The sequence below is a fragment of the Furipterus horrens genome, unplaced genomic scaffold, assembly GCF_987537825.1.
Source record: "Furipterus horrens unplaced genomic scaffold, mFurHor1.1.pri manual_scaffold_3, whole genome shotgun sequence".
Lineage (NCBI taxonomy): Eukaryota > Metazoa > Chordata > Mammalia > Chiroptera > Furipteridae > Furipterus > Furipterus horrens.
In genome coordinates, this window is record NW_028327173.1 from 71688360 (window position 1) to 71813018 (window position 124659).

General features: G+C 37.0%; 2 protein-coding genes and 1 pseudogene across 2 annotated transcripts; 2 read left to right on the forward strand and 1 right to left on the reverse strand.

The window, feature by feature from the left end:
* Positions 1–1768: 1768 nt before the first annotated feature.
* Positions 1769–114190, forward strand: FNBP1L (formin binding protein 1 like). Its single transcript, XM_090269747.1, is given in 16 exon segments — positions 1769–1989; positions 65577–65692; positions 74808–74861; positions 76069–76216; positions 76960–77022; positions 82969–83073; positions 89857–89985; positions 91675–91821; positions 93715–93918; positions 102793–102902; positions 106488–106620; positions 106995–107089; positions 108972–109120; positions 110489–110647; positions 112476–112558; positions 112560–114190. Coding segments are annotated over 16 exon segments (1818 nt in total). The 5' UTR covers positions 1769–1965; the 3' UTR covers positions 112659–114190.
* LOC150015294 (mRNA turnover protein 4 homolog pseudogene) lies at positions 16794–17480 on the forward strand (annotated as a pseudogene).
* On the reverse strand, positions 50809–52455 carry LOC150015295 (riboflavin kinase). The gene has a single exon (XM_090271736.1). It carries the CDS (start codon positions 52289–52291, stop codon positions 51824–51826), a length of 468 nt encoding a protein of 155 aa, XP_090127862.1. The 5' UTR covers positions 52292–52455; the 3' UTR covers positions 50809–51823.
* Positions 114191–124659: the final 10469 nt, after the last annotated feature.

Sequence of the window (124659 nt, forward strand, 5' to 3'; positions counted from 1 at the left end):
AAATGAATTTAGCAAGAGTGGTAGCTGGACTGCCAGCAGGGCTCAGGCTCTTTGCCTTAACTCCAAGAGTGAGCACAGGTATACAGGGACAATGATTGAAGTGAAGAGATTGCGGCATCTGAGCAGGCCCTATAGGGGAGGAGTTTCAAGTGCAGACAACCTCTATGGAGAACTTTTTATTTAAAAAATCTATTGGGGTGACATTGGTTATAATGCTTTAAGTGTCAATTCTGTAGTATTTGTATATTGCACTGTGTGCTCACCACCCAGTCTAGTCTCCATTGTCACCATGTATTTGACCCTCTTTACCCTCTTCATCCTCCTCCTTCCCCTCCTTTTCCTCTGGTTACCTTCATACTGTTGTGTTTATGAGTTTGTTTTGTTTCTTGGTTTGTGACTTTAGGTTTTATATCCTACACGAGTGTCATCATATGGTCCTTGTCCTAACATGATAGTCTCAAGATCCATGTTGTCGCAAATGGCAATGTTTCATCCTTTCTTAGGGCTGAGTAGTATATATGTACCACATCTTCTTTATCCAATCCTCTATTGAAGGGCACTTGGCTACCATGAATAATGTTGCCAATAAACATGGAAGTACATATATCTTTATGAATAAATGCTTTCAATTTGGGGGGGGGGAGGGGTGTAGATACTCAGAAGAGGAATTGCTGGGCTATATGGTAGCTCTATACTTAATTTTTGGAGGACCCTCCATACTGTTTTCCATAGTGGCTGTACCAGTTTACATTCCCACCAACAGTGTAGGAGGGTCCCTTTTAAGGGAGAACTTCTTAAGATACTCAGCTGTCATGACACATTGAGGAGTACTCTACTAGTGACTGGATTTAAAGTGTGTGTGTTCAGAAGATGAGCAATTAATGCGAAAGCATATGTTAGGGAGTTGCTACGCTTACTTGATATCTAATAGCACAGCCAAACTTGCTGCCTGCAGTTAATGATTGCTCAGAAAGGGTGGGAAGTAAATCCACAGAGGTAAAAGGAAATTGTGGACCTTCCTTCAAGGTTCCGACATTCTGAATGAGAAATACCTTAAGTCTAAATAGGATCTTTGCACAGCTGGGTAGGAATCTGGCTCCCGTGCAATGCCCATACACAAGGTGCCCATTCCAGAAACAGGCAAGGATCTCGTTTCCGCAGGTGACAGCTTGGCGCAGAATTGTTCCCGTCTTCCACCTCGTCATGGCAACATCTCAGAATGAATGCTGACATAAGTTATAAAATTAAATTAAAAAAAAAATCAGGGGCATGTTGCATTCACATTTGATACTTAACCTCCACATATTTTAATGATTCCCAAGATCACTTTAACCATTAAGACGTTTTTCTTATAAACACATTACAACTCGCCATAGTCTAAACCCAAGGAGGTTTCCTTGTCAGGGTTTCTCCCGTGGAGAAGAGGCAGGAAGGGCGGGTGACTGGAATTGCCTCATCTAAGAGGGCTCAGGACAGAGAAGGGCAGTAGGCGTCTTTTCTTTCTTTGCCTTTCCATCTGGTAGACAGAGATCAGAGTGGCAGCGGCGCTGAGACTGTCCGAGACCCGAGGCGCGGGCGGGAAGATACCGGCGCGAAGCCGGGCGGGTGGTACTCTCTCCAGCTGCAGGACCACCCCGCCGGCCTCGGCCTGGAAAGAGCGGGTCCGCCCAGATCCCAAGGTGCACCGCGCCCCGCCCCCTCCCCTCTCCTCTCCGCGTCCCGCCTCCCTCCGGCCCCCGGCCCCTCCCTGCTGGCTCCAGGAGGCGGGGACGCGGCATCGGCGTCGGCTTCTCCAGTCGACTCTTTCTCACTCACTGGGGAGCCTGGCGGTGGCGGTATCTTCGGAGGCAGAGCTTCAGACCCGCAAGCCAGTGGGCCAGCCAGTGGGAGGTCGTGCAGACTGACGGCAGAACCGACCGACAGAGAGAGGGACAGCCAGACGGCCGAGTCACTTCAAGTTCAGCCATGAGCTGGGGCACGGAGCTCTGGGTGAGTCGGGGCGACGGGAGCACCGCGCGGACCCCGGCCCCCGGCCCCCGAGGGGCGCGGGCTGGGTAGATGCCGCTGTCCATCGGCGGCCACGGTGCGTCAAGCCATCCCCGCCCCTGGCGCTGGCGGAGGTTGGGGGTCCCGTTCCTCTTTGTGTGCAGACCCTCCCGAGAGACCCGGGGTGGTGCGGCTGCTGGTGCGCACTCCAGCCTTTGCCGCCGCGGTGGGGCTTAGGGCAGCCCCTTGGATGGCGGGAGAAACGCGCTGCCCGCAGGCGCCCGCGTCCGCCTAGGTCCTCTCCGGAGCCCTCTCCCTCCTCCACCCTTACTTTCCGGGCTTTCTGGCTGCTTGCCTGGCCGCACTTCTCTGCCTTTGTATCTCCCCGCCTGGAGGCGGGGGAGGGGGCCCATTGTCCCGAAGGGGCGCTGTTCGCTGTCGGGTAGGGGGCGGGCCGGACGAGGGTCCCCGGGGTGGGGGCGAGGGCGTCGTGGGCCTGGGGCTGCGCTGGGAGCCTCGAGGTACTGCCCGCCGCCGCCGTCCGCAGTTCTCGCCTCAGGTAGGGAAGTCCTGCGGCTTTGTTCGGAGCCCGGCCTTCGGCCAGCCAGGCCCAGCCCACATGCCCATTTCCCTTTCAGTGTCTCCGTGCAGTGGACCCCGTAGCTTCGGGGACTCCTGCTGGGCCACCTCGGGCTGCTCCCTGCGGCCACGGGGGTTGGCTTTTGGGATCTGATTGAAATTGAGTGATCGGCAGGGAAGCCAATTTTGCCAAAAGGAGCGTTCGGCTTCCCGTTTGCTTTACTTCCCCTACTGTTGTTCTTTATTCTCACACATTTTCCGTCTTCTCTTCCTCTTTCTTCATTGCCTTTCTTGGGCGCTGGAAGCTCCAGACAATGCCCAGTGTCTGGCGAGGTGCGGGTGGACCGGAATCGGTCGCAGAGTTCGCTGGCGAAGCCGCCACGGAAGGGTGAAGGCGTGAGGGCGGTGATTACTCAGGTGCCACGGAGGGACGGGGGCGTGGGGGCGCTGTCCTGAGCCCGCCTGGCCTCGGCCACTCCCCTCTTGTCCCACCTGTGCATATTTTCTGTGCCTTTTGTTAACGAGGATCTCGTGCAATCACTGCACAGAAAGGGGAGAAAGAACTTTTTAGTCTCTCTATACGTGCTTTTAGGATTGAAAATGAGGGCAGGTCGGTTAACTGAAGGGCACAGTGTTTTGTTATTTTTCACATTTTACAGATTGGGAATCTTAGAACTGAAAGAGACTTTAGAATTCATCGAGTTGAACACCTACTTAGCCAACCCAGGAATCTCCTGTTACATTGTGGATAAGTGTTTGCTTAACACACCACCCAAGAGAAAATACCCCAGGAACCTCTTCATTTCGTTTCTTAGATAACATTATTTGCTCTTATATTGGGGAGGGGGATATAGAATAAATGAATTACGTAAAATTTAACCTTTTATTTGGGTTAGATTCTCAAGTGTTATTGTTCTTTTTCCTTTGGTTTTGTATATTCGATAATTGATTATAGTGTGTGGTTTGGTACCTTCTATATTTGATTATAGTATGCCATCAATTAAAGGAGTTTTTTCCATTTTTATAATTAGAGAGTATTTTAAATTTTACATGATTAAATGACTCACATTTCAGATTTTAAAAAGTACACAAAGGAAAACAGTGGAGGAATATTTAGATTTAACTCGATTTCGGTTAAGAAAGTCACTTTGTATCACATTATAGGTAAACAGGTTTTAGGAGAAACAATATTTTAGTGAAGACAAAAATACGATTTTTAAAAAAGTTTTTATTATTTATTTATTTAGAGAGAGGGGAAAGGAGAAACAGAGGGAGCGAAACATCACTGTGTGGTTGCCTCTCACTTGCGCCCCCAACTGGGGACCTGACTGGGAATCGAACCAGCGACACTTGGTTCGCAGGCCGACGTTCAATCCACTGAGCCACAGCAGCCAGGGCAAAAATACAATTTTTAGTATTTTAAAATAGCTTATTTTTTATTGTATTTCCCCCCATTATCGTTCATCCCTCTTATACCCTCTTCCACCCAACTTGTGCACACTGTCTCCCCTGCCATCCCGCCCCCCATTACCACACTTGTCAGTGTCCATGAGTTCTTTTTCTCTTTTGCAGGGTCTCACCACCCCTCCCCCCCAACCCTGATATTTTTTAAATTTTAATTTAATAACATAATACATTCATAAGCGATTACAGACCCCCCCACTGTCTCTTGTAATTTGGTTATTTAATTTCAGCATTTAAAATTTTTTTATTCATTATTAGAAGGGAAGGGAGGGAGAAAGAGGGAGAGAAAAATGGATGTGAGAGAGAAACATCAATCAGTTGCCTCTCTTATGGGCGAGGGCCCAGGCTTGAACCTGCTACTTTCCCTTAGCTGAACATCGGCCAGCCAACGAGCCACAAAGGTCAGGGCTACTTTCAGCATTTTAATACAATAGCAGTTTGAAAAGGTAAACTGTAGAGGAGATGGGAATTTCTGTTCTAGTATCTTGTTTCAGATTATAAAAAAATACTAAAATTTTTTCTCTTACGTTTTAAATTTTTTAGTGATTTGCAGATTTGAGGGAAACATTTATTAGGAACTAAATAATGTGGAGCCCTGGCTGGTGTGGCTCAGTGGATTGACCACCGGCCTGCAAACCAAAGGGTCACTGGTTCAATTCCCAGTCAGGACACATGCCTGGGTTTCGGGCCAGGTCCCTGGTTGGGGGTGCAGGAGAGGCAGCCACACATTGATGTATCTCTTCCTTTTTCTCCCCCCCCTTCCCTCTCTCTAAAAATAAATAAATAAAATATTTAATTAAAAAAATAAAGGGGACTCAACTAATATCAACTGGATGCTTAAACCTTAGATACACAGAATTTGGGACCTGAAGAGATGTTAGAAAAATTTGACTAGACTTCCTGTTTTTACTGTTTCCTGTTTTGAAAAAGGATATTGTGCTTCCAATGGATTGTAACTAAACACTATACTGTGCTCTTGCCAGTGAGTAATTGGAGGTTGGTAAAATTCTCTTGAAATTTTGACTTTAGAAATCAGTTCTCATGTTATTTCATGTTTAGGATCACATTACTGTCCTGAAGGTTTGATCATTGAGACCATGTTGTTACAGAAGATGATGATATGTATTGATATTTATGCACTCAAACTTGTTTATTTCTTACAATATTCTTCGGTGTTGTATTGCTGTCTTAATGATTCTTAAGTGTTATGTTAAAATTGGGAATAGAGTAACAAAGTAAATTAGAGAACCACTCTTAATACCGATTCTGCGGGATAGAACCAATAGTGATAGGTCAAGTGGGTTGTGTTAGACTTCTGATGTGTAGTTGTGTGGGAATATGAATTAACTAGTTTCAAATTTGAGCAATGTTTTAAGGAATTTCTGGTGTTCTGAATGAATATTTAAGTAAGATAGAGCTCAGTTCTGTGTTCTGTGTTCTGGGTAATACCAAATGAAGAGTGATCAGTGTCTTTCTACAGGATGGAAAGTAATTGTGAGGTAGCATCTTAGGCATTGTTTATTGTGTTCATTTCTTATTACCACAGGAAGAATGGTCGAATTAAAAAGAATCCAAATATGTATTAATGATTTCACAAAGCACAGATTTTTGTAATTATTAGTTCTTTTTACAAATAAGGAAATTAAAGATTGGAGAAGTCCTGTGTTTAGTCAGAAAGATTTATTTATTAAGAGATGGCTTCTTAGTTTTTTGAGGAGCCGGTTAAAGTTCAACGGAAGAAAATCCATATATGGTTGTGAGTGTAGGTACAAATATCTGACTTAATTTATTGGGGCTTGTATGCCCTTTTTAAAAAAAATAATTTATTTGTTTGTTTTTTTTAAATTTATTTTTAGAGAGAGGGGAAAGAAGAAAGGGAGAGAAACATCACTGTGTGGTTGCCTCTCACTTGCGCCCCCAACTGGGGCCCTGACGTGCAACCTAGTCAGGTGCCCTGACTGGGAATGTATGTCTTTTTTAATTCCTTAGTTTTCTGGTCTATGTGATTTTTGGCCCTTAGTTTTAAAGAGTGTATCTTTTTTAAAAAGTTTTTTACTTTTTTAAAGTTTTTATTTATTTTCAGAGAGGGAAAGGGAGGTAGAAGGAGAGGGAGAGAAACATCAATATGTGGGAGAAACATCAACCAGTTGCCTCTTGCACACCCCCACCTGGGGACCTGGCCCACAACCCAGGCATGTGCCCTTACTGGGAATTGAACAGGTGACCTTTTGGTTTGCAGGCGGGCGCCCAATCCACCGAGCCACATCATCCAGGACAAGAGTGTATAATTTAAATACCATGGTTATTTTTATTATATTATTAGCTAAGTGTATTCAATACAGCTTATGTCTTTTTTGGAAAAAATTGAAAATCTAGATTCAGTAGATTATTTAATTAACACCCCCAGTCTTAACCCTTTAATTTAATTCTTCCTTATCTTTGTTCTCATAGCACTTTATATAGCACTTCTCTTTTAACACTTATATTGTAAGTGTACTAGACTTTTGAGTTCTTGAGTGTAGGGACTGAGTTAATTTTTTTTTTGTTTTACTGACTACAGCAATGCCTGTAGTAGGTAGTCATACATGTTTTGTCCAATTGAATTAATAGTGGCGTGCATTACCCAAAGTGTTGGTTGATGATTAATAAGTGCATCCTGGAGGAAGTCTTTATGGTACTAAAGGCCTTTATAGGTGATGACAAATTAGGTGGTCTAGATAACAGTTCAAGAAGGTCTAAACAAGCTGAAACCAAAATGATAAAGCTAAGCTTTTGTACTTGGGTTAAAATTATTTACACATTGGGGAAGAACTGACTTAAAAGTAGTTCTTGTGAATTTACCTGACTGATTGATAGCTTGTGGGTTTGACTGCCCAAAATAGCTGATGGATCTTAGGCCACGTTAATAGATTTGTCTAGAACAAAGGAATTTGGTCCCATTGTAATCTATAATGGTTAGACCATACCTGTAATATTGACTTTAGGTTTACTTCAAATATTTTAGAAGGCAGTTATCTAGAGGAGGTTGACAAAGAAAACTTTATCAATGTGAACTGTATTGTGTTTCCAAAGGCCATGAAACTGTTGTAGGAATTTAGTTAAAAAATATAATTATTGTATCTATTATAGGGAAGCACTGTGCAATGTATGGTAAGATTTATGAAGGCTTATCAGCCCTTTGTGAGGAAACTTAAGAGTCATTTTGAGGTGATAATACTTTTTTAACTCCAAATTCTCCCTACATTGATATCACTTCAGAACGTCCTGTGTTGACCAGTTGCCATCACTTCCCTCCCTCCAGACTCTACACTCTGGATGTTATCTTTCTTATGGGACTACCACCTCATATTATAGTTATTTCTTGTATATTCAAATCTTTGGAAGGTGGTCATGGTAAATATTTATCTTTTACATTATCTTTTGTTGGTAGAAATTGTTGTGTTCAATATTACAGATGTATTACAGATGTTGTTATTCCTTAAGGAGGGTGAGAGTTAATCGAGACACCTTTTTCTGCCACCATTCTGTCCTGACTATATAAGGTGGGAGCTGGAGAGCTGCCTCTAAGCAGTATCTCCCCTGCATTGCTACTTCCTTAAACCTCTCATTTCCATTTCCCGCCTTTCCCTTTATCTTAAAACATTTATGCTTTCTCCTGCCCCCAATCTATAAAGTGTGGGTTTGACTGGAAACTTAAAACCTGTTCTGCCTACGGCTTCCTATGTATCAACCCATGTTTGTAGGCAGAACATAGGATGAGAGGATAGTAATGTTTTATTATTATGGGACACCTTCTATGTGTACCTACAAGTGGTATCTTAAATAATCTACAGTCCTTAAACATTTTCGGCAGAATAGCAAAAGTGAAAATTTCTGTTTGGGGAACATAATCATACCTACAGCATTTAAAAACTAGTATGAAAAGATTATATGAAGATTTCGTTTTATAGGAAGCAAAAGCCGTTCTTTTGATACATACTAGTTCAGAGTTTGTACAGTATATCAGACATACCAAAAAGGTATTAGGAATAAGGAGGGTTTTGCCTGTGGGAATTCCTGAGAAGTTCCTAGAGGGCAGAGATCACGTCTCACTCATTAGTTATTCATTGCCCGATTCAGCTCTGCACACTGCCTGGCATGGAGCCTGATGCTACCAGGAGTGTTAGTAAATGTTTGCTGTACTGACCTGGGTATGGTGATTAGGTTTGACTTGAATTTGAGTGTAGGACGCCTGGAAGTAGTGATGAAGGGTAGAATGGGACCAGGCTAAAATATCCATCTGGCTAAATGCTTGATCCAAATTCATGAGTTAAGTGTGTGTGTGAGCACAGTTATGCATTAGCATAAAATTAACTCAATCTTTAGACCATTTAAAAATCCACAGAAGGAAATCTTTTGTTTGTTAAGTAGAAGGATTATCTCTTCTGAATCCTTTGGTAGTAGTAAGAGGAATCCCACTGGGTTTTAGGAGGTGAAAGTTATATTGACTTGATCACCTCTACAAGAATGTTTGAAGGATGTTGGTTCCTTTAATAATATGTTACTGGTTCTGAAATCAGTTGTATTTTTTAACATGTTATTCCTGCAATTTGTTTTATACTGTTTTTTTTCTTTGCCTTTTACCTATGACTTATTTTTACTTTTATATCAGTTTAGTTCCAGTGTTTTTTTCTGAGGGTGAGAGGTGTTCATTCGGAGAATGCAGTGAAGTTTTGATCCCCCAGGTTTGCTTAAATTACTGTAGTTTCATTAGCTGATCTATGGACTAAGTTTTTTGTGTAATAAAAATAGGTTAGAATATTTTTAGTTATCACTTCTTGATGATAGAATTGAAAATTGTGCTTAAAAAATAATCTGTTGGGGTTACAGTTAATTTTAATATTGTCATCTGTGCTTTTCACATTTTCCCTTTTTTCCTACAGTAAATTGTGTTATTTCTGTGATTACTTTTACAGAATTTTCATTGACTAGTTCTTTAAAGCCACCTCTTTGTAAGATTATATCTGACTGCTTTTTGTAAGGTGGGATTCAGCATTTAGGTGATATTTGACTGGTTTTTGTAATGTGAGATCCAGCTTTTAGAATTTGTGTGAAGCCCAAGAGAAGGAGGTCTGGAATAATAAAAATAAATATTTTTGTAAAATGTCCCTATAGAATCCAAATTAGTCATTAATAATTGGGGCTTAGGGGCAATTTTTCCTTAAGTTCTTGATAGGGAACTAATCATCTGAATTTAACAGTACCTCATGAAATATGTGAAATATTATACATTTGTTATAGTTTGAAAAAGCATAATGTTCCTATTTTTACACATCATTATTTTGTTGTTTCTAGAGAGTAAAAATCATCTGTTTGTTCCTGCTATGTCCCTGCTGTATACCTAATTTGTAGAAAAGAAATAGGAATATAATAAGCACTGAAATGTTAGTTGAATGAGGAAATCAGTGAATTGCTATAGCTATCATTCAATTATATTTTGAATACTAAATTTGTTTCCCTTGAGCATGTGTATCTCTCACAGCTTTCTTTAAATTTAGGGATCCTTTCTATAATCTGGACATATAACTAGTTGTGCCTATTCATATGAAATTTATCTCAATTTATTTAGGTCTGGAATTCCCATTTTCATGATTGAGTACAAATGATTACTGATAAGGCCCTATGGATTCTAAAAATGAGAACAGTGAACATTCTGTTGTTTGTTATATACTTTGAGTATTAATTGTTGGTCATATGTAAGAAAACTATAAATGAGAATGAATTGGGAAAACAAAAGATTGATTTCAGAGAGTACAGTATTAAGGAGATTTTTGACAACTGTTAATGGTTAGTTGAATTTTTTTTTCCAATGTAAATTATAAAAATCATAATTGAAACTGCTGTGGTAAATAGCTTTTTCTTTTTTTCTTTTTTTTTTTCTTTTTGTACTTTTTCAAGAAGTATTATTAGTTAAGCCATGATTCAGGATCCCAGGGTGGGATGTCCCCATTCACCTCCCCGGGAGGTTGGAGGACAGGAGAGGTTGGGTGGAGCCAGATCTTCCCAGGAAACTGCCTTCTGCCTGGCAGTGGTCCCAGGTCTACACCCAGGATATGGGTGGGGCAGAGGGACTTGTTCATGGAGACATCACCCCCTTTAACGGTCATTGCCTTCTCACAGTGGTGGAAGTCCAGGTAGTTCTGCCAACAGTTCCTGGTCTGGTTCTGGCTAGGGAAGAGGCTATCAAAAGGAAGTCTGATAGTTCCTGATTTGGGTCTTGATGTCTTCTGCCATGTTGCTAACTCCTAAAGATGCCCTTGAAACTGCTCGCAGCTCAATGTGATCCTCAGTAAAGTGGTAAATAGCTTTAAAATAAACACAGAAACCATTACTTTGAAACCAACCTTGTGGACTTAGACTGTGAACTAAATTAAGTTAGCATCCTTTAATATTTGCCAAAGGTGAATATAATTAATATTTGTTAACTTTTTAATCTGAAAATTTACTTATTTTACCTTTATGGAAAAAAAGTGTCATTAACATACAACATCCATAAAGTATTCAAATTTTATACTCATGTACAGCATTTTCTTTTTAAATGAATATACTAATGTAAGTCCCACGAAGAACAAGATACAGGCTCTCCCTTATGCCATCCTCAGTAAATACACCCTCCCTCAATGTAACCACTATTCTGACTTGAATTGCCGTTGATTAGTCTTGTAGGTATTTTTTTTAACATCACATTAATGATATTGTACTATATATCCTCTTTTCCCCCTTATTTCATGTAACATGATGTATGTGAGAATCAGCTTCTTATGCTTAGATTGTAGTATTCTATTGTATGTATAGGATTTGTATTTTCTTCTGCCTTGTGCCTGGGGTCTGGGACCATCTTAAACCAAGTTCAGGACTTGAACTTCCATTGTGTGGTTGTTGGATCTTGATACTGTACCTGTAACTCTTGCTGTGTTATCAAAAAAAAAAAAAAACAAAAAAAACTGATTTTCAGGATTAGCAAATATATCCTCAGGGAAAAAGTAGCTTATATGCTATTTTTCCCTTCTGGGTTCTCATTTTTGCTTTACTTATAATTTTAATTTCTAATAGCAACTTGCATCTTGGAGCAGTATCTTCTTTTAGTTCTTTGTGTATATCAGAGATAGATTTTTGTTTTGTTGTGTTTAGGTTTCTTGTTCTTGCATAATATCTGTGGTCTCCAAGGTGATTTTTTCCTCTTTGTGACTTTTGGTTCCTGTCTTGCATGTTAGAGAGACTTTCCTTAAATATTTAGTGATCCCAGGTCCCTGAAAAGATGTCTGTCAAGATTAAGGCCTACTGAGCTCCTATCTCTAAGTTTAGGGTTTAGGCTGTGTGAAGTTTTTGATCCCTTTAAGGGATTTTGCATGATAGTTTACCCTGGGATTGTTCAGATCTTCTTCCAATCTTATTGTGAAAGCCCAGGAAGTGTACTGTTCTGAGGTGTGCTATAGTCTTTCTTTTGAAGTCACATTTATCATGGCTGTTTATAGTGTTGGGAGCCACACTTGATTTTTTTTTTTTTTTTTTTAAACAGGTACTTAATCAGTTAGTCTTACATAACAAGAAATTTGGAGGTAGGCAGTCACTGGCATGGGTCCATGAACTCAGCATTATCAGGGTCAGCATCAGTGCAGTAGTTTGGACTTTCCTTCAGAGTTGGAAGGTGGTGCAGCTCCAACCTTTATGTCTGTATTTAAGGGGTAAAAAAAGGAACAACATCAACTATATCTGCCTGTTTATTAGGAAAGCTAAAGCTTTCCAGGGGCTTTACAACAAACTTGCCCTTAGGCCTCACTGTCCAAAGTTGGGAGCATTGCCACTTGAACAAAATTAGGGTTCTATTAGAAAGGGAGAAGGGGAATAGGTATAAGACACCCCAGAACATAGCACTTATGGTCTCTGTTTCCAATGAGTTAATGATGGCTTTGTGGAACATATATGTATACATATACCTGCACATACATGTACCTACATATATATGCACGTGTGTGTGTGCATGAATAATAGTGTGGGAGTTAAGAAAAGGCCATAATATAAGTGACACCAGATATTTTAGAGATGAGGTTTTTGGGGGTGTAAAACACAGCCCATCATCGTTTTAAGAGGCCTAGTAGTGAAGGGCTTGTGTGTCTTAGCTGGAATCTGTGGGCTGCTTCTTGCTTGCCACACCATACCATGCTGATATCACTTGCCAGAACAGATGGATGTTTTGAGCAAGTGTCCAGAATTAATGGACAGGGTGTGAAGTTGACCTGACCCCAGACTGAGTGAAGGCACTGCAAGGACCAAGGAAGGGGTCGGGGTTCTGAAATTAGAAGTCCAAAGTTTTTTTGGTGACTGGAAAGTTTTCCTGAATGTCGGAAGCAGTGAAGGTATCCTGTAATTACCCCAGCCTTTGTCACCTAAGTATAATACCAACCTAAACTTGCCTCCAGAGAGTAAGAGCCATCAGCCTGGCACTTTTCCTTTTCTTTCTTGTTTGTTTGTTTTCCATCTTTAAATTAATACATTAGAATGGTAATTAGTTACAATTAATGAACTGATAGTGATACATTATTATTAACTGAAGTCCACAGTTTATTTATATTTTCTTAGTTTTTATCTGATGTCTTTTTCTGTTCCACACTACATTTAGTGTCATGTCTCCTTAGGCACTTCTAGCCTGTGCCATTTTCTCTGACTTCCTTTGTGTTTGATGACCTTGAGAGTTTAGAGGAGTACTGATTAGGTATGATGCCCCTGTGCTGGAATTTGCATGATGTTTTTCTCATGATTAGACTGAGGTTTTGGGTTTTGGGGAAAAATATCATTTGTCATTTTTATCACATCATTTCAAGGGTACATATTATCAGCAGGATTTATCACTGTTGATATTGATCTTGGTCATCTGGCTGAAGCAGTGTTTATTGGGTTATTCCACTGTAAAATTATTTTTTCCCCATACGCATACTCTATTCTCTGGAAGGAAGTCACTATGTGCAGCCCACACAGGGAAGTTATGGTCCTCTCTTTTAGGATGGAGTAGCGACATAATTTATGTGGAGTTCTTCTGAATGGGATATTTGTCCCCCTCCCCAATTAATTTATTTAGTCATTTCTTTATATCAGTATGGACTTGGATATTTGTTTTACACTTTGGGTTATATGTAATCCATTACTACTTCATTTATTTTGTTGCTCAAATTGTTCCAGCTTTGGCCATTGGAGGTTTTTTTAGTTGGCTCCTATGCCCCATAAAAGAACTCCATCAATACTAATTTTTTTAAGTACTGTCTTTCTGGGACTATAAGATGGTCCAGTCTCATTTTGTATATTTCCTATCTCAGTCCTAGAATCAGCAATTTTTTCAGAGTCCCGATTTCTTTTATTGGAGCATGGTATTAGAAACCAAGATCTGGGTGCTAGATGTGCTTGTGTTACTGGTATTTAATTTCTTTTAGTCCCCCAGGGCTGATAAAAGAAAGAAATATATGTGAGTATAGTAACCTGCATATATACACATATCTACAAATATTTCTCTATGTAACCATCTGTATCTAATTAACTTAAGTGAGTTCTTACTGATGTCCCCAACTTTATTCCATTACTACGTGTATCCTTGTAGTCTCTTCCTTACTTCTTTGTACAGTATATCCCCGCTTTAACTCCCTTCAGCTGATACCTATTTGCTTAATTGTTCCTTTTCAGTATATATTTATAGCAATATCAGAGTTGTTAACTTGTAGCCCCTCACCTTCTCCTGGGGAACAACATTATCAACTAGAGTACAGTACTTAAATGCAGTTCCAGTTCCATTTAGTCTCATGGACTCCTCATTTTCAGTTACTTAAGTCAGCAACGTAACCCCTTCCTCTTAAGCGAGGTTGTTTCATATGTTCATAATATAGTTATATTTTCTTATTTTCTTCCTTGGTATCCTTTGACTTTCTCGACGATTTTTTAAAAAATTGCATACATTAAGGTTCATTCTTTTTTTTAAATCCTCATCTGAGGATATTTTTATTTTTAATTTTTTAAAAATTATATTAATTACAATATTACAGTTCCAGTTTTTCCCCCTTTGCTCTGCTCCACCCAGCATCCCCCACTCCCTCAGGCAATCCCAACACCATTGTTCATGTCCATGGGTCATGTGTATAAATTCTTTGGCTTCTCCATTGGCTTCTCCATTCTTAACATCCCCCTGTCTATTTTGTGCCTACCAATTTTGCTTCTTAATCTTTGTACCTTTTCCCCTATTCTCCTTCTTCCCCCTCCTCACTGATAATCTTTCAAATGATCTCCATATTTATGATTCTGTTTCTGTCTAGTTGTTTGCTTAGTTTGTTTTTGTTTAGATTCAGTTGTTGGTAGTTGTGAGTTTGTTGTCATTTTAATGTTCATAGGTTTGATCTTCTTTTTCTTAAATAAGTCCCTTTAACACTTCATATAATAATGGTTTGGTAATGATGAACTCCTTTAGCTTTACCTTGTCTGGGAAGCACTTTATCTGCCCTTTTATTCTAAATGATATCTTTGCTGGATAGAGTAATCTTGGTTGTAGGTCCTTACTTTTCATCACTTTGAATACTTCTTGCCAGTCTCTTAAGCTTTTTTATTGCGTAGAAACTGTTTGCTATGACTATTTGCGTTTCCCATTTGCTGTTAAATTTACTGTAAGATTTCTGGTTCACTGTTAGCAGGTATTTAGGATTTTTGTGTACATTTTGTTTACAAATTCATTCTTGGTATCATCTTATTTCCGTCTTTTCTTTGTCAATTACCTCATCTCTTTAAAATTATTTAATCTTTCTGTGTTATAAGTCATTTTAAAGAAAAGTGTTAATAAGTAAGTTAGTAAGTAATTTTGATCCATTTTATATAATTCTGGCCAAATGTCTTTTTGAAAGAGGTGAATTTGGAAGAGAGAGAAACTTACGAATTTGGTATGAGTCCATGTGCCAGGTACTCTGGTAGATGTTATTTTATTTTCATGCCAACTCAGTGAAGTCTTGATAGTCCCATTTTTAGAAGATGGAACTAATAAGAAAGGTTAACTTTAGTCACACAAAGCTAAACTTGAGCCCAGGTTTTTGTGACTCCAAAACCTTTTATTCTTATTTTTTTTAAGTGCTTCTAATGGGATCTAATTTAGTCAACAATTTCTAAACCCTTCATTGGGGTCATTCATATATTCAACAAATATTTGTGGATGACTTCACTTTGCAAGAAGCACTTTGTCGAGTTCTGCCTTGTAGAAATTGCCACACTGATAATGTCTTGTCTTTAGCATAGCATGTCTTTGAATGAATATCGGATTAGTCAGTGCTCTGGCAGGAAATAATACACTCAGAAGGGTTAAATGAGGAGATTAATAAAGATATTAGTTATAAAGGTGTGGTCCTGATCAGTGGAACCAAAGTGAATGGTGCATTACCCCAGAGCTAGTAACAGTTGGGAGCTGTTATTACTTAAGTCTTAATGGCCAAGGAGCAGGAATTGTTATCAGACCCCTAAGTGGGAGTTTTAAGATATGATTGCCTGGTAGGATCTGTGGCCTTCAGTAGAGGAACTTAGGGAGTTTGCAGTTTACCTGGCAGGGAAAGAGTTGGAATAAAACCCTTGACCTCACTTTCATCCTGCTTGTGCGTACCATTGACTGAACCCAAGGAGAAATTAAAGGGCAAGGGAACCCACTGATTCAGTCTACTGGGTCCAGAGAAGTATTGATGTAAGGTGGAGAGTGGTTCTGGAGGGGGAAACAGTAAGGGACACAGACATGGTCCCTGCTCTGAAGGAGCATACCATTCAGCTGGGAAGATTGGTATGAGCAATTATTATAAATGTTATAAGTACAGGGTGCTGTGGAAATGTATAATAGATGTACCTACTCTGAGGAATCAGAAGGCTTCTCTGTGGGAAGTTTCACACATCCTGGTTCTATTAAAACAAAACAAAACAAACAATAGATTTCTGGTCCCCTTCTCCAGAGATTGATTTACTAGATCTGGGGTGAAGGTAGGGAATATGTTTTTATTTTTTAAGTCTTCACTGAGGATATGCTTATTGATTTCAGAGAGAAAGAGAGAAACATTGATATGAGAGAGAAAAATTGATCAATTGCCTCCCATACGTGCCCTGACCAGGGAATGAACCCACGACCTAGGTATGTTCCTTGACCAGGAATAGAACCCCAAACCTTTTGGTGTATGGGACAATGCTCCAACCAGCCGAGCTACCTGGCCAGAGCAGGGAATATGTTTAAAACAAAAATCTTACTCAGGTAATTCTGTCAATAATTTCTTAGAGTTACTAATAGGTCAGTATGCCTTTTTCTTAGAGTTTGAGGAGGGAGAGTGGTATGAGATGAAGCTAGAAAGTTGGTGGGCAGAGCCTTGTAGGCCATCCTTAAAGATTTCGGTCTTTATTTTAAGACAGTTGATGCACTCTGGGGATTTTCCCCCCTAACTACTTAGCTAATGAAAAAAATCTACCTGGTAGTTGTATATATTGAAGTGATTGAATTCCACCCCCCCATTAATTCTGTATCTTGTACCCTACCAATTAAAAAATTTTTTTTGATTTTTTGTAGTATTTTTCAGCCATTCTCTTGGGTTTCCTAGGTATTGTAGGTATAAGATCTGCAAGCAGTGATACTCTGCCTTCTCTTTTTGCAACATTTATATCTAAATTATTTTTCTTATTTAACTTATTAGTATACATATTAATTAGTACATTATAATATTACCTGAGGCAGAGCGATGCCCAAATCTAAGCGTAACAAGAAAGTTTCCTTAACCAAAACTGATAAGAAAGGCTTGGAACAGAAATTGAACCTGATAGAAGAGCTTCAGAAATGTGTGGACACATACAAGTATTTACCTTTTCCTCTTTCTGTGGCCAACATGAGGAACAGCAAGTTAAAGGACATCTGGAACACCTGGAAGCATAGCCAGATGATCTTTGGTAAAAACAAAGTGATGATGGTGGCCTTAGGTCCAAACCCATCTGATGAGTAGTTGAAGGGTGAAGTTAGTCTCCTTTTGACCAGTCACACTAAGGCCCAAGTGAATGAGTGGTTCATGAAATACATGGAAATGGGCAATGCCTGTGCTGGAAACAAAAGCATCTTTACCTTGAACCTCGACCTGGGGCCCCGGGAGCCTTCCCCCATGGAGCCACAGCTGAGGCAGCTGGGCCTGCCCGCTGCCCTCCAGAGAGGAGTGGTGACTCTGCTGTCCAACTGTGAGGTGAGCAAGGAGGGTGACATGCTAATCCCAGCCCAGGCCTGTGTCCTGCAGCTTTTCGGGTATGAGATGGCTGAATCCAAGGTGACCATCAAATGCATGTGGGATGCACAGTTCGGAAGGTTCCTGCAGATGGGAGATGACTTGCTAGAGAGTGTGTCCAAGTTGGCAGAAGAACTAGAGGAAGAAGGCAACTGTTGATGGGCATGTGGGACTGAGGGCCCCTCCGCCCATTCCAAGTGTCATTTTGACCACAAGGGACCGCCACCAACCTTCTTGGGGGAGTAGCTGTTTGTTTTGCTATGGATGAAGACAAGGCAGGGCGACAGGGACAGACTGTTTTCCTACAAAGAATAAAACTTTGTCTGCAGGTTGTCTCCCTGTAGAGGGCTAAAACAAAACAAAACCACCACCACCACCACCCGCCCCCCTGAAAAAATCATGACATATTAGATCAAACACCAGTATTGCAATACTAATGCACAAATAATATGTAACGTACTTGGTGTTCACTTAAAGCATTTATTCAGTTTTTAGTAGACTGTAAGTTCTTGGGGCAAGATTTGCTTTTAATTCTTTGTATTTCCCACCTAGCTTGGTATCACTTACTAGCTCCTAAACCCTGAGCCTTACTTTTCACATTTGTAAAATAGTAGTAATTGTACTTACCATTAGGTGAGACTAAATGGGATGATACATAAAGCACTCAACTTGATACATGGCACAGATGGTGGTTATTATTCATTCATTTAATTCAGTAAATGACTGAGTATTGAGCTAAGCACTAAGGATATAATGTGAGCAAAAACAGGCATGGTAGAAAGGAGAGCTATTAATCAGTCATACAAAGGAATAAAAGAAAGGAACATAATTCTTTAAGATGATATTAACTTAAAACCTAACCCACCACTAGGTTCAGGGAGGATCTGCCTGTGGAAAGGATGTTAACAGATATCTGAAAAAGGATTAGGAGTTAATAGGCAACAAACAGGTGTGTGTGAGAGGACAGGTGAGTTTAGATAGAGAGCATAGAATGTACAAAGGCCCTCGAGTATCAGCGAGAGGCCCCTTTTCAAATGGGAAAAACAAAATCAAAATCCCTGCCAGTGTGAATGAAACAAAACAAAACAAATACAAAGACATGTTGGTTGAGTTTGATGAGTCAGGCTGCCATTTGCAGAGCACTTGACATCTCCATTTTACAGATTGTGAAACTGAGGTAGAGAGGTTAAGTGCTTTGTCCAAAGTGACGCATACAATAAATGGCAGAGTCTAGATTTGAACCAAGGCAGCCTGGCTTCAGAATCGGTGCTCTTAACAATTGTACTGTATTGTCTGACATGATCACTTTTACATTTTGAAAAGATCACTCAGGCTGCAATGTGAAAAAATGAATTAAAGGACAACTAGAAAGGACATGGGGAGACCAGTTAAGAGGCTACTGCAGTGTCCCAAGAAAGCTAATTGTAACTTGGGGTAGAGTTATGACAGGGAAGATGCAAAGGAGTAGATGGTTTACTGTGCTACAGTATAAGTGTATTCTGGGTGAATAAATGAAAACTAAATGAATGAATAAGTCTGAAACACATGTATAAATATGACAATATGCTGTCTCACTATATAGTATTTATAAGCAACTACTGCTGAATTAGCTATTGTAATAAAAACTGTGAGGCAGCTCTCTGGCCGGGTAGCTCAGTTGGTTAGAACATCCTCCTGATACGCCAAGATTGCAGGGTTGCTCTCCAGTCAGGATGCATACAAGAAGCAACCAATGAATGCATTTATAAGTGGAACAACCAATCTCTCTCCTCCTCTTAACCCTCTCTAAAAATCTATTTAAAGTCATAAAAAAACAACAACAAAAAAAACTGTGAGGCACATATAAACCCTTTTAGGTTTATTTATGTTACTACCAACCAAGATTTTTATCTTGACTACATGATAGAAAAAGATGTTAATCTACAAAATAATAGGTTGTGTATGTTCATTCTACAGACTTGTCTGAGCACTTGATGATATAAAGCTTTTCTAGTTCTTATTAGATCTTGAAATACTTTTTTAACACACGAATAAAGCATAGTATGGAGCTATTATTGCTTCTCAGATACAGGAGTAGAGCAAAGGAAAAATACTCTAAATATAAAAATAGTAAGTGATTTTAAAAGAAAAGATAGCGCACTGTAAAACTGAGAATCATAGCCTTCCTGAGCAATAAAGGCAGATGGGCAGAGAAGAAATACTTTGGTCTACTTTGAAAAGTCCGTATTTCTATTTCAGACATCTTATTGTAACCATATCCTAATTTAATGCATTTTGTGGTTAAAACATTTTTATCCTGGAAAGCTAAAAGATGTAATAAGACATTAACATGTTTTTTAATATTCTACCTCTTGTTTCTTTAACCACTTTTAATGCTTTTTATAATTTTAAGTATCACTGATAGATAACTAATTATTTAATTGTGAGAAAGTTTATTTTTTAAAATGTCTAGAATACACACATTAATTTTGGTTCTAGAATAAGGAAATTGTATGAATTAAGAATCCTTCCAGTTAGGGTTAAGTGGGGAAGTTATAGTTGAGGGTTATAAAACAGAATCCAGGGTGAATGTCAGTATCTTTTCTTTCTCACTCTAACTTCTGAACAATTCAGGTGAAGCTGAACAAGGTTGGTTTCCTCACAGGGTTGGAAGCTGTGATGGTTTAGAGCAGAGTATTAGAACCTGAGTCTTGAGGAGGGCTTGTGCACAGGAGGGTGACTTGTGATGTTAAGTTAGAGCCTAAGTGGGATGAGGAGTCTCCACTTGAGGGGATACCATGCTCAGTGTGGGGTGTCAGAGCATGAGTGAGGAGGATGTCTTTGTAGAAAATACACACTAGACCTTTTGGGGGTGAGAAAAAAGTAAATGGAAAGTATGAGAAGTAGAAACATCAAGTATACAGAAACACCTCTTCAGAGAAATTTGCTAAGAAAGGAGGCAGAGAAAGGGGCTAGGTGGAGACATGGAGTAAGAGACTTTCTGGGTTTTGCCTTTTTATTACTTTTAATATCATGATGTTACAGGATGTATGTTTATGAATGAAAAAGATGTAGAGGAAAGGGAAAACTAATGCAGGAGAAAGTATAATTTCAGAAGCAATGTACTTAAGAAACAGTGTGGGATCAGTGCACATATGAAGAATTGATCTTAGGAGCAGGGAGCAATGAAACAGAGAAGGCAGAGTACAGGTTGATGGTTTCATGATGTGAAGAGATGTTTAATTATCTATAGATTGCTTCAGTTTTAACCTGTGCAAATAAAATCTAAGTTAACAGCTGAGAATAAGGAAAGGGAAAGGAAAGGAAAGGAAAGGAGAGATGGAACTGGCAAATAGTCATCGTGAAGAGTAGGAGAGTGAACAGCAGGAAAATGGAATAGGATCTAAGGGCAACCCTGAAGGCCCTCATGAAGTTTGTGGTAAAAAAGTAGAAGTTACACTGGAGCATGGATGGCTGTTTTTCTCCTTCAGCTAACTGGATAATGGACAAGTAGAGGAAGTAGAGAACTGGATTTAACCAGGGTTGGGATTTTATCAGAAGTACAGCAAAGAGGATGCTTGCAAGGAAGTGATTATTGTAGACTGAATGAGACTTACTCAACACTGACCTCTCACCTTTGATGTTATATTAGAAATGGGGACTTGTCTTCCTGGCTTATTTTTGTTTCTAGAACTTCCATGGTAAGAAGTAACTAGTATAGCTTTCCTGTGGTAACTAATTAGACTTCCTACAAAGTGTGAACTGTATTAAGATTACTTTTATTCATTACGTTAAAGAATGCCTGGGAAGCCAGAGTTTTTTTTTCCCTTTTAAAAAACTGAGTAAATTTTAAAGATCTCACTGGCTTTATTCAATGATTCTTGAATCGGTGAGCTTCCAATCTAGCAGATGGAAAGGAGCTCCAGTGAGTTGTATGAAATGAGACTTTCATAGGCAGGAGGAAGCAGGAACAAATAAATTATGTTACACAAAAAGCTGATTGGTTATTGCAAGGTTACTTTCTTTCCAGGGATCGCTAGGATCTTTTAGGCAGATTACCTAACTAGTGCTATTCAGGAAATTTCAGATTGACTGGTTTAAGATTGCATTTCTGGGAGAGCAATAAGTCTCAGTTTGATGATGTGGGGCTTAGCATAAGTGATTCCATTTTCAGCCTTTTGTCTTGTTTTTAACACCCCCTGCCCCTATAATAAGCTTAATCTGAGGAAGAAACATTAAATGTTACCTGCATATATTACAATTTTAAAACTTAAATTAATTCTTAGATTCTGCTTCCTTGTACCAAAAATGTTCATCATGGACATTTTTGGGTCTCCCTCACTAGTGTTTCTCAACATTCAATGCTCATTTCTAATTTCAAGTTTTGGCAGCTGTCATCTACTCTTTAGCATGTTACCCAGAATCTCATCACTCCCATTTTTCATCCTTTAAACTTTATCTTAAAACTCTTGGATTCACCTTGTTTATGTATGTCTTTTAAACCTGTGAGGGCTTAAAGGGCACATCCTGCTTCTCCCACCTTCTCTTTCCACTCTGGTTAGTTCTTCAGAGCATTCTTGTTCTCCTAAGTAGTTTTCAAATAATTTCTGGGCTTCCAGTCTCTGCATTACCAATGTAACTTTCAGAAGAAGCGTAGTCCAGGGTTTCTTAACATTGGCTGTATTGACATTTGGGCTGGAAAATTCTTTGTTGAGACAGAGGAGGAGCTGACCTGTGCATTGTAAGAAGGTTAGCAGCATCTAATCTGTAATCTGTAATTTTAAGGACAGTCATTCCTTCTCAAAAATTTATTTCATGGATGACAACACAGAACTCCTTTGAAAAGTTGAAAATCAAAAGGTTCTCAGGTTAAGAGCAGTCAAAGCCTTGCACTTTTTGGCGTATCCACTAAGAACATGTACAGGTGTTTGGGTCATGGCAGCTTGTTTTCCCCACTAGGTTCTAGTAGCAATTCCCCTTCTTTCCCTGTTATTACATCTAAAAATGTCTCTAAGTATTGTCAAATTTCCCTTGGGTAGGAAGGAGTCAAAATTAACCCTGTTTGAGAACCATATTATAGACCAATTTTTTTTAACTAATAAAGGTTGTGTATCTACTTTGAAGTCTTGTATATATATATCCCTGTATATGAACAGTTATCTTACTTTAAATCTTCATGAAAAGTTGGATACAAGGTTAATTTTTGTAAACTTTAAATCATTTTAAATGACCTAGATGAATATACCCCTAGTGTATAGTGCAGGCCCTTGATAGATTTTTACCAAGTTAAAGTGAATAGTGATAACTTATTCTCAAGGAAATCTGCTAGTGAATTCCTTCTTAAAACAATGATATACTTAGTTTTTGTAATTTCAAAAAAATTATTTTTTCAAAGCAAGTACATAGATGTAATGACTGAGCAATAGTATTTTGTAACTATCTGGAATGCATCTTTTCTATGATCAGTGTAAAGCCACAAGATTGTTAACTGATATTCGCTTTTAGGGGATAAAATTAGTATTATAGTTTCTATACTTAATTTTTATAGCTTCTATATTAAACTTTGATATTAGCAAGAACAAAATTAGGAAAATATAACTCGATTTGCTCATAATTTTAAACTTGACCATATGAATTTATTCATTTTTTTAAAAGGTTTTATTTCTTTATTTTTCGAGAGAAAGAGAAGGGGAGAAACATTGATTGTTTGCCTCTTGTACACACCCTGAATGGGGACTGAACTCACAACCCAGGCATGTGCCCTGACCAGGAATTGAACCGGTGACCTTTTCACTTTGAAGGATGACACCCAACCTACGGAGCCACACAGGTCAGGGCTTGACTGTATGAATTTAAATACTAGTCTGTAAAGAGAAACTATTCTGTTTTTGCAGGGACATTACATTTTTAAAAAATCTGATATTTTGAACCACAAAAAAATTAAAATTACTGAATGTTATAATCTGTATCTGTAATTTCAAAGAAGGACAGTCATTCCTTAAAAATTTATATCATAGTTGACAACATAAAGCTCCTTTGAAGAGTTAAAAGTCAAAAGGTTCTCTGGTAAAGAGCAGTTGAGGCCCTGCATTTTTAGCACATCACTAAGAACATGTACAGAGATGTTCAGGGCCATGACAGCTTGTTTTTCCCACTGTTAATCTCACCTGGTAGCATGTTTAAATTGAATTAAGAGTTGGGGTACACGCTACCTTAAAACAATCTTTCAAAGTTTATTTAAAATAGAGCAGGATTTTTGATACACTGAATGTTTGATAAAACTTGCTTGTTATATCATTATATGTGTGATATCTTCATGAGAATTTAAAAGAAGATTCAGTTAAAAGTCAAAAGGTTCTATAAAACTAGTCAGTACTTCATTGTTCCAAATTAGTAAAAAATAACTGACATACTGACACCATATATACTTTTTACACATATTCATTTACTTTTAATTAAAACTCTACTACATAAATATTATTATCTCCTACTTTACAGATGAGGAAAGTGAGACACCCAGACTAAGTAGTTTGGGCAAAGTCTGAGAGCCAGTACGAGGTGGGACTGGGATTCAAACCCAGATAGTCTGGCTCTAGGATCTGAAATCTAGACTACTCTGGTATTTTCTCTCTTGTAGTTATTGCTGGTGGCAAGTATTTAGTCTTTGATTAACCTTCATCTGCCAGCGAGGTCTCAAAATGAATAGGTATAAACTGAAAAAAAAAAAAAGAAGAAAAGTGTATTAATATATAAACCAGCTGAAGAAAAACATAGGGAAATAAGTTTGCTGTTGAAAACTTAACATCAGCTGTATTCTAGAGTCAAATGTTAGGGACTTAAAAATCATACACAATACTGTTCTCTTCTGTAGCTCCTGATGACTGAGAAAGAGATGTGTATTATTTTGTTTTGAAATTTTTTTTCAACAAGGGAAAAGTTTTTGTGCTGAATTTGTAAGTGTAGCATTAAACCTATTACCCTATCCTATGTTTAACTGTGTACATTTATTTCCCAGAATTTTAAAACGTTTTCCAAGAGTAGAAGAAAAATATACTTTAAAAAAATGGTTTGAAGTAAAAAGGCTTTATTCAACATATTTATGGAGCATTTACTATGCATAAATACTATGCCAGGCACTTTCTTAGCTTATTCTTACAGATGTTTAAAATCACAGGGCATAAAATAAATCAAATTCTCCAAACTTATGCTATGATAGTTATTTGTAAGTAACACTCTATATGCCATGGTGGTCCCAGGTAAAAATCTAGGTTTTGCCTTAGTGTTTTTGAACTGGTTATTTTACCTGTCTTTAGTATTTTAATCCCCCTGGAGAATTGTGGCCTTACTATTTTCCTAGTTCCTGCCAACACTGCAGATCTTGACATACTACTGCCTTAGTACATTTGCCAAATAAACAGATATCTGAACCCCAACCACCGCTCTACTTGATTTCCCAAAGGGACTTCTACTGGAACCTTTTTTTTTTGCCCAGATGGACCAGATTTAACATTAATGTTACCAAGAACAGCCTCAATCATACTTAAGTTTATGTATACTATGGATCATTATTCCCAAACTTAACTATACATCAAAGTGCCTGGGCATCTCACACCAGAGAGTGAGTGATTCGATACGTCTGGAATTAAGCGCAGGATTCATTATTTTTAATTATTTTTATTTATTTTATTTTATTTTATTGAATTTGTTGGGGCGACAGTTGTTAACAAAATGTACAGGTTTCAGGTGCATGGTTCTGTATCATGTCATCTGTACACTGTATTGTGTGTTCATCACCCCAAGTCCATCACATTTATCCTCCATACCTCCTCTACCTCTCACCATCCCCCCAGCAACCACCACATTGTTGTCTCTGGTCCATGAGTTTTTTCTCTTTTGCTTAATCCCTCCACCTCCCCTCCAACTAGCCCCCCTTCCCTGACAGCTGTCAGCTTGCTCTCTATCTATGAGTCTGTCTCTATTCTGCTTATTAGTTAATTTTATCCATTAGATTCCACAGTGAGTAAAATCATATGGTAGTTACCTTTCTTTACTGGCTTATTTCATTTGGCACAACGCTCTCCAGGTCCATCCATGCTGTCACAAAAGGTAAGACTTCCTTATTTTTTATGACTGAGTATTCCATTGTGTAAATGTATCACAGCTTTTTTATCCACTCATCTAATCATGGACACTTGGGCTGCTTCCAGATCTTGGCTATTTTAAATAATGCTGCCATGAACGTAAGACTTGCATATATTCTTCTGAACTAGTGTTTCGGGTTTCTTCGGATAAATTCCCAGAAGTGGATTTGCTGGATCATAAGGCAGTTGCATTTTAAATTTTTTGAGAGAACGCCATGTGTTTTCCACAGTCGTTGCACCACAGGTGTGAGGTGATATTTCATTGTAGTTTTAATTTATATATCTCTGATGATTAGTTATGTTGAGCACCTTTTCATATGTCAATTGGGTATCTATATGTCCTCTTTGGAAAAGTGTCTGTTTAGGTCCTTTGCCCATTTTTTAATTGGATGTTTGTTTTTTTGGTGTTGTTTTATAAGTTTTTGTAAATTTTAGATATTGACCTCTTATTAGATGTATCAGCAAATATGTTCTCCCATTCAGTGGGTTGTCTTTTCATTTTGTTGATGGTTTCCTTTGAAAAACTTTCTGGTTTGATACAGTGCCATTTGTTTATTTTTTCTTTTGTTCCTTTTGCCTGAGGAGCAATATGAGAAAAAAATATTGCTACATGAAATGTCCTTGATTTTACCTCCTGTTTTCTTCTAGCATTTTGTTTTTCTTTTTTTAATTTTTAATCCATTTTGAGGTTATTCTTGTGAAGGGAGTAAGAAAGTGGTCTAGTTCCTTCCTTCCTTCCTTCCTTCCTTCCTTCCTTCCTTCCTTCCTTCCTTCCTTCCTTTCCTTTCCTTTCCTTTCTTTCTTTTCTTCCTTCCTTCCTTCCTTCCTTCCTTCCTTCCTTCCTTCCTTCCTTTCCTTTCCTTTCCTTTCTTTCTTTTCTTCCTTCCTTCCTTCCTTCCTTCCTTCCTTCCTTCCTTCCTTCCTTCCTTCCTTCCTTCCTTAATTCCTTCCTTCCTTCCTTTCTTTTTCTTTTCTTTCTTTCTTTTCTTTCTTTGTTGTACCAGTCCAGTTATCCCAACAGCATTTATTGAACAGACTATCTTTACCCCATTGTATGTTCTTGCCTCCTTTGTCAAATACTACTTGACCATAAAGGTGTGGGTTTATTTCTGAGCTTTATTCTGTTCTTTTGATCTGTATGTTTGCACCAAGTTGTTTTGATTACTGTGGCCTTTTAGTTTGATATTGGTAGCGTGGTTCCTCCAACTTTGTTCTTCTTCCTCAAGATTGCTGTGGCTATTTGTGGTTCCATATAAATTTTTGGAATATTTGTTCTAGTTCTGTGAAATATGCCATTGATATCTTGACAGGAATTGTATTGAATGTATAGATTGCTTTGTATGTATATTTTGATACTAATTCTTTCTATCCTTCAACACAGTATATGCTTCTGCTTATCTGCATCTTCAGTTTTCTTCAGTGTCTTATACTTTTCTGAGTACATGTCTTTTACATCCTTGGTTAAATTTATTGCTGGGTTTTTTTGTTTTTTGTTTTTCAAAGCAATTGTGAATGGGATTGTTTTCTTAGTTTCCCTTTCTGATAGTTCATTATTGGTATATAGAAATGCAACTGATTTTTAGATATTTATTTTGTATCCTGCTACTTTACTGAATTCATTTATCAGCTCTAATAGTTTTTTGGTGGAATATTCAGGGTTCTCTGTATACAGTAGCATGTCATCTGCAAAAAATGACAGTTTTACTTTTTTCTTTCCAATTTGAATGCCTTTTATTTCTTCTTCTTGTCTGATTGCTGTGGCTAGGACTTTCAGTACTATGTTGACTAAGAGAGATTAAAGTGGACATCCCTGTCTTGTTCCTGATCTTAAGGGGAACGGTTGTAGTTTATGCCCATTGAGTATGATGTTGGCTGTGGGTTTGTCAAATATGGCCTTTATTACATTGAGGTATGTTCCTTCTATTCCCACTTTGTTGAGAGTTTTTATCAAAAATGGGTGCTGGGTTTTTATCAAGTGCCTTTTCTGCATTATTGCTATGATCATATGATTTTTATCCTTCATTTTGTTTATGTGATATATCACATTTATTGATTTGCAGATACTGTACCAACCTTACATCTCCTGAATAAATTTTACTTGATCATGGTGTATTATCTTTTAAATGTTGTGATGGATCTGATTTCATAATATTTTGTTCATGATTTTAGCATCTATGTTCATCAGGGATATTGGCCTATAATTTTGTTTTTTTGTAGTGTATTATCTGATTTTGAAATTCGGGTAATGCTGGCCTCCTAAAATGAGTTTGGGAGTCTTCCCTCCTCTGGCATTTTTGGAACAGTTTGAGAAGAATGAATGTTAGTTCTTCTTTGAATATTTGGTGAAATTCATCTGTGAAGCCATCCAGTCCAGGACTTTGAGTGTGTTGGGAACTTTTTGATTATTGCTTCAGTATCACTAGTTGTAACCTGTGTATTCAGATTCTCTGGTTCTTCTTGATTCAGTTTTAGAAGATTGCATGTTCCTAGAAATTTATCAATTTCTTCTAGATTGGACAGTTGGTGGGCATATAGTTATTCATAATATTTTACAAAATTCTGAAATTTTTTGTTGTCAGTTGTTACTTCTCTTTCATTTCTGATTTTATTTATTTGGGTTATTTCTCTCTTTTTCTTGATGGGTCTGGTTAAAGGTTTGTCAATTTTGTTAATCTTTTCAAAGACCCAGTCCTTGGTTTCATTGATCTTTTGTATTTTTTAAATTCTATTTTGTTTATTTCTTTTTTGATTTCTATTATTTCCTTCCTTCTATTCACTTTGGGCTTTCTTTGTTGTTCTTTTTGTAGTTCCTTTAAGTGTTAAGTTAGATTGTTTAGTTGAGCTTTTTCTTGTTTCTTGAGATAGGCCTGTAATGCTATGAATTTTCCTTTTAGGACTTCTTTTGCTGTGTCCCATCGATTTTGGGTTATTGTGTTCTCATTTTTATTTGTTTCAAGGTATCTTTTGATTTCTTCCTTGATATCATTGTTACCCCATTCATTTTTTAGTAACATGTTATTTAGCCTCCATGTCTTTGTGTGTTTTTTCAGTTTTTTTCTTGTGACTGATTTCTAGTTTCATGCTGTTATCTGCAGTAAAGATTCTTAATAAGATTTCAGTTTTCTTAGATTTATTGAGACTTGTGTGTCTTAACATGTGGTCTGTCCTAGAAAATGTTCCATGTACACTTGAAAAGGATATATATTCTGCTTCTTTGGGGTGAAAGACTGAAGATATCAAGTTCATCTGATCTGATTTGTCATTTAAGGGCGCCATTTCTTGGTGATTTTCAGTCTGGAAGACGTAATCATTAATGCCAGTGGAGTTTTAAAATCTCTGACTATGACTATATTTCTGTCAATCTCTCCTTTTATGTTCATCAAGATTTGCTTTACATATTTAAGTGCTCCTGAGTTCATTGCATAAATGTTTAGTTATATCCTCTTGTTGGATTGCTCCCTTTATCATTATGTTGTATCCTTCTTTGTTACTGTAGCCTTTGTTTTAAAGTTTATTTTGTCAGCTATCTGAGGGGTACGCCCCCCAAACCAGAATTATCTTCTGGAGGGTGGGCCTTTGTATTATAGGCTTTCCCCACTAGGTGAGTATTATAGGACCCACCTGTATCAGTGTACCAGCTGGCATTGTTGTGAGACTCTTTGTATGTACAGTAGTCCCTCTCTATATCATGGTTCACTTATCGTGGCCTCACCGTATCGCGGGATTTTTAAAAATATATTTAATTATTTATCGCTGATTTTTTGCTATATCGCGGGATTTTGCGGTACTGTATATGTATGTTGTTAAAGTTACGTAGGTTTAAGAGTGTAGAATATGTTTAAGAACCTAAGTAGTGTTTATAAAAGTGTGGAAAAGGTTAATAAGGGAGTGGGAAAAGTTAATAAGGGACTGGGAACGGTTTATAAGTGTGCGGGAAGGGTTTATAAAGCCTTAAAATATATATAAATACTAAAATAAATGTAAGGTTTCTACTTCGCGTATTTTCACCTATCGCGAGGTGTGTGTGTGTGTGTGTGTGTCTAGAATGCAGTTAATGATGGGTGATTTATGAGTGCACCTGCCCACACATGCTGAGTGTTCAGCAGTTTTTGACCAAAAATGGCAGGACCCCCATGTCCTACCCTCCCTTTCACCTGATCTCACCCCAAGCCCAAGCAGCTTTTTTTGTTTCCCTGGATGAAAAAAAGTCCTCAAAGGAAACATTTTGCCATGTGGAAGAGGTGAAACAAAACATGGCAGAAGCGCTGAAAGACATAAAAATTGACAACTTGGAAAACTGTTTTGAGGAGGGAGAAAGTCTTGATAGGTATACTGCATCAAATGGAGAGTACTTTGAAGGTGACTGAAGTTTAAACATGTAAGAATACAAAATTTTTTACAACTAAATTTCAGATTTTTGGGGGTCTCCCTTGTAAGTATGCTACCTGAGCTTTTCCCCCCTTCTTTCCATTTGCATGAAATATCTTTTTCTATCCCTTTACTTTTAGTCTGTGTTTATCTTTTATTCTGAGGTGAGTCTCTTGTGGACAGCATATATATGGTTCTTGTTTTCTTAATTCTTTTAGCTACCCTTTGTCTTTTGGTTCACACATTTAAGTTATTTACATTTAAAGTGATTACTGATAGGTACATATTTATTACCATTTTATTCTTTTAACTATGTTTCTCTGTTGTTTTTCTACTCCTCCTCCTCCTCCACCTCCTTCTCCCCCTCTCCCTCCCACTCCTCCTTTATAAAGCAGGCCTTTTAACATTTCTTGTAATACTGGTTTGGTGGTATCAAGTTTCTTTATCTTTTGCTTGTCTGAGAAGCTTTTTATTTCTCCTTCAATTTTAAATGATATCCTTGCTGGGTAAAATAATCTTGGTTATAGGTCTCTGCTTTTCATCACTTTGAATATTTCATGCCAATCTTTTCTGTTCTGAAATGCTTCTGTTCAGAAATCAGCTGACAATCCTTATGGGAGCTCCATTGTATAATAGGTAACTGCCTTTCTCTTGCAGCTTTTAAGATAGCCTCTGTCTTTAATCTTTGCCATTTTAATTATGATGTGTCTTGGTGTAGGCCTCTTTGGGTTCATCTTTCTTGGGACTCTGTTCTTCTGGGACTAGTGTGTCTTTTTTCCTTCACCAGGTTAGGTAAGTTCTTTTATGTATTTTATTTATTTATTTATTTTTAGAGAGCCCGAGAGAGGGGAAGGGATGGAGAAAAAGAGGGAGATAAACATTAATGTGTGGTTGCCTCTCGTACACCGCCAACTGGGGACCTGACCCTCAACCTAGGTGTGTGCCTTGACTGGAAATCGAACCAACAACCCTTTGGTTCAAAGGCCGGTGCTCAATCCACTGAACCACACCAGCCAGGGCAAATTAGGGAACTTTTTTATCATTATTTCTTCAGATAGGTTCTCAATCACTTGTACTCTCTCCTTTGCTTCTGGTATTCTTCTGATGCAGATATTGTATACTTCCTGTTGTCCCAAATGTCTCTTAAACTATCCTCATTTTAAAAAATTCTTTTTTCTTTTTGCTGCTCTGATTGTGTGTTTTTCTCTCCCGTGTCCAACAAATCGCTGATTTCCTCTGCTTCATCCAACCCACTTTTATTCCATCTAGTGTATTCTTCATTTCAGATATTGTATTCTTCATTTCTGCCTGGTCCTTTTTCATAGTTTTTATGTTCTTTATTATGCTGCTGAACATCCTTATAACTATTACTTTGACCTCTGTATCTGATAAATTGCTTGCTTCAGTTTCATTTAGCTCTTTTTCTAGAGATTTGTCCTTCTTTCATTTGGGGCCTGTTTTCTTGTCTCCCCATTTTAGCTGTCTCTTTGTGTTTATTTCTTGTGTGAGATAGATTTGCTATGACTCCCAGTCATTGTGAGGTGGCCTTATGTAGTAGATGTTCTGTGGGTTCCAGTGGTGCAGTCTTCTTGATCACCTGAGTTGGGTGTTCCAGAAATGTTCCTTGTGTGGGTTATTTGGGCCCTACTGTTGTAATTGTGTCTTGATTTCTGTTGGTCCTTTCATACATGGGATCAACCCTCAGGCTGGCCAACTGTGAGATTCAACCTTGACTACAGTGTGCAAGCTGCTGTGCATTTGCTTACTACACAAAGTGGAATTTGCCTCAGCAGGGATTTGAACTTTCCAAGATCTCTCTGTGCTGGTTGTGAAGCTTACTGGATAATGCTCTTGATGTTGTCTGAAGTTCCTGCTAGATGGGTTGGTTCTGGGCCTCTTGTGTAGGCCAATGTAAGATGCTACCTGTGACTGGCTTTCAGCAACCTGTTTGGAGCTACAAGTGATCCACAGTTTGTTGCTGCCTTTGCTGGGCCTTTGTGGGAAGGACCAAGCGACACACCAAGGCTAGCTTTTAGCAGCACCAGGCCCAGGGGCAGGTCAGCAAAAGCTTCATGCCACCCTGAGGTCTGTCTCGAGGCCTGCCTCCACCTGCCGGTTGCCTGTTAGACTCAGTAACTGAAATAGCCTCTGGCTGTACTCCTCAGTAGGGTGTAAGCTCCAAAGGCTGGGACAAGAGGGAGTCCAGAAGTTAGAGCTATTGCTTTTCCACTGGCTGATGTTATGTGGAGAGTTGTGTTCCTCCCAAGAAAAATGGTATATGTGGTATTGGACAATGACTTAGCACAGGTATTCTGACAGCTATTCCTTTAGCTTGCTCCTCAGAGCCAGACACCCAAGACTCCGCAAGCAACTCTAGACCACTCCACTCTCCCTCCAGTGGAGACGAGGGTGTCTGAACAAAATTTTGTGCATTGGCACTTTAAGAGTGTGCCTTTATCTCTTGAGGACACCTTGATGGACAGAAAGTACGGCTTTTCACAGACTCATGTTACGTGGGTATCTATTCTTGGCTCTGTTGCTCTGGGCTGGGGAACCTCGCTTGGGGTTTAGACCCTATACTTCTCAGCGGGGAGCCCCCTGCAGCTGACATATTCCTTCAGAACCTTAGATGCTGTCCATGGGAGCAGGGAAACCCTTTTCTTGTCCCCGAAGTGGCTTCTTTTGTAAATCCTTGGTTGTAAGACTTTTCTTCAACTCATCTTCATTTGGTTATTCAGGATGATTATTCTGTAATTTAGTTGTACAGTAATTCCAGTTTGGTCCTGGGAGGAGGTGAGTGTAGCTTCTATATGTTCTGCTGCTATCTTGGATCATAGGATCATTATTTTTAAAGCTCCTTCGGTGTTTATTTTATCTAAGGATCAGTGTTTGGAATTCTTGCTTTGGACTCTAGTTTCTCAAATGCATGTCCCACAGCAAGCGTTCTACTAATATTTCATAAGATGAGAAAGAATATGTAGTGATTAAAAATTTTTTTTATCCTTACCTGAGGACATTTTTTTATTGCTTATAGAGAGAAAGGAAGGGAGAGAGAGAAACATCTATCCGTTGCCTTGCATATGCTCTCAAACGGAGGATCATATGTGCCTGGACTGGGAATCGAACCCACAGCTTTTGGTTATGGATGATGCTTCAATCAACTGAGCCACACCGGCCAGTTTAAAATAAGCTACTGATCCTACTAACTGAAAGCACTCTCTTGTATTGTCCTAGATTTTGTCTTCTCTTGGTGGGGGAGTTGTATTAAATCACTTGTTTTATAAAATGATGGTGAGTGGGGGCAGTAATTTATTTATTCATTTATTTTAAATAAAGAGGCTAAAACAAACACAAGGTTGACAATTTTTGGTTAATACCCAAAATTTAATATGAAATTGAACTGGTCTGTGAAATTCAAAAGTCGTGAAACTGGTTGCCATAGGCTGCTTAATTGCCAGGTCAAGTAACAAACCTGGGCAGTTTTCCCAGGGGCCAGTTTTACTTGACTGTTCACTCTTCTTGTTTTCCATGACAGATAGCCTCATACTATGCCCTGTATTTTATAACTTGGACTCTTGGTAAGTGTCTCTATTGCAGGGCATTCAAGCTCTCCCATCTGTGGGAGCCTCATGTTTAAAAGAATGTGTATAGGTTATTAATTTGTTGTTGATGATAATGATAACATTTAGACTATATGTCAAAGGAATTTTTAGTAATTTTAAAAAGCAGCAAAAATTCAATCAACTATATTCATAGGAAAGTGAAAGACTCAGTACTTATCATAGGTTTAACTGTCATCAAGAACTGCAGCATTATGTTAGGACCCAAACCCTGCTGAGATCTAGATAGTGCGACTTTCAGCTTTTATTTCAGCTATTTTATGAAGAGAATGCACTTTCCAAGCCAGGTGGGCACAAAAGTTACACAGTAATTGGCCATTCAGAAATTCCTGGGGAGTTCTTAGATTTATATAGCCATTTCCCAAAATCCCAGAAATCCTATTTCTTATGGGAAGTTTAATTTTGACTCAGGTTTTCTTTGATTCACAGTCACACTGACAGGAAAGATACTTCATGATTCAGATACATTTTGAGGTTTGGTTTGGTTTACAAATGAAGCCATTGAATCATTCATCAAAATTTATAACTCTTCTAAATCTCTTTGTTTTCCCTCCAAAGCACTGCTCTTCTTCCCAGTTAATGATTTTACTTAACTCAGGACAGATCACAAGAAGAAATGAATAAACATCTTGCAGCCACTTACCTCATGTATTTACCAATCTAAGTCTGAGTACCTTAGACAAATCAACAGTGACTTTGCCTTTTTCCTGCAGTGTCAAAAGGAAAAAACTCCTAATTTTGTACCTCTTAAATCACTTAACCTCTGAGAACCCATTTCTCTGTATATGAGATGAAGATAATACTATTGAGTTTATAGAGTTGTGGGTTAAGACTAAGTGACATATTGCATATAAAGTTCCTCCACACTTTATATTTTCTTAACGATAACCTTAGGGTCCTATAAGTTGGGTCTCTAGGGGGTCTTTTAATTTTGAAACCTCCTAATTTAAGGAAGCAGCTTATTAAAGCTCTTCAACAAGTTTCCACATGATAAAGTTTCCAGACTATATTTCCAGTTAGCACGGGTGGAAATAATGGTTAATGTAGAACTGTGGAAAAAACAACAACTTATAATCCTGATTACTTCCTCAAATGTATGATGTTATTAATCTTTTGTTACCATAGAAACCCTCCAGATAAAGGCTGCAGTGGAAAGTGCATAACCAATAAGCAGCTGAAATGGCTTCCCTTATTGTGTCTCTCCATATTGTAGATTATACTTCTTAATTTTTATATAAGCAATTAGATGGGCCTCAGAGGTCTATGTGTGTTAATTTTTCTTTTTGGGGGGCAGGGGTTGAAATCTGAAACAGTCTGTGTTGGATACTACTCACTGAATGTTGTAGTGAAAGTATACCTCAAACCTAAGGTATATTACCAGTACCAGCGTATCATTTGGTATTAATATCATCAGAAAGGAAAATAGTATTGATGCTTGAAATGTTTAAGAGGAAAAATTAAGGAAACTAATGGCCCATTAACTGTGGGATGAAAGAATGGTAGTCAAAATTTTTAACCACTTTATTAAGTCACACTTATAAGCCTATAAATTAATTTTATTACTGCACTAAAATGAAGGCATAGTAAAAATCAAGAGAAACTGAGGTTCAAAACATTTTACTTCTGAGTTGGGAATACAACAAAAATAACAGTGATATCTAATTATGATACTTTTTAGCACATGCCTTACTGTATTTCCTTGCCAGCTATGGATAAATGGTTTAATTTGGTGTAATTGTTAGTAATTCTCAATCCCTTTTAGAAATACGCAGGGAAACATCAAAGAAGGAAAAATAGGGAAAGTGTTGGTCTATATATAAAATTTCACTCTATATTTTATTTGAATATAAATCTCCCAGGAGAACACATTGCTAACCTGAGCATTTTTGTTTGCCTTATTTCCATTTCTTCTTAGGTGCTCAACTTCCTCCATGTGTGTACTTTTCTCCTAGTATATATATATTTTTTTTGTTAAGAAAAAATTTATTCATTTTTTAGAGAAGGGAAGGGAGAAAGAAAGAGAGAGAAACAGTGATTGATTGCCTCTTGCACACCCCCAACCAGGGACCTGGCCCACAACTCAGGCATGTGCCCTGACCAGGAATCAAACCGGTGACTTTTAGTTTTGTGGTATTACACCCAACCCACTGAGCCACACCAGTCAGGGCTCCTAGTATATTTTTTAATTGTTAGTCCAAATATATGATGTATTTCACATTATCAAACAGAAGACATTCCTTTTCTTTTGACAGTTATTTTGCTGTAGACATTAAAGGTTTAGGTAAGAATTTTAATAGTCTTCTTTAAGCTTATTTCATAGATATAAGACTTCCAATTGCATCTTCATGTGAAATATAAGGTTTACTCCAGTATAGTTTTAGGAGTAAAAAAGAATCAGTCTTGGACTTCCGGCCAAGATGGAGGCTTAGACGGACACGCTAAGTCTCCCTCTACAACTAGAGAGGAATACAACTACTTCAAAACAAAGGATAACTAGAAATCCCAGAAAATAAAACTACACGGAAGCCCAACATATGAAGTTATAAACCAGCGGTGCCATTCGGGCAGGTAAGAGTTAAAGAGGGCAAAGCTGTTTGCGGAGCGGCGGCAGTCAAGCCCCTGGCAATGCGCGACCCCAGCGCTGGGGAGAGCAGCCACCGCATCGCCTTGAACAGTGAGGCCCAGGGGAGCGGGAGGACGGATCCCGGTCTCCTAGCTGAATAATTGTGTGAATCCATTTTGGACCCCTGCCCCCAAAGAAAGAAAGCACCACAGGGCTGCGAAATAGGTCGCAGACAGGCGCCGGTCGCTGACTTGTGACGCCAAACGGCGCCGGTCGCTGGGTCATTACGAGTACACAGGCACTGCCCCCGACAGCCGGCCCAAGAAAACAAAACGCATCTGTCAAAATGTGGCAGACAACTATAGAAATACCGGTGACACAACTCACCAGGCAGCAGATAGAGAACCTGACAGATGAACAGATAAGAAACCTGTCAGAGGCTTAGTTCTGGGCCATTGTTATCAGGTGGCTTACAGAATTCACAAAAGAGCAGGAAAAAGATAAGAAAGAAGCGAAAAACTTTCATAACGAAAGGAACAAAACCGCATACGAGATAGATGGTGAGGAAAAAAAATCCAGAGTTCATTTCAACAAACTGGAATATGGAGAAGGAACAAGCAGTCAACCAATGCAGCTAGAGGAAATGGGAAGCAACAATGAGAGGATCAGAAACCTCTGGGACAGCTATAAAAGGCCCAACATAAGAATCATTGGTTTGCCAGAGAATGAGGAAGATGAACTAGAACTTGAAAAATTGAGTGAAAATATAATAAAGGAGAACTTCCCAGAATTGGGGAAGGGAATAGACTTGCAGGTCCAGGAAGCACAGAGAGTTCCAAAACAACTGGACCCAGGGAGAACCACTCCAAGACACATTATAATCAAAATGTCAAAAATTAAGGATAAAGAGAGAATCTTAAAAGCAGCAAGAGAGAAGAAAAGAATTATGTACAAAGGGGTCCCAATTAGACTATCAGCAGACTTCTCAAGGGAAACCCTACAGGCAAGAAGGGACTGGCAAGAAATATTCAAAGTAATGAAAATCCAAAACCTACAACCACGAATACTCTATCCAGCAAAATTGTCATTCAGAATAGAAGGACAGAGAAAGTGTTTCCAGGACAAAATAAAACTGAAAGAGTTCATTAGATCCAAACCACTGTTTTATGAGATGTTAAAGGGACTGGTTTAAAAAACAGAAGCTAGGGAGATGAAACAAAGGCAAACTAAATAGGCAACGAGAGTGGAAAAGGAACTGTGGGTACGGGAAGCATATTGGGGGGAGGTCAACAGGGAGGGGGAGTGGGGAGAGGGAGGGAGATGATATAGGAATTGGGGATCAAGGTAGGAGGGAATGGAATAGACGGAGAGAGGTTGGGAGGAACTGTATGCACAACTAATGGACATAATCTAAAAGGGGGGGACAACTGGAGGGAGGGGGGCCACCGGGTGGAGGGGAGCAGAGGGAAGGGAAATTGGCACAAATGTAATATTTTAATCAATAAAACACATTAAATCTGAAAAAAAAAAAAAAAGAATCAGTCTTAATGTGAAGTTCTTTTAAAAAAGTCTGAAATTGTATATCCATTCAGAATACTATGTACAGTAATGGTTATGGAAATGAAAGCCAGTAGCAGCTATCCCACCTACTCACAAGCTAGTTTATGAGGTTGAAATAAGAATCACATAGACTCAATATGCAAAGGACAAAGTGGCCATGTAAGTTTAAAGTGTGTAATTAATAGTGCCTAGTTTATGATAATGTGCAAGAGAATTCGTTTACTTGACCATTTCATTGTCTCCCACCAATATTATATGTATTACATACAAGAAAGAATTAAGAACAGCTAAGTCATGTACATATTTTCTGAATATTTCTGCTTCGAATCTTAAAGTCTTCTGATTAATGTATAGTACTTCTGTGTCTGTTGTATAAAATTTTACTTTAAATGCCAATGTTAATTATAATTCCTTAATTCTAAATATTAAGATTTTCCCACGGTACCTCTGAAAATGAACCACAAAAGTTCTGTTTGCACCAGTTATGCTTCTTCCAAAATATAATAGAGCATATACAGATATAGCTAAATTATCTCAGTATTTAATCATAATTATATGCTAGGTGGTATGAGGTCATTCTTTGGATTTATTCCCATGAATACACCAACAATTAAGTATCTTTTCAGATTAGATTAGAGCCAGGAAGCCCATTTGCTTTCTAAAGAATAAATGTAGTCTGAGAGCTTTTATTTAGCTAACCGTACTGACTTGAAGGAGCAAAACAGAAAAAACTAAGACATCTAGATACTCTCTAGGCTTCAGTTTCCTCATCTGTGAATACAGAGGCTGATCTTTGAAGTCCCTTCTAGCCAGAAAGGCCTATGATTAGATTTCATACTTAAAATTGTGATCATGGGGTAGATTAGAGTCTAAAACAGGGGAAAGGGAAAGAGACTAGAGTAGGAATGAAAATGAGCTTAGGTGAGTTAGAAAATTAAGAAATCAGAGAAACTATGCAAAGGGACGCTTAGCTCTGTTCTAGGTAATTTTCAGGTTAAAATATGAATACATATACGTAAAGAACGGCTGGCTATATTCTTGACTCTCCTTTTTGCTAATTATCTTCTCTGGTCTCAGGACAGGATACAATGTTAGCTCCAGGAGAATGATATTGTGTTACTGGTGTGAGGGCACAGGAACAGTGGCATGAAGTAAGTGGTCCAGGATAGTAGTCCAAGGACTACGATGAAAGCAGATGACCAGGGAATCTGAGCCAGGGCAAGAGTAATATGAAGGAACCTACATTTAAAGTAGTTAATCCCAAACTGTAGTCCTGGCTTTATCCTTAAGTGACCACTGAATGAACCTGTGCTCAAGTTTGAGATTTGGGAAGTAGAGCAGTGCTGAACAGTAGAGAGGCTAACGTGAGACAGAAATCAAAATCAGTAAGATCTCCAAATTAGAAATGTGCAATGAGAGGTACAGGTGGAAACGTGGAACATCAACATGGATGCTATCATGGTATCAGAAATTGTAGCATTAAATATGGAAGATGTTAGATAATATAGAGTAGTATACACCTTGCTTCACACAACAGATATGTCCTGATAGTATGTAAATGTATTTTGGATCAATAAAATTGCTTTAATAGTTCTAAGAACACATACTATTTTAAAGGACTCCTACAGAGAACAATTATTCTTCAATTTTCTTGGAAATGTAGCATTCATATATTGACTTTGTTTGAAGACATACAACCTGTATATTGATCCAGGTTCATACATATGAATCTGACCACTAAATATTAACTATTACTGTATTTAATGTTCTGGGAGTACTAGCCAGTGAAATTTAAGAGAAATTGTGATTACTTGATTAAAGACTTCTCACTGAGTATATTTTTACTCGTATACCAAGTGCCAAGCTCAACATGCATTCACTTGTTTACTTAAATGAATAAATAATAGCCACCAGGACAAGTACTGCGTTGAATGCTTTATTTAAATTTCATTTAATATTCTCACATTAGAGTTCAGTTTTACAGCTGTGGAACCTGAGGCTCAGAGATTAAGAGCTAGTAAACGTTACTGAGGTAGGTGGGAGATACAAAGAATTATAAATAGATCCTATACTTAGAGTTTGTTATCTACTAATAGCTGAATAAATGCTCTTAAGTGAATACAGAAAATATTAACATACCTTTTTGCATAGATATTTCAGATTTGATGTTTGATCTGATATACCATGTGCTGTTTTGATGTACTGATTGATGTGCCACTATTTTTGTTGGTATAATGCAGTTATTTTGGAATTTAAAAATTCTGAATCATTTGCATCTTGAGGTGTGCATAACTAGTTATATACTCTACATTAGGATTTCAGGTTAAACAAGGCCACTCTTTTTTTTTTTTTTTTTGATTGATTTGAGAGAGAGAGAGAGAGAGAGAAACATCAGTTTGTTGTTCCACTTATTTATGCACTCATTGGTTGATTCTTGCATGTGCCCTGCACAGCCATTCTCGGCGGTGCAGATAGACTCTTAAGAAGCTACACCATCGTCTCTCGAGACGGACGGCTGTCGACGACCTGACCATGGACCGAGCCTGCATCCTTGGCATATATGGACACTGCTCTAACCAACTGAGCTACCCGATCAAGGCCAAACGACACTCCTCTATAACTGTAATTTTCAAGAGGAAGAAGAAGAAAATAATTGATAAAGCATAGTTCTGTAGCAAGAATAATTGTAATTTAATTCACAGACTTTCTGAATAAGTAGAATATGAACATGAAAGTACTAAAAATGATATAGGTCACTGTGTTGGAACCACTGTCTCTCCATGCTGAAACTATAGGAGGTGAAGACCAAAGCTAAAATGCTGTTTTGAACTAAAAGCTATAGATCTCTATCAGTAAAAAAGATTTTAGGCCCTGATAAGAAAACAAGACTTTTCAAAAGATATTCTCAGAAGTTTGCCAGAAATGGAAGGGTAAAGCATCAGAGGAAACTATGTGTTAGCTTGTAGCTTCTCCCAACTGCTCTCTTCAAACATAGAGTGTATCAGCATATACTGGAAAACTTTGCATAAGAATATGCACAAGAGTGGAGAGGAAGAAGGGGGAGAACAGGATGGAGGGGGAAGTTACAGGGATTAAGAAGCATAATTGGTCTGGGTAATGGATGTCAAATGATCTGGCTAGTGAACATTCTTTTCTAAATTCTTAAGAGGGTTACTGGAGATTATCTGTAGGATTTATATATCTATTTATCTCCAGGCACAACTGAAAAGTTAAAAAGTTTAAGTTCTTAGGCTAGTGAAAGCAAGAATGGAATAGTTTTCTCAGCCTGCTTAATATTATAATTTGACAGCTTGACTGTAATGATTCCATTTTATTTCTTAAGTCCTTCCTCCAGTGGAAGAAGTAAAATTATGTAGGTAATTATGCAGTCTTGTAGGTAAAAAAACACCAAAGATTCCACACACAAAAAAAACCTTTTAGAACTAATAAACAAATGCATAAAAACTGTAGAGTACAAAACGTGCAAAAATCAATTGGGTCTTTATACACTAACAATGAGTAATCCTAAAGGAAATTAAGAAAACAATCCCATTTACAATAGCATCAAAAATAACAAAATACTTGTGAGTAAATGACTAAGGAGGTGAAAGACATCCATCAAAAAAACAAACAGATGAGTGGATCAGAAAACTGTGGTACATTTACACAACGCAATACTATGCAGCAGAAAGAAAAAAGGAACTCCTGCCATTTGCGATAACATGGATGGACTAGAGAGAATTACGCTTAGCAAAATAAGCCAGGCAATGAAAGACAAATATCATATGCTATCACCTAATACAGGACACTAATGAACAACACAAACAAATGCGCAAAATTGAACCAGAGGCATTTAAACAAGGAGCAGACTAATAGTTACCAGGGGAGGGTGGAGAGTGAGAAGCGGGGTAAGTAGGGGAAGGGTTTTAGCAAAGGAACGAGTATAAATAACCCGCGGACATGTACAATGAGGTGGGGATTGACTGTGGGAGAAGGGGTGGGCTGGGTTGGGGCAAGAAATGGGGGGGAAAGTGGGACAACTGTAATAGAAAAACAAAAAACAAAAAAAAAAATTAAAATCAAACAGAACCCCAAACAAACAAAAGTACGAAACACTGCTAAAAGAAAGAAGACACAAATAAATGGAAAGACATCCATGTTCATGGATTGAAAGACTTAATATGTTAAGATGTTAATATTACCCAAAGTGACCTACAGATTCAATATAATTTAAAATCCCCATGAAATTTTTGCAGAATACAGATTAGTTCTAAAATTCAAGGGACACTGAATAGCTAAGATAATTTTGAAAAAAGAATATAATTTTGAAAAAGAAGAACATCAGAACTCACTCTTTCTGATGTCAAACTTACTACAAAGCTTCAGTATGGTACACAACAGAAAGCCCAGAATAAACCCTCATATATATGATCAAATCATTTTGAACAAAGGTACCAAGACCATTTAATGGAATCTTCTCATCTAATAGTGCTGGGAAAACTGGACATTTGCATGTAAAAGAATGAAGGTGAACCTTTACCTTCAACATGTACAACAATTAACTCAAAAATGAGCAATGCATCAAATATCTCAATGTATTAGCTGAAATTATAAAACTCTTAGAAGAAAACATAACGGAAAAGTTTCATGGCATTAGATTTGGCAGCAGTTTCTTGTATTTGACACCAAAAGTACATCCCACAAAAGAAAATAAATTGGACATCATCAAGATTTAAAACTTTTATGCATTAAAGGATACTAAAATATAGTGAAAGGGCAACTGACAGAATGGGAGAAAGTATTTGCAAGTCATATATCTGAATAGGGAATAGTATCCAGAATATATAAATCCTACATCTCAACAACAGAAAACTAAACAACCTATTAAGAAGTGGGCAAGGGACTTGCATAGACATTTCTTTAAAGAAGATATACAAATGACCAATGAGCACATGAGAAGATGTTTAAGATCACTAATCATTACAGAAATGCAAATCAAAACTACAATGAGACCAGTTCATACCTATTAGGGTGGCTGTAAGAAAAACAAAATAACAAGTGTTAGCAAGGCTGTGAAGAAATTGGAACCCTTGTGCATAGTATGTGGGAATGTAACATGGAACAGCCACTGAAAAAAAACAATATGGTGGTTCCTCAAAAGTTAACCAAAGCCCTGGCTGGGTAGCTCAGTAGGTTAGAGCATTGTCCCTCCATGTCAAGGTTTCAGGTTGATCAGTCAAGAACAACAAATTGATGGCTGCCTCCACCTTCCTCTCTAAAACCAATTTAAAATATTAACCACAGAATTACTATATAATCGAGCAATTCCATTTTTGGGTGTAAACAAAAATAATTCAAAGCCGCGTTTTGAAGAGGTATTTGTACATCTATGCCCATAGCATTATTCACAATATCCAGGAGGTAAAAGCAACCCAAGTGTTCATTGACAGATGAATGGCTAAGCAAAATAGTATGCACATACCATGGAATATTTTTCAGCCTGAAAAAGGAAATTCTGACACATGCTACAATATGGGAGAACCTTGAGGACATTATGCTAAGTGAAATAGCCAAGTCACAAAAAAAGAAATAAGACACTGTATGATATCACTTACATATGAGGCACCTAGAGTACACATGTGCCATATAACCATGTTCAGTCTATAATGGACCACATTTTACATGATTTTCCTATAAGATTATAATGGAGCTGAATTTTCTATAAGAAATAGGAGGGTATGAGGTTGAGAACCAATTTCTTCTTTTTTCTGACCGTAGCAAAATCTGTGGGGCTTGGGAATACATTCCCTTTCTTTCATAGCACCTCTGTTTTGAGTGCACAGATCACATCCCAATCAGTCACTGAGGTGTTTCATCACGAAGGCGCTTGTCCTACCAGCACTTACATATTCAGAGAACTACAGCCCTCCCAGATCTAGCTCGGTGGTCTTCAGAGCACATTGTTGTATACTGTCTGTTGAGGACCTAAGCTCCTGTATTAAGACAGGTCCACAGGGGCTACCGTAACAAGTATAGTGCCACTGCCACTGCAGTAAAAGTTGTCTGTGGTAGCATGGGTCCAGGCTGTTCCTGTCCTTATAATAATGTAAAACATAGATAACTTTTATTTTGTCCATCAATTCAATGCCAGAGAGAGCTCTTTCTGCCAGATAAGATCGGTGGAACCAAAAAGAAATTTCCAAAGTCAAAATAATTGAGTTCTCCATGTTAAACATCCCCTCCCTTTTTAAAAAAATGAGTACCACATAAATACCTTAATCTGACAGCTGCTCCAACATGCAGTAGCCAAAACCACATTGCCGTTTCAATCCCCTATGTTCCTTTATGTCTGCTTGATTTCTTATTTCTGCTGATCCTGGCACTCACTATTGTGCCCTACCCAACCAGTTTCTCCTCAATATTTCCAGTCTAGCTCACATCCCTGTTCATGGAGCATTGTTGACAGCTTTAGTATTCTATTTCTGATCCTAGGCCTTCACATTCATAGACCACTCTTTGACTTAACCCAGAGCAACTTCCAGTCCTGCAAGTTCCATTCATGCTTTGTGCCCTATACGGACAGGTGCACCATGTTTTTATCTTTTATACCATGCTTCTACTGCACATTTTCTATTTTAAGATATGTTTAGATATATAATACTTACTATTGTGTTATAATTGCCTGAAATATTCAGTACAGTTCCTGCTGTACATGTTTGTAGCGTGGGAGCAATAGGCTTATACCATATTCCCTAGGCTATATCATTTAGGTTTGTGTGAGTACGCTGACGTTTACATGACAGCGAAGTCACCTCATGAGACATTTCTCAGAATGTATTGCCGTCATTAAGCAACACATTACTTTAGTCAAAATTATAGACAGAAAATAGAATGGTGTTTGCCAGGGGCTGAAGGGAGGAGAGCATGGGGAGTTATTTTTTAGTGGATACAGAGTTTCAGTTTTACAAGATGAAAAGAATTTTGGAGATGATAGTTGTTATGGTTGCACAACAGTGAGTCTACTTAATGTCACTGAACTGTACTCTTGAAAATGGTTAAGATGGTAGATTTTATGTTATGTATATTTCATTATAACTTAAAAATGATATTTAAGGAATTAGTAAACCCTTTACAATTTAAAATTTTTTAAAAAGGGAAAAAAATCTTGGGCATATGTTGACCTAACTCATCAACCTCAGTAACTATGTAATACCATGTTTAGAAATATTTTTGTTTTATTATAGCTTAATATTTGGAGTTATAGGTCCATTTAATTTTTACTTTATGAAAGAGCACTTAACTTTGAATAGCAAGTTTAAATTTTTTATTTCAGAAGTTTAGCTTATTTTTAATGAATTAAAAGATAATTTTACACCACCTACAGTAGAACTCTAACCTTGACTTTAAATTCTTTATTTAGCATGTTCTGTGAAACCCTGCGATAATGTGACAAGTGAAATCCAAAAATTTTAATCTCATAAAATACAGTGTAAACTTTATGAAAAAGCTTGTTGTACTGTCAGAAAAAGCACAAAAGTAGAGATGATGAAGAGTTGTACCTGACATTTCACTGAAGAGAGAGGGTCCCAGCTGATTTTGTGTTCATTGATTTCTTGTCTTAATCTCTCAAGAACTCTGACTTGCTGCTTTTTTAAGAAGGAGAGCAAGACAGAGGACAGGAAATAATTAAATTATATTCAAATTTGTATACCCTCTCTCTTGCAGCTTTGCTTTTATTCAGCGACTTTATGTTTGTTAGCCTTATTAGAAACATGATAAAAATACCCTTTTGATTTTCAGATATGGGATTTTATTCCCAAAGATTTGTTGCATTTAAAGAAATTTTAGTTGTGTTAATTTGGGTTCTCTGAGAATTAGCCACCCAAATGGGATTAAACATGCAATGAATGCTTTGAAGCAGGTGTCATGTCCCTGTCATTCTCCCCCCAACCTCCACCCAACCCTGGCCCTCTTACGAGCCAGAGACTGTTAGGGCACAGCTGCACAGCAGGAGGTAAGCTTGAATGTAAGGCACTTGAATCATCCTGAAATGCCACCCCCCATCCGTGGAAAATTTTCTCTTCCATGAAACAGGCCCCTGGTGCCAAAAAAAGGTTGGGGCCTGTTGCTCTAGAGGGAATACCTGTGAGAGGAAATGAAGGGAGAGCCAGAGGCAGTAAAAGCTGCAAGACCACAAGCCAGGTCTGATCTTCAGGAAGTAGAGAAGGAAGAAAGAAGGAAGATTGAATAGGAGCAGATTAGTTTGCAGTGAAATTTTAAGGAAAGACTTCCAGCAAAGATGGAGGCTTAGATGGACACACTCGGTCTCCTTCTACAACTAGAGAAGAATACAACTACTTCAAAACAAAAGGTAACTAGAAATTCCAGAAAATAAAGCTACACGGAAGCCCAACGTATGAAGTTATAAACCAGCGGGGCCCTTTGGGCAGGTAAGAGCGAAAGGAGGCGGAGCTGTTTGCGGTAGCACCAGGGACAGCGGCAGGGAGAGCAATCTCAGCTACAGTCTACCCGCCGCCCCCCCCCCCCCGCAGCTTGCGACCCCAACGCTGGGAAAAACAGCCGCCGCATCACCTCGAACGGTGAGGCCCAGAGGGCGGGAGGACAGATCCCGGTCTCCTAGCGAGCGGAATAACTGCAGGAATCCATCTTGGACCCCCGCCCTCACACAAACCGCCACAGCGCTGCGAAATAGGTTGCGGATCGCCACTGGTCGCTGGGCAGTGATGACAAAGTGCCACAGCGCGGCGAGAAAGGTTGCGGATCGCCACCGGTTGCTGGGTTGTGACGAGTACACAGGCACTGCCCCCTATAGCCGGTCCAAGAAAACAAAACGCATCTGTCAAAATGAGGCAGACAACTATAGAAATCCCGGTGGCGCAGCTCACCAGGCAACAGATGAAGAACCTGACAGATGAACAGATAAGAAACCTGTCAGAGGCTCAGTTCAGGGCCATTGTTATCAGGTGGCTTACAGAATTAACAAAAGACTTGGAAAAAGATGAGAAAGAATTGAAAAACACTCATACCAAAAGGAACAAAACCACATACGAGACAGATGGTGAGGAAATAAAGTCCAGAGTTCAAATCAACAAACCAGAACATAGAGAAGGTAAAAACAGTCAACCAGTGCAGAGAGAGGAAACGGGAAGCAAGGAAAATGATGAGAGGACCAGAAACCTCTGGGACAGCTATAAGAGATCCAACGTACGGATGTTCTGATTGCCAGAGGGCGAAGAAGAAGAACTAGAAATTGAAAAATTAAGTGAAAATATAATAAAGCAGAACTTCCCAAACTTGGGGAAGGAAATAGACTTACAGGTCCAGGAAGCACAGAGAGTTCCAAAACAACTGGACCCAGGGAGAACCACTCCAAGACACATTATAATCAAAATATCAAGAGTTAAAGAGAGAATCTTAAAAGCAGCAAGAGAGAAGAAAAGAATCATGTACAAAGGGGTCCCAATTAGACTATCAGCTGACTTCTCAAGGGAGACCCTGCAGGCAAGAAGGGACTGGCAAGAAATATTCAAAGTAATGAAAATCCAAAACCTACAACCACGAATACTTTATCCAGCGAAGCTGTCATTCAGAATAGAAGGGCAGAGAAAGTGTTTCCAGGACAAAATAAATCTGAAAGAGTTCATTAGACCCAAACCACTGTTACATGAGATGTTAAAAGGACTGGTTTAGAAAAAGGAGGATCAAAACTATGAACACTAAAATGAAAACTGCATCACAAGAACCAACAACAGAAGCTAGGGAATTGAAACAAAGGCAAACTAAACAGGCAACGAGAGTGGAAAAAGAACTATAGGTATGGGGAGCATATTGGGGGGAGGACAGCAAGGAAGGGGAAGGGGGAGAGGGAGGGAGATGGTATAGGAATTAAGAAACATCGTAGGAGGGAATGGAATAGACAGAGAGGTTGAGAAGAACTATATGCACAACCAATGGACATGGTCTAAAAGGGGGGCACAAGGGGAGGGAGGGGGGCCACCGGGTGGAGGGGAGCAGAGGGAAGGGAAATTGGAACAAATGTAACACTGTAATCAATAAAACACATTTTAAAAAAAAAGAAATTTTAAGGAAAGTTTGGCAAGCCTTTTGGGGAGTCCTTGAGCCAAATTCACATGTCAGAAGAGTCCTTGGGACTCTCTGAACCAGATCTTTCTTTGTATCCCTGCTTTTCTCAGACATTGTGTGGGAGCAGCCAGAGCTCTTGTTAGCTTGCTCCCCATGGTTAGGAATTTGAGAGGCACATTCTCATAGCCTCACTTTCTTATGTTATTTTTTATTCTTTATGTGGAATATGTTATGACCTGCTAAATCATTGTCTTTAAAAGACATGGCTCTGTTAATTAAACCTTTTGTGTATTCATTTATAAACCATACTTGGAGAAGTTGAAGAATTGTATTATTTTTGTGTTGTCATATATTTGGTGCTCATTGATTTAAATTATGAATGCAAAAGAGGGAAAGGGGATCTCCCCCCCCCCCCTTAAACCTTTATTCTCAATTAAGGGCCTTGCCCCCTATTTTACTAAAAAGAATAAAAGTGTTCACAAGAGAATTTCCACAGCTACCACCATCCCATCTACCAAACTGTCTAAACCTCTGCCATCTCTCCTGTTACTATAATTGAACTGCCCATGCTCTTAGTAAAGGTCAGTCAGCCCCTTCATTTTTGCATGCATTTCCTCTCACCTATTCAGTGCTCATTGCTTCAGTTCTCCCTCTTTCTTCTACATTATCAACATTTCCCTTTCTTTTGTATCATTTTTATTAGCATATACATAACCATTGTTTTTTCTTATCTAAAGCCTATCCACACTTGACTCCATTTCTCTCTTCAGCTATCATCCTATTTTTTCTTCTCTCCTTTAAAGCAAAACTTCTTGAAAGTGGTGTCTATATTCAGTCTCTAATTTCTCTACTAATTTTAACCCACTTTAGGTAGGCTTTTGCCCTTATTAATTCAACAAAACTATTCTTGTTAATATTGTTAATGATTTGCATATTGCTAAATCCAGTCAGATTTGATGCATCATCCTGCTTTCAGTAGCACTTGACTAAGTGAATCACTTTTTTTCTCCTTGAAAGAATACATTATTCATTTGGTTTCCAAGATACCACTTTTCTGGTTTTACTTATATCCCTCATTGGTCACTCCTTGTCAGAGTCCTTTGCTGATTCTTCCTCAATCCCTTGACCTCTAAATGTTGGTGTGCAACAGAGTGTACCTGAGACTGCATCCAGGATCATGTCTTAACCATACATCTTCAGAGGGACCACTTACAGTAAATTCCATACCTATGTATTTAACTGCCTACTCAGCATGGCTACTGGGTGTCTAAGGTGTCTGAAACTTAACTGTCTGAAACCAAAACTATTGTCTTCCCCTCAACCAAACTTGTTCATGTAATTGCCCCATGTTAGTTCAAAGCAACTTTATTCTAGTTAATGGTGCACAAAATTTACATCTTTCTTTTACAATCCATACTCAAAATGTCAGAAAATGTTATTGATACTTTCTTCAGAAAATGTCCTAAATTTTACCACTTTTCACCACTCTGTCTCCTCCACCCTGGACCAAGCCAACCTGGTATCCGGTCTGGATAATCGCAATAAGTAGCCTTCCCCAAAAGTCTTTCTTGCCTTGAGTTGAGCTCCCCCACCCCCACCCCCTGCCCCCCAATCATCATAGAAGCCAGAGAGATCTGTTTAAAAACTTAAGTCAGATCATGTTTCAGGCTCAAGATCCTCCAGTGTGTTTTCATCACACTCATGGTTAAAGCCAAGATCCTTATGGTGGAAGATGAGGCATGTGTGATCTTTTTTCTGATGCCACACATCTCCATTTCAACTTCTAGTACTCTTCCCTCTGCTTGCTAGTAGCTTGCTAATGAGCTTCTTAGACTTTCTTGAACACATAAGCATATGCAGGCTCAGGGTCTTAAACACTTCTTTTAACAACTAAACCCGAAACTGCACTATTTCTTCAGGTATGCAGAAGCCGTAGGGGTGTGGAGAGTTTATCCAAAGTAATAGGAAGGAGGCAGAATAAAAGTACATAGATGTTTGTGGTAAAGACAGAGTTGGGGAATGAGGAATTGGTTTCTGATTGCTTCTCCTTTAGTGAAGTAGGAAAATTAGACTATTGAAAGTCAGATGGGTAGAAAGTGGTGTAACTTTAAAATGGAAGAAGGTGTGAGGTAGTTGGCTAAGATAATGGGAGAGCAAATGGATTCAAGTTAAGTAGCAATAAAAACTATTAGGTTAATAGGCACAAATTTCAAAGTATGAATAGTGTGGTTCATCTGTCCTTCCATTTTTCCTTCCTTCATCTCTCCTTCCTTTTTTTCTTTTCACCGTCAGCAGCATGGGACATGGTTGGTGAATATAAAACTAGGGTTGAAATTTGGCACAGCAAGAGAGGGCAAGGACAGTAATGCTTTTTGCAGGAAGCGGTTACAATGCTGCCTCATGGAATCCAAGCTGTGTAAAGATGGGAATGACCGGAGAGGGGTGAGAGGCAGTAATCATGTGTCAGGATCAGTGGATTGAGGTCTGTGTGGGGTCAAAAAAATTTTGGCCTTGGGGTATTGGAGTGAGTGAGTTGACAGATGGGGCTAGCCATCTGCGAATGAGATTCTGGGAGTCTTGTAATGACAACGAACATGTGACGATAGAGTGTGTTGCTGAGGTGTAGAGTAGAGGAGAAAGTCATGAGAAGGGAAGTAAAAGAATATGTAGTAGGGCATTGGAAGGATCATCTGGAGAGAATTTGAAGTCCCTAAGAGCCTAATTTTGAACTTGATTAAAATTTTAATTAAAAATTGAAATATTCAAGTGATTTTCCTAAGTGTACACGTTTGCATTTATCTTAAAAAAATAAAACCATGAGGAAACATGCAAATAATTAAGTTGATTTTTTAAAACTTAAAATATTCCTCAATTTACTTTTGGGGTAGATGTTATTGACCCTGAATTATAAATTCATTTCTTAGCTCCTTGAGGTTTAACCACAGTCCCAATGAGAAAAGTAATTTTTGTTAGATCTTAAAAATGTTTTTGGCTGTACTTTGGTATTTAGAAGTGCTGGATAAACTTTGGCAGAAAAGCAGAGCCATAGATTAAGACCAAACTAGGACAGCAAAGTCACTATTCTGCTTTTTAGTGAAGAAAGTCTTTTTTTTTTTTTTTTTTTTTTTTTTTTTTTTAATTTTCTATTTCACTGTTTAATCGGCTCTTAAAACACTTTCTGGGGGAGGGGAGGCAAGTATTTTTTGTTCTTTAAGAATTGGTATATAAAAGTGAACTGCTACATGTTCATTTAAACTTTGATGAAACGTAAAGATGAAGCTGTCAGGGTTTTTTCATATAGTGAAGGGATGGAATGGTAGAGATAGACCCAAGCCTTTTTAAGTCATAGGATATTTTAAATGGAAAAAAAAAAACTTGACATAGGCAATTTTTTTTTAAATGGTGACAACTATCTACTCTTAAAAAGAGAAAAGTGCTATATACAACACAAAAACAAAACTATAAACTCAAAAAACACTCATTTTAAAAGACAAACTAAAAGAAAAAGAAAAGATAGGCAGAGGGAATCTAGACCAATTAGAACCAAGGCAGCTATAAAAAAACAAACACAAAACCCTCTACATACAATGATTTAACCCCATAAAGAAAATGACTATTAAAATTTCACAAATCTTCATGTGTGTAGTAATATATTAATGCACAAAATATCAAAAACACAAAGTATGAATTTTCCCCCTTAGATTTATAATAAACTATCAAACCTCTGGTTATTACATTCACTTTCATAAGCCTTCTGTTTAGCAGCACATGCTATACAAGTACATACATGCTAGTATTTTACCATGAGAATTAGTTTTCATTTCAAACTAGTGACCTGCCTTTTTACCCATAGCTATGCACATTTCATTTCCCTTATAAGATACTTAAGATCTTTCTAGTGTTAAATTTTAGTCAACATATTACACAAAAAGAATCTTGATTTTTAAAATGAATCTTTTTAGTACTAGAACATGATGGGTTTAATCAAACAGTTAAAGCATAATGACAATTACATTGTACTAGACAGTTAAAGCATACTGATAATTACGTTGTAGTGTTTAGTTTACAGCTGTAGGAGAATGTTTGGGTTTTAACCAAGATGAGACTGCATAGTTATTAGCAGTAAAATACTAGAAAACAGTGAATGAATAAGGAAATGACTTTTCATCAGTGGCCATTCATTATTTTGCTTTTAGGAACCTGGAAGAAATTGTCTTCTTTGAGTTTCAAATGTTCTGGTAAATCTAGCCGCTTCTTTGCTTCCTCAATATCACCATGAATTGCTGAAATAAGTGACTCTAGAGAGTCAAAGTTCTTTTCTGGTCTGAGGTAGCCAACAATGGCCACATTGAGGATTTCTCCATAAAAGTCCTCTTTGAAAGTATGCATGATATGAGTTTCCACAGACTTTTTTGTATTCTTGTAGTATGGGTTCCATCCTATGCTCACCACCATCTTATGGACGTCTCCACTTCCCACACTGGCCCATCCATAATAAATGCCAGTGGATATGTCAGCTGGAAGGCTATCTACTACTTGTTCAGGAAAGTTAGCTGTGGGGATGCCCAGTTGCTTGGAACCGCGGCCAAAGCCCCGCACCACTTCGCCACGGCAGAAATACGGCAGATGCTTCATGGCACCGTCCGCTCGGGGTACGGGCTGCGGCCCAGTCCGCAGGTCCGGCGGAGCCGCCGTGGAGGTAGTGCCCGGATCCCCCGGACCAGCCGGGGCACACGGGCAGGAGCTCGGCCGGCGCGCCGGGCGGGGGCACAACAGACCAGGAACGGTCGGGAACACGCTGAAGCTATCTCCTCACGCTGCTGACCCAACAGAAGCTGCCTCGTGAAGAAAGTCTTTTTAAAAACAGTTGTGACCCTTGGTGCTTTACCAAAAATACTTTGTTGGGACTTCATTTGGATTCAAGGATGTGTCTTAAGTAATTAGAAAAACAAGAATTGAATATTAAATAGTGACTTCTAAAAAAGTTACAAACATTTTGTGATATATGAAATAGTTATTTTTATGCCAGCTTTAATTTAAAATGTTTTTCTTGTGTTCTCAGGTGAATAAGGTAAAATAATTTTAAACACTTTGCAAATTTAAAATTTTTTAAAGGAAACACATAAAAGCTTTCTTAAATTTAAATATGAAAAGATAAAATAGGAGATATATGAGGTCTGTCCAGAAGGTATCCAGCCATGTAGTATGAAAAATAGAGACATTTATTGAAGAAGATACAAGAAACATTGTATGTAGGACAATTACACCTCAGTCCCCTTCAAAGTAGGCATCTTGGGACCTCACACGGTTCTCCCAATCGTCATCAGCTGCCCCGTCATATTTTCCTGAATCACATCGATGGTCTGAAATTTCTTCCCTTTCAAACGTGATTTTAGTTTTGGGAAAAGCCAGAAGTCCCAGGGCACCAAATCTGGGCTGTAGGGGGTCTAAGTCACCTGGGTGATTGAATGTTTCACAAAAAAACTGCATCAGATGTGATGCATGAGCAAGCCTGTTGTCGTGATGAAGCTGCCAATCACCAGTTGCCCATAGCTGTGGCTTTTTGAATCATCTGAATTGTTTCTGTGGAGAAATGTTCAAGCTTAGCACAAAATTTGATGCAGATTCGTTGCTCTACTTGCTCATTTGAATGTGACGGCCACGTAGTCTACCGCCCCCACTGACTAGTACAGTGAAGTTGTCATTGTTCGTGCATGAGCATTCCAGTCCCCTCTCCCTGGCTATCAGGTTACGCAGATGTTGTGTAAACCAGTCTCGTTATATTAACAATGGCTGGACTTTTTCCAGACAGACCTCCTATTTCACAGAAGCTGTGGTGAGAATGAATATGTTGAAAAAGAAAAGAAGGGGATGGTTAAGGCAAGGAAATGGAAGAAGTTGGACTCGGATAGTAATCTAGAATAAATCCATAGAAGTAAGAACAGTGTGAAAGGCAGAGAGAATAGGGATGTGAGGATAAGTTGCCTAATTTGGTGACTTAATGTAATTTATTTCTAATCCATAGATGATTTCAGAATACTGCTTAGTTTCACGTGAGTTTGTCTTGAGCCTTCTCTAATGTTTTCCACAGGCCAATGTATTTGCTGGCATGGAGCAGGGAGAAGTATGATTTCAGGCTTTGAAACTAAATAATAAGAGGTATTATCTTTGAAGACTTAAGGTTTTAATGTTTTTGATTATTTTTTTATTTTTTTATTTAAGAGCTTTCTGCTTTATTTTGTGATAGTAAAAGTCATTCTTCAGTCTCCAGGCATCTTCTCTCATGTTACTGGAGTTATTTTGATCACTAACATTTTGGGCACTTCTAATATCAGGAATGTTGTATAGCAAGTTTAAGCATTAAGTATGTGTTTGTAGTGGGCAATTTCTAGCTTTGAGATTTTTTTTTAAAAATAATTTATTTGTTTATTTTATTTTTAGAGAGAGGGGAAAGGAGAAGGAGAGGGAGAGAAACATCACTGTGTGGTTGCCTCTTACTCACACCCCCAACTGGGGACCTAATGTGCAACCTAGTCATGTGCCCTGACTGGGAATCGAACCAGTGACACTTGGCTCGCAGGCCGACGCTCAGTCCACTGAGCCACAACAGCCAGGGCAGCTTCGAGATTTTTAATTTGTTCCTTTTATCAAAGCTTTCCAGTAACTAGCAATTTTTTCAGCCTTATATTTCTTTAAAAAATTTTTTTTATTTGAATTTATTGGGTGACATTGGTTAATAAAATTAGGTTTCAGGTGTACAGTTCTATAATCAGCTTTATAGTTCCCTCCTGGTGGAAGATATGCATCATTTTTGATAACATTATTCATAACAGTTATTCATTTGAGTACTAAAAGTATAAAACTGACAGTAATTTTTAAGAGATTATCTACTTAGCACCCGTCCCATTTTGGTTGCTAGCTTCTATAGGAAAGTCACTTATGCATTCTGGCCATCAGCTTTCATATTTATAAAATGAAGGGTCTGGAACCATTATTAACTAATAAACAATTAACTAAAGTTTTATTTTTATTTTTTTGTTTTTTTTTTTACCAATAATGGTGTGTTGTAGTAGGAAAAAAACAGGTATGGAGTCAAACGTTGTTTGAATTCCTTAATTTCAGTAACATAGTTTCCTCATCTATAAAATGCCTTATCAGTAGTTTTGTAGGTGATATCTACTAATATACATGAAAACTTTGTAAATTCAAAAGTATTATACACAGAGAATGGTTATTTATGAGCCTTGTATGTGCTAGGCAGTATGATGAAGCTTATCTGGTTTTAACATTTGTTAAGTTTTGAATCCCTTAAAAATACTAGTCACTGTGAACAAATAAAACTATTTGAATGATTGTTTGGAAACTGGTATATGAAATGAAAAATAAACTTGTACTTACCTAATGTTTCTTGGATTAATAGTAGTGAGACTAATTTTATGGTGAAGTTCTTTTGCAATTTCAAATTGACCTGTCTTTTGTTGAGTTCTGCTTAGAGAAAAAGTAAAATATCTAGTAAAATTACAGTATCTAAAATGAATTTTTGTTAACAGAGTATTTTAACATTTCTAGTATGAGCCTTGCTTGGATCTCTTACTATTTACTTTGGCTTTTTTTACTTATAGGAATTTTGCTTAATTAGTTTCTCTGCTCTCTTCCTTTCAAAATTTAAATTACACACTTTGAATGTTTAGAATTTGTGATATTTATAGTGTTTCATAATATATTATAATTAATGTCTAGTTGAAAACTCAGATAATGTTACTCAGTGGATTAAGTAAAATTTATCTTAAAAATGTTTCTTCTGTATTTTAAATGTCATAACATTAGGTCTATATTTGACATAAATTCTTACTTGCAATCTTATTTGTGGATTTACTGTTTCAGGCAAAAAATAATTTACAATATCGCTATGTAATATGATAGTATTTAAAATTTCTATTTCAGGACTTCTGTCTTTTAATGGTGCTTTTTATTCAAGTCATATTTTGTTTTTCCAAAGCAGTTGCAAAGCAGAGAACTTTGCTTCACTTTTAGTCAAATGTGCATGTATATCTCACCTTTATATTTCCTTTTAATGCTGATTGCTGCTTTTTAATTGACTTTTATTTCGGATCTATTTACTTAAACAGTATGTTAAAACCTTAGTCTAATTAACTCAATTATTGTGCTTCTCTAATGTTTTTTACTTGTACAGTTCAGTGATATTTTTGAATATTTTAAAAATCATCATTAAAAATTAAGAATTATACCCAAAGAGACTTTATAGCTGGTAACTTAAAAAAAAATTGACCATACCTCCTCAATATTCTGATTAGTTGAGCTTTTATATATATATCTATTTTTTAATTATCGTTGTTCTATTATATTTGTCCCATTTTCCCTTCCTCTTCCCTCCTTACATATTTGCTATAGTGACCAACTCTAAACATACTTTTTGGAGAGTTAATATATAGACAGTCCAAGGCTCTCTTCAGTGGATTTATACCATGGATGATTTTTTAAAAAATCATCTTCAGAGGATATGTTTCCATTGATTGTGTGTGTGTGTGTGTGTGTGTGTGTGTGAGAGAGAGAGAGAGAGAGAGATATTGATCCATCCTCACCTCGACTAGGGATCGAACCTGAAACACGGGTATGTGCCCTGACCTGGAATCAAACCCATGACCCTTTGGTGTACAGGATGATATGCCAATTAACTGAGCCACACCAGGGCCATGGATGGTTTTGAGTATTCAAATAATAGGAATGACATTTAATTTTTTAAAACAGCCCGACACAGGTGTCTTTTATCAAATTCTTCAGATGATTTAAATTTTTTCTTTGGGAATCCTGAAAGAGCTCAAAGTAGAGCTAGGGTGTTATGTGAATTTGGAGCAATGTGCTCTTAATTTAATTTGGAAAGTAATTAACTTAAACAGAAAATTAGAATTCTATGTGTATACAAGAAAAGGTAAAGGTAAAAGTAAGACCATATTGGTAGGGTAGGGAGGACCTGATGTAGATCAGATAAATGGTAATACATAATTTAAAGCAGGATCTTTGAAGAAGAGCACACAAGATGATCCACTGAAATGAGGAGAAAAGAGCTTAGAACTTTTGATTTATATATGCTATTTAAAAATAAAAAATGGGACACTTTACTAGTATTTTAAATATGAGTTGCTACTGGAATCTTGTCTTCAACTTAAACTTTTCTGTAAAGATACCATTGATTAAATATAATACTATAATTTGAGCAAAACAATGTCTATTAACAAAAAGAAGAAATACAAGGCTATATAATCATTTGGACTAGAGGTGGGCTCTCCTCAAGAAATTACTGAGAATATAACTTAAAATGTGGCCAATGATCTGTTACTGTTCTTAATGAAGCTTGCCTGAATGTAGTTTGTGTCCTGTGATATCAGATAGTAATAATATGAAGCCATCATAGTTGACAAGAGTTTGAAAAATAAGAATCTAGATCATGCATCTGCAGTTTTTTGGTGATGTTTAAAATCATGTGCTAACCAATCATGTGATGTTTGGAAGTCCTTCCTTTTTATTGTGGTAAATATTGATAACATAAATCTTAATGTTTTAGGTGTACAGGTTAGTGGCTAAGTATATTCATGGTGTTGGGCAGTCATCACCACCATTCATTTCCAGAATTTTTTTCATCTTCTCAAAAGGAAATTGTAACCATTAAACAGTTACTCCCCATTCTCCCCTCCCCTCAGCCCTTGGGAACCACCTGTTTACTTTCAGTCTCTTATGTATTTGACTGCTCTAGGTACTTCATCTGAATGGAATCATACAGTATTTGTCCTTTTGCGATTGGATTATTTCACTTAACATAATGTCTTCAAGGTTCATTCATGCAGTGTTTTAAGGTTGAGTGATATTTCATTGTATCTGTATACCACATTTTATTTATTCATTCATCTGTTGATGGACATGTGGGTTGCCTCAGCCTTTCAGTTGTGAATGATGCTGCTGTGAACAGGGGTGCACTGGAATCCTTAGAATTTCAAACTTGATGAAAGACAGCATATTATTAGAAATATACTTGCTCTTTTGTTGTAAAAATAGTGATATATATATAAAGCAACATGATGACAAACTTATCTCAGCAAATATTGTTAGATGTCTCATAGAAAACACCCATAGAGAAATATTGTTTAGGGAAAATTATACGGTGAAAATTTGCTATACAATTTGATTAAAGTACAGATGTTTCTAACATTTCATCTTGTAATATTTTTTAGATTCTGTTTCAATAATGAAGTATATTTAGAACTTCTTTGTGAACCACTAAAAGAAAGTTGTATTGAAGAAAATTTATTCTCAATAATAAATGACTTGAACATTGTTTTATGGAAAAAAATTAATAACCATGAATAATGCAGTGCATTGACTGGAATTTCAAAAAAGAAATTTGGGATATGGTTGCAATTTATTCACTTTATTATTTATAGGTAAACAAAGAAAATTAAAGCCAGGAGTACATGGAATATTACAGCATTTTTATTATGGTTAATTTTTTAAAAATAATTTTAAAATAGAGTAGATAGACTTTTGTTTGTTTGTTTTCTTTACAGTATTTCCAAATGAAACGAGGAGGGACCATTGAAAGTCTTTGTTTCACCCAGGTTTGATATTTACCTCCTGGTAATTTAAAAATTTTTGACCCTTTCATTAATAAGTGATTGTTAGTAATATGGTTTCCTGGCATGTATTTTGAGAAAATTTAATTTGTCCCTTCAAGATAAAAGAGAGATTTTAATAGTATGTAGCTGCTTTTCCAAATAAACTTGAGCTATGGAGAAAGCTCCCCCCCCCCCCCCGAAGAAAACACAGGATCTTTTTATTTTATTTTACCTTTTAAGTATATTTCCTTGATTATGCTGTTACAATTGTCCCAGTTTTTTTCTCTTTTCCCCCCTCTGCCTGGTACCCCACTTTCCTCCAATAATCCCTCCCCCCCTTAGTTCATGTTCATGGGTTGTGCATGTAAGTTTTTTGGCTTCACCCTTTCCTAACTATTCTTAACATCCTCCTATATTGTTCCTTCCAATTATGCTTCTTGATCCCTGCACCATGTCCTCCTTTACCCTCCTTCTTTCCTCCCAGCTGATAATGCTCCAAATGATCCCCATACCTATGATTCTGTTCCTGTTCTGGTTGTTTGCTTAGTTTTTATTTTTGTTTTTTAAATTCAGTTATTGATAGTTGTGAGTTTGTTGTCATTTAGTGTTTATAGTTTTCATCTTCTTTTTCTTAAATAAATCCCTTTAACATTTCATATAGTAATGCCTTGGTGATGATGAACTCCTTTAGCTTTCCCTTGTCTGGGAAGCACTTCATCTGCCCTTCTATTCTAAAGGATAGCCTTGGTGGATAGAGTAATCTAGCTTGTAGGTCCTTGCTTTTCATCACTTTGAATACCACCTTCCAGTTCCTTCTAGCCTGCAAAATTTCTTTTGAGAAATCAGTAGTCTTATGGGAACTCCTTTGTAGGTAATTCTTTGTTCTTGCTGCTTTTAAGATTCTCTCTTCATTTTTAACCTTTGGCATTTTAATTATAATGTGTCTTGGTGTGATCCTCTCTGGGTCTAGTTTGTTTGGGACTCTGTGCTTCCTGGACTGGTATATCTATTTTCTTTGCCAAATTAGGGAAGTTTTCCTTCATTATTATTTCAAATAAGTTTTCAGTTTCTTGCTCTTCCTCCTCTCCTGGCACCTCTATGATTTGGATATTGGCATGTTTAAAGTTGTCCCAGAGGTTCCTAATACTCTCCTTGTTTTTTTCAATTCTTATTTCTTCTTTCTGTTTCAGGTGAATGTTTATTTCTTCTTTTTGTTTAAAATTGTTGATTTGAATCCTGGCTTCCTTCCTATCACTGTTGGTTCCCTGTATATTTTTCTTTATTTCACTTTGTATAACCTTCACTTCTTCCTTTATTTTGTGGCCATACTCTATCATTTCTCTGAGCGTCCTGATCACTAGTGTTTGAATTCTGCACCTGATAGGTTGGCTATCTCCATTTCACTTAGTTCTTTTTGGGGGGTTTTGTTCTGTTCTTTGATTTCGGCCTTATTTCTTTGCCTACTCAATTTGGCAGCCTCCTTGTGTTTGTTCCTGTGTATTAGGTAGGGCTGTTTTGACTCCATGTCTTGGTAGTATGGCCTAATGTAGTGGGTGTCCTATAAGGTCCAGTGATACAACCTCCCCTATCACCCAAGCTGGGTACTCAAAGTGCACCCTTGTTGTGGGCTGCGTACACCCTCTTATAGTTAAGCCTTGGTTGATGTTGGCAAATCAGTGGGAGAAATTTACCATGGACAGTCAGCTGCAAGGATTGGCTGTGACCACTGACCGCCACTGCTGCCCTCTGTGGAGGATCAGCTGTGCAGGGGCGGGGTGGTGGTGCTGCATCGTGGTCTGTAGCTGTTCACTGGGTGTGCTGGCCCTGGGTTTTCTCAGGTGGTGCAGGCCAAGGGCAGCCCCGACCTGTGTTTTTCCCAGGCCTCCCATGCCTGAGCTATAAAGCAATCTGAGATGGCTGCTACTTGTACTGGGCTTAGAGATTTCCAGGCAAAGCCAAGCTGTGAGTCTAGTCTGTCTGCTGCTAGTGTTGTACCTGGGGTTCACTGAGGCCAGCTGTTGCTTGTTTGATAGGATTTAGGATGTTTTGAATCATGAGCCAAGACTAGCCATTCATTTGGAAAAGCAGCTGGGTGGGCCCTGGAAGTTGGGTGGTGGTGCAGAGTCTCTGGGGATCTCCAAGACAGGTCAAACAGTGTTAGCCAGGTTGATGGAGTCTCAGATATAGCACTAGCTTGCTGGCTCTGTATGTGTGTGTGTGGGAGTGGGGTAAGGGAGTGTAGAAAAGAGACAATGGCCTCTGTTCACCTTGATGCCAGACACCTCAGTTTTTCCCTGTATACCACTGGTGCCTTTCAAGCTGCTACATTGGTGCTGGAGCTCAGAGGGAGTGAGTCTGAGTAGGTCAGTCCGTGTGTGGGTTCTTTAGGAGGAGTTGCTTGGGGCGTCAGCAGTTTCTTTCCTTGACTCAATCGCCACTGGTTTTTGCAGCCAGAAGTTTTGGGGACTTAAATCCTGGCACTGGAGCCCTGGGCTAGGGGACCTGCCTGGCCTGGGGCTGAGACTTCACTCCTGAGATATCCCCAAATTTTTATCTGTCACACATGTGAGAGACCAGTCCAGTCCGTGTCTGTACCCCTCCTGCCCATCTCTGTGGATGTGGTTTCTTTAATTTCGTAGTTGTCAGACTTCCATTCAACTCGATTTCTGACAGTTTTGGCTGATGATGGTTCTATATCTATTTTTTTTAAGTATATTTTATTGGTTATGTTGTTACAGTAGTCCCAGTTTTTTGCCCCTTTGCTCCCCTCTGCCCAGTACCCCCCCTCTCCTCCAACAGTCCCACCCCCCCCTTAGTTCATGTCCATGGGTCGTGGATATAAGTTCTTTGGCTTCACCCTTTCCTATATTATTCTTAACTTCCCCTGTCTATTTTGTTACCAACCAATTATGCTTCTTAATCCCAGTACCATTTCCCCATTCCTCCCCCTTCCCCCTCCCAGCTGATAATCCTCCAAATGATCCCCGTACCTATGATTCTGTTCCTATTCTGGTTTGCTTAGTTGGATTTTGTTTTTATTTTTTAGATTCAGTTATTGATAGTTGCGACTTTGTTGTCATTTTAATGTTCATAATTTGGATCTTCTTTTTCTTAGGTAAATCCCTTTGACATTTCATATAATAATGGCTTGGTGATGATGAACTCTTTTAGCTTTACTTTATCTGGGAAGCACTTCATCAGCCCTTCCATTCTAAATGATAGCCTTGCTGGATAGAGTAATCTTAGTTGTAGGTCCTTGCTTTTCATCACATTGAATACTTTTTGCCAGTCCCTTCTTGCCTGCAAAGTTTCTTTTGAGAAATCAGCTGATAGTCTTTTAGGCATCCTTTGTAGGAAACTCTCTGCTTTTCTCTTGCTGCTTTTAAGATTCTCTCTTTATCTTTAACCTTTGGCATTTTAATCTTTAGCGCTTGGCATTTTAATGATGATGTGGCTTGGTGTGGTCCTTTTTGGGTTAGATTGTTTGGGACTCTCTGTGCTTCCTGGACTTGTATGCCTATTTCCTTTGCCAAATTTGGGGATTTTTCCTTCATTACTTTCTCACATAAGTTTTCAATTTCTTGCTCTTCCTCTTCTTCTCGCACCCCTATGGTTTGGATATTGGCATGTTTAAAGTTGTCCCAGAGGTTCCTAAGCCTCTCTTCATTTTTTTCAATTCTTGTTCCCTCATTCTGTACTGGTTGACTGTTTTTTTCTTTCTTATGTTCCAAATCATTGATTTGAACCCTGGTTTTCTTCCCTTCACCATTCGTTTTATGTGGTTTCTCCTTCATTTTATTTAGCATAGCCTTCACTTCTTCCCTTACATGTTTGCCGTATTTAAGCATATCTGTCAAGCCTGTGAGCATCTTTGTCACCAGTGTTTTGAATTCTGTGTCTCTTAGGTTGGCTGTCTGCTCATCTGTTTGGTTGGCTATCACTTCGTCGCTTAGTTCTCCCACTGGAACCTTGATCCATTCTTTCTTTTATGCCATACTACTCTGTCTCCTCATCTTTACAGGCTCCTGTGTTTGTTTGCCTCTGTGTCTTAGGTAGAGCTGTCGCTCCTGTTACCTTGTAAGTTGTAAGGGGCGGAGCCTTAGGGATTCGTCAGTACAGGGTGACCCATTTCACCACGTTGTGGCGCTGTATGTGGGGGAGGGGTCTGAGAGGGAACAATGCCGCTTGCTCAGCACTGGCTCCTGCTCCAGGTACTTCTCCCACTTAGTATGGGACAGGCACCTCTCTAGCTGTTGCCCTGGCTGTCGTTCCCAGAGTGGGTGTATCTGCAGACATTCTAGGACCGTGGCGGCCCTTTAAACAAGTGGACTCTGCTGAGAGACCAGCAGTTTCTTCTTCTGCCCCAACCTCCACTGGTTTGCACAGTCAGAAGCAATGAGGCTTGATTTTCCCCGGTGCTAGGACCATGAGCTGCGTGGTCTGGTGAGGAGCTGGGAACACTTCCTAGGTGTCCCTCCTGACTTTTTAAAACGTGTAACTGTGCTTTCTGCCGGCCTGCTGCTACCGCCACTGCTGCCACCACCACACCATGTCCTCTCCGCCCCGGCTCCATCCCTCCTACCTGTCTGGATGAGTATTTCTTCTTTATATCTTTGTTGGACTTCCATGAAGCTCTTATTTTCTGGAACTTCTGGTTGTCTCTGGTTTTGAGGTAGTTGTATTCCTTCTTAGTTGTGGAAGGAGATGCAGTGTGTCTTCTAGGCCTCCATCTTGGCCGGAAGTCCCTATATCTTAATTGTAATTTTGATGTGGTTGTGCGAAGACGCCAGCTGTGTGTGCCTGCACCGCCATCTTGACTGGCTCTCCTTGGGAAAAACATTTTGTTGATGAATGTTTGAAGATGCATCTGTCATTATATAATTTTGTTGCTGATTATGATGTGTGTCACCTACAAATATTTTGTCTGCACATTAAAACAATTGGAAACAGAATTTCTTGTTTTAAAGTTAATGTATTAGAGTTCTCCATAGCAACAGAACCAACTGTGTGTGTGTGTGTGTGTGTGTGTGTATGTGTGTAAATAGAGAGATATTGATTTATAAGGAATTGGGTCACACAGTTCTGCAAATTTAGCAAATCCAAACTTTGCAGCATTGGTCCAGGGAAGAGTTGCAGTTCTGGCCTATAGGCAGTCAGCTGGCAGTATTGCTTCTTGCAGGGGGAAGGTGAGTCTTGATTCCAGTAAGACTTTCAACTGATTGGATGAGGCCTATCCACATTATGCAGGGTAATCTGCTTTATTCCAAATTCACCAATTTAAATATTACTCTCATCCAAAAAACACCTTCACAGAAACATTTAGGATAATATTTGACCAAGTATGTGGGCAGTTTGGCTGTGCCAAACTGACACATAAAATCAGATCACAATTTTAGTGGAGTTTGAACCTATTTGTAAAAACGTAAAGATGCAATGTCTTCTAATTAGTTTGTAAAAATTACATACTGATGTTAAGGACATTAGCATATTTAACAAATTGTAACAAACTTCTTTGTATTGGTAGATGAGGTGGATAAAGGAATTAGAAAATGTACTCAATGGTGAACTTTTCCCACTGAGATCTTAATTTTTTTGTGAGGTACCACTTGTTTCCCTCGCTGTGACAACCACTAGAAACTGTCACAGTTTAGAACCAAGGCCTTCAGATTGCTTTGCCTTTAAGTGTTAAACCAAGATTTTAGACATAATCAGTCACAGGCAAGTCATTGCTCTCACTAAAATTGCTGTTACTATTTTAAAAAGTCGTGCCTGGCCCTGGTGGGGTAACTCAATTAGTTGGAGCGTTGTCTTGTACACCAAAAGGTTGTGGGGTTCGATTCCCGGTCAGGGCAAGTAGGAAGGCAACTGATCACTGTTTCTCTGTCACATTGTTCTCTCTCTCTCTCTTTCTCTCTCTCTCTCTCCCCCACTACCCCCCTCTCTCCTCCCAACTCCCCCCACCCCTCCACCCCTCCCTCCCTCTTCTTTTCTCTCTAAAGTCAATAAGTATATCCTCCGCTAAGGATTATAAATATATATAAAGTCATGGTCAAAAGGCCTTTGTTTATTAAGAAAAGATAAATGATGATTATTTCAACTTCGGACTATTCCTTTTTTGTAATGTGTTTTGTAGTGAGTTTTTAAATTTGAAAGAAGATTCCAATTTATAATGGGAAATACTATTAATATTCCGATTCAGTTTACTGAGCAGTGCAGTCTCTTGCTGTTTTCGAGTCTATTTAGGAAGCCAAATGATAATGGAAAAGTTGCATGAAAGAATAGAATTAGCGTGGTAATACCAAACTGTCATAGGCAGATGAATTGTATCTGTGCTGTTTAAGGAGAATTTACATCTATCAGGAGAAATTTTTTAAAGATTTAAGGAAATAAGGATAGGGAAAGATAAAAAGCAAAGACTTGGAAATTCATTTGTAAATAACAAATGTGAGTACACCATGGGTGATTTAGGAAAGAAAAACAACTGGCATATAGAAAAATGATGATATTTGAATATTTTGTCAGCATTCATAGACTTTAGATATGGGAGAGGGAGAGAGCATCAAGTAACTAGTCAATTTGGAAGATTATTCTTAAGGGATAATTTTTAAGGAAGTGATGGTTTCTCAGGCAACAGGCAGAGGGGATTGATTATTTATTTATTTATTTATTATTTAGAATTGAAAGAACCTTGTAGGACAGTGTGTTAGTATTGTGTGCATTTCAGAACACTTAATGACATCCCTATAATCCTATAGAGGCAGGTGATGGGACTCCATTTTAAGATGGAATAAGTTCAAACAGCCTTGGTAACTTGCTCAAGGTCAGACATCGGGTAAATGCAGAGCCTAGAATATGAGCCCAGTTATATTTGATTCTGTTCAGCCAAACAAATCTTCATTGAATGTTTGCTGTGGTGCCAGGCATGCATGGTACTTATGCCTTGGCAACTCAAGAATTGACTAATGCATGGTTCCTGCCTTCAGTATAGTATGGCAAATGAATAAGATCATAATTTTTAGGGAGCATTGGGGACCTGGACAAAGACCACTTATCCCAGTCTTCGAGTTGCAGCTGGGGAGAAGCACATGTGTAAAGAAGGCATTCAGGCATAAAGTAGCCTGATTTCTTCTGAGGAGTTCTGTCTGGGTCTTAAAGGATGCGGTGGGTGGGGACCAGCAGAAGAGCCTAGGTTTTTTATACCTCATTACCTCTCTGGACAAATGTCAGAAATTGGTTAAAGCATTTGTGGATAAGATTAGACTTTTCAATGTACTTTTACCTTCCTTTTCTAGGATCAGTTCGACAGCTTAGACAAACATACGCAGTGGGGAATTGACTTCTTGGAAAGATATGCCAAATTTGTTAAAGAGAGGATAGAAATTGAACAGAACTATGCAAAACAATTGAGGTAAGTTAATTTTTTGTTTTTCAATTCTCAAGTGAAATTACATGTTTAAATAGTTGGGTGTTTGGTAAATGTGATATTTTAGAGGTTAAATCTGTTTAAGTAAATCATAAGTAGCTTTTATTCCAGAAAGATACTTAAAACCCTAAAATCAGAAAGCAAAATGCCAGGAAAGAGAAATACCTGGGTATAAATTCTCTACTTTACAGTTCTATTCCTTTGTAGTTTTCTCTTTACTAATCTTTATAAAGCATCGAAGATTTCTCAGTTTCTCATTTCTTTAGAGTTCGTATGACTTGGAAACTGAGCGTGCTGGACTGAATTTCTTCCTTTCAAAAATCATATATGTTATTGATGAAAGTGATTTTGGAATATGTGTTAGAAGAGAAAAGTTTGAAAGAGAACATTTTAGTCTTAAATGCAATTAATCTTAAGAGTTTGTTCAAGCAGAAAATCATTGTTAGGCCACAATTTGACAAGTAGTTTTGCTGGAGCAACAATAAATTCCTCATTTAATTTTTAAAATTTGATCTTAAATTTAGCACATTAAGTTCTTTGAATTACAAGTTTCCCAATAGAAATGAGGAGCAAAAATGCTATAGGCAATAGAAGGAGGGCAGAATGAAATTACAAACAATAAAGGAAAAGATTAAAATATTACAAAAAACAGATTAAAAAAGTTTCCAATCTGAAAGTACCTGTCAGTAAGGGGATGATGAAAAATACTATGGAATATACAGTTTAAATAAATCAGGTGTACCAGAGTATTTAAACTTAAAAGGCTATTTAATCCATTAGTGTAAAAAGCAAGTCACAGAACTAAATGTATAACAAATCTCCTTGCTTCCTCTAGTTTGCGTATACAATTATATATAAAATTTGTATGTATTCTGAAGAGGACCAGAAGGATACACCCAAATTGTTTGATAGAATTACCCCCAGAGAATGGGATTGGGGATGGTAAGGGAAGGAACATTCTTACTTACTCTTTTGAATTATTGAAGTCTTCAACAATTGTGTATTGTTTTTATAGTTTAAAACACTTGTTTTTATGCAAAGAATGTGGTATACTTCAGGATTAATCTTGGAACAAATTAAAAAATAAAAATTGGTAATCTTTAAGGGGAACTTAAGAAGTCTGTAATATTTAACTGTCCAGAATAAATGGGGCCTCCAGGGTTTCAGAATGGCCAAGGTTTTATCAAAGTAATAGCACTCTAACCAAATGGCAGATTTGTTTGCCTTTCTGTCTGTTTAGTGACTGAAAATAATCTTTATAATTTTCACTTACTTGCAAAAAAAATAAAAAGAGATATGAACACCACTTCATTGATGCAAAGGTGGCTAGAACCCAAAACTATATGAAATGAAAAATAATTTTTCAGTGAGAAAGTGGAGTTTATTATGTGTAGATGATCTCGTCGTCGGCTGCCGTCCGTCTCGAGAGATGATGGTGTAGCTTCTTAAGAGTCTATCTGCACCGCCGAGAATAGCTGTGCAGTCCGACTCGGGAGTGACACGGTATCTGTCTCCTCCCGTGTTGAATCGACATCTTGAGATGACGCTGGAGTGCCCTCTCCAGTGAAGCTGAAGCTACAGAGCCTGGGCAGGGTGATATGGAGGGTCTGCTGTTGCCCATGCAGCAGACCCCCCCTCTCTTCGCAGCTGAAGGGTCCAAGGGAAAGACGGAGTCAATACAGCTTGGCTTCAGGTGCGCCGCAGGAGTTGCCGGTGTTGACTACAACGTCAAACCGCCTTAGGGACTCCGGCTCCGGATTTTCTGTCGGGGTTTACTCCCTTAGCCTTTTCCCTGAAGAGGTATGCCGCAAGGCAGCGGAGGTTTTTTGGAATCAGAGTTTTCCTTCTCTGATGTGCCCTGACTGGAAGATCGAACCAGCGACACTTAGCTCGCAGGCCGACGCTCAATCCACTGAGCCAAACCAGCCAGTGTAGATGATCTAGATCCAGTGATTTGCATCTTTTTTTCTGTCCCAGCATCCTAATAATGGCTCTCAGTTGCAGTTATTCTTAACAAGGGCAGGGTTATTGGAAGATGTTGAGGAATTCCAATAAGGACTAATTGGGGAGAGGCATGTACGTGTATAACTTCAAACCACCTACTCCTTCCCCTCCCTCTATACTGAGATTTGCTGCTTTAGATGAACACTTAAGTGACTGAATTATCAGCTGCTCTTTATAATATCTGTTTTATCTAAAGGGAAGAGGTTATCCTTGTTAACGTCTTCTTCTTTACTAGGAAAACTTCTATTGGTTAATTCCCTCCTGTTTATTCTGTTAAGAGGACAATTTCCTTTATAGTAGGCAGCTTTTTCCCCTCCTAAATAATAACTGTATTCACAATGTTAAACACTCACATTTTAAACATACAAGATATGGCAAAAGTAGGTTTACATTTGTGAGAAAGTGGAACATAGAGTTTATTCTTTTATTTTTTTAATCCTTACCCAAGGACATGCTTACTGATTTGAGAGCAAGGGAAAGGGAGGAGAGAGAGAGGGGGAAAGAAATACTGACGTGAGAGAGACATTGATCGATTGCCTCTCGGTATGTGCTCTAATGGGGGATTGAACCCGCAACCTAGGCATGCGCCCTGACTGGGAATTGAACCCACGACCCACTGGTTTATGGGATAGTGCGACAACCAACTGAACCACACCAGCCAGGGCAAGTCATTCTTTTAATAAAGTTATTATATTGTGTTTGTATGGCAGAAATTAACTAAGATTTCTAAGTAAAAAAAGAAGCTCTGCATACATTATAGGTGACATATTTTCCTCTAGGAAAAGTAATTATAGTATTAGTTTTTATCAGAGGGATGGTTATGTGAAATTATATTATCCTGCTTCCATCGTAGATCATTTCTATTTGGTTCAAATGTTGCACTGTGGTGTACTGGAAGAGAAATAGATTGGACAATGGGAAGCCTAAAAGCTACTCTTAACCACAGCAGAAATCTCTCCAAATGCCTTTTGATCTTAAGTTCAATTCTGTACCCTTGCCAAGCCTGGCAACATAGCTGATACCTCTAGAGCTGAGTGAATATAAATTGATCTGTGTTTTAGTTTAGAAATTAGGATCACTTGCCCATATGCTGTATTTTTGATCAAGTACTGCTTTCTGTCTACCAGCATTTGTGTCATACATAGTTGACCCTTTATTGTGCCAGTTACTTATATGACAGTTTTTTTCAACTGACTCCTGCAGTTCAGACCTCCATTGTTCAAGGGTCAGTGGTACATCATTGTGATGAAGTCGTTCTACTACTATAAGTTGTCCCAAATATTTAGGGTAGGCTTAGATACAGAATAAGGCAAATAATATGAGTCTATTTTCTAACCTTGACTTTCTCATGCTGCTTTATCAGAATTTTCTGTTTCTGTGTAACTGTTTAATCTCAGAAGAACCCAGGGAACTCATCTTTATACCGATTTTTGAAAATGGAGATTAGTTTTATTCTTTGGTTGGCCATTGTTTAAGTCTTGAGTGCGATGGCCTCCACCGAGCTTTGATCAACTGCTACATGTAGTAAACTCTTAACAGTGGCTTCTGCATACAGACAGGAGGAACTGTTCCCCATATTTTGGGGTTTATAATAAATTTGTTTATAGATTGGGATTCCGTGCAAACTCTTTCATTCCTACCATTTCCTGTTATGTTGTTACTGAGACTGTCTGGGTACATATCTATTGTACAAGGTGTCCAAATCATTGATTTATTAGCTAAATAATTTTTAGCTCTTAATTCTGGGATATAATTCCCCTACCAAAATGTAAACTCCACAGAATTAAGAGATTTTTGTTTGTTCTGTGCACTGCTCATTCCTAGTTTCTAGAACAATGCTTGACATACAGCAAGCACTTATTTTTTGTATTTACTTAACACTTATATAGCATTTAATGAGTCAGTACTAGTTGAGTGCTTTTACACATATTAATACATTTCATTTTTTTAAAAACCTGATAAATGTCACTTTTTTGCAAAAAATTTTATATTTTTACTTAATTTTTTAAAAATTATATTTCAATTGCAGTTGACATTATTATTTCATATTATTTTCAGGTATACAGCATAGTGTTTTGTCAATTATATAGTTTACAAAGTGATCCTTCTGATAATTCAAGTACCCACCTGGCACCATATATAGTTATTATAGTATTATTGACTGTATTCTCTATACTTTACATTCCCTTGACTGTTTTGTAATTACCAATTTGTACTTCCTAATCCCTTTTCCTTTTATTTTTATTTTTATGTTTTAATCCTCATCCGAGGATATGTTTATTGATTTTTAGAGAGGGAAGGAGGGAGGGAGAAAGGAAGCGGGGAGAGAAAGAGAGCTAGAGATGGAAGGAAGGAAGGAAGGAACATTGATCAGTTGCTTCCCATACACGACTTGACTGGGGATCGAACCTACAACCTAGGTATGTACCCTTACGGGATCAAACCTACAACCATTTGGTCTACAGGATGGTGCTCCAACCAACTGAGCCACTTGGTCAGGGCAATCCCTTCACCTTTGTAACCTAGCTCCCCTATGGCAATCATCAGTTTATTCTCTGCATCTATGGGTCTGTTTCTGTTTTGTTTGTTCATTTATTTTTTTGTTTTGATCCCACATGTAAGTGAAATCATAGTGTATTTTACTTTCTCTGTCAGACTCATTTCACTTAACATAATACCTTCTAGGTCCATTCATGTTGTCACAAATTGTAAAATTCATTCTTTTCTTAAGGTCAAGTAATGTTTCATTTTATACATATACACATTTTTTATCCACACATCTACTGATGGGCATTTGGGTTGTATCCCTATCTTGGCTATTGTAAATAACGCTGCAGTGAACATAGGGGTGCATATCTCTTTTCAAGCTAGTGTTTTGGGTTTCTTCGGATATATACCCAGAAGTGCGATTGCTGGGTTATAGGCAGTTTCATTTTTAATTTCCTGAGGAACCTCCGTAATATTTTCTATAGTGGCGGCACCAATCTGCATTCTTATTAACAGGGCACAAGGATTCCCTTTTCTGCACATTGACAACACTTGCTGTTGGTTGTGAGGTGATAGCTCATTATGGTTTAATTTGCATTTCTCTGATTAGTGACGCTGAGAATCTTACCATGTTTACTGGCCATTTGTATGTCCTCTTTGGAGAAGTGTCTGTTCAGGTCCTCTGCCCATTTTTTAACTGGATTTTTCTTTTTGGTGTTGAGTTACATAATTTCTTTATACATTTTTGTTATTATCCCCTTACTGGGTATATCATTGGTGAATACAGTATTTTCTCCCAATCAGTAGGTTGTCTTTTCATTTTGTTAATGATTTGATTTATTGTACCAAAACCTTTTAGTTTGATATATGTCAATGTTATTTTATATATTAGGAAATTGAGTTACAAAGAGCAAAAGAAAGAGCTCACTAGATTCAAATCTGGCTGCAGAGTCTGGGATCTTGGTGTTATTGCATAGTGCTGCCTCTCAGCACAAAAACAATGAACAATTCTCTACTAAGGATATTTTTTTCTATTGCTAGTGCCTAGTATTGGGTCTCTAAAATATTTTAGTACAGGAGAGAATAAGTTATCTAAAAACGTCATAACATACTCTTTCCAAGTAACACATCTGTTTATAATGAAACAATGTTAGAAATTTGGTTAAAATATAAATTAAATTATAGTCTTCATAAATTTAGATCTAGTTGCATGTTTTTCCATAAAGATAAGAACAGATTTTTAAAAAGGTTAATACTTCAGAAGTTTTTCCTTTTAAGAGAGTGTTTTTCTTATGATGGAAGGTAAAAACCTTTCAAGAAGCCCTGTTTATTTTAATTTCCTTCTTAAGAGACATTAACACTACAAAAACAGTATACAAAGTCTGTCCAGAAGATATCCAGCCATGTCATATGAAAAATAGAGACATCTATTAAAGAAGATACAAGAAACATTGCACATAGGACAATGACGCCTCAGTCCCCTTCAAAGTAGGCACCTTGGGACCTCACACAGTTCTTCCAATTGCCATCAGCTACTCTGTTGTATTTTCCTAAATCTCATTGACAGTCTGAAATCTCTTCCCTTTCAAAGGTGATTTTAGTTCTGGGAAAAGCCAGAAGTCTCAGGGCTCCAAATCTGGACTGTTGGGGAGGTGATTCAGCCCACACTTGGAGGCTTCACTGAAAAAAACAAAACTGCATGAGACGTGATGTGTGAGGGCGCGTTGTTGTGATGAAGCTGCCAATCACCAGTTACCCCATAGCTGTGGCCTTCTGAGTCATCTGAGTAGTTTCCGCAGAGGAATGTTCAGGCTTAATGCAAAATTTGATGCAGATTCCTTGCTCTACTCACTTTGATGTGCAAACCTTTCTCATTATGTTAACAATATTAACAATGGCTGGACTTTTCCCAGACAGACCTTGTATGATCATTGTAACATGTTTAAAGCATTCTTCCCCACTCCCCCATTCTCATCCAAGGATATGTTTATTGATTTTAGACAAAGGAAGGGTTGGGGAGAAAGAGATAAACATGATAAACATTGATGTGAGAGAAACACCAATCAGTTGCTCCCTGTACAAGCCCCAAGTAGGGATGGAAAGGTATGTGCCCTGACCGGGGATGGAAACTGCAACCCTTTGGTTTACAGAACGATGTTCCAACTAATTGAGCCACTGGGCCAGACCATTTAAATGCGAGTTCCTTCCCAGATTCTCTTCCTAGAAATCAGTACTATTTAATAATTTGTTTTGTCATCTTTCAGAACGTATATTTTTCTAGGACAGAAATTTTGATTTGGTGTAATACATGAAGAACATTTTCAAATGTGCTATAGTTTTCTAGTGTCAGGATTGGCTTAGATGAAGTCTGGTGGCTTGTGTATGGTTTCTGAGGGCTCTGGAGACTTGGGGTTTGTGAAGACGTTAATAGATAGGTGACTTTTACATAAAGAGGCAAGAATGATTTTTAAAAAATTGTTGAGGACCAATTCTGCATGCCCAAAAGGTAAAGGTAAAATTACTTTCTTTTTCTCTCCTCTCCCTCTTGTGATATATGTGCTCTTCTGCCTAGAAGCTAGAGTTCAAATTAGTGTTGTTTATGTTATACTTATGTTATAAATTTTGGTTACCTTTATGGTAGTCATGATTTTTTCAAGTATCAAATTGGTTTAAGCAAAATAGAAATTTATTGGCTCTGTGACTATAAAGTCCAGGGGTCTGGGTATTTAGAAAGTGTTAAGGATGTTTCTTCTCTTGGTTTTACTTTCCTCTCTGTTGATTAAATTTCCAAGTAGGCTTTTCCCACATGATGGCTCTAGGATTATGCCTATCATTTTAACTTCAGCAGAAAGAGAATGTCTTCCCAAGAATTACATGCAAATGAGGACTCCAGATCATCAGTTTGATTGGTCCAGAAAGCACTGTTTTGATTGGTTGGAATGGAACTGCTCTAATTGTTCAGTGAAGATGCACAGCTCTTATTGGATGGGGAAAGTCTCAGTACTATTGATTGAAATACGATTCTAGGAACTCCTTTATAAGGGTTGGCTCAGCCAGCATGAACACAGTGCAAGTTTTTTCTGAAGCACAGCTTGCATTCATTCTTAGGGTCGCCAATAGCCTTTAAAAAAAAAAAATTGTTCTCACACATATTGTCTCTTATTTACATCTGAATCTTGATTGTATAAGTTTCTTCTGAGTTCCAGTTTTTGCTACACTTTTCTATTGTATATTTTTATTAAGCTGTTTTGTAGGAGCATTCATCTTCAGGTAAGAATCCTAATACAGTATTCCCTCACTTCTTGCAGGTATTACGTTCTAGGCCCCCGCCCCCGCCCCCACCCCCCGTGATAGGTGAAAATCCGTGAAGTAGGAACTTTACATTTATTTTAGTATTTATATATATTTTAAGGCTTTATAAATCCTTCCCACACACTTATAAACTGTTTCCAGTCCCTTATTAACCTTTCCCACTCCTTTATTAACCTTTTCCACACTTTTATAAACACTACTTATGTTCTTAAACATATTCTACACTCTTAAACCTATGTAACCCTAACAACATACGCATATAGTACCGCAAAACCCCAAAATATAGCGAAAAGTCCGTGATAAATAAATACAGTTAATTAAAATATTTTTAAAATATTTTTAAAAATCCGTTACAGTGAGGCCGCGATAAGTGAATTGTGATATAGAGAGGGACTACTGTACAACAAGAAGTTTGGAAACAGGATTTTAAAGCTTGGTGATTGTCAGGGCATTCTTGTGAATTTCTTCATCTTCTCATTCATGATAAGAAGATGTTTCATTAGCTTCAGTCATCCTGTCTTCACACATCTGTATCCAATGCAATAAAAAAGTGTGAAGAAGGGGCTTCTTGTGTAATTCCCCCCTCCTTTTATTATAAAAATTATCACAAAAATTTTTTTAAAAGTTAATTAGGAAATAGAATCCATAGGACTTGAACAGTTTACGGTGAGAGAAACTTAATAAACTGTAGGATGATTGGCAGTTTTTTGTGAATATGAGTTACGTTCACTTGAATATGCTGTATGTGTACAATCTTGGAAAACTGTTCGGAAAGCAAGGGTAATTTTCTTTCTTTTTTGTTCTCCTCCCCTCTCCCTGAAGTACAAGTGTGTTCCTCTCCTAACCAGAAAAAGAAAGGTTACCTGTTTTTTAAAATTTGATTGCATGATCAACCATATTGCTATGATTATATTCATATAAGCACAGAAATAACCTTTCTACTGTAAACTGTAAACCTACTTTTTTTCCACCTTGTATTTAAGACAAACCAGCCTGAGATTTATTTGATCTAATAAGCATATTATATCAAAAATACAAAGCAAGGATTTGTGGGTTTTATTAACCATTCAAACCTTGATATGAATTTTTGATGATTTTAGACTGTTTTCTGAGGTCTCAGTATTTTTAAAAGATGTAAGTAATGGACATATATTATAATGTTAATGGTAGCAAATGATCATATTGCTCTTAATTGTTTTGTATCATTAAATTCTTGATTTAATGAAATTGGAAAGCTTTAGAATATTCAATTTCAACAACAATATTTATATAAATTTAAAAAAATTTTTTCCTATAGAAATTTGGTTAAGAAGTACTGTCCCAAACGTTCCTCCAAGGATGAAGAGCCAAGGTAACTTATATACTTGTTTATTATTACATATTAAAATAAAATAAACATTTTTATTTAGTAAATATTATACTGTTAGCTTTTCATAAAGATTCTTTTAAAAAATCTGTCTTAATAAAAAAACAGTGTTTATGAAAGAGGGAACTACTATTATTATTCTTATAAGAATAAATACTTTAATACTGAAACTTGATAATAGTTTTCTAGAATAGTTGATGTGTGGATTTCCAAGTAAGATGTGGACTAGAACCCCACTTGAGTAATTTAGTTTCTAGGAGAAAAGAATATTTTTTTCATACTTTATTTTGTAGTTGTCAGCTTGTTAGCTTCTTGCTTTTACAGGTTGTAAAACAATTTGGCTGGTTTAAAGGGATAAGGAAAAGAAGGATAATTTTGGAACCTTGAATATGTAAAAGGTTAGGAATTGCCTATGAGCTTGTAACAGTCTTAAAGAGGGATATGTGGCTGTAAAATGCAAAAACAAAAAGAGATTAGCTTTAAACAACTTTTTATATAATATCAGTTTTTAGGATTCTCAGGTTCGGTGTTAACTCAACCCTGTTTGAGCTGTTTGCCTTCAGCCGTAATTATGTTCAGGCACTATATTCAAAGTAGATCTATACGTTTTAATACAGCGATTCTCTTTGTTTCTCTCTTTCCCTCCACACACATTTACCCTTATTTTTGCCCCTTCTTACCCCCATCTGGTGCCAACCATATGGTACTTCGCTTCCATTCAGGATGTGGGCAGGCAGGCAGCTGTGTCCAGCACTGATGCAAAGTTTTGTAGATCAGCCATCAAGATGCATTTGAAGGGTGTGATTGGCAGGTTTTGTCCTGGAGAACAAGCACATTTTCTCTGCAATAGGTTCAGCTGCCAAGCATAGGAACCCAGTCCAGTTCATTCCCAAGCTCAGCCCAGCCAATTGGCAATTTAAGAGATTTCAATATGCTATAAGAGTCTGCAGGTAGTATTCTTATTATTTTTTGACCCCAAATATCCCTTTATTTATAAATTAAGACTACATGAAGATATATAAACCTGTACAACTTGAACTTAATGCAGGATTATTTCCTTACAAAGTTAATGTAACTTAAGATTTATGGTGTGTTAAAATTTGTCAAGTGTCAGGATCAATTCATACCTCACAAGAAATACTGGTAATGAAAATAAAAATAAATTTCACCATTGTTAAATGTTTTTTTTCAGGTTTACCTCATGTGTGGCCTTTTTTAACATCCTTAATGAGTTAAATGACTATGCAGGACAGCGGGAAGTTGTAGCAGAAGAAATGGCACACAGAGTTTATGGTGAATTAATGAGATATGCTCATGACCTGAAAACTGAAAGAAAAATGGTAATTATTGTTTTTAATATTTAGTTATAATAATATATGAAATATTTTCACACAAATAAAGTAATTATTTTCCTTTTTAAAACAATGTATATTCAGTATAAACGGATTTTCTATTTCACTATATTTCTTCTAGCTAAGATTACCTCAAGATACTCTTGTTAATTAGTGATCCTTTTGGTAAACTACATAGGCTAAATCTAGTCTCCTGCCTGTTTTTGTTTCCTAGTTCTCATGTGCTGAGACTGATTTATACATTTTTAGATAATTGAAAAGGAAATTAAAAGAAGAATGTATTTTATGATGTGAAAAGTATATGAACTTCAAATGTCAGTTTTTTGGGAACAGACTTGCACTCATCGATTTTTATTTTCCCTTTAGGTCCTTTGCATTAATTACATCACAGAGTTGAATAGTTGAATATTTGTAACAGAGATCAAGTGGCTTGCGAGGCCTGAAATATTTATGCGACCCTTTTTAGAAAATGTTTGGCACCCCTTATTCAAGATAGTCGTGTATTTTCTTAAAGATCATATGTGTCTTAAAGTTTATATTTAAAGTATTCAAATAGTATTCTATAAAATTATTTGAGAGTTTTTGCTTTACTAAAATATCTTACTAAATTTTGATAAAGTTATATAATTAGTGTCTTGAAAGAAATCATGTAAAAAACCTTTTTGAGATTTTAGGCTTTATTTAAATGTAATTTTTGTTTCCTTTGTGTTTTTTGTTGTTACGATCTTTAGCATCTTCAAGAAGGACGAAAAGCTCAACAGTATCTGGACATGTGCTGGAAACAGATGGATAATGTGAGTTACAGTGTTTCACAGTTAACATATGATCTTATAGACTTGTTTAGCCCTACATTTTCTTATGCTTTACATCTATTTGAGTGTAATATTTCTCAATGTATTATTAATGATTCGACATGTGTATAAATAGAGAATGTGAGATCATTTTGATCCTATACTTGTACCAACTCTATAATATTAGATAATTGTAAATATTTAGGAAGATTCTTTTTGACTTTGCAGTAGTTACTGTACTCTAAAATATTGGTAGAAGATAGAAGTAATAGGGAAACAGTGATATCTCTTGGAAGACCATTTGACTGAGACTCAGAGGACCTCGATTTCTAGTTCTTTTACTTAGCACCTGATTTTTCTTGACTTTATTTTTTATATATGAAAAATGAAGAGTGGACTAGATTATATGAAATGGTTCTTCTAGTTTAGTGAGCTATAATAATGTAAATGTTCCTAGTAGTGGGCTGCTGATTATAGACCATCTTGTTATAGGAAATAAAATACTCTGTAGGTAGGGCAAAATTATAATAGTATAATGATTATTTTCTTAAAAAAATTTTCCAAGAATACTTGCTAATATATATTGTTAAATGTTCTGGCATACAGTTATTTGACAAACAAGATTCTACATGGAACATTGTCTACTTTACTTAAAATGCTCTACCAAATGTTGTTCTGTAGTATAAGATTAATATTGTTTTGAACCCTCAGATTAGCAAGCAGTTTACTCTTACTTGCTTTTTTTTTTTTTTTCCTGGTCTAAAATAAACTCTTTTAATTGCACATTTGTGTCTCAGGTCATCTGTGGGGTGAGAAACCCCCTCTTTACTCCTAATTCCAGCTTTAAGAGTACATTCTGGCATTGCAGTCTGGCTGTTGGTGAAGGGGTGGAGGTGGGTGCAGAGCTGGCTGCTGAATCTGTTCCATCTGCACCAGTGTGCCCGCCCGGTCTCTTCAGGGCAGGGAGCTCAGACCATGGTTGTATTTGCACTGCTTCAGGGCCTCGCTGAAGCCCTCACACAGGGGCAGGTCACTCTTAGTGGTGGAGCAGTCCAAGAACTGCCTGATCTCATAGGCACAGGGCCCCAACTGCAGAGGTTGGGGGGCAGTGCGGGTGGAGGCCTGCTGAGCGGCAGGCTGGGCAGGCCCTGAGCTCCCCCCGCTGAAGGCTCCAGTCAGGGCGCTGCCCACGACGTGTCCCACAGCCGAGCCCACGGCTACCCCAGCGGCCGTGGACGCCATCTGCGCCATCAGGCCCGGCTGGCCAGACGGGGCGGGGGCCGGCGCCGCAGCCAAGGGCGGCGGGTGAGCCGGAGGGTGGGCAGCAGGTGCGGCAGTGCGGCTGGCTGGCCGGGTGGCCATGCTGCGGCTCCCTCGGGGCATGGTCGCGGCGGTGGGACCTGGTTGAGCTGAGTCAGAGACCGAAACGGCGGCAGAGATTGTGTTTCCTGGACCAGGCGGCGCAGGTTGTCCTACTTGCATATTTTTATGATGGGCACTGTATATTCCTTGAAAATTAGGCTGGACGGAATTTTTTATGTTAAATTAATTTAGTTTGCTGTAGTTGAAAAAAAGGACTTTTAACTTTGAGGTTTAAAATAGCTCATGCATATATGTACTGTTTTGAGCTTTTTAAAAACTTTCTACTATATATCTTCATTGATACAAGATTCTTATCAACAGTGCTGATCGAGAATTCTTAGGTATATTAATAGTTTGTTTTTATTTTTGTTTTGCTCTTCTTTTTAATTGATTCCAGCAAGACTTCTAGGGAGTGTGTACATTTATTAAATTTTAAATTGCCTTAACTAGCATCCTTATTATCTGCCACCCAATGAGTGTGTGTGTGTGTGTTTTCATTTGCACAAAAGAAAATAGATTCCTACACTTATGAGTCATTGGTCCTTTTAAAAACTGGTGTTGGCTCAAGTCATTCCTGTTAATATGTGCTAACTTACCTTTAGAACAATTGACACTTATTAAATCATAAGAAAGAAGCACCAAAAATGGAGGAGAGATTTCTTTAAGGCAATAACAACATTGTGACATAAGGTAAGGTTAACTCAGCTCATGCTTATTGAAGGCATCCTTGACATGTACTGGGTCCTGGAGGTACAAAAGTATATGTGACATGATTCTTGTTTTCCCAGAGCCTGCAGTCTAGTGAGGGAGGCAGACAAGTATAATTTCTGTGCATTATATAGAAATGTGTGCAGGATCTCATTTCCTAGTAATACATCTCCCTGCTTGATCAAGAAAATGAAACATGCTTGAAATAATGGAGATTTAAAGAACTGGGAGAGACAGGTTGAATTGAAAATTGAAAAAAAAAAACCAAACATTTGAAAGTTATTAACCCCAGGAAAAACAAAATAGGCAGCACTGGCATTTAAGATTTGAGACCATAAGAGACTAGCATGTGAAGATCTTGAAGGAATGATCTGAGTAGGAAGCATCAGAGATGCCAGGTCTGTTGGCTTAGGCAGCTCCAAGTAATAGGTTATGTAAGTTTCTAAGAAGAGGGTTCAGAAATGGAGCAGTTTCAGAGTTCATCAGTAACTCAGTGATGCCACAGAGGCTGCCTCTTTTTTCTTTCTGTTCACTTTGCCATCTTGCCCATGTTGGCTTTTTTCCCCGAGGCTTTGTCCCCTACGGTCAGTAGTTGATTTAAGCAGCCAAGGACCACATCCTCATTCAGCTGTGGGCAGAAGCATGAAAAAGGAAGCAGCATATCTTTCCAGCCGTTCCTTTTTATCTAAGAAGGAAAACTTTTCCAGAAAACCCCCAGCAGACTTCCTTCTGGGTGCCTCTGACAGGATTAGATTACTTGACCTACCCCCACTGTGGTAGGCTGGTAAAGCAAGTATCAGCTATTTTTAGTCTTTGTGCTGGGAGATGGGCTCTTGTAAGAAAGGATGGTGGAGAAGTGGCTGTTGATCAGTCTGCCCAATAAAGGATGAAGAATGGAGGGTCTTTTCTGAAGTGTATTTGTATATTGCATAAAGATATAGTATCTCTCAGGGAAGGAATACGTTAAATATTGTACTAGTGATTGTTTTGCTGTTGCTCAGGAATTGTTAGGTAGGTTCTTTTCACAAACAGTAAGAACTAATATAAAAATACTTTTGTATATAAGTAGCCTCAAGTTGCACCAAAATTAGTAGCCTATAGCTATTCACTTTGAAAACAGCTCTGAGCTGAGTTTCAGAGAATTAAATGTAGAAATTTAATTTTAATCTCATTAGGGAAGTGACATTCTGTATATTATTTATATTCAGATATGTTTATGTGCTTTGAACAAATTTTAAGTGCCTCATTTGATAGCTCATACTAATCAAAATAGTAAGTACATTTAAAGAATTCTGTAAAACATTTCTGAGCATATTTATTTGATGTAAATTACAGTTATGTCTGATTCTAGGTATATAGTAAACTGAGCTAACTCAGAAGCCACTGGCTACAAATACCCAGATATAAAAGCTGAAATATTGTTATTTTTTAAGCTCTTAGCAGAGCTTATCTTAAACCTCTAACTTCTAGAAACTAAGGGTAAACTAAAAGCTGGAGCAAAGGTGTATGAAATGATACAGTGGCATTTGGAAAATGGGGGCAGAGGTTTTGGGGTATGGTAAGTTACAGGACCTTGCTAAGGACCTGGGTTTTAATTCTCACACAGGAACAGATTAGATTTTAGCTCTGTATGTTGTGGAGAATTGGCAGTGAAACTCCTGCATAAAATTAGAAACTTTGAAAGGCTAAACCTTTAGCAAAAGGTGGAACTCTGCCCGCTTGCTAAAGGAAACATTAGAGAAACTCGTTTCTGTCTGAAGGTCAAAGGAAGGCAGGTATCATGTAAGAAGTTTAAACCTTTTGACCTTGTAGTTAGGAGGTTTGGAATTCAGATTTGCACTATATTTGTAGTTTCATAGTCCTCAAGACAAGAAATTGACATCAAGACCGGTTCTAATAAAGGATTTAGATAAATAGAAAATATTGACATCCTCTGCTTTCTTGTGAGCAATTCTCAGAATCTAGGTAGCAAGGCATATATTTTCCAGGCAAGAAATTGGAAGTCTTGTCTGGGGAATCTAACCAGCTTGAGAGGAGAGCATTGTAGTTGTGGATACCAGGTTTTCTCCAAGAAAACTGCCTAGCCATGTCGCTCTAGAGGGAAAAGACAGCAGTCCACAAGCCCCACCTGCAGACCTTTCAGTTGGCTTTTAAAATAAGAACAGATTGGCAAGAATCCCTGAACATTTAAAGAAAACATCTGATGTAAACACCAAAGACCAAAAGTAATACACAGATAAAAAAAGCAGCTTTGAAACAGTGACTATGAAAGGAAATAGGAATTAAAAAGCAAAAATAAATGAAATGCCCAAAACTATTATTAATATTCTCAAAAGGATTAGAGAAGATATTACATCCATGAACCAAGGAACAAGATACTATTTAAAAGGAATATACAAAGAACAAAATAACTTTTATGATGGCAGAAATGAAAAACTCACTTGAAACAACAAAATTGAAGAAATCTCTCAAAGTAGGGCAAACTGACAGAGATCGAAAATAGGAGGAGTCATTCTATGGATTCATTTTCAAAATAATAAGCATCCTTAAAAAGGAAAAGAAAACACAGAAAATGGAAAGCCAAAAGTAATTCAAGAAAATTTCCCCAGAACAGAAACACATGAGAGGTGCCCAGCACAGTGGAGTCACAGGACAATGTCCTCATGAAATTTCAGAACAGTTGTTAGAAAGAAAATATTCTACTAGTCTCCAGAGAAGAAAAATAAAACAGATGATAAACATGTTTTATGCAAAGGATCAGGAAGCTAGAAAAGAGTGGAGCAGTACTTTTTTCCTTTCTGAAGGAAAACAATTTTCTACTCAACAATTTCATTCCCAGCCAAATTTTCTCAATTAAAAATGATATTAAAGGCATTTTCAGCCACGGAGAGTTAAAAAATTATCTCCTGCAACCTTTTAGGAAGCTACTGCTGAATGTTATTCAGCAAAGTAAGGAAATGAACCCAAAAAAGGGAAGAAGGCTTGAAACGTGGCAATGTAGGAAATTCAAATCAAAGGAGAGGTGAAAGGAATCCCCCGGATAATGGCGAAGAGAAATGTCAGGATAGTAGCAATACAGTAGACCTAGTGTGGTAACCAGTCCAAATTGCAGCTGGTCGAAAGCCTTTGGGGAAGATTTCATCAGGAAAATAAAATGGATAGAATTCTGATTGTGTTTGAATTAACTGAGGAAAGATTTAGAGGACCGGGGAAACTAGGATTGATTAAGAGAAACATAATTCGAAACCAAGCAAATTAAAAAACAAAAGAACCATTAAGTACAGGATTTTAAAAAGTGTGCAGGGAAGGAAATATGGTATTTATCACATGGCTTGGTAATGAATAGCTTTTACAAAGTCAAAAGGATTTGAATTAAATACAAAATGTTAACAGAGCCTGGTTCTAGGCTGATGGTATTTCCTGAGATACCTATAAGAAACAACATAAAACCACTTCGGAGAGGTATTTCCACATCTAAGCTACATTGAGATCCCAACAAAAAAATAAAAATAAAAACAAGCAGACTCCAAAACCAACCAGCCAATCAAACATACAAAACAAGCAAAAAACACCAAACCAAAAAATTCTGAAGATGAGCTTATGGGTAAAAATTATAAAATACATGATTGTTTTCTTATTGAGAAGAGAGGAGTTATATAATGTTAACTAGTTATGCCTGTGATTTTTTTTTCTTTACAATCTGTAATGTTTGATATTTAAGACACCTAGATTGATTATAATAGTAAAATTTCTTTTCTAATATAGAAAAATTTTACTTTTAGTGTGCAATTCTACACAATAGTGGCAACATTTTAACTTTTTTAAAATGAGATAAATCTAATTTTACTTCTCAGTGTCATATTTTGATTATCTTGACAGAGTAAAAGGAAATTTGAAAGAGAATGTAGAGAGGCAGAAAAGGCGCAACAGAGTTATGAAAGATTGGATAATGATACTAATGCAACCAAAGCAGATGTTGAAAAGGTAAGAAATAATCCAAACTGACTTAGTTATAAAAATATTACTTGCATGTGGAAAGTTGCAGTATTTGTACTAGTATTAGAGTTTCCCCAAGAGATGCACTGTATCTAAATCTAAGATATACAAATATTTGCATACTTTAAATTATACATATTGGTATGAGAAAGTAGTTAATATTTGTTAGTTAATTTTATTCTAATGTCCTAACTGCTTTCAAAAATAGGATAAAAAGTCTGAGGTGTGTTGATGGGGTGTGCAAATTCCTTTACTGAAGGAAAACATGGTAAAACTGTCAGATATGATATTAGCATCTTTATTTGCTCATTAATTTTGGAAAACGGAACCCTCTCATCACTTGATTTTGGGCCAGATATTCTGTAACATAATAATTGGTAGAATCACTCCTGTAACTACTGCTGCTTTACCTCCCCCACTGCTATATGCTCTTTATCTTAGAACATTTGACAAAATGATACTAGTGAAATGTTGGGATATTCAAATATAGATGAACCTTACTCCGTATTTCTGTATATACAAAGGCCCACCATTAGTATATTTTCTCCTCAGGATTTTATAATTCCCTGCAGGATCAGAACAAGAAAAACTAAAAGGAAGAAGAATACAGTTTACTCTCGAACAATTCAGGGTTAGGGGTGCTGACCCCCGCACTGTCAAAAATCTACATACAACTCAACTCCCCCCAGAATTTAATTCCTGATGCAGTCTACTGTTGACTGGCAGCCTTACCAAAACATAAATAGTTAATTAACACATATTTTCTATGTTATATGTATTATATACTGTATTCTCAAAATAAAGTAAGCTAGAGAAAAGAAAATGTTATTAAGAAAATCATTAGGAAGAGAAAATATATTTACAATATTTATTTTTTAAAAGTCATGTATAAGTGGATTTGTGCAGTTCAAAAACTACATTGTTCAAGGGTTGGCTATAATTTATTTTCTGTCTTTAAAGAAACCCCTAAAATCATATAAATTCCAGGTTACATTTCTTAGAGATCTTCTAATACAACTTGTGATTTTTTTATCTTGTCTGCCCTATTTTTAATGACTTCTACTTCTAATGATATTCCCTGACATTGGAAAAAATGGTCTTCAGATAGTCTGTTTTTTTGTTGTTGTTTGTTTGTTTTTTTAAGTATATTTTACTGATTATGTTGTTACAGTAGTTCCAATTTTTTCCCCCTTTGCTTCCCTCTGCCCAGAATCCCCCTTCCCTCCAGCAATCCCACCCCCCTTAGTTCATGTCCATGGGTCGTGCATATAAGCTCTTTGGCTTCACCCTTTCCTATATTATTCTTACCATCCCCCGGTCTATTTTGTACCAACCGATTATGCTTCTTAGTTTCTGCACCATTTCCCCATTTCTCCCCCTCCCCCTCCCAGCTGATAACCCTCCAGATGATCCCCATACCTATGATTCTGTTCCTATTCTGGTTTGCATAGTTGGATTTTGTTTTTATTTTTTATATTCAGATGTTGATAGTTGTGATTTTTTTGTCATTTTAGTGTTCATAGTTTTGATCTTTTTCTTAAGTAAGTCCCTTTGACATTTCATATGATAATGGCTTGGTGATGATGAACTCCTTTAGCTTTACCTTTCTGGGAAGTGCTTCATCTTCCCTTCCATTCTAAATGATAGTTTTGCTGGATAGAGTAATCCTGGTTGCAGGTTGCCTTTCATCACATTGAATACTGCTTACCAGTCCCTTCCTGCCTGCAAAGTGTCCTCTGAGAAATCAGCTGATAGTCTTTTAGGCACCCCCCTGTAGGCAACTCTCTGCCTTTCTCTTGCTGCTCCCAGGACTCTGTCTTTATCTTTCACCTTTGGCATCCTGGTGTGGTCCCCTCTGGGTCAGCTCACCCAGGACCCTCCGTGCTTCCCGAACCTGTATGTCTTTCTTATTCGCAATATTTGGGAAGTTTTCCTCATTTTTTTCAATTCTTGCTCCCTCATTCTGCATTGGTTGACTATTTTTTTCTTCCTTATGTTCCACATAATTTATTTGAACCCCGGTTTCCTTCCCTTCACCCTTGGTTTTGTGTGGATTTTCCTTCGTTTCATTTAGCATGGCTTTCACTTCTTCTCTTATGTGTTTAAGGTACTTAAGCATATCTGTCAAGCCTGTGAGCATCTTTATCACCAGTGTTTTGAATTCTGTGTCTCTTAGGTTGTCTATCTCCTCATCTGTTTGGTTGGCTATCTCCTCGTCGCTTAGTTCTCCCACTGGAATCTTGATCCGTTCCCCCTTTTGGGCCATAGTTCTCTGTCTCCTCATCTTGACAGGCTCCTGTGTTTGTTTGCCTGTGTTCCAGGTAGAGCTGTTGCTCCTGTTACATTATAAGGGGCGGAGCCTTAGGGATTCCTCAGTACAGGGCGACCTGTTTCACCACGTTGTGTGTGGGGGAGGGGTCTGAGGGGGAACAATGGCACCTGCCCAGCACTCGCCCCCTTTTCAGGCATTGCCCCCTTTTCAGGCACCTCTCCCACTTCCGCACTGGATTGGCACCTCTCTAGCTGCTGGCCTGACTGTTGTTCCCAAAGTGGGTTGGTCTGCGGACATTCTAGGACCGTGAGGGCCCTTTAAACAAGGGGACTCTGCTGAGAGACGGGCAGTTTCTGCCTTTGCCCCAACCCCCACTGGTCTGCACAGTCAGAAGCAATGAGGCTTGGTTTTCCCTGGGGCTGGGACCCTGAGCTGCGAAGGCTGGTGAGGAGCTGGGAATGCTCCCCAGATGTCCCTCCCAACTTTTTAAAACGTGTAACTGTGCTTTCTGCTGGCCTGCTGCTGCTGCTGCTGCCACCACACCCCATCCTCTCTGTCCTGGCTCCACCCCTCCTACCTGTCTGGATGAGTATTTCTTTTTATATTTTTGTTTGCTGGACTTCCATGTAGTTTGGTTTTCTGGAACTTCTGGTTGTTTCTAGTTTTGAGGTAGTCATATTCCTTCTTAGCTGTTGAGGGAGACGCAGCATGTCTGTCTACACCTCCATCTTGGTCGGAAGTCTCTTTTTTTCAACTTTAACATTTCATTATATAGACCCCACTCATCTCTCTGTTCAGTTTTACTTTCTAGAGGTACCAAAAAATATCAGATTTCTTTTTTCTTTTTGCATATCGAACCAGTATTTATTTTTATTTTTTAAAATATATTTTATTGATTATTCTATTACAGCTGTCCCAATTTTTTTTCACTTTGCCCCTTTCCATCCAGTCCCCCCCCTTCCCTCAAGCATTTCCCCCACCCCCTTAGTTTATGTCCATGGGTCATGCATATAAGTTCTTTGGCTTCCCATTTCCTTTACTATTCTTAACTTTCCCCTGTCTATTTTGTACCAACTAATTATGCTTCTTGATTCTTGTACCTTTTCCCCTGTTCTCCCCCTTCCCCATCGCCGCTGATAACCCTCATATGATCTCCATATCTATGATTCTGATGCTGTTCTAGTTGTTTGCCTAGTTTGTTTTTGATTTTTAGATTCGGTTGTTGATAGTTGTGAGTTTGTTGTCATTTTGCTGTTCATAGTTTTGATCTTCTTTTTCTTAAATATATCCCTTTAACATTCCATATAATAAGGGCTTGGTGATGATGAACTCCTTTAGCTTCACCTTGTCTGGGAAGCACTTTCTCTGCCCTTCTATTCTAAATGATAACTTTGCTGGATAGAGTAATCTTGGTTGTAGGCCCTTCCTTTGCATCACATTGAATCCTTCTTGCCAGTCCCTTTCTGCCTGCAAAGTTTCTTTTGAGAAATCAGCTGATAGTCCTATAGGCACTTTTTGGTAGATAACTCTTCTTTTCTCTTGCTGCTTTGAAGATTCTCTCTTTATCTTTAACCTTTGGCATTTTAATTATGATGTATCTTGGTGTGGTCCTCTTTGGGCCCAACTTGTTGGGGACTCTGTGCTTCTTGGACTTGTATGTCTATTTCCTTTGCCACATTAGTGAAGTTTTCCTTCATTGTTTTTTCAAATAAATTTTCAGTTTCTTGCTCTTCCTCTCCTTCTGGCATCCCTATGATTCAGATGTTGCCACTTTTGGAGATGTCCCAGAGTCATCTTATTCCTCCCCTGCTCCTTTTTTAAAAAAAGTTGTTTATTCATTCTATACTGGTTGACTGTTTATTTCTTCCTTATGTTCCAATTCATTGATTTGAACCCCAGCTTCCTTCCCTTCAGTATTGGTTCCCTGTGCATTTTTCTTTATTCTGCCTAATATAGCCTTCATTCTTCCCTTATGCATTTGCTGTACTTGAGTTCTCTGAGCATCCTTATCATCAGTATTTTGAATTCTGCCTCTGATAGGTTGATTATCTCCATTTCACTTAGTTCTTTTTCTGGAGTTTTGATCTGTTCTTTCATTTGGGCCGTATTTCTTTGTCTTCTCAATTTGGCAGCCTCTCTGTGTTTGTTTCTGTGTATTAGGTAGAGCTGCTTTGACTACTTGTCTTGGCATACCTGTTACGTTGTAAGGGGTGGAGCCTTAGGTATTTGTCAGTGATGGGTGACCTATTTCACTGCTTTGTGGTGCTGCATGTGGGGGATGGATCAGAGAGGCAACAATGCTGCTTGCTTGGGACTCACCCCTTTCCCAGTCACTTCACCCACTTCCCATATGCGACTGGCACCCCCTCTAGCTGTTGCGCTAGTGGTGGTTCCCAGTGTGCCGGGGCTTACAGACATTCTACAACATTGGGGGCCCTCTAAAGAGACTCTCCTGAGAGACTAGTAGTTTCTTCTGCAGCCTCAACCCCCACTGGTTTTCACAGCCAGAAGCCATGAGGCTTTGTTTTCCTGACACCGTAACTCTAGGTTGTGCAGCCTGACCTGGGGCTGGGATTGCTCCTCAGGTGTCCTTCTCGGCTTTTATCTGCCACATGTGAATGTAGGACCGTCCATTCTGACAGCCACCACCTCTGCCTTGCTTCTGCCACCATACTGGGTTCTTTCTGTTCCAGTTCCGTGTGTCTGTCCTTCCTACTTGTCTGGATGAATTCTTTACATCCTTGTCGGACTTCCATACAGTTTGATTTCTGGCAGTTCTGGTTGTTTTTTGTTTTGAGATTAGTTGTGATCCTTCTTATGGTTGTGCAAGGAGGTGAAACGTATGTACCTACCCCTCCATCTTCGCTGGAAGTCCTCAAATTTATTTTTTTATATAATACCTTCTTAAACATTTGTAGCAGATTCTGTACTCCTAGATGAACGGTTTTGTTTCTTCAACTATTTCACATGTGAAACAGCTTCAGGTTCTCATTCATTATGATTACTTTCCTTTGGATAGCCTTTGATTCATAAATATCTCATTTAAGTTGCTCAAGTTGGATACAATAATCCAGGTATGGTCAACTTAGTATTGAGTTTGGTTACCTCCTTTGTTTTAAACACTAAACTTATGTTAATTATAGCCTAAATTGTATATTGACTTTTATGGATAACCACATTGTTTGGCTTCATAAGAAGTTACCCAAGGCAGCACCATTGTGGTTAGGGCATTTGGAATCCTTTATTTCATCACAGTTTATGGAAAGAAGGGAAAATGGGAAAGAGTGGATGAATTTGTGTGCCTAGGGTCCCAGGTTGGAACTTCAAATGTATTTTTCTGTTGAAGTTCTTTTGGCCATGGTATTTACTCTCCATAGTAATTATTTATTGTAAGCTTCAAGTACACTGTGGATGAAAAAGGGTTTTGTGGGCTTAACTAAGATTTTGGTTATTATATATTTTTAGGGGTATGTTTCTTAGTTCAGAAGAACTGACTTGTGGACATACTGTTAGAAGTCACGGACTACATTTGTAGATACTGGGATTAGAATAATGAAGTGTATTCGCAATGTGCTTTACAACTTTCAAAGCACTCAACATGATTTATTCTTTGGAACACAGAAAATTTTATTCAATTCTTGGTTTCTTTTTTTTCTGTGTACAACAATTTAGAAATTTGTTTAGATTCTCCAGTAATAAATCTAGAATTAATGGATTGTGTTGTTTGTATTCTAACATTCTCAAAAATGTAAATGATACTAATATAACCCATTTGAAAAGCGTTTCTACAAGAGATGGAAATAAACAGAACTGTATTCTAAATAAGCGTTACTTAAAGTACTTGTGGTTTCTTAGATGAAAATCATTGTGGACAATTACCTTATCCAAAATCACCTTTTTATCATTTTGCTTTTCCTATGGTTTTGAATTGGTTATAAGTGTGTCATATTTAAAGAAATGTTTTAGCAGGGCAGGTGAGAGTAACGGGAAAAATTGAGACAACCGTAATTGAACAGCAATTAAAAAAAGAAATGTTTTACTACTATTTAACTGTTTTAAAATATTCCTGATTCTGTATTTCTCGTCTGAGTAAAAGCTTATTGTTTCAAGCCATAATGTTTTCATTTATTTACTTTTTTTAAACAGTATCAAATTGGTAAGGAGCAATTTTATTTCAATGGCTTATTTATTGCAAGTGGGGAGTACTATTGCAATAAGAGAAAGGGAATATTGCAGTAGGGACACTGCTCTGGCTATAATATCTGCAAACATCTCCTTAAATTTTAAGTGATAACAGTAGTTAGAAGAGAAAACCTAGTTTTAGTATAACCTTTAGAAAAATGTGTTAGTTCATAATTTATTGGAATTGCATATTGTAATCTGTTCACCTAGAATTAGGATGTAGCTTTTTGACGGTATGCCAGAATCATTGGCATTAGTCCAGGTGGCAGTGATTTTGTTGTTTTTGTTGGTAACGATTTGAACCAATTTACCTTTAGGCTAAACAGCAGTTGAATCTGCGTACACATATGGCTGATGAAAATAAAAATGAATATGCTGCACAATTACAAAACTTTAATGGAGAACAACACAAACATTTCTACGTAGTGATTCCTCAGATTTATAAGGTAAAATTTAAATATTTGAAATTAATCTTGTTTTATTAGAGTTGGAAGAGCTACTTTTCAAATGTAAAACTTAAATTTCAGGCATCAGTCAGTGTTGCTAGGTTCACTAGCCATCAAGATCGGTGTTAAGAAATTTCTTTATGATTATAGTTTTGAAAACTAAAGTTTTCCTAACTTTGAAATCACAGATTTTCTGATAGATTTATTATTTGTGTAATAAAGAGTCCAGTAAAACAACGCCATTTTCCAGATGAAATTTAATACTATAGCATTAAGTATTATGACATAGGGGAAATTCACCAGAATTGTGTACTATAATTTGCTCACTTAGAATTGGGATGTAGCTTTTTTTGACACTAATAGAATCATTGGCATTAGTTCAGGTGGCAGATATAAATCTCATAAAATGTGTTTACTAGCTTGGCTTTTTGCCTGCTTTATCCTCTTAGCTGCCAGATCATAAATGTAATTTAGGCCATGAGCTTGCTTAAATTCCATCTATCATCACTTAGTGATGGCAGTTTCCAAACAGCCTCTGGTAAAGACAACAGAATTTTCATGAGGGTTAAATTATGTTACTACCTATTCTAGAAGTAAGAGAAATTAGAGAAAAGGGATTTAGTGAAACTGTTGAAAGAAGTAATAATCTAGGAGAGCAGTGCTTATGTGCCAAGTGTCAGCCCAAATATATATATTTTTCTTTGTGAGACAAGTTAGAAGTAGAAAGGAAGCATAGTGAGAGGTGGTGGACTAGAGTGCGTATCAAGATTCTGGTCATTTAATGCAGGGTGTCTGTCCTGCCACTCTTCACTCTGTGGTGCTTTTCTAGGCTCACTAGTCAACCCTTCTTATTCTTGTGAGACCTGAGCTTGGAGATCAACTACTTTTTGTGTTTCGGGGCCTGATCCTTTTGTATAGACCTTGCTATGGACCAGTCATGCCATTTTTGTGACAGTGGGAACAGTTCTGTGAAATTGCAGGTCTCAAAATAAATTCCCAGGCTTTGGGAAGTAATTAAAGAGGAAATACTGTATGAAGGCCATTGGAGTTTGGGGATTTGATCAGTGTAGCTTCTTCCTACGAGAAAGAAAGGTCAGGGCTGGCAAATAGGAAGTGTCATAAAATGTCTTAAGTTGTTTGGCTTCATTTGTACCGGCATAATTCTTAGTGGCATGTGCCAATGACTTTTTGAATTGTGGGAATTCCATGTATGTACCCCTATGACCTGAGGCTTTCTGTTCTACCTCTTGTGACCCATCCAAAGTATTCTGAACTATCTTAAGGGCTTAGAAGTCTCAGATTTGTGTATGTTATAGGCTAATTGTGTAAAAAGGGGAGAAGAGTCATCAAAATTCTGTCTTCAAATGAAACTTTTCCTGGAAGTATTAACAGCAACAACTGCTCTGGCTGAAGAATGAAAGAAAGGTGGCGGTAGTATGAGTCATGGAGTAGGTAGCCTGTAGGGGGTCTATTTAGAAGGTTTGACACCAGAGTTAGCTGTTCTTGCTTTTGTTTTTTCCCCTATTTAACAGGCCTCAAGTTTTAAGTTATAAGTCTATAACACTTGTTAAAAGGCATTAACAATAGTATAACTAGTAGGGTAGAACCTCGGGTTTTTTTTGAGGGGGTTGCTTCAGAATGAAAGGATGTGTTTCCTCTTTTTTTTTTTTTTTAATTTCTGATTATTAGCAACTACAAGAAATGGATGAACGAAGGACTATTAAACTCAGCGAGTGTTACAGAGGATTTGCCGACTCAGAACGCAAAGTTATTCCTATCATTTCAAAATGTTTGGAAGGAATGGTTCTTGCAGCAAAGTCAGTTGATGAAAGAAGAGTAAGTGCAATATAATTGTATTTGAATAAATATTTGGTTTAGGTGTGGAGTTAAGTTAGTGGAATGAATTGGAAAAGGAGTGAAGCTATTGGTAAGTACTTGGATTCTAAATTATATTCTGTATAAGAAAGGCTGGTAATAGATTAGACTCCTTTGGGCTCTAAAGACCATTATAAATACTGAAATTCTAATATTTCTTTTTATTGAATTTATTGGGGTGACATTGGTTAATAAAATAGAGATTTCAGGTGCACAATTCTATAGTATATCATTTGTATATTGTGTGTTCACCACCCCAAGTCATGTTTCTTTTTATCACCATTTAACACCCCTATACCATCTTCTATAACTCCCCACGCCCTTTTCCCTCTGGTAACCACCATGCTGTTGTCTGTGTCTGTGTCTAATTGTTTCAGGGAAGAGTTCTAATCCTCCTTCTCCTGTCCCCTCTCCTGTGTCCACTATTTTTTCAGTTATACCACAAGAGTGTTAAGTAAGTTGTGACCATATTACACACTGTATTAAACTATTAGTGAAGTTAAAATTTAAAGTGGGAAATGCTCAGACTGATCTAGAGTTATAAAAGTTACTTTTAGCACAAGAGTTGCTTTGAGCATTCCATACTGGCCCATGAGAAAGAGGAAGGAAGGAGGGCATTGTGAGTAGAAGAAACGGCATAGTCCTGCTCCCCTTGAGGAAATACATACAATTACATTATATCTTGATTAAGGTCCTGCAGAGTCTTGTACCTAGTCATTTCTCAGTAAAGGTTGATTGAGTGACCAAAAAAGGATGGTTGGCAGAAACTGGAGATAAGTACCACATACTTTAGTCTTAGCAGAATATTGGTTTTATATTAATATTAGAAAGAATCCTTCTTGTAACAATTACAATTCTGACTTAAGTTTTTAAAATAAAGTGTTTTTTGTTTCTTTAATTGGTAATTCAAAGGTACATTTGTATTTTGGTATGGCTGGATCCAAGTTGTGAACGTAGCTAGGTCCCTCCTTCTCTTTCATTCTTCTCACCCTTTAGCAAACGATTGGTGGGGGTGGCGTTAGTGACAAAAGCAAGGTATCACTTAAGAATGACTTTTGACTACATGACAGATAAAATACACTATTAACAGAAATAGAGACTAAAAGAGGAGATGTGGTTAGGAATGGGGAGGAGTTTATAGTTCTGTTTGAAAAAAATGAGTTTAAGGTGTCATTAGAATATTCAAATAGAGTATGTATGTCCAAAAACACTATTTTAAAATGTGAGTTTTAAAATTTTAGGTAAATGACATTGAAGTTTATATTTTCGAAGTTGCTTTTTGCACTCAGTACTGTTTGTGAGATCTTTCTCCATTGCTCTGTTAACATTCCTGAGTATGTATTTAATATATATTTTCTTTACCTTTTCCTCATTGGATGAATGAAAGCCTTTCTACTTGTCTCTTACTCTCTTTTACAATTAGATGTCCTTTTATTTGTTTCAAAGGTCAACTTTTTTGTAGACATCCCAAAGCAAAGGCCTTTTTCCTTTGAAACTTCTTGGGATTTCTACTTGGGAATAATAACCTCTTGCTATATTCTTTTTGTCGGACCTTTCTTGTCAGGTAATTAGTCCTCAGATGAATTTCAGTGGTTAAAGCTATAGCGCAAAAATATTCCTTAACATTACAAATTAATAAAGTGTTAATTTGTAAATTAGTGTTTTTTTTCCGTTGGGGTTAAAATAGGGTTTCTTACAAATTCACAGAAAGAAATTATTGACTTTAACCCTTAAGATTACTGTAGAATTATTTCTTTACATTTTTTTATTGTTTTCTTTAATGATTTAAAGTTTTGAAAGCTAATGTGTTATGAACAAATGAAATGGTTTTTAAAGCATGTTTCTTGTGTATAGGACTCTCAAATGGTAGTAGACTCCTTCAAGTCTGGATTTGAACCTCCGGGAGACTTTCCCTTTGAAGATTACAGTCAACATATTTACAGAACCATTTCTGATGGGACTATCAGTGCATCCAAACAGGAAAGTGGGAAGGTGGATGCCAAAACCACAGTAGGAAAGGCCAAGGGCAAGTTGTGGCTCTTTGGAAAGAAGCCAAAGGTAAAAGTCATAAAGTTCCTCTATGCTAATAATTTTGTTTCAGTGTCACTTAAATCAGTGTAGATATCGAATGAATAAATGTTTTACTATTAATAGAAAATAAATATTTTGAATGATTCAATTACTTTTCACTTATTAGAAACAGTTTTATATCTAAAAGTAAAAATTATTTCTGTATTTAACATTTGAATACCACTTAATAATTAATAAAATATCAAGTTAAGTATTTTGAATTACATGCTTTTGAAATTTAATTTGTATATAGTTTTAGTTAGAACTTCTAGAGAAACATTATGATCTAACTGTATGAACACTAAAATTGTAGTTCTCAATTGGTATGAATGATTGACCACAGCAATAATAAATGTCAAATTAGGTTTTCTAGATCATACTAATAGTCATTTTTATCATCCATGTAAATATTTAATGGCAAGGACTCAATGTTTGTGGTTAGTTGAAGTTTAAAAAATCTCTGGTTTACTAAGAAAACATTAGTCTTAACTTCTAGTTAAAACCTATCTTTTGATGTGTTATTTTAGATAAATCTAGCTCAGGAGATGGGCGAATGGAATAGAAGAGTGCTTAATCTTTCTTAACAATTTGGTGATTATAATAGTATATTAGTAGGAGAATAGATATTACTTTTAATCTGATGTCTGTATTTATTAAAGCGTACGAGATTATTTTAATACATTTTTCTGATCTGGACATGAATGTAGATAAAATTTAACTCAAATTATAGTATGCCTATTTACTTAAAAGCACAATCATTCTTAACCCAAGCTTTATTCATGATTTTAATAATATCATCCAGTTGAGAATTTGAAAGGTGAGACTTTGAAGTCCAATCAGACTAGCTAAGAGAGTTTAGATAAAGAAGGAATACCGAAATAAAAAAAAAAATGAGGCGCAATAATTATGAACTAGAAACAGTCTGAGAGAAAAGCTACAAGTGTAATGAAATATTTTTTGCCTGTGATAATCATCAGTTACAGGTCTAACATTTTAATATTTCATCTTAATAGATATTGCCTATTATAGATAGCTTTAACTGTAGCTGCTGCCTTTATCTCTTGACAGGTACAGGTTAAATACAGGTAGTGCTAATATTCTAGAAATCAGAAGACATTTTTAAAATTCCAGGTCATATTGATCTCTAACATTATAATTTCCATACTCTATTTCTAACCTGTCAGTTCGTAAAAAATGATAAAATAAAATAGATGGTGCATTTTAGAAAGTAAATTTGACCTTTTAAAATGATAGTTTTGGCAAAACTATGTTAACTTTCTCATAATATTTTTATAGAAAACTTTATTTGAGATATATTTTGTGAAAAGTATATTGCCAAAAGTAGAATTTTCATTTAGAAAAGAACTATGCACATTTGGCTTATTGATTCCTTTCTTTATTTCCATATTAGCCACAGTCCCCACCCTTAACCCCTACTAGTTTATTCACATCCAGTACTCCTAATGGGTCCCAGTTTCTCACATTCTCCATTGAGCCCGTGCATTATTGCATGAATGAAATAAAAACAGGGAAGCCCAGAATTCCTTCTTTCAGAAGTCTCAAAAGAGGGGTAAGTTTAATAATGGGTTTAAATGCATGATGGCCTATTGTGTGTGTAGTGTGGCTTTTAATACTCTCCACCCTCATTATAAGGCTCTCTCTCCTATAAATATGTAGTTTAAAAACACCACAGAATTAAGTATAGCTGCCCTCAAATTAAAAATAACTCCTCTTTATAACATTTGAAATACTCAACCATAAAAGAATGGTATTATAAAGAGGGTGCTGGGTACAATCATACTAGCTATATTTTTGTTTATGTGAAATCATATGTCCACCATTGTCTTGTAATGTATTTACATTTTTTAAGACTTTCAGTAATTTGTCACTGGAATTATTCATGTAATAATTTATCACTAATGATTCTGCCAAGTTATAAAGCATTCTTTTGTTGACAAAAAAAAAATCAAGTTCAATTTTAATTGTCCTACTTCTAGAAGCATAAAACACAATTTCCAGTAGTTAAATAGAAAATTAAAGATAAGCATGTTAAATATGAAGATTATAGATCAAATGGAGATAATATTTTAGAAGATAGTTTGTAAATTGTAAAGCCTATAAAAAATAGTAGGTATTATTGAATAATATTTACATGGGATTTGTTTTCTTGAACTAAAAAATTGTATTTTTTTAACCAAAATTCTTTTTTAAAATTGGCATTTGTTTATAACTAAAGATACTCTGCAAATGAAAAAAATTTAGAAGAGTGAAAAGCAAATACTAAACTGTTTCTTGTCAATAACTATTATACTACTGATAAATAAGTGTTATTCCTTTTATTAGGCTAATTTTCTTTGTTTTTTATTTTAAGGGCATGTTTGTAATAGTCATACTCATAATTTAGATTTATTTATGAGATTTGTTTTCACACATGAAAACCAAAGAAGTAATAACCCACAGATGAGAACTCAGAGTCTGTGTCATATGAGGTCATTGATTAACAGTGACATACTCCAGTTGGGTTCCCTCTTGCTGTAGCGTCCTCTCTCTGCCCTCCCTATTCCCCGCTTCCTCTCCACCTTTCTACCTTTTCTCTCATTTCTTTCTTTTCTTCGCCCTTTAGCCTATTTGTTTTTCTTCCTTTTTGTAGCCCTATCTTCAAATTGTTCTAGTTCATTTTCTCTTCTGACCACATGTAGACCAAAATACATTAATTCAGGGCAAGATTACATTGTTATCTACATTCCCATTAAAACAGTATGACACACTTAACTGATGTCAGTAATGAAGCAGAATGTCTTAGTGTGTGCCCTGGCTGGTGTGGCTCAGTGGATTGAACACTAATGTGCGAACCGAAAGGCCGCCGATTCTACTCTCGATTTGAGCACATGCCTGGGTTGCAGGCCAGGTCCTCAGTTAGGGGCATGCAAGAGGCAACCCATTGAGCTTTTTCTTGCATGTTCATGTTCTCTCCCTCTCTTTATCCCTCCCTCCTCTCTAAAAGTAAATAAATAAAATCTTAGGGGGTAAAAAGTGTCTTAGTGTATTATGTCCCTTTTTGGACTTCCCTTTTACCTATAATGAAATGAACTTCTTTCCGTCTACCTTACCTAATTCTGTATGTGGATGATATTATAGGTAATGACATTTTGAAAAGTCCCTGTGAATGAATGTACATTATACTTACAGGCAATAGGTAACAGGCAATAGAAATCATATATGGGATTTTTATTGCCTGAGTTCGAGGGTATAATTAATTCCTTTCTTTATGATGACTGAGACTACATTAAATATTACTATTTAGTAGCCATATTTTTGTGTAATGTTTATATATCCTACACAGTGAGTGTACCAGGCCCAGTTACAGTACTCTACACAGTATAGTCATGAGATATGAAGTAAATGTAATTCTATGAAAAAAAGTTTAGGTAGTTAGAGCTGTGAGCCCTAGAGAGACAGACTTAAATATGTGACATTAATTCTTACTAGAGAAAAACTATAGGTTAATTTTTTTATTGTAGAACTTGAGTGCTTCTTCATAATTTATCTTGTATCCACATATTGCTTTATTTTTAAATATTAGTATATTGGTTTTTTTGGAAGGCCTGTTTCAGAAAGCTCAAATCATCCCACTTTTTAAATTATTTATCATGGTAAAGAAAGAGGTGGTATGCAAGACAGAAAATATGACAGACAAACCAACCAGGGGATAAGCTTTGATAAGAAATCACATTACATGTTTTTACATGGATTTACATGTAAGTCCATTAAGCTTGCAAAGTAAGACTTAAGGCTTTTTTTTCTAGTTTTATTGAGAAATAATTGACATACATCACTCTATAAGTTTAAGGTATGCAGCTTGATGGTTTGACTTACATATATTGTGAAATGATAACCACAGTAGGTTTTTTATCATCTCATATAAAAATACAATAAAAAGAAAATGATTATCTCCTTGTGATGACAACTCTTAGTATCTACTCTCTTAAGAACTTTCTTATATATTATACAGAAGAGAACTTACTCCTCTTTATACTAAATCACTTCTAGGTACCTTTATATTTTTCCACTAAAATAGTCAGCAAAGTAGGTTTCCTGAAATAAATTCAATCTCCAGGTGTTTATATTATATAAAAACAGAATAGCCTTATAGTCATCATTTTTCCCCAGTTTTATTGAGAAATAATTGACATACATCACTGTGTGAGTTTTAAGATTTATGACATGATGATTTGATCTATATATATTGTGAAATGATTAGTCTTAAGTTTTCTTAAAGCTAATGAATTGTACCATTCAAATCAGAAACTCTTGTTTTGAGCTATATTTGTTACCTCACTTCTCCTAAATACTTGCTTCTTGGCTTTTCTAAATATTTATAATTTCTTTTTCTAAAGAAAACCTAGTATACACAGTTCCCAGTATCTTTAAGGGTAAGAGAAACGTTATATTGGACCAGTGTTTTTAAATTTGACTGTAGTACCAGTAGACCTTTTCTGAGGGATGAAGGCCTGCCTATAATTTCTTTTTGTGACATCGAGATTTACCTGTGTTACTGAATATTTGATACACACCCAAACTTAACTACTTAATATAGAAATGAATAATTTTTACTCTATAACTACTTCATTTGAGCTTACTAAGTGCTTTTCTTTTTTAAGAAGTAGATTTATCTAGCGATAACAAATCCATGTTTTCTAAGTCATTCAGGATCTTCAGACTTCTAGAGTCATTTTTGTAAGCATTTATCCAGAGTACAGTTTTTAGATTTTTTTCTCTTTAAATGAATACATTTAAAAATACTAATTGTCTGAGTTCCTTTTTAACTCCCTTGTATCTTTATTAAGGTATAGTGGGTATGTGAAATTTTCTGGTTATAAGTATATGATTATTACACATGAGAGTAAGGTGTTTCAGTATTGAATGTGAATTATGTTACATATTTCTAATATTTTTACAAAGAACTTGAGATTTTTGTATCCCTAAAATTTGATTGGCTAAACATGGAAACATCTGATATTTCAGTCATAAATATCTTCTTTTCTAAAATGTTAATATAGCAACTGGTGAAAGCTATAAAAGATAAATATTTTAGGTATTTAGCTTCCTGTCCTATGTAAAATTTTGTTTTAATAACATTTAAAGAAGAGCATGAATATCTTTTTAAAGTTTAAACATTACATCTCATCAGGAATTTTGTCACAACTAAGTTGTGGTTCTATTCCCTAAAACTACTGACAGTCTAAAGAATGTTAAGCTTAATTTGGGAAGATAATGGATAGCATATGTCATCTGTGTTTATCATTATAACCATTAACATATATGGCCAATTCATCAGAGATAAGGGGTAGATATTTTTTGTCAGCTATTAAAATTTGTATTTTTATGTGAAATTCTACCTGACATTCGCCAGACTTCTTCAAAACGTTATGATTTAGCAAATAGGGAAAGATCAAAATTTTAGAGGCTGCTAACCAAATGCAATGAATGTGAAGGTTAACTTTGTAAAACTGTCCTGTTTATTCTGGGTCACATGGCTGTGTGTTTGCGTGTGTGTGTATTTGTGGGTGCGTGTGTGCTTGCATGTGTGCACACGTTCATGTGTTTAGTTGGGATACTAGGTAGATGCAATGCCAGTTGCAGAACCCTGCTAACCCACAGAATGTGCGTTATATATACACATGCAGTATATATAACTGTGAGAGTACTCTGGCTATGTCATTTCATATTTCCAGAAAGAATAAATTTTAACAGATTTTCTAAAAATTGAAATTATATTTTTTAATGCTGCTTTTCAAGCATATGGGTTTCAGGATAAAAACTGAAAAACAGACGTCATTGTCTTCAAAACAAAGTTCAACCCATATACTTGTGTCTATCAGATAATACATGTGGGAAACTTGAATCTAGGTGACTCATTTATTATTTTGATTTTAATGTGTTTTTAATGGGTCTGTACATTCTTAAAAAGTACCTTATAACTAACGTAGGATTGTTACCCTCACCTAAAACCTACCCATGATGTATTTAAATTCAACAGAGTATTTTGAACTATAAAAATTCAGATAATGGTGGTTTTAATGCATTGGAAAGAGTGTTCCATTTTTTAATACTTTATATATGATTTCTTTTAAAATGGCTAATGTTAGATCTTTTATATTCAACTTTTCAAATATTAGTATTTTAAGAATGAAGAGCCATATAAGTGAAATCCACAAAATATCTGCCCATTATCATCAGTATACTTTTTTTTGCAAGTAATTTACATTCCAAAAAAATGTGCTTAAAACTCTTTTTCTGGCATAATTGTTTGGATTGTGAAATGTACATGATTTATTTTAATATTGTAAAAAAATACATAGGTTATTGCATCTTCTCTATTATGGTTTCATGTGAATAATTTACCATTTCTTTCTGTTTTCCATTGAACTATTCAGTGGTCGATGAAGATGGTAAGCCTTATGTGCTGATCTATATACTGTGCCAACATTAAGTAATCTCAAAACATTATTTTGTTTAAAGCCAAAACAAGTGGTAAGGTACATCTCCACATTTTCATCTTGTACATGTTTTTTATTTTTATAATTTAATCCATAGTCCAACAAATGTCAGTACTTCCTGATGACATAAAAATTAAAAAATAATGTGGTTAACCTGTAATCAACCCATTAACTTTTTAAATGTTATTGGGTACAATCCTTGTCATGGTACAGAGAATAAGATTCTAGTTAAACATTATTTTGAAAGTTACATGGTAGAACAAAAGATTGTCTTTATAGAATAAAAATTAAATGATATTTCATAACACACTTTTACAAGGTCATATAAATTTGATTTGTAGTTTATTGTAAGAATCATTAGATTTTCCAAAAAGTAAGAAGGAAATTTTTTCTCCTTATTTTATTATAGAGTCAGTGCTTGCTTCTTCTGCATTATTGAACAGGAATAAAAACACAAATAATTGAAATATGTGTGTGTGTGTGTGTGTGTGTACGTGTGCGTGCATGTGCGTCGGGTAGGGAGAGTGTTCCTTTACACATTTATTTCAATAGAATTAATGGAAGTACGTTGTGAAGATCTAACTCCAAAATTATTGGGTCTTTATAGTTTCTCATTTTAAGAAAGTGAACCACTATTTTTCAAACTCTTGCAATGTAACCTTTTATGAATTCCCTTGTAAGAGGGGCTTTTAAGTACAACAGAGGTCTTCTTACATCCATAGGAAACAGAATGGAGTTCCTTTTCATAACCTAAAAAAGAATAGGTTATAATGTCAAAATGGGATATTAGACATGCAAATGCCTAGGTATCTACCATTAATAAATTTGAGAACAAGGTTTAATTAGGGATAAGTGGAAATTTGGCAGATTTATTTGCAGGTAGCTTTTTATTATTGTTATAATATTTTTTCACTTTATTAAATCGTTTTTCAAAATTTTAAGAAATATTAAAAATATATAAATTAGAAAGTTTTATCTTTGGCACATATATAAAAGTTTTAAAACCTGACCATAAATTAGATTAAAACTGACAACTTATATTGATAATTGACCACTACATTTCAAGGATAGGAAATTTTGCCATTGATTCATTTAGGTCAAATTTGGTTGGTTGATAGATTCTTTAAGAGCAAAAACCACTTAGACAAGATATCCTACTTTTTAGGGAACTTGTTGAATGTCCATAATGTATAGGTCACTTGGGAACATTCAAGAGTTTCTGTTATTAAATGTTACAAGACTCATCCTAAAAGTGAGTTTTCTCATTTTTTAAAGTAAGGGAAGCGTTCTTATATATGGTGAAATAAAGCTACTTAACTTATGTTATAGGCATAAGTGGCCCAAAGAGCAAGGGCACATTTACTTCAGGAGCTCACTTCAGCAATACTTTAAAACTTGAACCTGTGTATTCTTAAAATCACCATTTTAAAAAGAAAAATGAAGAATGAGATAGACATTATCAGTTTTGGGAATGTATAAAAACTATGTAAAGATGGACTCAGTAGTTGTTAGTATTGGCTCTGTTGTATAATCTCTAATAAAATAAAGTAACAGTGACATGATTAACATTCAAGAGGAGAAAGACATTACTTGAATCAGAAATTTACATCTAAATATAGTACTTTTTCTTAAATGATATATTTTTTAAATATTAAAGCATTAAAAAATTTTCAAACATCAAGCGTCCAAAAGGATAATGTCTCTCTTTGGATGATATCATTCTTTCATGAACAACTGAGGTGTATTTGGTTGTATGAAAGGATAATTAAAAAGAGACTCCTTATTGGAATATAATTTCTGTTTCTATTTCATTTTGTGGATCTTTTGTTTTTTAATGATGAAGTATGTTTTGGTTCTAAAGAACAGAGTGGTTTAATAATGTATTAATTCAAAGACAATACAATATTAACACTTAAATAATTAGATTGTCTTTGTGAGGTACTTTACTTCATTATATAAGCTTCATAGTTTCAGTCTGAACATTTGTAATATTCTGACTGGGAATGTGGTGATGTCATATATAAAACAATAATTTCTATAAATGAGCAATGTTATGTGTTTCCATTTTGTTATTGCTGGAAGAAGATCCGTATGTACTTTAACTCTGCCAAGACCTGGAAATAATGTGATACTGACCATTACCAATTATCTGTATCAGGTGTTATTTTTACCATTCTATTTCATGATTTTATAAACTGGAATTTGAGTCCTTGGTTAATATAGTCGTTTTAATTAACACACACATGTCTATGTAGATTTCTTTTTCTAACTTAAAATTGACATTTTTATTTTATAGCAGATATAGATATAAAATAAAATTTCCTGAAAATATCTTTTATTCTGATGTAGATTTTCTTTTCAGGGCCCAGCACTAGAAGATTTCAGTCATCTGCCACCAGAACAGAGACGTAAAAAATTACAGCAGCGCATTGATGAACTTAACAGAGAACTACAAAAAGAGTCAGACCAAAAGTATTCTTCCATTAAGTTCTCTCACATTATTTTTCCTTTCCAAGTCTACTTGGGGTGATGTGTTTAAATATCATGTATAAAAAGTTTAAGCATTATGCATCCTAATTGAAATACCTTTTGAGGGAAAAATACACTCCTAAACTTTGGAAAATTTTATTGTTGCCATGTTACAAGTAAAAATGAAATGTTAAGAGAGTTTCTTAGGTTTCATATTACTTATTGGAGCTAATAGTATATATTTATGCCTTCCAGAAATTAGAAAATCACTGGATGACTTAAGAGTAGTTTCACCAGTGCTAACCACCTCTTGGATAACTTTCATTTTGCTTTGGTATATAAATTGAGTTCGATAGGAACCTGAAGTTATACTTACTTCATTTGCAGCAAAATATGTTGGCAAACAGTGCTTGATTACTTATGGCTTCAAATTCACTCACTCAAAGCTTTAATTATTTTTCAATTTTATAAAAAGATTCCTTGTAGTTCAGTTTTGTTTTAGTGAACATAGGGAGTCATGATGAGTAAAGGGTTATTACAGTGATTTGGTGACTATCTGCTTTACACTAAAGATAAAATTGGAGCTTAAGTTCTGAAATGAGTGATTAAAGAGCTTGTTGAGAATTGTACTTCAGGTATGATTGGGTGCTTAATCATAAATGAAATATGGCATTACAGTGGATTCTCATTATTTGTGACAGGCTCTGTAAAGTCACTGAACCCTGAAGAAGTGAATACCAATACGGAAAATACAGGGTTTGTTATTAGCCTCTGGTCACAACATTTTTATCAACTGATCTATACATAACCTTGTTTTATGTGTGTTTCTGCCTAAAGACATGTTATTTAATACATGTTGTTGAGTCATTAACTTTGAACTCAGGGCGAACAGCACAGTAGCTCATGCCTGAACACAGCTTAATATAATGTATTTTTCTCCTTATGGAGAAAAATAAGTCCTTGCTCTTAGGAATACTAGGTAGCACTTCAGGACAACTCTTATGGGCTATTTTAAACAAAAAATCAACAATGAGCACAAAAAGGACACTTGTTGAGAAAGAAAGAAGAAGAAACAAGAAGTTAGAAACAAGAGCAGGAACAAGTTAGAGAATCTCCTTGTTTGACCTCAGCTGAGAATGTGCACATGCATCACATACCTCAGATGTTTCTCCATTCTGTCGTGTTTAATGACTGTGAAAGTGCCACGAGTGCGCCTTTTGAGGTTACAAATAAATTTTAGCAAATGGGTAGTTCACAAATATGGAATCTGTAAATAATGAGAATCAACTGTATTAGTATAAAAATTTTAATTGAGGTATATTTGACATACAACATTTTATTAGTTTCATATATACAACATGACTCAATATTTGTACATGATACAAAATGATCACCACAATAAGTCTATTTAATATTCATCATTGTCCATACTTACAAAGTTTTTTTGAGTATCTACTCTTCTTAGCAACTTTCAAATATACAGTATAGTATTAATTATACTCACCATGCTATACATTATATCAGTGTGAAATAACTTAAATATTAAAATATTTCTTACTAGAGGAACGTATAAGTGATCTCTGGAAAATTATATGATGTAATATTTAGGGCTTACTGTATGTAATAGACTGCCAGGACTATAGAAAATATAAAAATGAATAAAACAGTTTCTGATTTTAACATACTCACATTTTAGTTGGGAAAGATAATACTGAAGCAATTCAGTTTCTATTCAAGCTGGATTTTGATAGCTGCTAATAGAGATATAAAGTTCTGGGGTAAATTAGAGGAAAAAATAATGAATTCTTACTGGAATAATTAAGAAAAACTTAATTGGGGAGACTTTGGTGGAAGAGAAAAGATTGGTGGTGTAAGGAACTACTGTTTGTTGAGGGATTATTATGTGTTAGGCAGTGAGCCCTGCATTTTACATGGAGTGTGTCACTGAATTCCTCAAAATAGCCCTCTGAAGTTGTTTCTGTTATTTAGGTGGAAAAATTAAGTATCAAATAAATTCATAGTGTATCTAAGGTTAGGTAGCTGGTAAATATCAGAGTTGGGATCCAAACACTAGTGGTTTATTTCCAGAACATTGGTATTAGACCTTGACAGGAGAATAGGGTTTTGTTAGTTAGACAAGAAATTAGACAATGAGCAGAGAGTAAGAGCATTTAAAGAAGAGGTGAAAACGAGAATAAAAGCACAGAAGTGTAAATGTTTTTGCATGGCCTGGACTTAGCTCTAGGCCAGGGAGACATGATTAGAAATTGGAATGTAATAGAAGATGAGGATGCAAAGGTACAGGAAGAATTATGTAAAGTCTTAAATGCTTTTTTGTAGAATTCTTAAGTATTGGAGAGTCACCAAAAGTTGTTAAGAGAGTAAGTAATATTATCACCTCTACATCTCAAAAAAGATAATTGAAAACTGTATGAAGAGTAGATTGAATAGGAAGGACATTGGCAACAGGCACATCAATTAGAGGACTTTATAATATTACAGGTCAGAGATGTTAAGGGCCTAAATTAAGATGTGTCTTGGAAATAGAAAGGAGTAGATATGAGTCATTTCAAAGGCAAAACAGGTCAGACTTGTCACCTGATTGGATGTCCAAGAAGAGAAAAATGGAGGCATTATACATACCTCAGAAGTATAAATAAAGACTTGATTAAAACAGTAAGAAAAAATAAGTTTGGGGCAAAGATGATAGTTTTAAGTTGATTTTTGAAATATGTGAAAAGTCTATATGGAAGTTCCTAGTTGTATTTGGAAATTAAATCTGGGCAAGAAGAAGAACTAGAGATATATATTTTGAGTATCATCTGAAGATAGGTGATTTTAAGCAGCGAGTCAATTATATCTCAGAAAAACTGGAAAAGCAAAACAGTAAGAGATCATTCTGAAGAAGTGTAGGATGAGATGAGAAGAAACCTGTGTCATTCTGTGTAACACATCTAAAGGATGAGAAGAGGAAGAGAAGGAGCTAATGAGGAGTATGGGACAGAAGGAGTGAGGAGAAGGAAAAAGAAAATGTATCCTCTAGGGTCAAGAAGAAAAAGAGGATTAAGGAGTGTAAGTCAGTAATGACGGATGTTGGCGTCCAGGAAAGCTGACGGAATCAAAACCGAATTTAGAGGTAGAAGCGCAAGTTAAAGATGCATTTCTGTTTCTAGCATAGATGGGAGGGAGGACAGTGATGCTGTGAACCAAGAAAAGGTGGAATAATGTATCTGGATGGGATTATAATGAATTGATTTGGGCTATGATGAATTTAAGAATATTGAGGAATATTTTCCAGCCTTTGATTAAACATCATTCATATATATATTCATATTCTCATTTAGGAAGCAAGAAATAAGAAATCTATTTTGTTTTTGACACTTCAAATGATTTTAAAAAACTGTCTCCATAAATTACAAACTATTTACTTTATCAGACTGACTTAAATCAGGTAATACTTAACTAAACTTAGAGATGTGAATCTTTTCAGATTAGGCTGCATGTGAGTCCCCAAAATTAAATGAAAAACTTTTATCTGGGAACATACAGAGTGAATATTTAATTTTATGGCTTCCTTTTTGTTTTCAGAGAAGCACTCAACAAAATGAAAGATGTATATGAGAAAAATCCACAAATGGGGGATCCAGGGAGTTTGCAGCCTAAATTAGCAGAGACCATGAATAATATTGACCGCCTGCGAATGGAAATCCACAAGAATGAGGTAGATTTGTTATCTGGCAGTTGTCTGAGATAAATTCATTTGCATAAACTTCATTATGATAGATTGTTTTTGCTAGAATTATCTTCAAATATTTATTTAACTTTAGGGTTCATGACCTAAAAGTAAGGTAACATAAGGTATATAATGTTTTGTCTTTTGTTGAAGTTTATAAAATTTAAAACATTGTATAAAACTAAACATTTAAATTATTTTTTATTAGCAATAAAGTTGGTCTTTGACCAGATCGGAATAAAGGTTTCCCTTCTCCAAGAATTACATAACCATAAAAACTCAAAGCACATTTTAAATGTAGAATATCTTAAGAGTTTTTAAAAATATTTATTAAGCTCAGTTTTACCTATTTTTTCCCTAAGGCATGGCTCTCTGAAGTTGAAGGCAAAACAGGTGGGAGAGGAGACAGAAGACATAGCAGTGACATAAATCATCTTGTAACACAGGGACGAGAAAGGTCATTTTTTTTTTGTATTTTATTTGTATTTCTTCTTTTCCCCCAAACTTTTCTCACTTTTTTTTTTCTGAACCTCATAATTTTTTTCCCTTCCTCTCTCATTTAACAAGATTGGCTTTTAATAACATCAGTCTTTTGAACCTAAATAATTTTGTTTCTTTACAATAGCTATAGGTGAAGTATGAAATTTTATATTGCTGCTCAATTCTAGTTTGTCATGCATGCAATAACAGAGGTAGGAGCCTAGAAAGTCCTTGGAGCTGTAGTCTGGGGGCATAGGCTCCTTAGGCCAGGGGAGGTTCCCTTAAAGTAGATGGAATTGAGTAGCTAATGCCAAAGAAAAATTTAACGGTCATCTTGCTCAAAGTTCTGTGAAGAAAAAAAAATGTGTATTGTTAGTTTGGACCAGAGCTTCCAAAAGGTATTTTGCTAAGTTTCTACACCATTTGTGGCATTTCCCCCTTTGTGATATATATGTCTTTTTTATAATAAAGTGCAACAAATTAGAATTCACCTTAGAGAGGAATTTGAGAGATCTTGGTTTACTACTTAATTACACTATAATTTAAGCAAGTTCATTTTTAATGTTCTCTGAGTCTGTTTCCTCAAGTATAAAAAAGAGATTAAAATACTCCTTGTACAGAATTATTAGTAATAAATGAAGTAATGTGCATAAAGTACCCAGCAGTAAAATACCTGGTAGTGGTATGTTCTTGACAATTACTACTTCCTTCTCTCCATTGCCATTTTTGAAAGAGTATATATCGTCAGTATATTAAGAGATATCACAAAATATACTCAATTTTATTATTAGGTGAAACCTAGATATTTGTACTTGCACAGTTCAAATAAGTTTTAATAAGTCAATCTATTTGGCTTGTGTTATTTAAGAACACGCCTTCCAAGTATACTGAAAGTACTGCTAAATCTAATCATGTAGATTTTCCCATTGTTTAAAATCATACTTAGTCATTTGATTCGTTAGCAAAATTATTAACGTTTTTCTCTCTTTGATTTAAAAAGTTTTTAAGAAAATAATGTCTTTGGATTTGGGGTTTTCTAAGTTACTAACTTGATAGCATGATTAATTGAAAATTAACTTTACTAAGAGTCTTTGGGTTGTTAGTGATGTGATGAAATATTATTCCACCCATACTAGCTTAAACTAAAAAGAGGTTTCATTAGCTGACTTTAGGGAGAGCTTAATGTAGGAGTTCAGATGATATAGCCTCAGGACTCAGTTTCTCTCCACCTCACAGTCCTGCCTTCCACTATATTAGCTTCATTTTAGGTTCTGTTTCTTTAGGTTCAAGTCCAGTGGAAAAAGAAGGGGGCTTCTCTTTGAATAGTTCCAAGCAGAGGTCTCTGTGCATCTCGTACATCTGATTGGGTTTCAGGCCTACCTGTGAACTCTTCACTCTGACCACACGAGTGCTGTGCTGAGATGGGCCCTCTGGAGCCAGGACAGAATATTCCACCTGAAACCTGTTAACTGAACGTGGGTCTGGTGGGTCCTGTAAGGAATTTTAGGGTCCTCTTGCCAAAAGAGGGGATGATGAATCCAGGATGATGAAAAATAAGCATCCAATACATCTTTACAATTTCTCTGGACCTGGTGATAGTGAGACATATTACTGAATATAATACTATGTGTCTAGAACATTGTTGTCTTTTTTAATTTTTTAATTTTGAGAATTCAACAAAGAAGCATTTTCGTTTTTAGAAGCAGTATACACACAGTCAATGTTTAAGAAAAAAGGTTTACTATAGAACTGTGTAATGCATACTTAATTATCTGAATTGATTCTGAGATCAGCTTGTAGATAATATTAAAAATTCCCATGTTTGTGTGCTTGACCAGAGATAATTTTATGTGTTATAGTCCTGAGGGCAGTTACACTGATGATGCAAACCAAGAAGTTCGTGGGCCGCCCGAACAGCATGGTCACCACAGTGAGTTTGATGATGAATTTGAAGATGACGATCCCTTGCCTGCTATTGGACACTGCAAAGCTATTTACCCTTTCGATGGTATGATTTTTCTAATACATACGATAAAATCGGTTCCTTAAGTCTACATGCAAGAGTCATGCACTTCAGTGCCTTCAGCTAAATAGTACATGGTCAGATAATTATTATCTAATTCATTAGTTAGAATATTTGTATTTAACTGTATTACAGATACAGAGATTTTCCTTCCTTACATGAATTTGAAAGAAAATTACCTGTGTTATCAGCATCTTAATACAGAATTTCCCCTAGAGATCTTACTAATGCTACATGTACTCATTAAATTTGAAGCAGTTTGAGCCTGTAGCCCAACCCAGGGAGGAAAAGGCTGGTAGATGCCACTTCAAGCTTTTCCTTGTAACTTGCTAACATTGGGAGAGACAGTTACAAGGCAAGTGGCATATCTATAGATTTCCACCACTATAACCTGACTCTGTAGCTACATTTTCAGGTGATAGAAGGAAAGAATATGTTGACTTCTGACTCTGCCATCTTCCGCTGTGATAGTTGGCTAACAGGCTGTGTGAGGGGAGGAAGCCATTATGGTCCTCTCCCACAGATTTTTAGTCACCCTTTCCTCCCTTCTGGGAAAAGGACTATGAAAAATCTTCAAATCACAGAGGAGCACAGTAACACCTTTACAAATAAACTGTTGTAAAATGGTATACGACTTAAGGTACTTCCCCACCCATCCATTGTATTGGTTTTAAAATTGAGTTGTCTCTAGTTACTTTTCATACTGAAAATACTAAATAAGATCTTGCTATAATATAATCTAGAGAATAGAGAAGGAATTTAGCATCTGTTAAAGATTTATTTGTGAAAATAGTTACTGCTACACAGGTTGGATGGGTTGGGGGTTTGGGGGGAGAGAATCCTGAGGCTGAGAGGTTTTAAAGGAAGTTGGTGCTTTGTGTCTATAAGGATTCTGCTTCTGTCACCAGAGCTGAGCCTGTGTTTTTTTCTCTCTGCTTTCTCTTCAGACTACATTCTTTCCACCCTCTCACTGTCTTGTTAACTGTTTTCCTGATCCACATCTCATAAATTTTCTAGATAACACCACCACTTACGTTTGGGAAGGAAGTTGAAGTAGTGAAATAGGAGTTAGAGTACCCTTATAAATTATATAATATAATGTGGCTTACACTTCATCTGTTACATAGGGGTGATATTAATGCCAGCCTCTCAGGGTTATTGCGCAGTTCAAATTAGATAATGTACATGGAAGTGTTGGGTAAACTACAAAGCATCAAAGAGATGCTAATGAGTCAGTGGGCCTAGGTACATTGAAATCTAGTAGGATTTCATGTTTTGTGACTTGTATTTGTAACTTCTACTTCAAATTATTGCTGTGCTTAAATTATGCTTGTACTGTGAAAACTCATCTAGGACACAATGAAGGTACTCTGGCAATGAAAGAAGGTGAAGTCCTATACATTATTGAAGAGGACAAAGGTGATGGATGGACAAGAGCTCGGAGACAGAACGGTGAAGAAGGCTACGTTCCCACATCATACATAGATGTAACTCTAGAGAAAAACAGTAAAGGTGCAGTAACTTACATCTAAACTAACCAGGCAGCCTTGTGATATGTATGACATAGGAATGGTAACTTAAAATGAAAACACATTCAACGGGTGGGAGAACATAAGAAAACTTCAAGGGCATCCAAGATTTATTGTTCACTATGTGAGCTGAATATAGGCTCGATCTTAAAGATGTGAATATTACCACAAGAAACTGTTCTTGTTGACGCTTTCCCATTCGAGTGATGTTGGTGTGAAGTTTAATTGGTGGTGCCTTTTGCTTTATGTCCTGCTTGAGTCTGTGTGAAGGATTTGTGTTTTTCTGCCTTATAAATCTTAGAATTTGACCTATTGGGCAGGAATCCGTAAATAAAAGCTCCCCCCACAACACACACACTTGGCTTCAGAAAACCAATGACTATAGTGAATTCAAATAAATAAAACTGCTCTGAAATGCCACAGAAAGCTGACTCCCAAAAGGGTGGTTTGATATAGGAGTTTGAATTTAGCTACAGTCTCCACAAGTAATAATAGTTGGCTAATTGGATAAAATAAGAATATAACCATGTTCATTTTCTTCCTTATTCTTAACTTTGGTTTCCAAAAGAAGAGACTAAGTACCTAGAACAAAATCTATTATAGTAGCAGGTCAGTCAAGAGAGCTGCAAAATAACTTGGTCTAGCTCTTAGGTGAATAAAATGGCTTTCTTTTGAAACCTGAAAATATTTTCAGGCTTACTAGTAATTTCTAGTAATGTACAAACTCTTTTCCAGATTAATCTGATGCTTGTATTTTTTATTTTGAAAATCTCTTTGGGGAAATATCACTTTAGTGATTATTTAGCATTTGGCAGTTATGGTGGGAAAATAGACTTTAAATGAGCTAAGATAGAGGAAATCTTGAATGGAGAAGTACTGGCACATCTTACTTTGAAAAGAAAAACAACTTTTTGACTAACTGGATTGGAGGAAGATACCTGTACCACCATTTAGAGCATTTCCTCATTTTAGCCGAATCATCAATTATTAGGATAGATTCTTTTTTCCAATTAATTTCAACTAGCATTTGTTGGTAACACTGTACAGTCAAGGACTGTGCAGTGCTAGTTGTGCGGGAAATGAAGTGAGGAAGCAACTGATCTTTAATTTTGCTCATGTTCCAGATTTTTCTGGTGTTTTCCATAGCTGACTATAAAATGATTTTAGGGACATTTGGGACAGACACTTTAAACTGAACACCCCTTTTGGTCTTACCAAAGGTCTTCAGTAATTGTTCTTTTCTTTTTCCTCCTGGACTGCAGGTTCCTGAAGAGGGTTTCTGAGGAAATGGGCAAGATGTTGAAGGAGGTTACATGCAGCTGCTTTTGGGGGGGAGGGTGTTAGAGTTGTCAGGCTCAAAGAGAGTGAGAGAAGCAAGTTGCATGAGTGCATGCAGACATCATTATTTTTTACTAACTTCATTAGCATTTCCATACATTGTTTTAAAAAATCATTGTAAGTTTTTTAATTCCTCATTCACAGTTACTCACATGAAGGGGGAAAAAAGCAACTATGGCTAACCTTTTTTCCATTTATTTTACTGATGTCCAAATCAGAAAGAATGCAGAGTTGTCATTAAATTTGTCTTACATTTGTCTGTCCCACCAGGACCATCTCTGTCCCAGCTCTGTTTTAATCGGCCTTTAGATCCATTGTCTGTTAGAGCCCTCGCCACTTGTTAGTGTCTGCCTGCACCACTCCTGTGTTTGCCTAACATCCTGTTGCATGTCTAGCGTGATCGGGCTAGATTTTTCAGGCATGTTGTAAACCCTTGTTCTTGTCAAAGCTTTAGTTCTGTTTTACATTTGTAGTGCAAATCACTTTGTCAAACATCGCCAGCACTAATGTTTCCATCCCAGTGTTTGTGTATGCTGCTGTAACTTCTCCACTGCAAAACATTCCAGTCTCGGCATTATGAAGAAGTAGTTTGTGAACCTGACATATTTGTGATAAGAAAAAGAAAACATCTCTGCTCTAGCCTACAGCCCAGTTGAAAGAACTCTTTGAAGCATGATACATCTTCAGCACCTCAGTCTGGGAAGAATCTATAGTCAGCACTGAAACCCTGGCATAATAAACACAGAAGATACCACCTCAAGACAAAGGACTGTTGTCAGAAGTCAGCTGCTTCCATTCAAATGCTGCCTTAAATTAGAGTGCCTAAATCTGTTGATTGCCAACACTACCACTACAGTATCCCACAAAGGGCTTTATATGTCAGCTCGGTGTGACCTCTTTTAACTCTGCAGGGCTGCTGCAGCTGCCGGTGTAGCCTCAGTACGCGGCTTTTAGAGCTCTACCGTGTCTGATGGTGCATCTTCACGTCTACACATCAGACTAAAGACACGTTCGAGTTCATTTGACTTTACTCAGTGTTTTTATGAGACATTTTATGGACCCCCATTGTCTTTTAATTTGGGGTTACCGTGTTCTCATTTGATAATTACAGTGATTGTCTGTTTCCAAATGATGCTTTTGTTTGAACCAGAGAAAAGTTAGTGAAACTTTGTAATGATTTATGTGCACTTTTACTTGTAAAATGGAAATTTCTGTATGTTTATACTTGTAAATATAATTGTCGTTAGTGCCCTATTGCTCATGTTGTCCTGCCTCGCATTTGTGGTTCTGTTAATGACTTGTATCTTAACTAATTTCTTAGTAGTGTTTAATAGGGAGATGAGCGGGGGGTGGGGGGGTTATTTCTACCAACAGAAGCTTCATTAATTTGGTTCTGTACTACTTTGAGGGAAGAAAGAGAACGTGAAATGGTCTATGTATTGTTGGATTTTAAGCAATATTTTAGAAGCTGTGTGACTGCTTTAATAACTTTTGCCCAGTGTTATTTGAATCGTACTACCAGTTATACTAAAGCTGAATGACAGTTGTGTGAAAGTTAATGCCTTCCTAAGATCAAGTATGCCCTTGTTACACAGCTGACATATAGTGTATTACTTTTGAGGCTAGTAAACTATAAAGTTTAGATTTCGAATCTCGTTACAGGGTTATTTATATAATGTGACATTATTCAATACTGACAGACTACATAAAATAGTTTTAAATCCTAGTGCTATTTGTATTTTAAAGGTTAGCAATGAGGAGGAAATGTGATCTGGCTGTGTTTGTCTTCTGTACAAAGCCTGAAGTGCTTGTGTTTTTTTGGCTAGAAGCCACAGAGGGCAAAGTTTAAGGTTTTCTTGTAAGGACTAACTGTTCTTTTCAAGCTACTGTTTGTTTTTCTAAAAGCAGGATTTGCTTCCGTAGGAGGCAAGTTCCTTCATGTGAAATAGTGCAACCTGTGTATGGGTTATTACAATAGGAAGGATATTTGTACTTGCACAGTTTAAATCACTCTTAAATCATTCTTAAATTTTGAACATGTGAATTGTCAAAAAAAAAAAACTTCAATTTTTTTTCAATAATTTTTACTCTGTGCACATGTTGATTTCTTAATGGTAAATGCTTTGTTTAAGATGGTGTTCTCTGTTGAGAATATTTTCATGGAATAAAGCAATCTTTTCATGGTCAATTAAGGTATATAGTGTGTTATCTCTTATTGCTCTGTTAACTAAAGATTTTGTCCCTGAATATGCTAAATTCCAGATAATACAAAGTAGATGGCAAGTTACCTAAGTGGAAGAATCTGTTTGAGCAACCGTTTTTGCAAAGCAGTTCTGGAAATTTTCTTCTAGTTTTTAGTTGCATTCAAGCTTTCCTAAGGGAAAGAAGTTAATACTTCTTTACAGTGAATGTAAGTTGAGTGTAATCATTTGGATTTTAGGATTTTAAAATCTTTGTTCTACAGTAGCTGTGTTGCACAGACTTCCCTTGTGCACTACCTGATCCTCTGCATCCATAAGAACTCACCCAGTACCACATAGCTTGATCTAGCTGCACACTGGCCAGCATTTCCTGTGCTTCCCCCTGAATTTCTGATCAGTTAGGGGGAGCTCCCTTGTCTTCTGTTTGTCATAAGTAATTTAGTATATGTTGTTTTAGGAAGTCTTAATTTCATAAGATTCAGCTTTTTTAAAGGGCACACAGAAAACTGAGTAGTTACTTGATCCTGAACAATAAGGGACTGTAATTGTTGAGATGAAAATTTGGAGATCCATGTCAAGCTGGAAGGAGGGACACACACAAAACAAAATGACAGGAAAACAGTGTTGACAAACCAAAGGGCTTTTACTGTCTCAACTAAGATCAAGGAAGTCAAGTCCTACTTGTTAGGGAGAGATAACATCCTTATAATGTCAACAAAAGCAAAAATATCTTTAGACTTGTTGAAAAGGATAGATTTACTTTGTGAGGAAGGTATTACTTTAGGTAAAAAATCATAAACATCAAACCTATTTCAACAAGCTTATATACCTGAAATCAACTATATTCCTAAGTGTAATCACTTTGTAAGCTAATAAGCTAGAAAGTATAAGAGATGCCAAAAGATTGGGGGTGGAAGAGTAAATTCAGGTAAGTACAATAGGTCTTAAAAGTGCTGGATAATTTTGTCAGCATTTAGGAGAAAATGTAGTGGACAAATGACCTAGGTCCTAAGAATGACAAAATTAACCTCATTTTTTCCCATACAAATGGGAAACTCTACAGACATAATTGTCTTAATTTCAGCACAATTTTAGTATTTAACATGATTTCTTACTCATTTTTTTAAGATGGTGATCTCATTGTAGAGAATGGGAGGTTGCAACAAATTGATTTGGTAAAACCCACAATGTCAATCCTGAGAACTTTTTATGGAAAATAAATGTATATGTTATGACCCATAATAAAATAAACAAATCTATCACCCAACTTAAGAAAAAGAAAATTACCATCTCCCTCTCCTAAAAGGATAACCATTAATCCTGAATTTTTATTGTTTTGTTTTTCTTAGTTTTCCACATGGGTATTTTTTAAAAACCTTGCTAACTTACCATGTTTTTGAGCTCTGTAAAGATTGTGTCATACTTAGTATGAGCAGGGCTGATACTCAGCCAGGGCACACTGATACAGCCATAGTTAATGCTAAATATATTTCCATACTGGTTGATAAACAGTAATTCCAAAAAGGAGTAAAACTGGTTAATCATATGAGTTCAGATATGTATGGTTTATCTCAGAAACTACACGTGATACCCTGTTGTGCATTTCTTGTGAGTGCTGAGGACAAATGCTGCAGGGCTTACCTATGGATTTGCTAGTATTTCCGGTTTGGCATTCCTTGGTTTTGTAAGCCCTTGAGTCAGAGAGGGACCTGGGTAATCCAGCTGAGGGAGACTTGTTCATCCTCAAAAGAAATGCCTTATCCTGCTTAAGGGGGTACTGGGAGAGAGTATGGGTAGACACAGGTGTTTGGGGACATAGCTCCTTGTGCAGTAATGGCCCTTTAGCTAGTTTTTTAAAGCTTTCCTTTCCTTGGCAACTTCTCTGGTGGAGGGTGGCCTGTCGTATGCATTGAAGAAGTGTGAGGAGAAGGCCTCTGCCAGGACTGTTTAATACCCAGTAGAGTGCTCTCCAGCAAGTGACAGAACAACTCCTGCTTTGTTCTCCACCCTCTTCCCTTGGCCGATCTCCAGATGGGAGTATCAGATTCGTCCTCTCCACCTCCACAAGCCTACCTCTCCCCTCACTTACCGGGCAGACCAGGCTGCTCAGACTTGAGTATCATTTGAGAAAAAACGAAGTCTTTGTATGACAACTTGATGCAAAAGGAAGGTGATGGATTTAAGACTGTAGAATTTGATGTCAGCAAATGATGGTTTGATTATTTTAGAAAGAGGCTTGGCTTTAAAAATATCAAGATAACAGAAGTTTGTGCCGATGAATAGGCAGCAAAGTTCTCAGACGCCATTAAGAAAGTAATTAAGGAGAAAGCCTATCTGCCTGAACAGGTTTTTAGTGCAGATGAAAGTGCCCTATTGTGGAAAAAATATGACACAAAGGAATTTGATTATTGGTAAGAGAAGCAAGCACCAGGTCTAAGGCAGGAAGGGATAGGCTAATGACTACTGTTCTGTGCAAATGCAGTCCCGTTCATAATCAGGACTGCCCTTATATATAAAGCTGGGGACCTCTGAGCTTGAAGGGAAAAGATAAAACACCAGGTGCCAGTTTTTTGGTTGTACAACAGTTGGGCCTGAACAAGAACCCCTTTTCTGGGTTGGTTCCATCAGTACTTTGTCCCTGAAGTCAGGAAGTACTTCCAGATGAGGATCTTGGAGAAATTAAAGAGCTAGTAGGCACCATACCAGAGGACAGAACAGATGAGTGCTTCCAATCCAATGCCAGATGTTCAGGGAGGCGACAAGAAGCAGTGCCAGGAAACAAATTGACATTAGGTAAGCTGGCAGAAGGGTTCTAATTAGCCAGGACTACTTTTGACTTCTCTTACGATATGGACCCTTCTATGATAACAGATACCGAAACTAAAACAAACAGAAGAAGGATTGGTACCATATAGAAACATTTTTAGAGAAATGAAAAAGCAAAAAAAGAGAAAAAGTCAGAAATTGTGATGTATTTTTACAAAATTAGACCAAGTGTGCTTGCCTCTCCTGCCTCCCTTCCACCTCCATCTCTTCCTCCTCTGCACTCCTGAAACAGCAAGACTAACTGCTTCCTCCTCTGCCTGCTCTGTATGCAGACCTTGATGATGATCCACTTCCACTGAATGAATAGTAAATAATCATCATGCTGTACAGTCAATACACTTCCCTGTTTTGTATGTATGTGTGCCTTCGTGTGGTAATCTAATAACTATATGGCAATAACTGATGAGATGTCTTGGTGTCATCATATCACTTAAGTATTCATTATGTAGAACATCCTGTGCAATATGTTTATGGAAGTGGATAGCCTATCCTTACATAAGCATAAGGTGAGCGATATTTAATATAGAGTTAATAATGTATTAGTTTTCTTACTGTTTATAAGTTTGCTTTCAAAGAATTTCATTACATTATGCCTGTCTTCTAATTGGAGATAGTGCGTATCAGCCTACCATCACAGATAAGTGGTTTTTAAAAAGTAACAGTGTTACCATACTATGAATGGGACTATAATACTCTATACCATAAAATTTTTATAATGATTCATTCGTTAGTGTACAGGCTAGGTTACCATGAAGCCATCCTATGGATTACACTAGACTACCATAAAACAGTCATATTGCTGCTGCTTCATTATTAGTGCATGAGTTGTTATACCTGTAAATTAATGTGAATTTCACATTATCTTTTCATTTTTGATATCTAGTGTTAGTAATAAGTATAACATTTACAGTGTTTTGTCATACAAGACTACTGTTGCAGGCCCTGGCAATTCATCTTGTAAACATGATGTAAATGTACAGTTATTGGTAAATATAGTTTAGTGCTGTAAATGTATTATGTCATGATTTTCATAACATTCTGTAGCTTATGATATTGTAAGAATACAGTATATAATACATATAACTTATGAAATATATATTCATCAACTGTATGTTATCAATAAGGCTTCCAGTCAACAGCAGGTTATTAGTAATTAAGTTTATGAGGATTCAAAAGATACATGTAAATTTGTGATTGCATTGGGAGGTAGGTGCTTCTAACTTCCGTGTTGTTCAAAGAGCAACTGTTTTCAACAATGCAGCTTGTACATCCATGTGAATGTTTATGGATACAAGAGTTTTTCTAAGATCTACCAAGGAGTGGAATTACTGGGTTCTGGGTTATATTTGTACACAATTTTAAAAGATAGTGCCACATTCTCCACTCAGTGGTTATCACATTTTTACACACAAGTTATGTATAAGGGCTACCTATGCTTCATATCCTGGTCAACCTTAGGAGTGAGACATTTCAATTTTCTGTCAATTTTTGGGATTTAAAATAACAATTCATTGTGGTCTTAATTTGCTTTTCCCTGATTACTGATGAACAGTATTCATGCATACCATTTGTATTTCCTGGGAAAAGCCTGTTGATAACATGTGCCCATTTTTTTCTTTGGCTGGTTTTCTTTTCATATTCATGCACAGGGAGTTCTTTATGTATTAAGGATGCTAATTGTATTATCTCTTGCTGTGTAACATAGCTGGCTCAGAGTTCCCAGAAGATTGTAGTGGACGTGTTGGCCAAGGTCACAGTCATCTCAAGGCTTTGACTGGGGCTCTAGAGTCCCTTCCAAGATCATGTACGTGATTGTTGGCAGGCCTCAGTTTCTTGCCATGTGTACTTCTTCATGGGGATGCTTACAGCACGGCATCTTGCTCCCCCCAGCGAGTGATCCAAGAGGGAAAAAACTCAAGACAGAAGCTGTAGTCTTGTTAACCTGACCTAAGGCGTGACATAACATTACTTCTGCTCTATGCAATTTGTGGTGCAGACCAGCGTGGTACAAAGTGGGACAACACGAGGATGTGAACGCCAGGTGGGAGGGTCCACCGTGCAGGTTGTCTACCATGCTAATCTTTAGTCACTTTTATGTGTTGCTAATATTTTTCAGTTCTTTCAATTTATCTATGACCATCGTTTAATGAATAGTTTAATGTAGATCAACCCTTCATATTTAATGCTTTTTTGGTGTACTTTAAGAAATTCTTGATTCAAAGTAAGAAATATATTCTTTTTTTAATGCATCAATCATTCTTTGTATAGAGCAGACTAGAAGATAGAACTAAGGTATATAAAGACAGTGTACAGTGATGTTTCCCAATGTGTGCTCTGTGGAGCACACGCATCCCTAAATATGTCACTAGGTGTTGCTCAGAGAAAGGGTTCCAAATTGCTCCTCAGCAGAAAGATTCTGTACCAAATGAATTTGGGAAACCTTACATTCATAATCCTGTTCCCCTTTTGCAGAGTTGTGGTATATTAATTAAAATTGAGAAATTCTGCAGCAAAAAACAAACCAACAAGTGCAAACTTTAACTTAATAGTTCTCAAACTTGTTGGAAAATTGAATTCTCACAGAACATTAACATCTAATAGACACAATTTGAGAAATACTGATCTATAATAGGGAGAGATTTTACAGCAGAACCACAAAGTCTTAGTTCTGGAAGAATCTTAGGAAGTCATCTTGACTTTTGGCCAGAAGGACAACTTAGCCATTACAGAAGAGAACTTGCATTTTTCCAAGCATGACCACTTCCTAATTTCACAAGCTTGGTTTTTGTTTGTTTTTTTGTAAAACATTCCATCTTTAACAATTTTTTTTTTTTTAGAGACAGGAAGGGGAAAGAAAAATATTGATTTTGATGTTCCACTTGTGCATTCATTTTGGTTGCTTCTTGTATGTGCCCTGACTAGAGATCAAACCAGTAACCTTGATGTATTGGGACGATGCTCTAACCAACTGAGCTAGCTGCCCAGCTAGGGCACAATTTTTTTTTTTTTTTAGAGTTAGCCTTAAACACTTCTTCCACTAATGTGTACTTAAAAAAAAAAATAATACTTATTTTCTGAATAAGGAGGAACCTGGAGTCAGAATGCAATAATTAAGTGACTTTTGTTTTTTTTCTGATAGTTGTATGATATCTCCTAATTCTATTCCTCTAGTTGCCCCTTTGTTTTCTTGCTTTTTAAAATACTTGTTTGAGATGTACTGTGTAGTGTTTATAGAATTATATAATTTACAGAGTGATCCCTGGCCACTTTAGTGCCCACCTGGCACCATACATAGTTATTACAATATTATTAACTATATTCCCTATGCTGTACTCTACACCCCCATGACTCTTGTAACTTTTTACTTCTTCACCTTTTTCACCCATCCCCCACCCCCTCCTATCTGGAAACCCTCAGTTTGTTCACTGTACCTATGAATGTTTCTGTTTTGTTTGTACATTAATTTTGTTCTTTAGATTCCAATATAAATGAAATCATAAGGTATTTGATAGTCTCTGACTTATTTCACTTAGCATAATACCCTCTAGTTCCATTCCTGTTGTCACAAATGGTAAAATTTCATTTTTTTTATAGCCAAGTAATATTCCATTGTATATATGTAACACATCTTTATCCAGTCATCTGTTGATGGGCACTTGGGTTGCTTTCATACCTTGGCTATTGTAAAGGATGCTGCAGTGAACACAGGGGTGCGTATCTCTCTTCAAATGAGTGTTTTGGATTTCTTCAGATATAGTCCCAGAAGTGGAATTGCTGGATGTAAGGTAATTCTATTTTTAATTTTTGGGGGAACTTCCACACTTTTCCATAGTGGTTGCACTAATTTGCAGTCCCCCAACAGTGCATGAGGGTTACTTTTCTCCACATCCTTGCCAACACTTGCTTTGTTGCTTTATTGATAATAGCCATTCTGACAGGTGTGAGGTGACATCTCATTGTGGTTTTATTGATTATGCTGTTAAAGTTGTCCCAGTTCTTTTCCCTTTGCTCCCCTCTTCCCAGTATCCCGCTTCCCTCCAGTAACCCCACACCCCCTTAGTTCATGTCCATGGGTCATATGTATAAGTTCTTTGGCTTCACCCTTTCCTATATTATTATTAACTTCCCCCTGTCTATTTTGTACCAACCATTTATGCTTCTTAATCCCTACACCATTTCCCCATTTCTCCCCCTCCCCCCTCCCAGCTGATAATCCTCCAAATGATCCCCATACCTATGATTCTATTCCTATTCTGGTGGTTTGCTTAGTTTGTTTTGTTTTTACCTTTTAGATTCAGTTGTTGATAGTTGTGAGTTTGTTGTCATTTTAGTGTTCATAGTTTTGATCTTTTTCTTAAATAAGTCCTCTTAACATTTCATATAATAATAGCTTGGTGATGATGAACTCCTTTAGCTTTACCTTGTCTGGGAAGCACTTTATCTGCCCTTCCATTCTAAATGATAGCTTTGCTGGATAGAGGAATCTTGGTTGTAGGTCCTTGCTTTTCATCACTTTGAATACTTGCCTTCTTGCCTGCAAAATTTCTTTTGAGAAATCAGCTGATAGTCTTTTAGGCAGCCCTTTATAGGTAACACTCTGCTTTTCTCTTGCTGCTTTTAAGATTTTTTTATCTTTAAGCTTCGGCGTTTTAATTATGATGTGTCTTGGTGTGGTTCTCTTAGGGTCTAGCTTGTTTGGGACTCTGTGCTTCCCGGACTTGTGTGTCTGTTTCCTTCACCAAATTAGGGAAGTTTTCCTTCATTATTTTATCACATAAGCTTTCAATTTCTTGCTCTTCCTCTTTTCTTTCTGGAACCCATATGATTTGGATGTTGGCACATTTAAAGTTGTCTCAGTGATTCCTAAGCCTCACCTCATTTTTTTCAATTCTTGTTGCCTCATTTTGTACTGGTTGACTGTTTTCCTTTCTTATGTTCCAAATTGTTGATATGAACCTTGGTTTCCTTCCCTTTACCATTGGTTTTGTGTGGATTTTCCTTCGTTTCATTTAGCATAGCTTTCACTTCTTCCCTTATGCATTTGCTGTAGTTAAGCATATCTGTCAAGCCTACGGAGCATCTTTACCACCAGTGTTTTGAACTCTGTTAGGCTGGCTATCTCCTAGTTGCTTAGTTCTCCCACTGGAGCTTTGATCTGTTCCCTATTTTGGGTCATACTTCTCTGTCTCCTCATCTTGACAGACTCCTGTGTTTGTTTGCCTCTGTGTCTTAGGTAGAGCTGTTGCACCTGTTATGTTGTAAGGGGCGGAGCCTTAGGTATTCGTCAGTACAGGGCGACCTGTTTCACCACTTTGTGGCACTGTATGTGGGGTAGCGGTCTGAGAGGGAACAATGCTGCTTGCTCAGCACTCGCCCCTTTTCCAGGCACTTCTCCCACTTCCGTAGAGGGACTGATGCCTCTCTAGCTGTTGCCCTGGCTGTCATTCCCAGAGTGGGTGGGTCTGCGGACATTCTAGGACCGTGGGGGCCCTTTAAAAAAGTGGGTTCTACTGAGAGACCAGCAGTTTCTTCTTCTGCCCCAACCTCCACTGATTTGCACAGCTAGAAGCAATGAGGTTTTATTTTCCCCAACACTGGAACTGTGAGCTGTGTGGTGTGGTCTGGTGCTGGGAGTGCTCCCCAAGTGTCCCTCCCCACTCTTAAAAACGTGTGACTGCGTTTTCTGCCAACCTGCTGCTGCTGCCACTGCTGCTGCCGCCGCCACACCGCGTCCTCTCTGCCCTGGCTCCACCTCTCCTACCTGTCTGGATGAGTATTTCTTTTTTATATCTCTGTTTGTTGAACTTCCATGCAGTTCTGTTTCTTGGAACTTCTGGTTGCCTCTAGTTTTGAGGTAGTTGTATTTCTTCTTAGTTGTGGAGGGAGACGCAGTGTGTCTGTGTAGGCCTCCATCTTGGTTGGAAGTCCTCATTGTGGTTTTAATTTGCGCTGTGATAATTAATGACATTGAGCATCTTTTCATATGTCTGTTGGCTCTCTGTAATGTCCTCTTTGGAGAAGTGTATTCAGTTCTTCTCCCCATTTTTTAATTGGATTGTTTGTTTTTGGTCTTGAGTTGTATGAGTTCTTTATAAAATTTGAATATTAATCCCTTATAGGATGTATCGTTGCTGAATATCTTTTCCTATTCAGTAGATGTGTTTTCATTTTGTTGATGGTTTCCTTTGCTGCACAAAAACTTTAGTTTGATGTAGTCTCATTTGTTTATTTTTTTTCTTTTGTTTTCCTTGCCTGAGGAGCTAATCAGAAAAATCATTATTAAGAGCAGTGTCTGATTTTACTTCCTCTCTTTTCTTCTAGAAGTTTTTTGGTATCAGGTCTTACATTTAAGTCTTTAATCCATTTTGAGTTTATTCTTCTGTATGGTGGAAGATGATCTTATTTATTTATTTTTGGATGTATCTGTTCAATTTTCCCAATACCTGCTCAATTGAATAGATTGTCTTTACCCCGTTTTATATTCTTGCCTCTTTTGTCATAGACTAATTGACTTTACAGGTATGGGTTTGTTTCTGGGCTCTCTTTCCTGTTCCATTTTTCTCTGTGTCTGTTTTTATGCTAATACTATGCTTTTTTTATTACTATGGCTTTGTAGTATAGTTTGATATAAGGTAGTGTGATTTCTCTAACTTTGTTCTTCATTCTCAAGATTGCTATAGCTGTTCGGGGTCTTTAGTGGTTCCATGTAAATTTTTTTTTAAAGATTTTATTTATTTTCAGAGATAGGGGAAGGAAGGGAGGAAGGGAGAGAAACATCAATGTGTGGTTGCCTCTTTCACGCCCCCAACTGGGGACCTGACCTGACCTGCAACCAGGCATGTGCCCTGACTGGGAATTGAACCAGTGACCCTTTGGTTCGCAGGCTGGTGCTCAATCCATTGAGCCACACGAGCCAGGGCCCCATGTAAATTTTAAATTATTTATTCTAGTTCTGTGAAAAATGCCATTAGTATTTTGATTGTGATTACAGTGAATCTATAGATTGCTTTGGGTAGTATGGCTATTTTAAAATTTAACTTTTCCTATCCATTATTTGAAACTTCTGCAATGTGTTGTAATTTTCTGAGTAGATGTCTTTTACCTCCCTGGTTAAATTTATTCCTATGTATTTTTTATGCAATTGTAAATGGGGTTTTCTTAATTTCTCCTTCCAATAATTCATTATTGGTGTATGAAAATGCAACAGATTTTGGAATATGAATTTTGTATCCTGCTACTTTAATGAATTCATTTATCAGTTCTAGTAGTTTATTTTGTGGAATTGTTAAGATTATATAAATATAATGTCATCTGCAAATAATAACAGTTTTTACTTCTTCCTATTTTAATGCCTTTTATTTCTTCTTCTTGTCTGATTGCTGTGGCTAAGACTTTTAGTCGGCGGCGGCAGCCGTCTGTCTCGAGAGACGATGGTGTAGCTTCTTAAGAGTCTATCTGCACCGCCGAGAATGGCTGTGCAGTCCGACTCGGGAGTGACACGGTATCTGTCTCCTCCCGTGTTGAATCGACATCTTACGATGACGCTGGAGTGTCCTCTCCAGTGAAGCTGAAGCTACAGAGCCTGGGCAGGGTGATATGGAGGGTCTGCTGTTGCCCATGAAGCAGACCC

Coding starts and splice junctions, on each gene's coding strand:
- LOC150015295 (XM_090271736.1), bottom strand. CDS start 52,291: ATGAAGCATCTGCCGTATTTCTGCCGTGGCGAAGTGGTGCGGGGCTTT.